General features: G+C 38.8%; 1 protein-coding gene across 4 annotated transcripts; it reads right to left on the bottom strand.

Annotated features, from left to right (window-relative positions):
- Positions 1-8,155: 8,155 nt before the first annotated feature.
- On the bottom strand, positions 8,156-112,491 carry LOC134542927 (uncharacterized). 4 transcript variants are annotated; one of them, XM_063387521.1, is made up of 11 exons: positions 112,419-112,491; positions 28,011-28,079; positions 26,128-26,354; positions 22,955-23,165; positions 21,410-21,708; positions 17,971-18,094; positions 16,740-16,954; positions 15,417-15,606; positions 15,020-15,226; positions 12,483-12,701; positions 8,156-10,982 (listed from the first exon to the last, which is right to left on the bottom strand). In XM_063387521.1, the coding sequence occupies exons 2-11, from the start codon at positions 28,069-28,071 to the stop codon at positions 10,648-10,650; spliced, it is 2,088 nt and encodes a 695-aa protein (XP_063243591.1). In that variant the 5' UTR covers positions 28,072-28,079; positions 112,419-112,491; the 3' UTR covers positions 8,156-10,647. The 4 variants fall into 4 exon arrangements, with proteins under 4 accessions (XP_063243591.1, XP_063243593.1, XP_063243590.1 ...); XM_063387523.1 differs by lacking the exon at positions 112,419-112,491 and adding an exon at positions 29,424-29,443; XM_063387520.1 differs by lacking the exon at positions 112,419-112,491 and adding an exon at positions 29,049-29,131.
- Between the last annotated feature and the right edge of the window lie 4,091 nt (positions 112,492-116,582).

The following is a 116,582-nucleotide window of genomic DNA, read 5'->3' as shown; positions in this document are numbered from 1 at the left end:
AACTTTCACGAAATGAAAAATATATATATACACAGCGCATACGTTTTGCATAATTAGCTGCCGAAGTTACATTTTTAACGTTTTGGGTTGTACAAAGAAGGAGAATTTAATTTATTGCAGAACTGAAACTTTTTGGGTTTAACTGCAATGCCACGGATTCGATTAAAATAGCGTTTGTATTCACAATTATAGGCACTTTTAAGAATACTTTAAGGGAAATTAAGTAAGTAAATTAAGATTTTGTTGATTATAAGTATGTGCTTATATCATTTCCTATAACCCAATAAGCCTTTTTTTTTCACAGATGTTGTAAAAAAATATGTATTAGGTTCTTCGTCGTGACAGCAATAGTGGTAGGCTTGAATATTCCCAATTTTTGTCGTTAACGAAGTGGGACTATTACCAACAGGTTTGAAACGACTCCAGATGTAAAAATCCGTTTCGTCCTATCACAATTGATGTGAATTTGAAGTTCAGCCCCGTGGTTGTTTGGTGGTGGGAATAAAAGAAAAAGAAAAAAAGAAGGGGAGGGGAGAATGAGTCCTGTAGGAAGTTACGTTAATTTCGTGTGTTTCCTGTCTACGCGCGGGGTCGCTCCCGAGAAGAAGGAAGCGTCCCGCAATGGCTCTGTAGGGAAAAAACGGGTAAGGGGGAGGGAATGACTGGTCACGTCGCTTCGCCGCAGTCCAATCAGGCTCGTCTCAACACTTTTAAAATCAACCTGTGGGGAGTGGAGGAGGGGGAACGGATGCGTGTTCGCCACGCGCCGACGACAGCCGTCGCCAGGGAAGGCCGCGCGCAGCAACTCCCAGTCAACTACAAGAAGCAGGCGAGGAGCCGTGTCCAGAACGGGCTCGGAGCGGATCCGCGGAGACTCGTGGTGTGCCCCTGCGCCCCGGGTGCTCTGGCGGGTCCTGGTTTTGGTTTGGTTTTCATAAATGCTTTTATTCAACGAGTATAGTGATTACAAAGGTCAGAAGGCCACTAATATATATATATATATATATATATATATATATATATATATATACACACACAATAGTCATGGGCATCGCAAGGATATATATTTTTTTTTTGGGGGGGGGGGGGGGGGACTTCAATTGATTTAGTTGTTGAGGAATATCCATCCCCTGAAAAAAAAAAAAAAAGCAGGGGGTCCGGGGGTCCTCACCCGGGAAAATTTGGGGTTTGAAGGTGCATAAAGGTGGTTTTTAGGCATTTTTATTTCCTAAATTTTCTAATTATAGTTGGTTGCAATATATAATTTATTTTTTTATAAAAAAATATTGTCAGAGAACACATTTGTGAAAACACAGTTAACATATCTGCTGGTGCTATATCCACACAAAATTATTAATTTAAACATCAAGAGAAACTACGAAACTAAATATAATATTGGAGGGGACGAAATTGAAGACTTTTATTATTGGGGGGGGGCTTCCCCCCCCCGTCCTCCCCGGTTGCAACGCCCATGCAATAGTGATAATAATACAGACAAACCTTTCGAAGCAAACAAACAGCAATTCCAGACGAATTTGTCTCTTCTTGCAGAGGTGATAAGCGATAAGCACAAAAAGGACAAAAACGATACATGATAAAACACACTATAAACAGACATAAAATACATGGGGAAAAGTAGAATAAAAAAAAAACCACCAAAGAATCGAATTTATATACAAGGAGATTATAAATACAATAAGTTAACGAATAACACAGACAAAGAAATACACGCCAAAGAAAAGAACACACACAGCCGTTGAAGGCGATGCAAATGTCCACAGGTCGGCAGCACATACCGGGCCGGGATTAAAGGGATGTCTGGACTGCGCAGGCCCTTGGTACATTCACTTCAACAAGCCCCAATACTTTCGGAGACGGACCTTACTTACCAACGGGCCTTTTGAATGGGAGTATGAAATAGCCACCACAAATCAAATTCGTTAGTATTTATTTATGATGCATTTTTACAAGGATTGTACGATGGTAGTTGGTACTCCAGCACTCAGTGCTCTTTTACCAAAGGACAAAACATATTTAGTAAACATTATAACTATTCTCACATACACATACATTTACATTATTTACATGTTTTACATGATAATCTTGAAGGAAAATTAAAAAAAAAAACCTTCTGCATTAATTGTTTTTGTTTGCCTGGACACTAGATATAAGTTTATTCGGTATTACATGCAATAACAAAATAGGACTATATAGAATATGTACATTTTTTTACAGACGTCGGAGTGGGTACCGTTCATTGAGATATGTAATGGTGGCACGGCCCTGTGGTGTGTGTCCACAGCCGCCACAGAAAATGGGGTTTCGAAAGCCCTTCCCCCAAAAATTTTGAGAGAAAAAAAATAAATGAAACTTCCGCCCGCGCGGTAACTCCGACCACCAGGATGCAGTCCTGCTTCCGCCCGGCGGGACAGGTGTGGAAGAGAGAGAGGGAGTGTGGGGGGAACACGCGTGTAACATGACCCGGCCCGCCTACACGCACGCTCGCAGGTATGCGGCCTTGGGGACGAGGACGCTATTACGTGCGTGGCTCTCCCCCCCCCCCCCCACCCCCCCGAGCCGTTCGTCACCTTCAGGCGTACTTCCAAGCAAGTCCGCCTGTTGCAGTCGATACCCTGGTGCGAATTCCGGAGGGTTTATACATAGTTATTTCGTATGGGATCCTGGTCCCAAAAACCATTTCACACACACACCTACACACCTACACACCTACACACCTACACACCTACACACCTACACACCTATACATCTACCCACCTACTCACACACACATATATATATATATATATAATTATGATTTGATATTCGAGGTAAAATGATTCCGAGGAAAACTAATTGAGGAAATAATGTAAATTAAAAAAAAAATAATTCAACACTGATAATCTCTGAAGTTTTTCTAGGTCAGTTTTTTTTTTTTTCGAAACCTATTTTGTTAACCGTTCCGCAAGATATTGGAATTTTAACGTGTAATTACATGAATAAAATTACATTATGTATTGATTCTGGAAACTTAGTTTGTGAAACAACCATTTAAAGGGTAGAATGTTTCAACGCCGTAGTTATAATTTTTCGTATATTGTGAATTATTCTTTTTCTTTACACTTGACACCTATATTCGGATTAGAGGGGTGTATTCGAGGTCATCGGGGATTATAATTAGAAATTCAGTTTAGAGGGGTGTATTCGAGGTCCTATCGGGAATTCGAATTAGAGATTCAGTTTATAGGGGTGTATTTGAGGTCCTCTCTGTGATTCTAATTAGATATTCGGTTTATAGGGGTGTATTTGAGGTTTTCTCTGTGATTCTAATTAGATATTCGGTTTATAGGGGTGTATTTGAGGTTTTCTCTGGAATTCGAATTAGAGATTCGGATTCGAGAAAAGATTGAATAAGGTTTTTTACCCACGTAAAAATGAATTCGACCGTCAAACTTCGGCTGCAGGTTCATCGCGACAAAATAAATTGAAAACATGTGATACGAAATATAAATGCCTGGGTAATGATCTGAAATAAGTATTACGGTGAACACTATTTTGTAATGATACAGTTGTTTTAATGTAAATGTTAAAATTTTCAAATATCTGAATATTTCTGCTCCATTTACAAAAAAAAAATTACAATTAATCAAATTTTCCCTTGAGTATGTACGAAACGCGAACGCTATCAAACAGATTAACTCTGAACATACAGTCACAAAATAAATTATCGTCACTTCTCCATTGCTGAAGGTTCCAATCCCACACCAAGGCCTAGGACTACAGATGTTTTAGACGTAAGAAAATTTAACAATGTAAATTTAATTTAAAGTATAAATCACTGCCTCGTAAGTTTAATAGTTGCTATAGTCTGTCTCACGCTTAGATTGCAGTACAGATGGTGAACACTGTTGCCAGATTGAGAACACCAGACTTGTTAAAATTACATGTATTATTTGCATACCATCGTTAATCATAATAAGTTTTAATATTTTTAATTTGACTGTTTATTGCGTTTTCTAAGATCACAAAACATTGTCTACTGATAGTATTAACACATTCTGACAAAAAAAAATTAGATGCTAAACAATAACTATTATTTCACAGGAGAATTTATTTGTAGCAGTCTGTCCTATTAATAACAAGGCATTGCATTAAAGCATGTGCTACAATCAAACGAGCCAATTTTTTAAAATTAAATGATGTAAACAAATTGTTAATGATTAAAACCAAGAAGGCTTCTATCAATAACATCTCCTTGGAAAATAAAAAACAAACATAAACGTGATTTGTATCCGATGATTTTCTTGAAGTTAGACAGGAAAATTTATTTCCAAAATTATAATTCCAAATTTTTAATTACAAAAATTATTTTTCAGATAAATTAAAAAAAAATAATTACTTACAAAGTTGTTTGCACTCTATGGCGTGTATCTGGCAACAGAGCACACACAAACAAGGACAGTGTTAAAGGCAGAAAATGTGGGTTTGAAGTGAGAATAAACGTTCACATAAAATGCAGATTGTAATTCAGGGATGAGACGCGCTGCAGAGCAGCAGGTCAACCTTTACAGTCGGGCCGACGGCGAACGAACTCGCGCGAGGAGAGGAAGGGAAAGGCAGGCGGCGACCACGGCGCAAGGTCAGGGTCCGCCCCGCCGAGGTCAGGAGCGACCCGGCCGATCAGAGGCGGTCACGTGCAGCCGGGCGTGCGGGTCGGGCGACTCCGCCGCGCCGCCTCCCCCCTCCCCTCCCTGACTTTCCTTTCCCGGTTACGTCACACAGGCCCGGTGGCGGAGGAAGATCTGCTAACCCTTACTGTCCTTTCGTCGACTGAAGCAGTGGACACTTTATAATGATGCAAGGGCGTCGCCGGGGGGGGGGGGGGGGAAGGGGGGCAGTTGCCCCCCCCCCCACATTTAGAGCCCTAGAGATTCAAAAAAATGTAGCCAAATGCAAAAAAAAATACATACTTTTCCCATAACTTGCCCCCCCCCCCCCCTCCTCCTCCTAGGCCATCGGCTGGCGACGCCTTTGTAATGATGCGTGCGTTTATTAAACTTTGGATGTGTGATTCATTGTGTAGCCTACAGTGCTCACTTTGCTGTGTGGCAACATCCATTCAATAGACTGGTAGTGTTAGCGAGACATCCTACGAATTCTCAGCAGGAGCAACTCTACCATTAATGTTCGTGTTGGCTAAAAGCGGTACGAGAAACCTATTTCTAATGTATGATTATATGCTCGTAGTCTTCAGCGAATCCAAGAAACATGGACAAAAAGAACACAAAAATTCGAATTTTCCCTCGGCATAAACAGGTAGTTTGCGTTCGTCCTCGAGACCACAGCCGGCCATCTTTGCAGCAGACAGTTCGTTTGGCGTGAGCGAAAAGGTAGTTTTTCATAGAAACTTTTATGCCCACATCTGTTGTCTGGTCTTCCTCGTTGCCATTGAGTATGTATGAAATAAGTTAGATTAGATGAAGCATATCATTGCAGGATATTTTCGTTATAGTCAAACTCGAGCCATCTGCCTTTGTCAGCAAGCTTGTCTCTTATACGGAGAAATGCCTGTGAAGGCAAAGTACAGCTGTACAGCGAAGCTTACTTCACCAAGCAGGAAAGGCTGGTATTCGTGCAGTTCCATTTTCGTAATGCTGTTATGAAACATTACCGGGTCTTCCATTTTAAGAATTTCGTCTTCCATATTTATTTGGCACTTGTCATATACTGTAAATAAACTTTACGTTGCCAGATGTCAATGCACCGATGTCAGGCAGAGAACTGTTATTTTTCACGCAGATGCGATTTATTTTATATCTTTTCTGTGCCACAAACATTATTTCCATCGATTCAAGCGTAGACAAAGTGTAATTTATTACTTAAAAAATTCACACGTGTCCTTGCTAGTTAACGGTTCTGACGACGACTTCGTGTGCGCACATTACGATTACTGAAACATCTATGATACCTTGTGGTACGGTACTTGAACAAATTTATATCTTGACGGGGCCATTGACGAAAACTCGTGTAGCATGTTCTTTTAGTCTTCGGTTGAGTTACGTTCTACTTGCCCAATTGCAGTGTATCCTTATGACATTCACGGGTATGCGCGCATAGATTCATATATTATTTCTGCAGCATACACCTTTGGTTCATATCCGAGCATCGTACCGATGTTCCCGGGTTTCGTAAGTTCGACCTTTTCAACTGCATTTCAGAATGCTTTTTTTTTTGGTTTGAAGATGTAGAAATATTTTCGAAGATGATTATGAATATTTGTGTGGATTCTCGATAATGTACTGCGTTGAGTTCGAGGATGTACAAAGAATTACGAAAATGGCTGTGAAGATTTATGTGGATGCTTGTTAATGTACCTAGAAGAAGAAATCGAATATATTTATGTGGATGATCGTTGATGTACTACGATGAGAACGAAGTGAACGATGATAATTGCGAACTTTATGTAGATTTACGAAGAAATGGCGAAGTTTAAGTGATTTGGCGAAGATTTACGAATATGATTACGAATATGTGCGTTGATTATGGAGGATTTGCATCGAAATGTGCGTTGCGTACAGTCAATTGTGTAGCCAAATGTGTAGTCAGTTGAAGACAATTGGAGATCGCTAGAAAGAATATGAGATAGTTGAAGCTAGTTGGAACAAAATAAAATTGGAGCCAGATGCAACTGGAGCTAGTTGGAGCCAAATGTAGCCCATTGCCATTGAAGCTAGTTCGAGCTAGTTGGAGCAATGGATCGAAGACTCTTGGTCCTATATTTAGCATCAGGTGTATTGAGTATGATTACTGTAGGACTCGCTGTTCGAATATAATCGGCCCACCATATTTTTTTCTTCGAATTTTATAAACCAATTGACAGTATAAATATACTATTGGAAAAAATTCATACTATGAATGTGACTTGTTTCGACTCACAAATTTGAATGGTGATTGCAAGTATCTAAGTAAGAATAATGAATTAACTCTCAGTTTTTCTAAAGCTTTGATGGAGAGTGAGTCTCTCGTTTGGAACCTATGCCAACATCTGGAATGATTTAAATCATTAAAACATCAACTGTAGGTATTTCATTAACAAATTACACCTAAAATCTACACAATTTTAATAACTCTGAATGTGTAACATACCAGTGTAGCATTGCTGTCATCCGTTTGTATGTTATGAAACTTGAAAAGTCACAGGCAAAAGACTGATTGCAATTTTATCAGGACCTAATTGTACCTTATGCAGCAAGACCTTTACATACATGTTCAGTGCAAAACACTACGAAACATATCACTGTCCATTTAAAGCTAAAGAAAACTTTTTGCTGTGTATAAAATAATGTGGTTGAATAATCTGCCAACCTGATGAACTCAAAATGCATGTCAAAATACGTAAAGGAACAAACTGAAAGGTGATGGCTCCAAAAGTTACATGATTTTCGAACTTGTATATATTAATAGCTAATCTTGATTGTGAATCTCAGATCGCCCTTGTTTGTGGAGGAGCATAAATAGTTTCTCCATTCCATCATCAAGACCATCCTCATCTCCCAAAGCTGCAATAGCTCCAACCACGAATAACGCGATGATATACATACTATTTCCAGTAGAAAATTCTTCAGCCCAGTCGGACCTAGCATCTACAACATTGTTGGTAGACATGATCTCGATGGTAGTAACGCCTAAACCCCCAGAGATCTCATTGGTAGCGACATAAACAGTGCCAAAATATGCATAAATATATGCCAAGGAGACTATGTGTTTACAGTACCGACATTATAATTTACCAACGTAGTTTCTCAGAAATTTAGTCAAATGACGTTTGGTCAACTGCTTGCTACCTGCCTGCTAATTTCATCAAGGAAATTAAGCAATTTACTGGTAAACCTGCAGGCTTTGAATATAACTCTAAATAAAATAATAACAAGTAAAAATAAACAAAGGAGCATTAATTTTTTTTTACAAGGACAAAATAAGAAAAAATTGGTTACAGCACTTAAGTAAGGTGTCTCAACACACTATTTGTAAATACCAGTGATGACTCCAAAGTCTTTGCTCACTTTGTTTGAAGATGATAAGATTTATCTTGTATAAATATATTTAAACAAAGCGTAGTTGCAAAACAACGAAAAACATCAAACTAAAAAAAATTACATTTAAGTTTTTACAAAATACTTTTATTTTAACTTATGATACATCAACTATGAAAGTGAGGACCAGCACTTGCAAGTAGAAGTATTGGGAAGGAAATATAACAGAATCAGTTTAATACAAAGTATCTCTCGTAATATTCATTATTGTATTTATGCAAAGATACAAACATCTTACCAAATGTATAATTTACAAATATGGCTTTAATACAACGAATGTAAGCTTAAGTACAATATCTATAAAATAGGCTTTAATTAGGAGCTAGAACTAGGCATATTTTTATTTATAATACACAGTGTTTATACTTAATCTAATATCACAGATTGCAGGTACAGTCTACTTTAATAGTTACTGTACAATACTATGATAGGCATGTCATCTCATTACTTAACACCAATTTGGCCAAATAATGCCACTGACCTATCACTTTTGTTTCCTTTTGTACACAAACATATTCACAATGTATGTATTAATTCAATTCGTAAATTATTTTTGTTAGTAGTTATGGTACATATATATGTATATATGTATATTTATTGGATGTTTACAAACTGCGACTACAACGCCGAATTCTTTACATCATACAAAAATATAAATCTCTGGATAGTTTAAATTTAACAGGTTCTCTGAAAGTACTTGACCAATAATTGCACTGCCCTCATGACAGTCATGAGTTGTTATTCTTAACTTGATCTTTAGTAGTTTGTGACGGAATTATTATATTTACATCTCAAATTATTTTGAAAATATATTAATTTCAAACAGCCGCTGGAGAAAATAAATTGGTGTTTCTATTTGTAGTTTTTCCTAATAAACAAGTAAACTTAATTTTACTATGTCGTAACATTAACTAACGATTGTAGAATCTTGACGATATGTTCATTTTTCGTAACGATTCTCATGTGGTCCCTCCATACACTCGCTGGCATCTGAGACCCAGTCCGTATCTTACTTCAAGCTCGTGGGAAAGACTTAGATTCACTGGAAATGGAGTCTGATGTCCGCACTGTTCCGAACATATCCGATGTTTGCCCTAGCTCGTGCAACTTCTTGGCCGGAATTAAAAAAAAACACACACAATTTTTAAGATATTTCATTAGGTACTATTTTAGAGTACCTATTTTAAATGTCCCTAACTCTCACCTAACCAAACATTCTTTTAGTCACGAACACCTAGACGTGCTAAAAACAATGTGGACTGTTCGCTTGTTTGACGAGGTTGACTTGACTTTCGTCCTTAGCACATTACTCTCCAGCGTTGTCTCTCGAACCGCCGATACAACTGCCACGTTATACACTGTAAAAAATATCGCCATTTGGTACTCTAGTAGACCTGCGCCCTTCACATGCCGGCGTAACTCCATCTAATAAACTCCTCAAGATCCCTGAGATGCCAGTCAGGATGATAGAATTGTTTCCACATATCGTCCCTAACTCGTATTTTAAGAAGAGGGAAAATGTTTCAAACAATTTATTTTCACGATAGCCATCAAGTGCGGTAAAATTTTCTCGGTTATGGAATATTGAAAGCAACTCGAGGGTTTGGACTGCACTTTCATTTTTATCACCACACCGTGGAAATGATGGGGTCACTGCTAAAAGTCGTCCCTTGTAGGGGGCGAGTCAACAAGGGAAAGCACTGAGCGCCAGCTCAGCTCTTTGTACAAAGGGGCGACGAGGTATTTAACGCGAAAACCAGGGTAACCCTTTGCGCACTGAATCTTGTAGACCCAGAACACGGCCGTAAGCTCCCCCGAGGACAAAAGTGATATGTTCAAAATCGTAAGTTCAAAGTGGAAAAAAAAAGAAAAGAAAATGTAAGCAAGTCTTTCAGTACTCGATAGAGCTGATGTGTAACATCTAACCTCGGTAAAGTCCAAATTCGTTTGTTTTCATGTTGCAAATAAACTTGTAATATAAAACTCGGGGCTCTGACACGACATTTAACTAGTATTTCTTTAAAATAATGCCGAGCATGGTAAATAAACGCAAATTGTGTTTTCACTTACATTTCTGGACGCAAATCGCACATAGTTTCAGCACCTACCGCTAGAATTCGCTGCCAGAGCAGCTGCGTCGACTATCGAATAATTCGGTTTTCAGACAGAAATTTTCAACTATATAATGAAACAGCTCCAATTAATTCTAAAAAGACTTTAAAAAATTAACCCCGAGTTTGAACATGATTTTTGACAAAGAAATTGTATTAAAACAGTTCTTGTATTGTTAAAATTCGTTGAAAAGTTAATTCTATAAAGTTTCTCTTTGGCTTTATGAACTTTAGTTCGCGCCATCCGCTACAGATGATGGCACCGTGGTTGTTACACTTTCCATGTTCCTTGACTTCCGTCGCGTTCACGAATTTATTCCCACCAAATGTCGTATATCGAGAGATGAGATGTTAAACATAAAAGGAGTGTTTTTTTTTTAAGTAAAATTTTAGGCACTTGTCAGTAATAGTCGATCATCGATTGCTTCTCAAGTCGACCACGCTGGTCACCGCAGCAGCCAGGCCAGCGCCGTCGCGCACAGCAGGCCGAGCTGCGGTCGACCGGATGACGCCGTGCCCGCGGCGGGCGAACCGACGATCGCCGGCAGCCAGTGGGTCAGCGACACGATGGACGGCCCCTCGTCTCCGTCGCGGCCCTCCGAGTAGTTGAACGCGGGACTCGTCGGCATGTCGTCCAGATCCTCGCGGTCCGGAAGCCAGCTGTCGCAGCGCGGGAACCCCCGCGGCACGGGCGCCATCTGCGAGTCCTCGCCGACCTTCAGCACCACCGCCATGCCGATCTCCACGTGGAACTCGATGTGGCAGTGCAGCAGCCAGTAACCTGCGCGCACAACCGTCCGACGTCCATCCATCAGCGGTCTCAAGTACACCACAGACTTACCGCCCGACATATCTGTGCTGACAGCACAGGCGGGAGTTGGGAAAGAAACTGAGGTGTGACTGCAAAAATATGTATAGATGCATTAATGGGCGTAGCCAGGATTTGTGGGAGAGGGAGCCAAGTGAAGGTATAACAAGAACATATTTTTGATAGGCTTTTTATAACGTTTACAACGTTAAATTATAGATTATATTATTTGCTGTTAAACATGACGAACTGCTTTTTAAAATGTGTTTAATAACAACATTTTTCTAAAAGAAAAGAAAGTAATTCAATTGTCATAATGTGTGTAGCATATGTATCAAATATATACATTGTTAATACTGGGAATACCGGCTGCCATTTATAAGACTGTCGCTGTCATGACAACTCCAGGTTTTCAAACAAAAATCTTGACGCTGAGTGGTATTTGGTCTCATTCCCAGGACCTGTGATGTCGGACTCTCAACTGAGGGCGGTGCGACATCCGGGAATGTAACATCTTTCACGTGTCGATGTTGGCAATACTAGCGAAGGTTTCAAATATGTCAACCTCACCCTCGACTGGTAAAACCAGCATACAAAATAATATTGACCTGCTTAAGTAGGTAACATTTCGATATTGGCATCGAATATCTCACAGTCTTACATTTATGTATATGTGATGGTTATTTTATAAATTTTAGTACTTATATTATTTAAAGTACAACAATAACAACATGTTAAATCTAACTTCAGTAAAATCAAATCACTGTGTGTTGATATCTGTCAATCCGACTGTCATGATGTGTGAATATGTGGAATGTGATGTGGTTCGTTGTATATATATGAATGGTTGTCAGGAAAATGGGGACTCATAACCAACGTCAAAATTGCTGAAGTAGACTCTCGTCCTGAAAGTGACCACTCGTTGAATAGTATGTCTTTTTTCGTACATATCCCCCTTTACCAAAATAAAAATGATCATATACCATTACAAAATAATTTTTTTCTTTCGACAGTGCAGTTCATGCAGGAGAATCTTAAAATGCATACTAAGCTTGATATGTCATAGAAGACTCATGCCACAACTGAACACAATTCTCAATCTATACTTGCTGCGAAAATTATTCTATGTCAAATTTTTAACTTTTGGTGGTTAGCCTTTTTTCAAGCTAAATTCTGTGGGGCATCCGAAAAGCTTTAATACAATATAGCCCATGAATACTCTATGATGTAGTTAGGTTTCATCCCCTCCCCCCACCTATTTCCATTTCTCTGGAACAAGTTCGAATTTCGAACAAAACTTTCGTTCTTAAATAATGAGTTCGACTCAAATGCAACATTGACAAAGCATAAAATGTGGCATGCAAAAACATCATCTTCACAAAGAAACAGGATCATAAATAGAAATGTGTATCATGTTTGAATACCAAACACATGGCAAAAGTGTCACTTATGTGGGTACGGCATGACACCGACCTGGGTTGGAGGCGTGCAGGCGCACGACCGTGTAGCCGCCGTCGGGCACGGTGACGGTGTCCTTGTACGGAGCCCGGTGCAGGTTGCGGCGTAGCAGCCCCGCCGCGTCCAGTGCCTTCACCTCGTCCACTGTGGTGGTGTTACCGAGACGCTCCATGGCCACCACGCGGAACGCATGCCCGTGCAGGTGGAACGGGTGGTTGGCATCGTACGGCACCCCTGCAAGTGACCACACACACCCTTCCCCATCAGTCCCTGTGCTACGTCCAGCACCTTCACCTCGGCCACAGTGGTGAATTTGCCTAGCTGTTCCATGGCCACCACGTGGAACACATGCCCAACGTGGGATGCATTACCATGTAGGTGGAAAGGTTGGTTGGCATCGTATGGCACTCCTGCAAGCGAACACACACACCCTTCCCCTATCAGTCCCTGTGCTGTGTGCCGCCAATTAGCATTTTTCGGCACAATTGTAAATTAGAATTTTTAAATTATTATTTCAGCAGTAATTTTGTAGCTAAAATTTAAACTTTTTCAACTTATTGTACACTCCCACTTAATCTTTGTCAAGCTAGTTCCCCGATTCGTTCCCAGTGCCGTGTCTGATTTTTGCCAACCCTCTGCGAGGGCAGCATTCAGGCTCGTCTTATCCTTGCTTCAGCGCACGTCTTGTCACTGAAACATGGTCTGATGCCATGATCAGGACTGCTTTTGGCTGCAGCTTCACAGGGCAGCCAGTTTCTCAGAGCTCACCTGAGGTGAGCACTTACTGTCATGCTCCCGAGAATGTATAAGTGCTCTGGGTAAGACATTTCTTACGAACCAGCATTCCCCCCTTACCCTCTTTTCCACGAATCACCGCCCAGAGCATTGACATGTCCTTAACCCCGGCCAGCGATGGTCTATCTCGCGAGTATACAAACGTATCACCCCTGACCTCTAGTGGCGACATTAGCAACTACTCCGAGCGGTTGTCAAGCTCAGCCTGCACCCTAGCAACTCACACAACCAACATCTGCCTGTCGTTCTTCCCGAGACAGTAGAGCACTCCACCAATCTCCTCCATAAGCCCCATGCTTTTGAATTAGTCTCGTGCGATATGCACGAGTCGACTTCTTATCTGTTTAGGGCACTACCCAGTAGATCGTGCTGCGATCGGGCATTAACACCAACATCGAGATATCGAAGTCAGTATTTCTCGATCCCTCACTCTAAAGTCTTTGGAACCTTTCGTACCTGAAGCCGAAGTATCCCCCCTTCCTTTCTTAATCAAGCGCCTATTTTAATTAAGCACCACACTGACCGCCTAGGGACTTCTTGGGACGACGTCAGACTGACTACTTCGTTTCTCGGCTAGAACTCAGCAAGTTTCAAATTCTACACGCCCTCTAGGATGCAGTTATCTCGTCAAGAGATATTCTCGCTAAGTTTTTAGATAGTAATTCGTCAGTCTGTGTTTCAATGTAGAAACTTTTATATTTTGATAAATTTAATAAATTTAAATTATCAGTGCTTCCGCGTCCATCGCGCTTGTTTCGGTTAGGATCTCGTGCGCATCCCGGCGGGCCTCCTCCTGAGCGCAAGGAATACACCCTGTTTTAACAGGATTTAAGAATTGGTGTCCCAGAGTCCCAGAACCAGTATCCAAGAATCAGTATAAAAAAATTGGTATCCCAGAGCCAGCACCGAAATTGCGGCCAAATGCTCTTCCTCGTCTTCAATAACCGGAAACAAATGAGGCGCCACCTGGCAGCCCGGCTACAGTAGAATGTATCACTCCCGACCAGCAAGTTTCAACTAAACGACCCCCAAATTCTCCCCGACTTCTACAGTGTGACAGTGCTATGCAATTTATGAGTGCCAGCTAATTGTACTATATATGTGATAACTAAAGTGGGAAGTGCAGGACTTAAATTATGCTACATGCTAATAATTATCACTCTGGGATTGTTTATTATGTTTAACTATGGTGTAAGGTACCTCTTAATAATTTGACACAGGCCGACCCTATTATAAAATTTTAACTTATAAAGGTACTACCCTATATATAAAAAATTGTAACTTCTAATGTATTAGTCCCATTATATATTTTAAATTATTAACTCCTTTACCAAACCAATCTATAATTATCGAGATAATGATTTGTTTACTTTTGTTCAATTAAATATGATAAAAAAATTAATAGATGCACAGTTATTGGCGAACCTGCATTTGTTGTTATTTATTCTTTTGAAACTAAAGATCTACAGTCTCCCAAAATGTTTCCAGGGAGACATTTATGTTACACCAATGTAAAGACAGAAGTGTAACAGCTGCAGCCAACGCCTTCATCTTGGCCACGGTGGTGAAGTTGCCGAGTTGTAATTACTTCCTTTTCTTCATCAGGAAACACCTTTCTTTCGAAGTTTTGAAATACCAACCACCCACACATTAAAAATAATTATTTCAGAAAGAGCTGCCCCTGCTCACACTCATGTTTACGCGTGATGGTTCGGACTGATGGATGGGTATCTGGAGGACATCGGCGGACAGCTCACCCTCGTCGACGAAGATGAGCTCGACGACGGCGCCCAGCGGCACGGCCAGCACATGCAGGCACTCGCAGAACTCGGCGGTGCAGTTGCCGACGGTGGACGAGTTGCAGAACATGTCGGGCGCCAGGAGGTCGCGCTGGGACAACAGCGGGAACGGAGGGAGCTTCATGGAGATGTGGTTGAACTGGGGCGTGTACACATGGCTGCCCGCTGAAACACACGCGCCACATCACACCTGTGAGACCCGTCCCACGACACGGGATGTAATAGATGCCTTCATGCGCGCCGGTTCAGAGGAGATACACCGCTAGAAGCACCAGCGAGCGTTGAATGTATCATCCCGCCTCACTGAACATTTCCAATACTAAACTATAATAAAAGAAAGTTAATGGTCACTCACCGTCACCGAAGCCGTAGTAGGGCGCGTGGAAGAAGTGCGGGTTGTCGACGGGGTAGAAGTCGTAGGCGAGGTAGAAGGTGAAGTCTGCCTCGGGCTTGAGGCTCTCGTCGTCCGGCTGGAGGGAGGTCAGCTCGGGCATGGAGACGGTTCCATCACTGCCCTCGGTGCCCACGTTCAGTTCGTTCATCACCTGGCCGAGGGGGGGGGGGGGGACCACTTGTGACCCTTGGTACAACGCCACTCGACATGGCCGTCAGTCTCGGCACCGGGCGGCCGCCACATTATAGACTAGTACATGGTGACTGGGTGAAGCTGTCGTTTCACCAGCTCGCTGTCTGCGCTGTGTTGGTTGGATGCCAAAAACATTGGCTGAAGAGTGGTGTTTGCATTGTGGAAACAGTTTCAAAGGACTTCATTTCTTGGAAATGATTGTGTTTAATGGGGCAGATTCTAATTCGGAATTATTAACCACCATCAGAAGTGGTGATACACTATATCTGCTGTTTGAGCATTACGATATAGCGATGGGGAGGTAATATATATATCGACAGAGAGTTGATTATAGTCAATAATAGAGTAAAGATAAAGAACAGGGATAGTGGAGTAAGAAATCTGCCATGGTCTACTGTAAGGAAGCAAACACGAGCATTTTCCTGGAGGGTGATTCAGAAGGGAAAAAAGGGTGAACAGGTATTATGGATGGGTGTACTGGTATTTGATCCTTGGTAATCCTTGGTGATCCTTAGAAATGTGAGCACAGTGTCTTACCACAGCGACATTTCGCTCAATTTTCCTGACTTCTATTGGCAGATCGTAAACCATGGCTGTCACAAGACATATAAGATATTCTACCCATTTACCCCGAATCAGACACCCGAATAATCCAAATTTTTGCTCCTAAGGATATTTTTTTTTTTTGCTGTTGTAAAAGTAAAAAGTTGGTAAGGATGGTAGAGGTACATAAATACTACCTAAACATGTCTTGAATATATATTTATTTACGTTTCTGGCCTGGTAGTGTAGGATTCCGCACATCTAGACGATTGCGTCAATTAAAAGAGGGTTTGGTGATATCAACCAGTAGAATTCCTAGGAGTGGCCCGCAGAACTATATTTATCAGTCCCATTTCACAGTGAATATTTTGCAAGCTCAAATAGGCCCCTGAGTAATGGGCTGGCCCCTGCGTATACGCCCACTAGGTCAGCGACATCTAAAACACTCAGAAATATTGAAAACCCCGCAAAACGACCCTTATCTATTCCGACCGTGAAAGTGGCCGTGCGAGTGGTAAACTCAGGGGGGAAAGGAGGGGGTGGGCTCACCAGACCGTCACGGCGCGCCTCGTCGTAGCCCACGTCGCCGGGCGGGTCCTCCAGAGGGGCGCCCTCGTAGCGCAGGATCGCCACCTGGTGCACGCTCGTGAAGCGCTCGTCGCCGTCCATGAGGCCGCGGAAGCGCACCCAGTAGCTGCCCACGCTCTGGTTGGCCGTCAGCACCACGTCGAACCGCTCGCCCGCGTAGCTCACCAGCGAGTCCACTGCAACGATAGGTCGCGCCCGTGCTCCAGTTGCAGCGCGCATCACTCCTTGTTATAACCCTATTCCTTGTAACATTCCTCGTTATAGTGTTACTCCTTATAACATTCATAAGATTCCTCTTATAAGGTCCGTGGTCATAACATTCCTGGTTCGCTTTAACATTCCTCGTGAAAACTATCTAAGGCATAGATCCCCGGAAGCAGGGGGCACCCCCTCTCCCTCTGGAATTAATAAGCCCTTCACTGAGGTGGTCCACCTGCATCGCAAAATCATGACTGTGGAATGGTTTTATTAAAAGTTCATGTAAAATCTATGTTGTATGGGAAACTTTCTCATTATTTTTGTTAAAAATATTATGCTTATTGTATGCATATAGGTCAAAATATAGGCAGTATACAACACAGGTACAAGCATCCTCCCCAGAGATGACCCACAGCAAATCTCTCTGGTGTGTGTCTCCCCCCCTCCTCTGGGAATTTTTGGTGGCCTTCCTTGTGAATCCTTCGGAATTTTTGTGGCCCTGCATATAGGTAAGTATCATATCGCTTGTTTCAGCTCATGAAGTTGCAAATATCTAGTATCTACTATTTACACATAAACTAATAGTTTATAATTTGGAAGGGGAAGTTTTGTTAAATTCTTTTTAAATGAGTACGAGAATTAAGATTACAGTTGGAGATACTTCTCTTCCATAAAAAGTAAAGAAATTTAAAACAAATTTATAAGAAACATTTAAACTGTTATTTATGTTTTAATTACTAGACTTATGAAACCTAATGAAAAATTTATGCGTTCCTGAGCCCAAAACATGGTTTTTGCCTGTAGCATTAACCATATTAACTGACAGTAAAAAAGCTGAAGTTCACTTTTAAACCATCCATTAAAATATAGAAATGTGTTTTAGCAGAAATGAACCATGAAAAATAAAACAAATTTCAGTCATCGTCCGTGAAAAATATACGTATGTGTAATCATAACTCAAAGTATTAAGCACATTAAATTCGATTGAGTCTACCTTGAATCGGCTCGATGTCAAAACCGTCACTGCTGATGACAGTCATGGTGTGATTGTCCACAGACATCTGGATGGGCACGTTCAGAAACCCTGCGTTGATCAGTCGAAATCGGTAACGTAAACCCTGAAACAGATTTGAATTTTATTACGTGAGGTGGCAAAACACTTGATGTTAAGTTCTTTTTGTATTGCAAGAGTATTGGTTACATATTAATGAGCAGACATTTGGTTTCACAATCCACAATAAAACAATCTATTTGCAGCAGTAAAATTGAATGGTATTCCTTCGCTAATTCGTCTCAACCACACATCTATATTGACGGTAAAAAAAAAACTCCGATTTCGACAACACGTCGAAAAATTATCCATAGTTGTAATCGACAATTTTTTCGTCGTCGAAATCGTAATCGTAATCACCACCAACCAGGAACTTGTAATCGTCACGGGTCGCGGCTGTCGGTTCCCACGCGAACCTCTGAAGGGGTCGGTGAGGACTCCAAAGTGCTGCTTACGAGCACTCGCTGGTATATGTGGTGACCTCAATTCACTAACAGCACACGAACCTCATTCGATGATGCGAACCAAAAGGCGGCGTGTCGCGTCACAATACTCGAGACTCGCTGGACACGGTATGAATCAATGACGTCAAAGAGGCAGGAACCACTGAATAGTTTGCGAGTACATAAAAAATAACCCATTACCTAATAAAAATGATTATTTTGTTCCACCGATAACTCAAATATTTATTTTAGGTTGTTACATATATTTTTTTCATTTTTTTTAAAAGATTATTCTTGATATGTTCCAACAGTGCAAAATTTTGTGTCGTTAATGTTACTAAACGTAACCATTGCAATAGCAAACACGAAACCGTAGATTAACAAAACAAATATACTACAGTAACACTTCCTAGCCTGCGAATGTTGGTTAAGTTAACCTTCAGTGTTCATAGGTTGTGTTTATGAAAACATTAACTATGTTAATAGAAAATCGAAAATCTATTTTTTTTTTCACTATTTCATGTTTATTATAGTAAAATAACATCGTTAATATTTTTTTTAAATTATAAAACCTACTGATACACACAGGGGATATAACATAGCACACATACGTTTATTGCCATCCAAAATGTGTGTTCAAAATCTACAGTTACTGTACATGCCGTAACGCCAGAGTTTTACGAAAAATGTTTTCGTACTCACATAACATATTTCTGCGGCAATCTCCATGACCTTTCTTGTTTACTATGTCGTATATTGCAATATGTGTGTTTGTAATCACAAAGATACTTTCTGAAGCAATCTTCAAGACCTTCTTTATTTGCCATGTCGTATATCGCAATATGTGCGTTCATACTCACGTAGATTTATTCTGCAGCAATCTTTACGACCTTCGTTGTTTACCGTGTAGTATATCGCAGTATGTGCATTCTTACTCACATATATACTGTTACAGACTCTCTTCTTCACTGGTGTAATGTAAATATCCCCTTTAATAACTTTGGGAGACTGGTGAATCTTTTAGTTTCAAATGCAAAAAAAAAAAATAACAAATGCTATTTCTTCCATATATATAAGTGTCTCTATATTTATTTTACTTTTAATTAATTTAACATAAACTAACAAAACATGAATTCAACAAACAGGTTAAAAAGTAACTTAATTTACATAATGTATTGCCAAATATATTAAGATTATAACATTTAATGTATGGGTTGACAAATATATTAAACTATAACATTTTAATGTATGGGCCGGTCCTAATTTGAATATTACTATTAGGTTTTATTTTGCATAGATAAACAGAATCAGAAACAATAAAAAGGTTAAAATAAACAATCCCAGAGTTTTAAATATTAGTGCTTAGAGTTATTAAAGTCCCGTAAGGAAAGATTTTGGTTGTTCCAGTCTCTTCAACGTAGTGATCTAATTGCCACGCTGTAGATATCACTAAGAATTTGGAAGTGTGGAGATTTGAAGTTAGCTGGCCGATGGTTATGTGTTACATGATACCAGGGCGCCTTAGCCATCCTGGATCCCCGAGGAAGGGAGTGAGGAGTCGGTAGTCATGTCCACTCCAGGCTCTTGAACCCTGTCAAACAGGGAGTTGCTCCTAGCTCTCCAGAAGGTAGCCCGCCAGGATGCGAGGCGAAGACAAGCGCCGAACACGCGCGGTTGCCGCAGACGTTTCCATAAATTAAAATAATTACGAAATTTAGCAAGTTATAACTATTCATACTAGGTGCACAGACTGACTAATTACTGGTTATGAAAGAGATTAGGGACAATATACCATGACTAGCCGACTACATTATCGCACGACGACCGACTGAAGTCTTGCTGTCTGCTGGCCGATGATCCGAGGTGGTCAGTCTGCTAGCGCGGCGCGGAGTCCCCGCGGGGCAGTAGCGACTCGTAATTAAAACAGGCGATGGCTTTCGAAAGAAAGGTAGAAGGGACTTCGGCTTCCAGACCGAAAGGTTTCGAAGATTTCCGAGGGGGTGGTCGAAAAATACTGACCTCGATATCTCGACGTTGGTGTTAAAGGTCGATCGCAACGCGACCTACTGAGGGGTGTCCAATAAAAAACAGATCGACTCGCGCATCTCTCGCACGAGGCGACTTCGAAAGTAGGGAGCTTATGGAGGGGACTGGTGCAGCGCTCTGGTGGCTTGGAAATGAATTATGGGGCATTGCTTGGGGCGTGAGACACCAGGGGCACGTGTTTAGCAGGTGTTCAAACACCCAGGGGAAATAACTCGGAAATCCACCACGAGAGGGATGGGTGTCCTTGGCTTCAGCCAGGGTAAGTGTCCAGTCAGAGACCTGGGCAGGGTTCCCTGGAAAGGCTGGAGAAGAGGGGGGAGGTGAAAACTGCACGACGGTGGGAAATTAGGCTCTGCAGAGGCCAGATGCATGCCGAGATGTTGAGTAAAACGACTCGTGGGTGTACCTCGAGGTTGCTTGCCTCAGGAGAGCTCCGCGAAAAATAGGCTCTGGGAGAACGCAGAGATATGCCGTCTTGACAACTCGGAGGAGAATTACAGACGACAGGAGTGCATCGCAGCAGGGAAAAGGCGAGACACTTACTGACTTGCAAAAGACTCGGCAAAATCAGATCTAGGGCTGGGAATGGATTGGAGAGATTGGCCTGACAAAGATTAAATGGTACAGAGAGCTGAAAAATTTTAAGTTTTTAGCTGCAAAATTACTGGTAAAAATTTATGTTTCAAAATTCAAATTCAAAATTGTGCCAAAAAATGCTAATTGGCAACACAATACTTTCTGTTGTAATCTACTCGACTGTCGTTTCCCGTGTCGTTTATAGCAATATGTCTGTTCGGACTCACGTAAATACTTTCATTATGATTCCCACGACCTTCCATGTCGAAAATCGCTAAATGTGTGTTCGCAATAAGCCCGCAGGACAGGCGACGCACCTGCTGGACGACGAAGGTGGCGGTGGGCTGGCTGGTGTCGTCCACGCCCCACGGGTCCTCCAGCACGGCCGGCAGCGACACGTTCCTGCCCAGGCCGTTGACGAGGATGTTGCGCGGCTTGTTATCGGCGAGGCCGTGGTGGTGGTCGACGAACTTGTGCACTCCCATCTCAGGCACCCAGTCCAGTATCTGCACCAGGTGCTCCGGCAGGTCGCGGTCGTAGAGGGCGGTGTGCGGGTCCCACGACTTGGGCACGCGCACCACGAAGCCGCCGAACGCGCCGTCCGCCCTCTGGCAGCCTGCGCACGAACCAGAACTGCACTGCTGGGGATCTCTCCAGCTCGCGAGTCACACGCCTTCTACAGGCTGTCCAGCGACACCCACAAGCGGATTTACCTGATGTTTACCTGGCTTCTCCCCATACTTTATACCTTTAACATTTGATGTAGTATGAAAAGCTTGTCAAAATTTCATTAAGTGTCGTCTCTCAGAGCAGGCTCCGAGGAACCATACAGATGAGGTTCAGTTTCAAATGTCAAAAAAAAAAATTATTGGCACACCAGCATTGCATAGAAGCAAATACCGAGCCCAAATTAAATTATGTATTGTTCAGTTGATGTGTTAGGTGGTACAATCTGTGCAACCGGTTAATTTAAATCCCCTGATCGAACGTACATTTCACTAAATTTTCCCACATGTTTCCAGAAAATAAAAAATTCATAGAGCATTCCAAGTATTCTATGTTTTCTCTAAAGCAGGTCACGATCTAGCAGCACCTACACACTGGACTGTAACACAGCAGTTTTCTCGTCGGTAATGTGCTACAATGGGATTTAATTTCTTATGGTTTAACATCACATCGTTGTGCACTGAAGCTGGTGACCTACTTGCCCTTGAAGATGGCTGTGACAAGGTATGCAAAGTGTCGGAGTAAACTATCAATTATACAGATGCAGTCCCAACCCAGATGCTAAAAAGTAGTTAGTTACTCTAACCACAATGGTGTAAATTTGAGACGTTTCGCATGACACAAACTACAATGCAAAAAAATTCGCAGGAAGACTCGAGCAATATGTTCGTGCCATTTGTGCACACCACCCGTCACTACTACCCATTGAATGGTTTAGTAAAGTTTCGGACCGATGCGTGTCGGCTAATCGCGGCTGATGTTTCTAGAAAGATGACGAAACTTGACAATTTAGAGGAAGTAAGAGTCGCTATAAAGTTTCTGTCGGTGAACCTGAGGAAAGATCATTAACAGCCTCGGGGAAGGCTGATGAAGGGCAATCACTTTAAATGAAAGGAGGCCTCTGGCCTTGCGCCCGATGACCCGATGACACCAGAAGGTTAGATTCAGCAGGTGGTGGTGCATGACCGTTCTTAGTTGGTGGAGTAACTTCTCTGGTTAATTCTGAAAACAAACGAGATTCTGGGCTGCTAACCAGTCGCTTACGGTATATATTTGAGCTGCCAGCAACAAATGATCTTCTTAGAGGGACAGGTGGCCATATTGCTGGGAGGATCGACGGATGCTTGGGCGCTCACCGGAGTGCGAGTGCCAGAAGTGTGTGCCGCTTGTGGTGGCGTAGTACTGGTAGCGGAAGGCGGACTTGGGCGGGATTGGGCACTGGGTGACGTAGGGCACGCCGTCCATGTAGGGCGTGCCTCGCTGGTGATGCCCATGCCAGTGAATCGTGGTGCTCTCCTCCATCATGTGGTTCTCCACATCCACGACCACGTAGTCGCCCTGGCACACCTGCGGGGCACCAGGACACCCTTCAGCTCGGGACCGATGAACATCGCAAGCATGCAGGGTGTTTCCAAAACGTGTGGCATGAATCTAATGGGTGGTAGGCTTTCAGGGAAACTACGTGCGGAAAATTTACAGGCGCAAACAATGGCTCAAAAATTTGAATTGGTCTAACGTGAGAGGATTGGCTACTGGCTGAGGGGATAAGCGATCGCAGCTGCAGTGCAGTAACATTCAAATGCTCCGCTGGAAGTGGACAATGAGCCGATCGCTGCCTTATAGTGTTAGTGAAATTGGCACCCAGGAGCCTGGTGTACAGCACAGCAGGTGGTTTGCTGAGGGCTATTGGCACAGTGTTTTCTTTTCGGTTTGTCGCCTGCTTTAGTGCAAAGCAATTTTAACGCCATAGCACTGCGATCGAACACCCTCTCAGCTAGCGGATTATACTCCTGAACCTGCCAAATTCAAATTTGCATGTTACTATTCACAACTGTAACTTCACAGGTGTTTTCTTTTCCTGGCATTTGTCGTTTAACAAAAGTTGTTTGTTTTGGTATTTCCTGCCACTCATTTAATACATGGCCGCAATTTGTGTAAATCCTGTGTAAGCTTCAGACCTATTTAAAAGTTAAATGTTACACTAAGGCTTACTCATCATATCATTTGGATTAAAATATGCCGTAAATATGGATCCTATTCCTTATCCTGACATAATGTTTGGATGAATTGGAAATTATTTTCAGTGAACATCTTACTGTATACGGGGATGTACGAGGATGCCGGTCTTTCCAGGAAACTTGAGGTTTCGTTGGCTTTACGTTCTCTAGTAGATGTTCCATGTGGACGCTCTCTACATCTTTGTTCAAACTAGGCATATGTTCTGCCATCATTAGGCTTTACGCAAAAACATTTCCACACTTTCTTGTGAGATCGTTTCAGCGTTCCGAAATCAGTCTCCAGCTTATTATTGGAAGAGTACATCCGGAGAACTTGCTGGTGTCAGCAGGTTACCAACATATATAAAAAATCTAATAACCAAAATATTAAAAAAGAAAAAATTTCCAGAAACAAAATAATTATTCCTCCTAACTTTAGGGATGGTGTCATGGCTTTGGAGATCTCAAGTATTTTTTTTTTTTCGAATAAAATGTGGCCATCAAAAACATTCGCAACAGTAAGTGCAGAAAAGTGCGAAGAAATGCACAAAGTAATCTCATAAGTTGAAGTAACTTCGTACTTACCCTATAAAATAAGCATTTGTCCCAACACCATTATATTATTTTAACTCATTTGTGTTTCATGTTTTTGGGTCACATATATTCTCTCTCACCACATATTATTTTACTAAATGGGTTCTTGTAGTTAAACAAAAATAATTCAAGTGTATGTAATTAAGAACACACAGTGACATTTAATGCTATTAGATAATTTTTAGTAACTATCTGTCGACAAGAAATGAGACCAAACATAAAAATTCAAAAGTGCTATCAAGATAAATTTACAGGAAGAGGTCTCCAAGATAATGAACTAACCGACTGACCCCGGAGAAAGAATTAAGGCCTTCGCCTACCTGGACACACATAGAGCATACAGATCTTTAGCGTTTTGAAAACTGCTCAAGATATCCGAGCGGTGTCTGTTTACGAAAATCATTTAAGAATATGCTCAGAGCAGGTAAGTAGTTCTGTTTCTGGATCTCGTTTTTAAACTGTATTTGAAAGAGAGTGATAATGGCTAAAACGTGTGTATTCAGAATAATATTTAGGCATGATACACCCGATATAGATTCTTGAAAAAAAAACTCAAGGGACTTGTATTACACCTTTATCTTCATTTTTCCGTCATTAAATATTATGGTAACCGCTCGAACCTCACATTTGACCTATGCACGACGAGAACACTACCCGCTAGTTCAGAGCCTTGCACTTAGAGGCGATACCGCGCTAGAAGCATCGGCAAGCATCGCACTTATCATCTCACCTCGCTAACACTAGTACCCCTGCCTAGGCGAGACCCTTAAGTTGTCCTCCTAGTTGGGCTCACGAGGTCTGAAAGTGCGGGGGCGCTAAGGGTAACACTGGCTCGCATATTACACGTCTCTTCACCTCTACAGACAAATACCAAACTGTCGTACAGTTTTTTCGTTGCTAACTCGCCTGTATGGGACTACAAGCGGTGATGGTCTTATAATATTAAAGAAAAAGGCATCATGTACTTCCCTATACCGTTAAAAAAACCATACGTAAAAATTTGCATACCTATAAACGTTCTTATAATATCCATTTCAGCGTTTTTCTACTGTCCAAATTGTACATGTTATAGACGAAACCATTAAAACAAAAGACGTGTAGACAAGCGCTATGGCTCTTTCAATTAATAATAATAGTAGTTAGCAAACGGCGTGTTGACACCAGCCAGATGGCCACCGTCGCAATAGCGCTCCCGAGACGCAGCTGCGGGAGAAGCAAGGGCGCTGACCTCGATGATGGGGCCGGGCATCTGGCGGTTGACGACGACCACGGGGTGGCCTAGCGACAGAATGTGAGACAGCTGGTGCAGCTGCAGGAGACACTGACCTCGATGGTGGGGCCGGGCATCTGGCGGTTGACGACGACCACGGGGTGGCCTAGCGACAGGATGTGAGACAGCTGGTGCAGCTGCAGGAGACACTGACCTCGATGGTGGGGCCGGGCATCTGGCGTTTGACGACGACCACGGGGTGGCCTAGCGACAGGATGTGAGACAGCTGGTGCAGCTGCAGGAGACACTGACCTCGATGGTGGGGCCGGGCATCTGGCGGTTGACGACGACCACGGGGTGGCCTAGCGACAGGATGTGAGACAGCTGGTGCAGCTGCAGGAGACACTGACCTCGATGGTGGGGCCGGGCATCTGGCGGTTGACGACGACCACGGGGTGGCCTAGCGACAGGATGTGAGACAGCTGGTGCAGCTGCAGGAGACACTGACCTCGATGGTGGGGCCAGGCATCTGGCGGTTGACGACGACCACGGGGCGGCTGTATCCGTCGGCCGGCACGCAGTCGGGCCGGAAGCAGTCGCTGACGTTGGTGCGGCAGTCGTAGCAGGCCTTGCTCATGGTCACGTACCACTCCACGGCGAAGGTGTAGCGGCAGTTCATGGGCGGAGCTCCTTCCACGCACTCGCGCGCGCACTCGTGGGTGCCGCTGCTGCTACCTGTCACAGCCGGGCCAGCTCGCCTCTTACAGCTCGTGTACTTATTTAATGGTCTTAGGGAACTTAAATACTAATTTTTATTTAATTCTTAGCTTATACTGAAGGCATTAAATCATGTGGTACACAGTTTTATATTAACCGTTCGTATGTAACCTTCGTATTCAATTTTTTTTTTAGTATACCATTCATAAAACTGAATAAATAAATATATTTTGTGACTAAGAATTTTTTTTTTTATTGATTTATGAGCGATATACAGAAAAAATGTTTTCAAATAAGGCGTCATACGGACGGATAAACCAGAACTGTATACCTCACGATTCCACGCTTTCAATACAAGCTAGGATGGACGTAAAAATTTTTCTTTAAGTTAATAAACAACATTAAATAAATACTTGTTTAGTATAAAAGTATTTTTATAAACAATTCGGCATGGTTATGCAATGAAGTTATTTTTGTAATAGGGTACAAAAAAACGAATTTTTAGAAGCAGAGTAATTTAGGATATTAACGCCTTAATGGGCTTCTTTCCTCAATCGTTTTGACTTATAATACAATAATTTTGCCCACGATTTTAATTAATCTATAGTATAGAAGCGAAGTTCCACTCACTCACTGACAACGAAATATCCAGCTCCAAAATACACAGAGAGCTGAAATTGTTAACATAGGTTCACGTTGTTAATGCACCATTTAAGTTGTTTAAATTGGGCTAAAGGAAAACGACAGATATTTCTTCTTTTCAACGTATTTTAGTAAACTGCTAAATTAAATCTGTTTTACGAGTACTGACTGAGAAAGTGTTTACAATAACGACATATTCATAACGAAAATATGGCCTCGGGCTTAATTATTCAGGAAAAGTCTATACACTACGGACAAACTTCAGCTGTTGGTTTATAACGTAAACTAAGTTATCCAAAGACTGATGTACGCCTTTTGAAGTTGTAGCGGAACCAGGCGTTTATTGAAAATAATAAAGTAATATTGTGATGGAACGCCAGGTTTCTTAATAACGTCTAATTGAACAAAGTTCTACAACGACTGAAAATATTGTATTTAATCGAAAAAATTTAGAGTTTAAACCTTATTTCCCATACATTTTTCTGACGCGGAGAAATGATATGCCAAAAGTAACGAATTTGGTCATTTTACTATACTACTTTTAATCCAGCTGTTTTCGAGAAAAACTGTTAAAATATTTTTGAACAAATACTTCGACGGCTGGCAGGAGTGCAACTTTACTACACTCTTTTGAAAGAGCTGCCTCAAAACAGGGTCACTGATTGTTAAGTGGCGTACCAACAGTGATGGATTTCGAAGAAAACATTGAACTATTAATTAAACTAAATTCAAAGGCTGATCTACAGCACATTAACACGTGAATATTGAACAAACCATTACGCCTCATCAAACACAACCAAAGAAAAAAAAAATGTGGTCCCACCATTATCTCGATAACGAACCTCATCACATTACTTTTGCTCGGTGAGATAAAATAAAACACCTCTTCCTGTATTCTGCAAGAGCATTTTTTTCTCTTCGAATCGGCAATTCTGCGACACGGCTGGGAAGCGAACCCGTGACCTTCGCCTCGCCAGAGAGCTCTGGACTAAACGGTCTGCGCAGATCTCGTCCGAAGCAGACGTCACTCACCCGCCAGGAGGGACGCGAACAGCAGCAAGACGCCGCAGTGCAGCCTCTTCGGAAACTCCATGTCTGTCTCTGGAAAAAATAAAAGAGTCGCCGTGTTAGACGTAATTTTATCGGTGACCAGCAGAGAACAATACAAATATGGTTTTTGTGCAAATAATACGCTGTTTGGTGCTTTAATAAGAAAGAACCTTTCCCAACTCCCCCACCCCCCTCCAAAAAAAAAATATTTTAATGTTTTTGTTTGCGCTTATATACGCAATGACTAAATCTAAGATATTAATTGGAAGGGAGCAATGATGCTTACAAATAAAACTAAAAATCACTTTAAAACGCCACATTTCAACGTGCTTTATGAATCTCTTGCAGCGGAAGTTGACTGTGGTCAAATTTTTCTCACGGTTTAGATCAGAAATTGGAACTTAAGGGGGAGGAAAAGGAACCGAATTACGCCATCTTGGTTCCAATATTTTAAGGCCAAATTTTTTTTCATATCTTTTAATTTTCAAAATTTGGTTCGTTAAAGTGGAGTATATAATTTATTGTATGTGTGCAACAAATATCTTTTTCCATGGGAAGTCATTGTCTTTTTGTATTTTAGAATTTCATTTTTAATTTTTTTATTACTAAAATTTAAATAATACAATAACTCGCCAATATTATAACGCTCTTTGAAAATGATCTTACTGAGTGATCTGGCTTAAAGATAGAAAATATATAATATTAAAATTTAAAAAAAAATTATGTCACAAAAAGTGCTAAAAATGGCGTCTTTTGGTTTCTATATTCATGCTCAAAATTACAACATTTTACGATACTATATTTTTAATAATTTTATTTAGTGAATTTATTTTTACAGTTCGTTACATTAATTTGGTAAGTCATACATAATAAGTGAGCAAATTAATATTATTTTAAAAAGTAACAAAGTAAATGTTGTCAAACATAGCTATGCAAATATTTCTACAGAAGTATAATCAAACTGCAACAGGGAAGTAGCCATGTTCGTGAACGGCATCAAACCTGCGGCTTAAAACCTACCTTAGAACCTCGTCAAAAATCCTCCACAACTGACGCAGGCTGACGAATGAAAGCTCACGCGCCTATTGTTCTCGAGATATACAGGTAGGAAGAGAGCGAAGGCCGATTTGAGAGTGGAGTTGCTTGCTCTCTGTAAATTTTTGCCACAAGATAAGAGAGTGGAAAGTTTAACTCATATTAACGTCACCTAGTTTGACATATTCAAACAGAAAATACATTTTGTAATGATTTTTTTAATAACTTCTCCAGTTAAGGTAAGGCCACCCTAATTTTTATTTTTGAAAAACTGTTTACTTCCTCGTCATTTCGGCCGATGGCTCCCCAAACCCCTGTGCAATGTTTAGTTCGTCGTATAAATAATCAAATATTACTTACTAAGATTATTATTTGTCCGATGAGTAGTTTCCTCAATAGTTTGGCCGCTCAGAATTATTGTTGTGTGTGTTTGTGTGTTTGTGTGTGTGTGTGTGGGAGGGGGGGGGGGGGGGGGGTGGAATCACGAAGGGCAGAGAAACACCCGCCGCTTAAACAGACCGTCAATAAAGTGTGACCCGTAGACTTTTCCAACCCCACACTCACTCCATCATCTCGTGAACTTATATTTGTGAATTAAAAAAAATAATAATAAAATAAATATATTATTATTTGGATTTTAAAAAAAACTTCTCGAAAAATTTAAATAAAAGTGCTAATCCTATAATCCCCGAATGCAATAAAAAAAAAATTGAACTCGAAACATTTGATTTTCAAAGTTAAATTATTCGAAGAAAAAAATTTGAGGAAGAAAATTCATAAATACAAACAATAACGTCTGTGTAGTTGAAAAGGACTACATTATTCACCTCTACCGAAGCCATAACTGAAAATTGTTCGTATAAGCGACCTGCTACGATGCCCTGGGAATGATTGTTTCGGTACTTCCAGAAACATATATATATTTGTTTAATGTAAAATTTTTGGCATGACAACATCTCATAAATCCATGAACGCCGGCTGCACGCACGAAAAGTATCCCGTTACGCAAATTGTCCCGTTACTATGTGTCCCGTTACGCTCATTGTACGCTTGCGCCGTATCTATCTCTTTTCCACTCGATTGGAGCAACCATCGATTTAACCTTTTCGAGGCACATTAAACTTGAAACACTCCCATTCGTTTCCTACTTTTCCTATCATCGTCCTATCCTTAATAGAATAACACAGATTGGAAGAAGTTAAATAGCAAACATGTATAAAAGTTATAGTTTAAATAATCTCTTGGTTAAAGTAATAAACATATTTGAATTAATGAGTGCAAATAAAAGCAAATTTATCAATTAAATTGTAGATTTAATTTCACTCCTTCTTTGTATCCATACAAAATAGTGATAATTCAATAAAAATGATTCAATTTTATTAATAAAAGTATGCAACCATTTCATAAGTGTTTTGTTATGACGTTGTCACGTTAAACTACCGTCCGTAAACCAACTTTACAGATAACCAATTTTTTTTTTCAGTTGTATGTTTCTTCAACACTGAAGTGTAACTAAGCAATAAAGCGCACAGCAAAGGGCCTGTGCGACGGAGTGTGCAACTGGGAGACGGCCCGATGTGTTGGTCGCCGGGTTTCCAGAGGGCTGTGTCCACGAGGAGTGGAGATAGACAGGACGAGTGCGTCGGCAACGTAACATGGAGTCCACGCGAGACAATAATGAAACTTCTTGCTTTTTAAGTACAGATAGAGATAAATTATTCACATTTTCAATCACCCCATTCACATAAAAATGGACGATACTTATAAAGTTAATTGCAGAAACCAATAACTTGTATCCACACGAATAAATAAATTGTGGGAATATTTAAATTAAATAAATATGGAACGCGTCAATCGTTAAGCCGTTACGAAAACTGAGGAGTAGACAAACACAAGCAGCGTTTCGAGAATTCTTTTAGCATCTCTGCCGCGTCATTTCTACCTCTCCCCTGCCGTCTCGCCTTCCGACCGTTACAACTAGCATATAGCGGGCTCCGCTACGTAACTATCCCCCCCTTGCCTTCAGCCCATTCGACCGCTAGTGCATCTGTTGGCGTGGCGTCGCCGCTGTCGCACTCTCCACCTCCACCGGTTACCACTTATTCCCCTCATGCGATCGGAATTTTCCTAAACTTCGAAGATTGATGTCCCCTCAGCAAAGAAGTTTCACTTAAAAGAAATAGCGAAATAGCAGCCCTTAGCTAACGCTTGCCCGAGAGAGAGAATTGGAGTGCTCAATATTTTCCATCCCCCTCTACTTCCGAACATTGTAGCCTACTTGAAGATTCCTTTGGACACCAAGTTGCCAATAAATAGTTTGTAATACTACAAGAAAGATATTTTAAATTTGTACAATTTTTTCGAGATAATACTGAGCATTTATTTCTTCAGTAAATTGGGGCAAAATTTTATATTTTGTTTGATGTTTCATTACTGTTTAATTTTTTTAAAACCATGCTAAAGATAATCAATTATTCAAATATTTGACTTAATTGTGTTGTGTCATACTGGAACGCTACGAGGAACCGTATTCAAATAACTTTAACCATTGGAGGTATTGGGACAGCAAGTAAGTGTACAAATGCACACTCGGCGTGGTTTCTTCCAGATCTCCGCACGCTCACGGGCCCTTCAAGCCGTTGGGGGAAAGCCTAAGATGCACATAAAGTTCTGCCATTCCCGATTACACCCGAAACAATTCACCTTCGGCCAACCTCGGGTTTATTTATATATATTTCTATTTCTCTGTTTATTTTAATGTAGCTATTCTAACCTAACTAACCGTCCATAGTTTTTTAAAGTGTTTTAATGTAGCTAACCTAACCGACCACTTTTAATATTCGAATTCATTTTTATTGCGCAAAAATATAACAAATCCCGAAGTTGGCCGAAGGTGAAATGTTCGGGTGCAATCGGGAGTGGCAGAACTTTATGTGCATCTCAGGTCTCCCGCCGGTGGGACAGAACCTTTGAATATATATACTGTATAGAATTCGCCAGCCCAGGTTAAAATTTCTAATACGGTTTGAGGTAGTTGGTTAATTCACCGCCGCAATCGCCACCATCTCTAGGGCATCGACTTGTGGTGGTCCCTAGCGGAGAAGTGTCTAACTCTTCAAACACCCCTTCCCCCTCCTGTTGAACGACCTTGAGCTGCATTGAATGATGGATGGGGGGTTCCGGGGAATGACAGCGGGCGACAGTGCTGCGCTCTAACGTGTAAATAACAACTAAGACGATACAGGGCGCTACGGCAGCGCACTGCAGCGGTGAAGTTCCCAAGCTGCTCATCATAAGCTCCTGAAAAACGTAGAGTAAATCCTATCCACTCGCGACTTCTATACAGTATATATATTCAAAGGCAGAACGAAGGCTGCGGTACGGAGACGTGACCGCAGGCACGCAGCGGCCGGGGTTTGCGCGGCGAACGAACTCGCGCGAGGAGAGGAAGGGAAAGGCAGGCGGCGACCACGGCGCAAGGTCAGGGTCCGCCCCGCCGAGGTCAGGAGCGACCCGGCCGATCAGAGGCGGTCACGTGCAGCCGGGCGTGCGGGTCGGGCGACTCCGCCGCGCCGCCTCCCCCCTCGCCCCCCCTTACATCACGCAGATCTGCCAACCCTTACTGTCCATTCGTCAATGATGCGTGCATTCATTGAAATTTGAATGTGCGGGGTCACGTGTGTAGCGTCGACTACAACATACCGGTCGGGAGCCAAGTGATTTCGGAGCCCCACTATATCTGAGGTCTCACACGCCACGTTTATTATTATTCTTTTTTGTTGACGTGACAACGTCTAATAAATCGATGAACGCCGGCTGCACGCACGAAAAAGTGTCCCGTTACGCTGTGTCCCGTTACGCTCATTGTTCCGTTACGCTGTGTTCCGTTACGCTGTGTTCCGTTACGCTGTCGGCGAGTGCAGTAATAATAGGTTATGTTACAATGGACTAAAAAATTATGGTGATTCATATAATTGATGATAGATATTTGATTACAGTTTATTTATATGAAAACTTGTTCATTATTATATTTAAACTTTATATTTTAAACGCCAGTTTTTAAAATTAATTACAAGTCATCTGCACGTGAACTGTTTCGTCGACTGTTTATAAAGTGAAGTGAAAAGTTAATGTGGTTTTCATTGCTTATTACAACAACAATTTCGGCAATAAAGGTTAATTATTCTTGCATTTTAAAAATCTGATTACTATTATAATTTCAAGTATTTATTCCTTTATTCATAAAATAAAAATGATTCAATTTTATTCTTAAAAGTATGCAATCATTTCTTCAATTATTTGTTATGACGTCACGTTAAACTATCGTCCGTAAACCGACTTTACAGACAACCAATTTGTTTTATTCTTCGTGACCACTATACCTGAGCTCTCACATGCAACATTTTTGTACAGTCCTTTGTGATTATTTTCCTATAATAACTATTTCTTAAAACTTTATCTCGATACTATCGATACCACACTCTTGCATTAATGTTTTGCCATAAATATTTTCATCTTAATTGACTTAATGTAATATAATAGTAGATGTAAAAAGTCGAGAACGTTGTTAATTCCGAAGGAACGCCAATTTCCTGAAAATTAAAAAAAAAATGAAATTTCAAATATTAATAGTTTAACATTTTAACGAATTGTTAGGTCACGTAAAAGTATCACACATGTGTGATATCGCGAGAATGGTCTGATAGGTCAGGTTACGTACATTAAAAATAGTTTTAATATTGTGGACGGTTAGTTAGGTTTGGTTAAACTCCATTTAGAATACTTTAAAAGAGTGGATGATTGGCTAGGCGTAAGAGCCGAGAATTTTTTCCACGATAAATTGTCCTGATTGTTGTGGTCATTCTACTGTTTTCTTGATGATAGCTGCGACTTGATTGATCCTGTGGTTCTCCAGAAATCCTTTTATATATATGGCAAAGCTGAGTTTTTTTTCTTCTAAAACACAGAGACTTTAATACCAGCACATTACGTCGACGGCCAAGACATTTTCTGCTCCAATTTCAAGTGAACATTGAAGAATTGTTATCCTATAATCGGTTGAGAAGTCGCGCGAGTGAGCGGCTAACTTCGCTGAACTTCAGAACTGTTTGGACCACGGAGTGACTGGTGTGAACTAAGGCTTCCCGAGCAAGAACGGCAAACTGCTTTTTAGGAAGATGGGAGAGGCCTGTCTGTTTTTTACGGCACTGACTTGAGGCGTGCTCAAGGGGGGCGGGACACAATACGTACGTATGATCTGCAATCAACATGCAGTCGGGCTTTGAATTGTAAACATCAAACGCATACGCACTTCGTCTCGTAGCTTGATGTACACAGTGATAACAGTGATCTTGAGTGACAATCGCTTGAACCAGCCTTGAATTTTTTTTTGCACTTTTACATTGTTTTGGTGTTTACATGCCATGAGCTAAGAATGTACTGGAACGAAGAGCAAAAAAAAAAAAAGGGGGGGGGGACAAATAAATAAACTTGACTTGAGGCGGTCATTATACGTTCGATAGAAATTAACCTAGTCAAACGGTTTGAGGGCAAGTTAACTCTTTGGATGTATCTGCAAAACTCTTTAGTAGTCTTTAATTTTTTTTTGTAAAGGGAACAGAAATATTCTTGCAAAATTACAGATATTTGTAAATTTGTACAGTTACATTGAAACAACTGTATCACTACAAAATAGTTTTCGTAGTAATACTGGGTTCAGATTCTCAGATTCTTACCCGGACATTTATGCTTTGTGTTGTCCCAGTACCTCCAACAGTTAAAGTTATATGTAATGTAAACCGTTCCCTGAATGGCTTTCCAGTATTAGCTGCGCACATAATAAGCATGATAAAACAAAATAAAGTCTAATTATTAAATATTCTACTATCTTTTCCATGGTTAAAAGAATATATATTATTGAATGAAACATCAATAAAAATAAAATAAAAATTATGCGCTAATTTTGTAAGAAATATTCAGAATTATGTCTAAAAATATGCAAAATAACCATAGACATGTACAAAGTTATTGACGTGACAACGTCTAATAAATCGATGAACGTCGGCTGCACGCACGAAAAAGTTTTCCGTTACGCACATTGTCCCGTTTCGCTGTGTCCCGTTACGCTCATTTTATATTGCTCTTTGCCAACCTGAACCTCCTAGCATTGCGACCGAGTCCGTGGCGTAATTCTGTTTCCATGCATTTCAATGTAACATTTTCATTGCTCTTTGCTAACCCGTTCCTCCTAGCATTGCTGCAGAGTCCGTGGCGCAAATATATTATTTTTGACTGAATCTTGGTGTTGGGTAAGCCATTTTGCTTCACATCATCCTTGAAACACTCCCATTCGTTTCCTACTTTTCCTATCATCGTCCTATCCTTAACAGAATAACACCGATTGGAAGAAGTTAAATAGCAAACATGTATAAAAGTTAATTTAGTGATGGGTCGAGACTCGAAAAATCGAGCGAGTCGAGTCGAGCCGGCGAAACTAAACTCGACTCGAAAACCGAGTTGATTAAGATCGTGTCCTCGAGTCTCGTCAAAGTTTAGTTTTTGGCTCGACTATAATGTTGCACAATTTCCAATAGTGAAGGTACTTATCCGAAACCATGCACTTTAAAATAAAATAAAATGTATTATTTAGGCCTACCTAGTGGAAAACCTCTGATCCAACACTGAAAACCTTGAAAACGAAGTCGGAAGATTATTTATTTTCGATCGTTTATAACCGCAAACTGTGTATCCCATCCTTCAATATGCACTTAATATTTATAACTGCAACAAAATACCTTTATTTAACTATAACGGAATTAAAAAATGTTCTCTAGATTCAGTCATGAACAAGACCACGTTAATATTTGGGCAGCTTTGGTGGTAAATAATATTTACTACTAAACACTAGATAGCCGCCATTTTAACTCTTGGCCAATGGCCTACGTAAGTCATCATACAGCCAGGGAATGTTGCCACTTTGTCAAATCGATATCAACAATAATTGAAATCTCCAACCAGTTTTCCATGGCCGAACGTAAAATTGAGGCTGTTGAAGTTTATGTTTACACTTGAATTTGCGTCGCCGGCGTCGTATTAATCATAAACGGTTTAGTATTAGTGGAATGGATATGTATGTACGGCCTGGGACGTCACAATGTGACGAATAGAAATCAAGAGCAGAGATTTGGGAATGTTTTGAAAAATTTGATCATCAGACAGCTAAATGCAAGTACTGAAAAAAAATTTACAAGACTCAGTCATCATCAAATTCACGTTTGATTCGTCACTTGGATGTGCATTTTCACTTAAAGCGTCCGTATGAAGATTAAAAAAAATATATACAAAAAATCAAATGTGTAGGGCAACCTTCAATAATTCAAAGTTTTCATATTTAATTACATATATTATATTGAGAAATATTTAACATATTAATTTCACTCATCATTCTGTCACTTGAACCTCGCTAAGTTTGACTCATCTCGACAAATTTCCATGACGTCGGCTCGAGTTCGACTCGAAGACAAATTTCTATGAGTTCGACTCGAGCTCGACTCGAAGATAAATTTCTTTGTTTAACTCGAACTCGACTCGATGCTGAAATAGGGTGACTCGACTCATCACTAAAAGTTATAGTTAAAATAATCTCTTCGTTAAAGTAATAAACATATTTGAATTAATGAGTGCAAATAAAAGTAAATTTATCAATTAAATTGTAGATTTCATTTCACTCCTTCTTTGTATCCATACAAAATAGTGATAATTCAATAAAAATGATTGCAATCATTTCATCAATGTTTTGTTATGACGTCACGTTAAACTATCGTCCGTAAACCGACTTTACAGACAACCAATTTTTTTATTAATTTTTTTTAGTATTATAAACTAATTCTTGGCAACAGGTCTCTTAAGGAATTTTAAAAGTACAAAAAAATTTTTTTCCTGTGTATTGTTAGGAAATTTGCTAGGTTCTGGCCCACGGCCCTTGTCAAACGAGCGTGACAGAGGATCCAGTATGGTCCTATGTCACACGGCGTGAGAAAGTGTCCTTACTACCAAACTTGAAAAAATGTTCTTTAAATGTTTCTTGCGGTGGGGAAAACTGATTTAAAACATGTTGCAAACACACTTATAATTCGAAACTCCGACACGTTTAATTATTTAAAATAATGCCTAGCATGATAAATAACGCAAATTGTTTTGAAATACATTTATGGACGCAAATCTCACGTAGTTTCCACAAACGGCGTTAGAATTCGTTGACAAAGCAGCTACGTTGGCAATGGAATCATTGGATTTGCGAGAGGAACCAAATACTACACGATGAACGGCTCCGATAAAAGCGAAAAAGACCTGAAATACTGTCCACCTTGGTAAATTTCAGTAAACAGTTAATTCTACAAAGTTTCTCTTTTTTTATTTGTGAATTATGGTTTGCGCCACCCGCAGCAACGCGGTTACATACGTCCGTTTCATGGGACTTCCATTCTATCCACAAAATTACTCCCACCAAATGCCTTATACCGATAATTAAGATGTTACACATCAAGAACTTTACCTCGCAAATCAAAGATGTTGGAGGCAGTTGCGGGTACAGGAACTTAGTTGAAAACAAGGAAGAAGAAGAAGAAATTTAAAATCCAAATATACGTATTCAAAAAATCGTTGACTACATCATTGTTGATGCTAACACACTGACATGTTGTCCTACAGAAGAAACCGAAGTCGACGCGACTCTTCATGCAGTTATAGTTGCAGAAATTGTAACAGCTCAACTCGCATAACCCAAAATAACATAAAAGGTCGTCTGGCCGGGCGTACGAGAGATACAAACCCACGTGTGGGCGCTTAGGGTGACACTGCCTCGCGCATAGACGGTCTCTTCGCCTCTATGCGTCCAGCACCGATATGGCGTGCGGGCCAAGAGTCGGTAACGCGCCTCTCTGGATCTTTGAGCGGTGATCCTGTAATTTGACGGGGGCACATAAAAGATGAAATGCTCACTGCACTTCCCTATCCCATTTACAACACGGAATTTAGAATTTTTCATGCCAACAAACGTCCGTGAAAACACCTGTTTTTTGGCCTTTTCCATCGTCCAAAAGGTACTCGTTAAAGACGAAAACCGTAGAACGGAACTTGCATGGACAAGTGCAATGATGGTAATTTTTTTATCAATAACTCTGGAGAAGAGATTTCGGGGAAACCACGGAGAACAGATACCAGGAAGGCCGACCCGGTATTCGAAGCCAGGCCTCTGGGATGCGAGTCAAGCGCCTAAACACTGCGTCCCTCAGCTCCGTGCTAGTGCGAACAGAATGTGATGTTTCAACATGAAAATATATTGCGCGCGTGCTCACAGATGTAAAATTGCGCTGAATCGTAATAATTATTTCGGATTTCTTAATAATATTTTACATAACGTCGCCTTACGGGCCTGCCTAGCTAGGGGCGTATTTACGTAAGGCAGGAAAAATTATAATGTTGAATCTTTGAGGCTTATAGTACTGTAATATTACTATGCTAAATGTTTCAGTCAAAAATAGAAATATTCTGTACTCAGACCAACCGAAAATATTCATGATATAAAAAAAATAAACATTCGTTGGTGTAGAATAAAATTTATCTTAAAATAAACTCTTATTGGAATTTACCTTGAGCAACGCACGTAGTAACACTTCATCAATGTACTGAAGTAGCACATCGTTTATTCTTCGTGGCTGTATTCCAAGGACAAAGTGAGGTGAAAATGGAAGGGAAATATACTAAGGAGATGGTTCAAGGTCTCCGAAGAAATATTGGGATCTTTTGTGAGGCTGAAGGTTTTTTTTCCCTCTTGACTGATTATCTGTTGAAATAACTAGGTTTTTCAAAAGGAACGATTTATACGCAAAACGTGACTCGCAATAAACTTAGTACTCATGCCACGTATTCTTTAGGGGATAAACTTTCGCAACCCACAGTTACAGTCCGATCAGAATCACTTTATTATACAGATTTAATACCTGAATACACTTGCGTAAAAAATGTTCATATATAGCTTACGCAAGCACTACATTCTACTAAACTGTTACCCACCAATAAAAAATTCACTCTTACTTTTCAAAATTCTCTTCTGTGGCAAGATCCTCGAAACATCCCAGATGTATTTATACACAGCGTAGCAATAACACTTTCACCAGTAGTATTGGTTCTGATAGCATTACGTAATGTGCTTATGATGTTGTTTAGTCGATCAACCTGTTGTTCGCTTACCCTATAATTTCCAGTTCTTTAAAAAGGCCTTGCGACCTCCTGAATGGACACACATTGTGAGCAGGTATTCAGAAAAAGCCACGCGAATTGAAAACTGCTCAAGATAGCCTAGTGATGTCTGTTTCGAGTCACTGGAGTCACGCGCCGTGTCACGTGCCGTACACTGACGTAAGGCATGCCTCGCGCGCCTGGCCGGATTACAAGGGTCGTCGCTACCTTCTCCCCTCCCCCAGCTCCCCGCGCATCGTCCTGCCTCGGCGCTGTCATCTATCGCCGAGAGGCCTTGGGTATTACACAGAGGCCACTGCGTGAAGTGGCGTGAGCAAACGACGCTATTCTCGATGTTTCGGGCGCCGGGTCGGCCCGGGATGACGCGACTCGTGACAGCTGCTCTCGTCGGTTCGAGACAGCTGCTCTCGTAGGTTCGAGAAGGGTGCCACAGTACTTAAGCAGCGACACCGGCCTCCACCGGAGTTCGGCAGAGTGCCGTGAATGCCGCGTGAGTGCCGAGTTCCGAGCGGATTCCTAGCGAAGGGAAGTGCGACATCGGCGAAGGGGATGAGAACGGACCCCCCCACCCCCTCTCTTCCCTACAGAGAGTAGCGCGACGCGGAGTTCGACTCGATCGTGAGAGTGCGGCGACTGAGTGGTGCCGAGACTGCGTGTGTGGACAGGCACGAGGTAAGGGGCGAACCACTGTCGAGCCTAGCTCCAGTGAGGAGTGCGGACTGCGGAACTTAACAAGACATTGAGTGACTTGCGAATAAACTTTTTTAAGTGCTGGTGATTTGTGATCGGAAATTTTTTAAATACAATTATTCATTAATGTAAATATTAGTAATTAATAAAACTGTAAAAAAAAACTTAATGGGCTATCCCTTACGAACCCAGTTCTCCCCACATTATAAATCGTAACAATATGAACATAACAAGTCTCCCTCATAATAAATTGAATCGCATGCAGAGAACTCGTTTTAACACAAATGTGTTTCCTAATAACCTTGGAAGTACGTTCTTTAAATGATTCTTGCAATGGGTGAGATTGATCCAAGATGTAGTTTTAGACATACGCCATTACTGATTGCACTGTATGTCATAAGAAACCTCAATAACAGACAATAAAGAAAACTATGCAAACACACAAAACAAACGGGGTCAAAATCAAGCTACGACAAAAAAATTAAAAAGATAGACAACACAGAAAATTCCGTGGAATTACTAAAAACAAAATAAATAAATAAAAAATAACACAGGCGAACACAGTGGGCTAACAATGATGAGACATTAGTAACAAGAACAGCAAATAAAGACAGAAAACTGACCTTTAACAAGACTACGACAAACAGAATAACCCAGCAATGATAAAATGACCAACACAACGAAAACACAAATACGTGACAAAACATAAGTTCTGCACACCACAACGACGTCATCACAGTTGAACACAGTAGCCTTCCTAAAACAACAGTTGCGATGTTTCCGGAACTGAGATATGTTGCCAAACAAACGGAAGAAAATATACACACAAAATTTTAGGAGTACCCTAGATATCTCTGTCAATAAATAATGCTTTCAGAGTGTTGATGCCCCAAATGTTTTTTTTTTCGTGTACTGTTCTCCCAAAACTTTAGCGTCCATTTTATACTTCAGGGTGATAAGGTGAGGTCGAGCTGGCGTTTCCATGAGCTTAGAGGTGACCTTGTCGTATAGCAGTGTCTCTCTCCGAGCTCACTCGTCTAATTCATCCCATAGGTCAAGGTCTGATGCTGTTGATTGAACCTCCTCTGTACTTACATACTGCACAGCTCACCGTGGTGGTGGTGGTTTGACTGCTATGATTCGAAAAAAAAAAAAACTACCAAGCGATCTCCCGTGCAAGAGTTATTCTCGTCGTCATTTACTGGTTGTCCTCAGGAAATAACCACAGAGCAGCACTTCCACGATTCCAAGTGATTTACGGAGTCACGATTAATAAATAGTTGGTCAAAAATAGGCTTAATTATACAGTCTGATGAATAAATTCTTGGTAATAAATCTGAAAAAAATAAGATTTAAAATTATTTTATAACATCATACAAATATTCTTAAGAGTAGTATATAATAAAAAAAATTCAAAGTTTATATCGAGTGCTCGTGATATAGCTTCCCGACACAGATATTTTTAAATTTGTACATTTTACATGAAAGCAATTGTATCATTACAAAAAAGAAAAACGTGTTCGCGGTAACACTGGGTTTGGATTATTACCTGCGCATTTATGCTGCGTGTTGTCCTTGTACCTCTAATAGTTGAAGCTATTTTTTTTTTGCAACCGTTCCCTGAATAGTTTTCCGGTATTAACAGTGCACAATTATAAGCATAAAAAAAATTAAGTTAACTTATTGAATATTCGATTAGCTTTCCCATGATTTAAGAAAATTATGCTTGAATGCAAGATTTAAAATATAAAATTATGCACCGATTTTTGTTGGAAATACTCAGTATTATCTAAAAAAAAAAAAAAAAAGTATATAAGTTAATATATGCAAAAATAACCATAGTCAAGTGTTGTACAAAGTAACAATATTTTTCTTGTATTATAAACTATTACTTGGCAACTAGTTTCCAAAGGAATCCTATGCAAAATTACATACATTTTCTTTCTGTGTGGGATGTCGTAATGTTTAAGAGTGGTTTTAGTATAGCTCCGACCTTCCTCTTTGTCTGTTGGGTTTCCATGGAATTTATTTCGACGAGAAGACAGGTGCACGAGTGGTTCTTCCCCCCCCCCCTTTTTTTTTTTCTACCCTTGACCCATTCTACCGTCAGTGACTGGAAAGTCAAGTGCTTCCTTCTCCTCGTCTGTTGGGTTTCCCTGGAGTTTATTTCGACGAGAAGACAAGTGCATGAGCGGTGGTTTCCCCTCCCCCCTCGTCTACCCTTGCCCTCCGCCGTCGGTGGACTGTTTGGAAAGTCAAGTGCCGTTCAAGTGTCAGGGAAGATAATGACTGTCCACAAAGCGACGGTGGGTTGGGGAGGGGATGTGCCGGAGCTGGCGGTACTTGCGACACGGTCACAGGGAGGGGGGCTGACGCAACGACAGCGCACCACGTGGCCAAAGGCTGACATAAGCAGGCGTTTCACTCCTCGATCCTTGGTCCCTGCTACCACCGAGGGCTCGCCCATCAAACATAAAGGCAGCAAAGTAACATTTAAATGAAAATTTCGAACTATTTTGAACAAAAAAAATTGTTTAGGAGAGGTAACTTTTAATCAAGACCAATCCATAACCGACTGAGCGGTAACCATAACAGTATACGGCGGATAAATAAAGACGAAGGTGTAATGCAAGTCCAATATGTGCCTGACACTAATTTTGGAAACACGCGTTATAGCCATTCTCCCTCTCTTCTATGAGTACGGTTTAAAAATTGACATCCGGAAACAGAAGCACGCATCCGCCGTCAGCATATTCTTAAATGGTTTTCGCAAACATGCACCACTTGGATATCTTGAGCTGTTTTCAGATCGTATGGATTCATTTTTTTTTTTATCTTTTACTGAAGCTCTGGCTAGGTAGGCAGGGCACTTAATGTGTGATGTCTGGATTTTCGAAGGCAAATAATTCTGCATGAAACGTTAAAAAAATTGAAATTGCACAAAAAACCACTTGTATATCTTGAGCAGTTTTCAGATAGCAGGGATTATTATTATTATTATTATTATTTTTTAGCGAAGCTCTGGCTAGGTAGGCAGGGCACTTAATGTGTGATGTCTGGCTTTTCGAAGGCAAATATGAAACGTTATAAAAAATTTAAATTGTACAAAAATAAGTGAAAAACCAGCATGACGTGATTCAACACATACGACGACAACTCGCGGCGGGTGAGGGTGGCCGAAGAGGAGGCACCTGGCCATGCAGTTGCCCCTCAGGTGCGGTGACGTCACCACTCCGGGCGGGGGCGGCCCGCGCAACTGGACAAAACAAAACCGAAGCGCTTCGAGCCGGATGCGATTGGATCGCCCGCTTTTAAAAAAAAAGAGTTGTACAAGGAAAGGGGGGAGAGGTTTCGCAGTTATTCACTGCCTACAACCTCTAATCGCCCTGCCTGTCCCGACAACCGCCAATCCCTCGGGAACAAACTCTTCAGAGGGAGCAAAGAAAAAATTCAGTACTTTTACAAAATAATTCCTCTGGAATCCAGTTGCCAAGAAATAGTGATACTATAAGAAAAGCTATTGTAACTTTGTACATACACATGGCTATGGTTATTTTTGCATAGGCCCTACATGAAATACGTTTTTCGCTATAATAATAATTTCTTACGAAAATTGGCGCATAATTTTGTTTTTTTAATGATATTTCACTCAAGCATAATTTTCTTAAATCTTAGAAAAGATCGAATATTAGTAATTGGACTCTATTAGGAAAACTGTATACAAATAACTTTAACTATTGAAGGTACTGGGACAACACAAAGCATAAATGCTTGGGTAAGAATCCGAACTCAGTATTACTGTGAACACTATTTTGTAGTGATACGGTTGCTTTTATGTTAAGTTACAAATGTAGAAATATCTGTATTTTTAATTGATTATCTCTGTTCCATTTACAAAAAAAAACTTTGTGGTTCGCTCATAAATGATATCATATAATTAATTTGGCTAAAATAGGTTAGGAATTGCATTATATTTTCGGACTTTCAAAAGAACAATACACTTCAAATAAGTGAAATGTTTTTCTTACTTTTTAATTATTTTTTTTAGTCTGAGTATCGTCTCATGGTCTGTGAGGTCTTTAGAGATGGTATAACAACAAACAAAAAAAAAACAGAACACGGGTCATGGGGAACGAATCGGCCATTGCCTATTATAAGCGATCATTCTAGCGTTTTCTTGGAGTGTTTTCGGGAGATGATGGGAAATATAAAATAAACTGGCGTGCAGAGCTTCGGAAGAAACCACACGGTTTGAAAACTGCTCGAGATGTCCGAGTGGTGTCTGTTTACGAAAAGCGTTTAAGAATACGCTGAGGGAAGATTTGTAGTTCGGTTTCCATATTTAGATTTTAAAATATATTTTTAGAAGGAAGTGGCTAAAACGTATGTTCTAAGTTTAATTTTCATAAATGAAACATCCGGTATAGATCCTTAGAAGCACTCAAGGGACTTACTTGCATTACACCTTCATCTCCGTGTCTCCGCCGTTTAATGTTATGGTTACAGCTGAGATCTCTTAGCCTATTCACGACGAGGAGACTGCGCGCTTAGAAGCGATACCACGCTCAGAAGCCCATAGAACGTTGACCTTAACCATCCCGCCTCACCAACGCTGGCTGGACGGGCGCGCCCAGAACAGACGTCTCGCTCCCGTCAACGCAGCCGCTGAAAGCAGACATGGCGTGACTCGCGGCGGGTGAGGGTGGCCGAAGAGGAGGCTCCCGGCCATGCAGTTGCCCCTCAGGCGCGGTGACGTCACCACTCCGGGCGGGGGCGGCCCGCGCAACCGGACAAAACAAAACTGAAGCGCTTCGAGCCGGATGCGATTGTATCGCCTGGGAAAGGAAAAGGAGGATAAAAAAAAGTATTCGTACCCCAGACCTCTCAAACGACATTACAAACGCAGCGCTGACATCTTATACAGACACGCCCATCAGTAGAGACTGAAAAAAATTCGCGCTTCCAGTGGCCTCTAGTATAGACTCCACAATACCCTCCATACTCAGGCAAATTCCACCTGCTCATTGGCTGTTGACTCGTGATACCTGTTAAGGGCCCCGCCTACCCGGGCACACATACGGTGCGCAGAGCTTCAGGAAAAACAACGCGATTTCAAAACTACTCAAGATATCCGAGTGGGGCCTATTTACGAATATCATTTAAGAGTTCGCTGAGGGCCGAAAAGTACTTTTAATTACGGATTAAGTTTTTAAACTGTATTTTCAGAAGCGTTAAAATGCCTAAAACGCGTATTTTCAGAGTAATTTTTAGGCATAAAACAATCAGTACAGATTCTTGAAAGCACTTAAGGGGCTTGCATTACACCTTTATCTTCATTTCTCCGCCATATAATGTTACGGTCACAGCTCAAATTTCACAGTTATCCTGTGACGACGAGACGAATGTGCGCCTGTTCAGAGACTTGCGATTAGAGGCTATACCGCGCTAGAAGCACCAGCGAGCGTCGCGCTTATCATCCCGCCTCACTAACACACATACACCCCTGACGAGGCGGGCCCCTTAACTGGGATGATTGTGATTCGATACATGTACATTTATTACACATGATCTAAGTGAGCTAGCGATATTTATCGCACGAAATTACAGGACGTGTCATTATGTTTCTCTGTATCCGTAATAAATAAATAACACGTCGCATTTCCGTAACTGTATGTCTAAATCAGTTATACGTATTTACGGCAAATCCGTAAAAATTGGCAACACTGCTAACGTTATGAATTTTGCGATGCATGATAGATTGAAAAAAGTGCGATAAAACACATTTATAGTCTTTATTATGCGCAACATCTTAGCTCTCTGTATACAGCATTTGGTAGGAGTAATTTCGTGAATAGAACGGAAGTCGCATGGAGCGGAAATGTGTAATCACGGCGCTGCGATCTGTGGCGGATGGCGAAAACCAAATTACACAAAGCCGAAGGTAAACTTCATAGTAGTAATTGCTTAATGAATATTTACAAGACGGCGAATTCTTTTTATTTTAATTCCTTGTCGAAAATCAGTTCCAAAGCCTGGGTTTAGTATTTTTTTCAAGTCTTTTTCGCTTTTTTACCGAGACGTTTCATTAGTCGACGTAGCTGCTCAGGCAACGAAATCTAGCGGCGGGTACGGAAACTACGTGTGATTCGCGTCTATAAATGTGGTTGAAAACACAATTTCTGAATATTTCTTACGGTCGGCATTATTTTAAATAATTCTACGTTAAATTTCGTGTCCGAGTCTGGTATGATGCGCGTATTTGCAACGCGAGAAGGCAGGAACTTGTTCGTCACCGAGGCTAGCTGTTAAGGGCCCGCCTCATGTGTGTGTTAGTGAGGCGGGATGATAAGCGCGACGCTCGATGGTATTTCCAGCGCGGTAGCCTCTAAGCGCAAGGCTCTGAACTGACGCGCAGTCTTCTCGTCGTCACAGGATAACTGTGAAATTTTAGCGGTGACCGTAACATCATATGGCGGAGAAATGAAGATAAAGGTGTAATGCAAGTCCCTTAAAGTGCTTTCAAGAATCTGTACCAGTTGTTTTACGCCTAATAATTACTCTGAAAACATGCGTTTTTAGCCATATTAACTCTTCTAAAAATACCAGTTTAAAAACTTAATCCGAAATCAAAAGTACTTTTCGGCCCTCGGAGAACTCTTAAATGCTTTTCGTAAGCAGACTTAATTCGGATATCTTGATTAGTTTTGAAATCGCGTTGTTTTTCCTGAAGCTCTGCGCACCGTGTGTGTGCCTTCGTCTCTCAGTCGCACTGACTAGTCATAACGGAGAGGCCCGAGAATTGCCGATGACCCTTCGTTTGTGTTTAGTTCACACGTACGCTCGCCCGCACGCACTAGCCCCACTTTTACAATTACGCATTACTACTTTCTCTCCAATATTTCTCGCTCATGTTTACAAATACGAAGATCGACCTTAGAACTTTTTTTTTTAAATGTATTTTTTGATTATCCGCAACTTTTGTTTGAAACTTTTTTTCGCCTAAACGCCTAGATTCTGAGAAAAACTGCGTCAAACCAATTTTTAACCCTTTTCTCCAAAAACTTCACGTCCGATTAAAAAAAAAAATAATAATAACACCGTTTCGATTCAGCGTCCTCGAATTACCCTTGTATCAAGTTTTCAGGTCTGCTGGTAAGAAGTGGTTACTTTGCCTCTTGTTGGCTGGCATATACGGCGAGGGCCCCGGGAAACTCGTCGACGTCGCGTCCGGGAGTGCAGTGCGGGCGAGAGGCGCTCCAAGGCCGCTGGACGCTCCACCGGCGAGTGGTGTCTGCACGTGACCGCCCCGGCCTTCCCCCCCCCCCCCCCCTCACCCACCACCAGGAGCCTGACGTCACGACCCGGCCTCGCGGATGCTCCAGTTATAACCCCGCCCGGCTGATCTTACACCTCTATTCCCCCCCTACCCCACCTTACCCCCTTCTCCGTCCACTCGTGGCCTTCGCCGGCCGCTGCCGGAATTACAGGCTTCAACTGTTCCAACCGGAATACCCCTGCAGGCGTGCCACCTGCCTGGAGTCGTAATGGCGCTACGGCGCGGTGTGAAGTTGCCGACGCAACAGGGAAAAAATATTGCGATATTGTGAACTCGTGGTTTCTACCCGCAAAAAAAAAATAATTGTAAATGGCATATTTTTACGCACTAAAAATACTACAGTAATCAATGCTTGTAGATTTTTGTTAAACAGGCATGTTCGAAAGAATAAATTTAACATTCAATTGTAAAAAAAAAATCACTGTCCGTAAACTCATTCAAGAGATTTCACACATAAGAGTGGTAAAAAAAACACATAAAAATATAATAATGATATAATTATCAATGCACCAGTTAAACCATCGTTCGCAAAAGCACATTCTGGCACGTTATTTCATTAACGTCCCACCCACGACGCAATGGAAATAGAAAAAAAAAATCATTGTTTAACCAAACATATTAAGCTAAATTAACGTATCACAAAAAAAAAAAACATGTATGGGCTGTCAGTAGGTAACTACTCCCTGATGATGGCGACTGCAATGTCGACCGAAACGTCGGTGAATTTATCGCCAAGGACACGGCTACAACCCAGAATCCAAGCTACTTCAAATGTTTAAATTGCATGATCCTTAGATCATTCTTGGGCTAAGATCATCGGATCGGCGGATCGAAAAGCAGAATGATGCAACTGGCCATCTGTGACACAGTTTCCATACAATCGTTTGAACAGTGTTTTTTTTTTTTTTGACATACGCCGGCACTAGCTGTTTTCATAAAGCAAGAAACACGAGAAAGAAAATGTGTTACTCTACGTTACACAGTTCATTGTAACGCTGTATTATTTTAATCGATTCATAAACAGTCAAGTACTATATATGTAGTTTAAGACACGTGTTACCCTTTCAGATATGCCTTTTGTTTTTGCTTACAGAGTCAATGTGTTGATTGTAAAAGTAGATCCTAGATCGATATACTGTTGTTCTGAGTGTCGTCGTCAACATACGGATTGATAGTGACCGGTTAGCAAAAAAAAAAAAATAGAGTTAAAAAAAAAGTGTATGAAAAGCTTTAGTGGAAGATTGGAGGGATTCCCAGGGAAGAGAGGCACCCCGAGTTCTTTTGTGCTAGCACAATGGCGCTTGAATCAGCGTCCTTAATAGCCTACCTGCAGGAGGAGATGAATGGTGTTGCCAACCCAGTCATTTTATTACTAAATCTAACATACCTGTACTACTAAACACTGGGTACTTCTTTACACGAACTAGACTTGAAACATGGTCATATTCACGGTCAGATATTTATTACATTACTTAAATTTGCTTTAGGAACTTGCATTAAAAATATTATAGTTTATATTTTGCTATATACCTTGATAATATCTGCCTCATGACGATCATAGACACACACACGTTGCATCAAGATGTTTTTAGACACTTAGGAAGCCTATTTCCAAGTCGACTTAAAATAAATTGTAATTTGTGTTGGAACACATTTGGATGACTTAGTTAATTTTAAGGTTGTGGTAATTTCGTGATCGTGAGAAGCCAATATTGCATAATGATATTACTAAGAAGTAATATAAGTTACATCTTAAACTCTTAGAGGTGAAATCTCGCAAATATGTATAGCTATATGTTAATAGATATATGGGCTACTTCTCTTCAAAATTTCATCATAATATACAAAACAGTTTTTTTTTTGGTCGTTAAAAGAAATTAAAAGACAAAGATAGCTTACAGGGAGACAAATTAAAAAAAAAAAGTTTGTTTTAGCATCTGAATTACATTTTTCTATCAAACCTTTTTTTTTTTTTAAATATATTGTGCACAGACATGACTCCGTATGAGAAATGAGCACACAAATTACGTAACCACTTTTTGTTACAAGTTTAACTGAAAAACAATTCACTCATATGTGTTGTAGTAATTTTGTTCTTCCGTGGTCTACATTAATTTCTTCATGATAAACATATATTTTTGGTATGATATTATTTTACATTTAGTTAACATTTAAAACAATACGTTAAAACGAATTTTTCTTAAAGCTAGGATCCAGGAAGATCGATCTCTCGCTTTACGTCCCCCCCCCCCCCCCCCCCCCCCCTCGATCACAGTTGTTTTCAAAATTTAAACTTCGCGTCTTACCTTCTGATTAAATGTGTGTTAGAATTTGCGAATGACTGATTTTAATGTAATACTACTTATTATTATCAACGACGGATATTTTTAAGTGTTACGTGTTAGTTACTTTCCATAACTTACAAGCCTTTGTTTAGTTTCCAGTTACCTGTAAATTATCTCTTTGGTTAAATTTCGTAATGGTTACATAATATTTTGAACATTTAGTTAAAACTAAATATTGCCTTCTATTTCATTACATGTTCCATCTTTTTTTTTTTTTTAATTTCAAATATGATGTAATAGTAGAAAAAGTGGTTGGGTGTGAGAAAATGGGTAATGCTGTAACTTTGCCGGCAATAAAGACGATAGTAAATAATTAAAAATTTTTTTTCGAAAAATAAGCCAGTACACACACATGCATAAATTCCTGTTATATGTTTATAGGGATGGCAACGATATATCGATATATCGGAAATATCGATATTTTATCGGTATCCATATCATTCAAGCGATTTATCGAAATCGACGCGGTTGTTGAGTTTCGCTATCCCCGCCTGCATGTTGAATAATGACGAGACGTGTGGGAAGTTGTCGCGCGCCGGGCCGTCGACTGCAGGTATTTCTGGTGGTCGGCGGTTGGCAGCGCGGGCGACCTTGATACGGAACCAGGATGCCGGCATGAATGGGCGAGGGCGGGGGCGACGAACCCCCGGGAGAAGTTCCGAGGCGGTCACGTCCGCCACGAGACACCCCCCTCCCCCCCCCCCCCTTGGGGGAATCCCCCGGTGCGGTCCTGGGGTCTCCCCCGAGCACAAATATTTCCTGCACTGCACATTTATCTTTTGATGTGACAACGTCTAATAAATCGATGAACTCCGGCTGCACGCACGAAAAAGTATGACTCATCCTCCCGTTACGCTCATTGTCCCGTTACGCTCATTGTACGCTTGCGCCGCATATATCTCTCTTCCACTCGATGATTGGAACAACCATCGATTTGACTTTATCGAGGCCCATTAAACTTGAAACACTCCCATTCGTTTCCCTACTTTTCCTATCATCGTCCTATCCTTAACAGAATAACACAGATTGGAAGAAGTTAAATAGCAAACATGTATAAAAGTTATAGTTAAAATAATCTGTTCGTTAAAGTAATAAACATATTTGAATTAATGAGTGCAAAAAAAAGTAAATTTATCAATTAAATTGTAGATTTCATTTGACTCCTTTGTATCCATACAAAATAGTGATAATTCAATAAAAATGATTCAATTTTATTCATAAAAGTATGCAATCATTTCATCAAGGTTTTGTTATGACGTTGTGACGTTAAACTATCGTCCGTAAACCGACTTTACAGACAACCAATTTTTTTTTTAAGTTTGTACTTCTTTAGTCACGTTATGAAAAAAAAACCATGAGAGTGAATTTTTTCGATGCGCGCGCACCATTAAACGAAATTTTCACAGGATGAATAAAAGGCTACGTACAAATAAAAAATTATATATGTCCTTAAATCTTATACATTAGTGATTGATCTTATATACTGGTGCACATAATTAAATCATTTCTTGTTAATATTAGTGATATAAATTGTGTTTATAAAGATTTTCAAGTGTATTTCTACGTGTTCCCGTGTGTATATATTTTTTGCGTTATAATTGATATATAATTATATTTTAAATTAATAATTAAAATGTTTGTTACGCTTTCACGCGAAAACTACTTAACCGATCATCATCAAACTTTGTACAAATTTTCTTGGAGGTATTAGAAGTAACATAGGATACTTTTTATTGAAAAAAAAAAACAGTATTTTTTTTGAAGAGCAAAATAATTGATATTTGTATGTATGATCGTCTGACTGCGAGTTTGAGTAATTTGAATGACATTTAACACCATCTGGTGTTTCAATAAGTAAATTAAAGTATTCGCTAATTTAATAATATAATACCGGCGGTCAATTTACTATTCAATTTTATTTTTCTGTCACCGCCAAGCAATACTTAAACTTTTTAAATTTTTGAGGTTAGGTGTCTATTTTCTTCGGTTATTGTTGTTTGGACATTGATGCTGAAGGTTATATTTTACTTTCAAGAGAATTTTGTAATTTAGTGAAAATGATGTGGGTCTAATTACTCATGTTTTCCCGGACTTGCAGCAAAATTTGAATAGTGATCGGTGGTTGTACGCAAGATAAATATTGGCTCCAAAAAATGTATATCGTTAATAAAATCTACACTTATATTTTAAATGAGGTGCAAGGGGAAATTGAGTATTTGTCAATAGATACAATCATGGATACAGAACATAGCACTTCATATCCTCCGGAGTTTTTAAATTCACTTGTACTTTCGGGTGTACCCTCACATAAACTTCAAATGAAACTAAATGTAGGCCTACAAGTTACGCTTATACGAAATCTAGATGCTCCTCGACTATTGGGGCAGAATATTAATTGATTTATTTATTTATTCTACGTTAATACTTTGAACTTTTTAAAATGCTAGGATTAAATGTTTTTTTTTGTAATAGTGAAACATATTTCAATAAAGCATATTTTCATTTTTTTAAGCTAAATCGGATCTTAGAATTTTTATATACTGATGATTCCAGTCACGCAATAAAAAAAAATTACCATATCATTTTATTTTCTTTGCAATGATCTTTGATACTTAAGGACATAACGCGAGCGAAGCCGCGAGTAAAAGCTAGTATTATAATAAACATTCGGCATAAATAATATATTAATTATTAATTAAAATTTATCTCGATAAATTTATACATGTTTATATTAATATTGAATACTCAGTATGTATTTATATATTTTAATTTGATTGAATTTATAATTTTCTAACCATATTTATAATATTACTCCAGTTCTTTTATTTTTTATTAATATTAATTATTTGCATGCAAAATTTAAATTAATTAAAATTAAAATCGCATGCTGAATGTTTGTTCAATTTATTAATTTTAACTATTTATTACATCATGTAAAATATTTATAATTTATTATGAAAATAAATTATACATTCGGGAACTTGACACAAACACACACATGAAAACGGCCACGAGACTACTAAACCTTCCACAGTTACTCCATGCCAGCGAAAATGTAAGCTTTCAAGCAACCTGACATCTAGCTTTTTTTTTGTATATAGCTTTTTTTTTTTTTTTAGCCTGTGAAAATTTCGTTGCATGGTGCACGCGCATCGGAAAAAATTCACTCTCATATATTTTTTTTTTTTCATAACGCAACTAAAGAAGTATAACTTCAGAAAAAGTACTAGATGTAGGGCAAACGTACTAAAACACCAAACACCTGTATAAATTACTAGATATCTAGTACGACTGTACTAGCGGTGGAGACCTGAGGGGTTGATGTGTTGGGGAAAGTTTTGGAGGGGTGATAGGGAGAGGTATTGAGGGGGAAAGTGGGGGCGGTGGGTAGGGAGAGGTAGCGAGGGGAATCACCTGCACGTGTGCCAGTCCCGCCAACCTGCCGAGGAGGAAGAGATGCGGCGTGGTCAAGTTTCAAGTTTTATTTTTATTTTTTCTCGTATGGTGGCTGGGGTCATTACCGGCGCATCAAACTCAGCAACTCGGTTCCAGGAAACTGGGGAAAACAAACCTCTCACAGTTCAAGGAAAAAAGGCGGGAAATAACCGGCCGTGGCCCGAACGTAAGGAACTAAAGCAGAAATGACAATACCTTTCCGTCCGTCAGCCGCCGAGCGATTTACACATGCTGCCAACTGTCGAGAAAACTTAAATATTGTAGAAAAATTCGTTCTTTGTATAATTAGATTGGTTTTGGAAATCATGTAAGCAACGCACATACGACTCTTTAAACTTCAATTTTTTTCTTTTCACTGTGGTATTTATTTCAACATTCTGCTCCGTGTCCTGACGGGCCGTCGATAGACGCTGCCTGGGGCTCACACTGATGTTGGTAACACTTCTCGTCTGAATCCATAACTGTGTGTGTCGGATCCCTTGATTATTTTGAACAAGGTATTCGTTCTGATACACGTCAAGACAACATGAAGTACCATTTAAATTGTGAATAGTTCCATGTACAAGCTGATATACCGGTTCGAAGCCGGATTTTTTTCGCCGTGATCCTTATGAGTTACCTTGAGAGTTATACTTCATCTCTCCCCCCCCCCCCCCACCTGAAAAAAAATCAGAATGAATGAACTAGGGTTGGATGACAGATTCGATAATCTCGCTAACAGCCGATGGCATTTTGTTGGTGACAGGCCAACCGTCGCTCTATCCTTTCTGGAGCGTGATCCAATCCACCAGCTCGCGATTTAAGAATTTTACGTCGAAAAAAATGTTAAGAAATTAAAATTAATTTAATTTTAATGCCCAATAATTATCTTCATTGTTTATTGGTTCCAGGAGCTGACTTAGCTGGGTGGGTAACGAAAGCACAGTCACACACCACCAGGGACGTTTTTGTCCCTTTACCTAACCTGCCTGCATAATGCATGCCATAATCAGCATTTTGGTGTTTTGGTGGTGTACTGACTTCAGTTTCGCTGTCATTTCGGTTTTATCGCTATTCATCTCTTGCCTCTATTGATGATAAAGCATTTGCGTGACCCTGCTTCATTCAAACGTCATACGTGTTTGAAACAGAAGAAAGTGGACGAATTCGTTGCTAAAAAAAATTACGTAAAAAGTAATTTTTGTATTTTTAAAATTTCTTGAAAATAATATATGTATTAATGTTACAAAACATATTTTTTATCGTAATAAAGGGTAAGTTTTCTTATTTAAGTATTTTGTTTTGCTTACTACCCATATCATCCGGATTATCCGGATTTTTATATTGTCCTGATTGCCTCTGGTCCCAGCTAGTCAGGATAAACGAGGTTTGACTGGACTTTACTATAGGACATTTTACGAGCCTGCGGCTGCTCATTTTCCCCGACTGCAGTTTTACTGCAGGAAAAACCAAACCTCGATTGTGTTTTCCCAGTTGGCTGACGGCAGTGGCGTAGCCAGGATTTGTGTATGGGGGGTGTTAATAAGAAGCATGCCGCCCCCCCCCCCCCCCCCCGTATTAAAGCGGGGGTTCCCGGGGGTCCTCCCCCGGGAAAATTTGGATTTTAAGGTGTAAAATAGTGCTATTTTAGCAGTTTTCGGTACTTAAATTTAAATATTATAATTGTAAAAAATTATTAATTTTAATATGAAGTTTGTTTGAGTGATGAATAAGAAATTAATTAAAGATTCGGTGCTTAGGGGGGGGGGGTTAACCCCTAAACCTCCCCCCCCCTGGCTACGCACCTGGCTGACGGGACGACTCCAGTCGGATGCGTTTTCTCCACGTCAGATCCTTTCCAATGCTGACAAATTCGATGTGACGACAACGTGGATAATTACTGCCCCTGCACTCATTTTTGTGGGAGGAGCGGCAAAATATGTTTTGTCACTGCACATCTTAAGGGAAAGGTTATTTTTAGTTTTTTTTTTCCTTGTATCATTTACACAACCACATTAATTTTTTTTTTTAGGAAATTCAACGCTAAATAAAGCAACCTTGTGGGCGAGTCCTACTAATATCTTTATGCTTCGTGCTGTATTTTACCTGTATAAACCATATAATAAAAATACAAAATTTCAAAAAAATTAAGAATTACTAAAAATAAAAATAACTTCAATATTATAAAAATTATTTTTTTTTTAAAAAGAAAGCAAATGGTTATGAATTAAGATAAAATATTGTATTTAATCAAAAATACATAACATTTAAAATTACAATGAAAGGGGGGAAAAAAGTGAACACTAGCCACCAGAGAAAAGAAAACCTTACTTACATATTATAGAAATCTCATCTTCAGCCATACATTGTTACAGATTTTTATTAAAAAAAATGACATATTATGGTTTTATTTTTTTTAATAATAGTTACAATTTTTAGAAGCAAATTCCAAAGAGGTCTGTGAAATTGTTTTATCTAGTAGAGAAATGGATAAATTTATGTACTGTTTATCCATACTATTTATTGCACCTCCAATGCACAATAATTTAATATCTTATTCTCTTAAAAATTAAAAAAAAACTCTTTGGAAGGGTATGTAAAGAATATTTAAAACTACAATTAATTAATTGTTTATAATGCAATAAGTCGTTTGATATATTTTTGCAAATTGGCTATGGATTGGACCTAACGTCCTCTCAACATCTATGAAAGATTATTTGATGTCAATGTAGCATTGACGGAATGAATGCTTGTGGGTAAACGAAAGTACCCCGAGAAATATCAGCAACAGCAACGTTAGCCTTGTTTCGTACCCTGATCGTCTTGGTGGTAGGCGAGTGATCTGACCACTTAACCAACTTAGCCCCAATATAACCAAAAATTATATATTTAGGGGCTAGGAAATAAACTAACGATCGCTTTCACCATCCTGTGTGTTATCTAAATTTTATCATACAGTGAGTATTATAGATGTGTTATGATGTATGGAACAAGTAGTTTTGGAACAATAAAATCAGAAACTAAAATCACGAACTGCTGTTATTATTTAGAGCTTGAATTCGTTGCTATCACTTTGTTTTTATCTAAGAAATGCGAGACACGTTTTTACTAAACTCATTAGCTTGCGTGCCGAAGTAATCTTTCATTCAGGTGCATGAGCCTAAATTAAAATACGGTTACGATGGAATGGTAAATGGAATTTGTATAGTGTAATTTTGACTAAAATTTGACGGTTTTTGAAAGTCACCCATTTCCTAGATGTCACTTTCAAAGCATCACGAACTACGATAATCACACAAAGTTGATTGCAAACACTGTTGGCAGAACAACAGAGGAAGAAGGATACGTGACCACTGGTACCAGTTTTGAGGATTGTGAATTTTATGACATGTTACATGACACATAGCCTACAATATAAATCTTTGTGCATTATAGGATTTGACCAATTTGTTTGTTGAACAGAAAATCCGTCATTCTGTTTCGGGATTAAGAAGCCTCTCACATTATAGTATTTGACCAATTTGTTTGTTGAACAGAAAATCCGTCATTCTGTTTCGGGATTAAGAAGCCTCTCAAAATCTTGACTGAGAACGGAGTTGATAAACTTAATTTCAGAACTATGTTCTATGGAAAACTTTCTGTGTATTTTTAAGTTTACTGCTTATTGCATGCATATAGCCCAAAACATGGGCAGTATACAAGATACAAGCACCGTGTCCAGAGATGACTTGTGTCGGTTAAAACCTACATACGTGCAAAAATCTTTCTCCCCCCTCCACCCAGCGAATATCCGCGGGCCCGCCTTGTGAATCCTACAGATTTACGCTCCTGTTTGCAATAATACCCACTATGTCAATTTATGTTGTTTTTTTTCCTCATTGTAAGACCAGCTGAAGCACACGGACTGGCCAGTTGAAGTGACTCTTGATTATGTTCACGACGTACACTAATTAGAACTGGCTATCTGATGATTCACGCACCCCGCATCAGTTCCTTCGAGACGGGAGGAAAAAGTCAGCCAAGCGGGAAAACGGGCGGTGGGGCATCCTGAGGTCGTCCGACGTCATAAGGTCGGCCAACGCACATCCAGACGCGCCGGTTTCGGCAAGACCATCGCTCGACAGGCCACGTGACCGATGACGTAACCAGAAGAGTAGCCTGACTGGTAGGTGAGGGAGGGGGGGAGGGGAGGGCGGCACGCTCGCAGCTAGTGAGCGGCTCAGTTGGCCGCCGGCCACAATAAAACCAAAAGCCGGTTTGGCCGGTGGGATCACAGCTGCTAGTCGCCAACGCCTGTCGGTTACCGAGATTATTTTAGACTTTCCTCCTGGCCTGACCCCCAAACGAAGGTTCACATTCTACCGGCGGGCAGCCCAGGCCAAGCATTTGGGGAAAAATATTTTTACGTGCGGGGAGTACAGGATTCGAAAAAAATAGTCCAATTATTGCTGTAATCTATTGTATATTTAAACACGTCCTTTGTTTCGCTACCTTGCTATGCTTCACACTAAATATCAGTCCAATGTCTGGCCCGAAAACGAAAACTAACCTAAATTTCTCCACTATTTATACATTTCACTGGAGTATGACTCGCCAGTAGCGCCACTGTACCCGAACACTCTTCCTCCCACTACTCATGTGCGCGCCGCGTTACAAACGCCGCGCCGTCTCGGGTCTTCTTCCCCTCGGCCCCGAAGCCTCCTTTGCCCGAACTGAAGAGGATAGGAAAGGTCACGTCGTGCATTATTGAAGAGAATTTATATATAAAAAAGACGATAATAGAATCTGAACAGCTTGTCAGAATTTTATGATGTTTGTTTTGTCGGCTAGGTATTTTCATTGCGGGGACACGAATGTGCAGAAATAGTCAATAGAGTGAATAATTAAAAAGAAATGCAAACTGTGTTTCATAAAATAAGGACGGAAACAAAAAAATATGAAAAATTATTAAAACCACTTGATAAAAACATCGTTAATAACCAAATATTAAAACAATATATATTTCAATGTTGTTTTTTTTTTTTACAATTTCTTAGCATACATTTGAATAAGTTTAATTATCTTAAAATTGTATTACTGTTTACTTTGTTTTCCAGGGTTATTATTTTTTTATTTTTTTTGAATTTTTTCCTCGACAAACAGTGCAAGCCTGCAATGACGTATGCCCGAAGAATTGTATTAAAACAGACTCGATTGTCAAACGCAATTATTATTTGAAATTCCTCTTAACTTTAATGTATTATGACACGGTAGTCTCTTTCATCTTCAAATTATTGAATCTTCCATATTATGCGTTCTTTGAAACTTTGTTGTAATGGGTTTAGAGAAATTGTGGACAATGCTATAACAAAGCGATTTATTGCAATATTTCTTTAATATGTTTGTGCATATATGTTAATAATCTCATAGAACTCGTATACTGCGTAAATAACAACCTTGAAAGACCCCCTTATCTTAGTTTCCTCTAAACTTATTTTTCGCCACAGGAAGTGCGTTCTCTCTGTCCTCTAAGCTGCTACCTATGTTGCAGGGAAATAAATGAACATATTTAAGTATTTTTATTTCAAATAAAACATTTTTCTATGGCTGTACAGGAAACTAAAGGCATTAAAAAAAGTAACAGTGAAACAGAAAAAAAACACCATAAAATCATGCATTTTATTTGGGGACCAAAATAACTTTATGTTCACGCCTTCTAAATAATTTATATTTTTTTTTGACATACCCAAAATACTAATAAGAAGATGGTAACAGAATAGCAATCCTATTCTTGTGAAAATTACCAATGTTTAAAGTAGCCCAATTTTTTTTTTTTCGTGATTTTCTAAACAGAAAACCAATGTTCTTTCGTTTGTGGATACGGGTTATCTTTAATAAAAACAGACTAATTCAAATACCTAGTTGTTTTCATAATAATTGCGATATTTTATTTTCGTGGTCAGAGTTGTAATACACAAAGTTTATACTTCAAACATGGATACTAGAGATACATTAGCAATTTTTGTTTTACATCTGGCACTTTCCTTTGTTTGTAGATACACAAAAATACATTGCAAACATTGCAGTAAAGATGGCAATAAAAGCGAAAACAATGGAAGAGTTATAGCCGAGAGGTTATTTTTAAGGAGCATAAACCTCTAAGCGTGTTTTTTAACCTTGAAATTGAAGTTGAACATTAAAAGCAAAGATTCAGAGTCCCAAACAACGATGTAAACAAAATTCGGCGAATGAAGGGGATATGAGCAAAGATTTCAAACGAAATAAAATAGGTTTTAATCGCAAACCTAGTTTCTTGTCGATATTGTACTTTTATAGTGTTTCAGAATGATAAAACTGGATTAATTACTATATCTTTCACCGTCGCTAAGGCAACCAGCTACGAACTACTTTGTTTACATGTGAGCAACAACAAACTTTAACCTGTAGTGTGCTGCTAACGCTATTTATTATTTATTTCATGACGTTTGTCAATAAACAGTATTAATACATCAACTATATGTTATGAAATTTATGAGAGTTTAACAGTTTTTCAAACATTATTGAATGTCATCATGTGATTGGTCGATGCTTCGGCGGTGCGGCGCTTCGAAATTCGAAGGAGTTTGTAGGCGCCAGGCGCAGTGCATGATGGTTTTTGGAATGTTAAAAAAGTCGGTTAAGTCTGTGACTGACGAGAGCATAAATTTGCAGTAAAAGTGTGTGTCAGCACTTATTTAGTGTTCTTGTTTTCACCAATAAGTGTTTACTGCAACAAACACGAAAACATTTGACGTGTTATCACTCACTATGGACAAATTACGAATGATATAGGGTGGGTCCAGAGCAGCATTCTACCAGGTACGCCATTTGGAGAAACCGTTACTACGTTTCTTAATAACGCCACCGTGAATAAAGTACTTTGTTGTGTACCCCGTGGTTTCAAAGATGTAAACACAAATAATTTCATTGTATTTCAAATTAAAAGTGTCTTGGAAAAATATACATTCACGATGGGCATGAAAAGTATATAATTATCAGCATAAACTACACAATTTCAGTTGACTGAGATTCTTCACGATGTCTTAGTTCTATATAACAATAAATATTGAATAGGTACTCATCTTATAAATTCCAAGCTCATCTTTATATCACAACCAGTTGAAAATTGGTGTCACTAGCAACAATCCTCTTTTCCTGCTTTTAAATAACCCTTAAACCGCTAGGACTATATTCTTGCCATATAACAAAATCTTCAACTTTTTTTTTTTTTCATCTTCATCATAATCATCAAACAGCGATCAGCCCCACGTTACGTCATCGGTGCGAGCTGTGTTGCGTCCGCGAACCATCAGGCCGCACGACTTTTCCAGCCGGACGTTGCTCCATTCGACCCGAGAACTAGTTTTCTCTGAAGCGGTTTTATTCACGTGGCAGGGCGAACAACCTGGTCCGGTCGCCCTTCGCCTAAATGCCGGCTGGCGACCGACAGTCGTAAACAAGATAAGCGCTCGGCGATTGGAGGTGTGGAAGGAAGGGTCGAGCGCTCAAAGCCACCGAGTTGGGTATTATCACGGGACGGCATGCTGTGAGGTGGATGACGTCACTTTTTAAACTCACTATCGCCATGCTGTTCAGCCCCAAAACATTGCGAAAAGGTGCTTGATAACGTTAGTTAAAAATATTAACTTTTATAAGCGAGTCTTTCGGTACGCGACATTAAAAGTGGCTCATAAAGAAATCTTATACTTGACAATATATATTTCACATACCTTTACGTATTCCTCAAGAGCATTTATTAGAGCTCTGCAGACTTCAAAAACAATCGTTGAAATACTTTGTTTGGATACTTTAAACAGATACAGCAAACTTGTAAAGGAGTCTCCTGTTGCCAAGAACCGTAAAGTTATCAACAACCTATATTTAGTAGATACAGCCCTCCCATAATTAGAATCCATCTTCCGTACTGTAGGTTCAACCAAATCGAGAAGATAGTCAAAATCTTTTCGATGACATTCGGGTGAAATTTTCCAACTGCCCTACCAGTTATTCACTAACAAGGTTATTTCCTCTATACACTTACCCATTTGGCAGGAACGGAGGTCTGCCGATACCGAAGTTTTCTGCGCATTTCCTTTCCCTTCCTTTCCTAAATGATGGAGAATAACTATAAATGCGGCACGCGTTTCCATCTTCCGGCACGCGCTCTTACGGGAACATCTACGATCACCCCTAACTACTAGCTCTGTCTGTGGCTGCTCTTTACAGCGCAGCGCGTCTGGTGTGAACGCGCCTTTAGGCTCGACTCTCGGGTAGAGTTCAGCCTACAGCGTCTGAACTTCATGTACAGGGCTGAGCATGAAGAGACAACTAATAACTAGGAAGGTTCTTGGCAAATACGTGTTGATGTTTTAATTTAAGGGCACTTTGACTGATATCTGAGAAGCGTTTTAGGCAGGCTACAAGTGCTCTCATTTCTCCTCATCCCTTCCCCTTGTAACCCTCTCCAGAATCCCTTTTTGTCCAGTTTAACCTGGTGGTGTCAGAACTTTTGTTACGTTAAATTGAATGAAGGAACTTCTCGCCAGCCATTGCAAATCAAGCCAGAAGTAGACCTCTTACACATATCACGTTTTCACCTCTTAAATTTTCGGACAACGAAAGAAAATAACACCTTTAAATTTAATTATGGGTATTTTCAAATGTGTTCGCGATAACAATGAATTATCGAAAGAGGCGCGGGGTAAAAAATTTATTTTCAACTATTTTAAAGTAAATTCAAAGTTGTATGGTTGGTCACGTCTTGCGACATTCGTGATTTGCAAACGACTGTGATTTTCTTCCGTTGGTTGTTTTGTTGCACCGTTGTGATCACCGCGTAGTTTATAAACCCGGCTTAGCTGATGCAGCACATTTCATGCATCAGACTAGCTGAACACTCAAGGTAAGGCGAGAGGATCGAACTCTAGGAGGGGTGCGATCGGGGCGACGGAAGACTGCCATATCGGAAGACTACCATAATGACAGTATTCCGCCTGGCCTCGTCGAAAAGGGCCATAAACGAAATATGCGATAAGTCCAAAGGACGAGACGGAATTCTGCCATATTTTCATACACCCTCCATGGAATGAATACAGCAGCATTGTCCTCGAAGTAGTGTATAGAATACTCGGTAGGTAGCGCTGTCAACCCTCTAGCTGTTTCTCAGGTTAACTTTAAAGCGTACAGATAGCGCTTCAGACGGTGATAGTTGCAATAACAAATATCCAGATCGCGTACGAGAAGAAAGAAATGTTTCCAAAAATGTTATATAGGTAGCACTGTATTCTTTATACTACGATAAAAAAATACATGTGGTACTTAGTATTCGATTCTGCCAGAATTTCTTATACATTTTACGGAATGAGGAAAACGGCCTTACTCGTGAAATTGTAATGTAACTAGCTTCATAGAATTAAATTTTTGCACACTGGAATAATTGGAGTAATTGTAGATCATTATTTATGAGTGGAAATACCACGCAAATATTCAAGGATTTTCTTTTGTAATGTTTTATGTGACTGAACACTCAGATGTTAAGGTTTTTAATGTCTACAAAATGTGTTTTTAAGATGCTGAAATGCGAGGGAAATATTTTTGTGTAGTGTAGTTTGTTGGCACACGGCAAGCAGCACAGGCGCTCTAGGGGAGTCATAGGCTCATACATTTCGAACGTTGATAGTCTTTGCACATGCTTGCAGACTGGCACACTTAATTCAAATATTTTTTACAAAAGCAAAAAAAAAAAAAAAATTTGTTTGAGCTTTATTTTTAATATGGTGGAATGATACTGCTACAATTACTAAAACATAAAGAAAAAATAATTTTTGCAAAACTCCGTTCCCCCGGAGAAACCCCCGGAATGGCCACCGCATGGGGAGCCCAAGAAAAGAAACGGGCTCCCCATTTGGAAGCTACCTGGAAGGTTTTTTTCTGTTCCACCCACCGTTTCTTTGGTAGCCTGACTTGTTACAAGGGATTGTATTCCTACCAGAAAAAATGCCACCATTTTGTCTGGGCAATCCGCCTTGGAGGAGCCGGGGCGCGAACCCGGGTCCTACAAGTCACAAGGCAGGCGCTCTACCCCAGAACCAGAGTGGTAGAGCGGATACTTGCAGTCTTCTTAACAGTGACATTATGTTATTCCACGAATTTACTGTAGTTTCGTGTGTCATTAACACGTTAAGTACGTGCAGTAACATCTAACCTCGGTAACGAACAAATTTATGTGTTCTTATGTTGTTCGTTCAGCATGAATTATATAATTTCATAACAGTGAAATATAATTTGTATAACTAGTCTGGCAATTATTTAGTTGATTTCCTGCAAATAAACTTAAAAGTCCCGCTGTACAATAATTATATATAAATATAGACTAGTAAAAACATATGTAAGATTTTGCACTGTCGATGGTAAAGTTATTTTGAATTTTTTTTTTTTTTTAGATATATGAGTGTGTTTAGTTCAAATAAGCGTGTTCTTACAAGCATGAAGTTATTGTATAAACATTTTATTTATTTGGTTTTAAATCCACAGAAAAGTTAACTTTTTATATTACTTTTGGCTTTTTTGTTTTGTTTTACCGTAGCACAGCTAATCCCTGGAAAGCTGTTCAAACAACGTTTTGCAAATAACTAAATATTGGAGGTACTGGTGCAACACGAAGCATAAATTGTAACACTATTTTGTAGTTATACAGTTATTTTCATGTAAATGAACAAATTAATAAATAGTTAAGGTTACATGAATATTTCTGTTCCATTTACAAAGAAAATTTATGGTGCACAACGGCAAACAGAATAAATGAACGATGAAACTTGACAGATAAAAATTGGAAAAGCAACGGCTATACAGAGATGCACAGGTGAACCCAGCGATGAGAAGAAACAGTGATGACAGCACAGAGAAACACCGTAAGCAACAGTTGAGCGAAAAAACAGATATTTTGAAAACGACAACGATGATAGCGCAGACTAACACAGTATATGATTCCTAAGAGAACAGTTGCGACGTTTCGGGAAAGAGATCTTAAGGCACAAACGGACTGATGTTTGTCATGCATACAGTTAATTATTAATGGCGTTTGTCCGAAACTACATCTTGAATTAATTTGCCTATTATTTAAAATGTTTTTTTTTGTCAGTGGAAATTTTATTTAATGAACTATACTAAATTTGTTGATATTCATATAGATACTGACTTTCTTTAAACATATTTGTGTTTTGTTTGTTTTATGTGTATATTTGTTTACACTTCTGTTAACATGACACAGGTATTAGTGCAGAGAAGTTTATTCAAAAGAGGAACCTGTTTCTATAACAACAAGTGTCAAGAGCGTAGTAAACAAAAAAAAAGGGGGGGGGGGGGAAGTAGGGTTGCCAGATTTATTCAGACAAAGAATTTTATTTTACAAAAATTGCAATGGCAGGAATTTCAAACAGTACTTAAGGGATCGTCAACTAACCTAAAAATGTATTTTCAAGCATTATCTTTGTAAAAGAGTTTCCGGAGGACGGACTGGCTTATGCCCTCCCCTTCCACAAATACTGTCTACACCCATGGTAAATGTGTAAACAAAATCACATGTAGTTACACGCACTAGTACAGAATATACTTTAAAATTTAGGAGACCGTAATATTTGATAGTTGTACTTATAATATTAGATGTCAATAATTTTTCAAGACATGTGATGATAGTTTGAAACTATGTATTTGTACTGTTATGCAATAATCGTACACTCACGCCTGTAGCATAATGAATCACTACAAGGCAATCTGATGATGAGAAAAGATACACTATCGAAGTTTATGGACCGAGTCATAAGACACTATATTCGTATTCCAGAGAACATAGGTTCAAATCCCGACTGGTAATTGTCATATCATTTTGACGTGAAACGTATAAAAAATCACAGCGAAACATATGGGTACCAGAAAAGGTCTGACGAAAAGGTGTGTATCATCTTGCTTTAACATTTTTCTAAATATATAGGCTTCGGCCTGAAACGCACTTAAGTCTTCCTTACGGGTACACATCGTTTGCCCTACAGGCGTTTTCCCTAAACGTAGGGCAAATGCCTGTAGGGCAAACGACTTTAGGGCAAACGCCTTTAGGGCAAACGCTTTTAGGGCAAACGCCTGTTTGGAATGAGGAATGAGAGAATATGCTTCGAAAATGCGTTTAGGGCAAACGCCTGTAGGGCAAACGACGCACTCCCTTCCTTACCTAGACCTCCCAAATACACTTAGTTTTAACTTAGGTTCGGAAAAATTTCTGTTCAGAGTAGCTCACGACTCAGATGTGATAGCGCGGTGATTCGTGTGTTTGTGTATAGAGAACTGACAACACTGGCCAATACAGATTGTACGTTCACCAAAAAACATTAATTTTGATATTATACATAAATAAAGACTTAAGAATTTGAATTTGATGGGGGGAGGGGGCGCTAGACACCACGCGACTCAGAGAAGTATCACGTAGCGTGTTTCGAGCCAAGGTCAACACCGAGCTGATGCGCCGACGAAAATAAGCAGGGTATGCAGTTGTGTACATTTGTGTGATAAAATAATATGTTTGCAAGATAACAGTAACCAAACATCACCACAAGCAGCAGAATAATCCGTATAAATTTCATATTCCAAATAAGGACAGACGATTGATCAAAGACTAGAAGTTGGCTCATTGTTTTAACAAGTCAATTTCGTTATATTTCTATTTACATAGTTTAATTATGTATATTGCGATTGCAAAATTCAAATATTTTTTTATAACTATCCATAATTTATAATAGTTATGTGGTACCTCGACCCAGGCTTTTGGTCCCTACCACCATATATTTTTCTCATTCTTTAAATCACAATTTTTTTTTCTTATGAAAGGAAAATGGAGCGTCAAGGTCAGGTAAAGTTACGTGTGGAATTTTTTTTTTTTTGTTTTGCTTTCTCTTCCAGCCGAAAAAGAAAAGTCTGTGGTGTGAACATATTCCAAACAGGGCGTAGCACAGAAAAAGAGAATTTGAATGGAGGCGGACGAGACAAAATGGGGGGAACTAGTTATTCCCGGTGCAGCTGTGAAATCATTATACTGGTGTTGAAACCGGATCCACATGGCAGGGTCATTAATTCCCAATCCTTCCCACCGGAAATTACTCCGACAAAGAGTGGCTTAATGCACACGATCGGGGATTACGCTCGAAATGCAGTACATCTGCGTTTACAGAGCTTATGTGTTTTTATAATGGATCAAGAATTAATGTTCTACATTATATATTTTATTCCACAGGATTTTTTTTGTTTTGCTGCATGAACATATATATATATATATTTTTTTAACTCAGTCCCCCTGCTTGCTTGGTGTTGATTAAAGAACTGAAGACGCTGTTAAAGATCACGCGTATTTTGATTAGTATTTACAATTTAAATATCAAAAATGCTCAAATACATGTTTAAAATTAAGTAAACACTATCTGGCTTCGTAAAGCATATGTACAATTATTACAATCTTTACACGCATTTGTTTAGGGTATTTAATAAGCTTTCATGCACATTTGAACATTAAAAGCCATCCTAAAAGTGACAAAGAGCGAACGTAAAAATACTGCCAAGTTCAAAATAGGCGTGTGTGTAGTGAGAAATGGGTTAATATCACTAACCGACCTCTGCTCTTTGAATGAGACAGTGCTGAACTTATAAATTGTTTTAAATATTTATTATATATATATATATACATATAATTTGACAACTTTTTTTGCGCCTATCCGCTGGAAACTGACAAAATATCTATTAAACAGCATCTATTGTCTAACGCAATTATTATATTCATTTCCTCTTAACTTTCATGTAACTATGACACTATAGTCTCTTCCTCTTCATATTATTAATACTTTCATATCACGTGTTCTTAGAAACTTTTTTTGAATTGGGTTAGAGAAATTGAGGACAACGCTATATCAGAGCGATGCAGTGCAATATTTCTGCAATATGTTTGTGCGTATGTTTATATTCTCACAGAACGAATATAATGCGTTAATAATGAATGATCTTGGAAACACCCCCTTATCGTAGTATTCTCGAAGCTGATTCAATTTAGCCCGACTGTTCGCTAACTGATCGCACGAAGAAAGTGATCTTAGGTTTACCTGTTATTTACGCTGAATGTTGCGAAGTGAATGAATGTGGAATGGTCGAGTTCAGTTAAATGATAAACATTTTCGACTCTTCTTGAGATAAAGGCAGAGCTTATCATTGGATTACGGTGTATTTATTATCACATTTGATTTTGACGTATTTTTTTTTTTTTTTTTCGTGAATGAGAAATTTTTTTTCTCGTGAATGTAACTAGTGAGAAGGAAGAATAATTTTGGAACGGATTTGAAACTGAGTCTACTAAAGGCGTTAACGAAACCTTTTAGTCCTTCAACCCGTATTTGGTCGGTTTTATAAAAAAAATAAACCAAAGAAAGGAAGTAAGATAATTTGAAACTAATTCAATGTAACTAATTTCAAGTAAGTTACAGTACATTTTCAGTTTAATATTATATTTTCTATTTCTACCCCTATTTACAATTTGGTCCATTATATGTATCAGTCTGGAAGTAATTTGGGTCAGATCATGGCAAGCATCGTGTCCAAAATGTGTGTGTGCGCGTGTTTACGCGTCAGTTACAAACAAGCTCGAGATTGATTGAAAGTATCCATTTACGAATGGAATTTATGAGCCACTGCATGTTTACACACAAGTTTCGTTCCATGGTTTCGTCAAAAGACGTGAGTAAATACATAGGTAAAACGGGCATTTCCACGGACATTTTCAACACGCAGCATGACACGTGGTGTGTGGATCACTGCAAGTCTCTCGTTACCGACGAGGAGACTGCGCGCGTAGAGGCGAAGAGGCGCGTGACGCGCGGGCCAGTGTCGCCCTTAGCGCGGTCCCTCACGGGGTGATGTCACAACTTAGAAACACACAACTTAGAAACACATAAAATATAATCTTCTAAGTTATGCCTGTTCTGAGTTGTGTGTTTCTAGGTTGTGATAGTTCCAAGTTATAAATTTCTAATTTACGACGTTTCTAAGTCGTGTGATTCTGCGTTGTGTGTTTCTAAGTTACGTGTTTCTAAGTCATGATCGTTTTAACTTATGACAGTTATAGTTTGCGTGGATTTTTTCGAGGTTTCTAACTTATGACAGTTCTAAGTTGCGTGGATTATTTTCCAGGTTTCTAAGTTATGACTTTTCTACGTTGTGTGTTTCTAAGTTATGATCGTTCTAACTTATGACAGTTCTAGTTTGCGTGGATTTTTTCGAGGTTTCTAACTCATTACAGTTCTAAGTTGCGTGGATTTTTTTCCCAGGTCTCTAAGTTATGCCTGTTCTAAGTTGTGTTTCTAAGTCATGCGCGGTTACCGTCCCTCACGACACGGGGACCGACGGCGACGGGCGCTCCGAGGGGTCCTTGGCCATCCGCCCGGAACACTTGTGGGGGGGAGGGATGGGGGGAGGTTGAGGTAATGGACGGAGTGACCCGGGGCCGCCGCCGCCGCCGGTTCGTGAACGTTTCAGGTCTCCGTGACCGACCTTCTGGAGCGCCGTCATGCCCCGGCGAGTGTTGCCCAACGAGGACCGCTCGCCTCTCGCCGCTCGGCCAACTGCGTGACGATACTCTCCCACGTGGTCTTGTTGGCGCAGACATCCAGAATTGTAGTTATTCTTACAGAAAATTAAAAAAAAACTTACAAATAAACCAACATATCAATATTTCACCGAATAATTTATCTTATCAAGAGATTTTTTTTTTTTAGTATTTAAGTTTTCTGTTCATAATTTTGGTTTTCTACATACTTGTCCCCACAGCGGAGGCCACAAAGCAAGGAAGATAAAATAGTCGCATCTCAATGCTATAACTAACTCTCATATTTTCTTTGGAAATAAGCGAACTGTGCAGTATTCATCGGCAACCTAACAACCTAAAAGTCGTTCGGTAACTTTTTGGATGAAAATGTTGATTACCGTGAATTTTTTTTTTTTTGTTGTTCGTTGCTGGGAATATTCACTATAAATGTTTCTTATGATCTATTTTCTAATACGGCACAACCGAAACACTATGTTAAAGTGGTTCATCTTCTGTTTCAAAACTTAAAAACTGCCTAATTGCAAAGTATGAGCGTCAAATTCATAAATCATTTTCAATTGCTTATTTCATTGGTACCAAGATAATTCAAAATGGTCAAAATGTTTTCCAAATTATAATAGTTTGTAATTATACTTACTACGCCACTCCGTTAATACACCGTTCCAGAAATTCTGAACTAATAATATCCGTCAAATTACTTATTTTTATTCACGTCGTTATGTTTAAGAAATTTTTTTACTTTTTTATAATTAATACTTCTAATACTTAATTTTTGATGTTTGGCATTTCTCGAGCGCGCAGTTGAGTTGCGCCACCCAGGCGGAGGCACGCGAAGAGAGCGCGTGTTCGCCGCGAGGGGAGCTGGCGTCTGCGCAGAGTGAGGTCGTCGGCGTCTCCCCGTGGCGTCCGGCCCCAGGTGCAGGAGTGTGCCAACAGCTGGCGCCGGGACGCACCCCCCCCCCCCCCCTCAGCATCCTGCAGGGGCGCGCGCGCTACTCCGCGCAGGCGAAACTGGACCGCCACGCCGCGACCTCGCAAACTTCCCGTCATCCTCCCCTCCCCGCCTCCTCCTCCCTTTAGCCATTCCGAACACTGCACTAACGTCGAGGGGATGATCAGCGCTGAGGAATATTTTATTTTTCTGTTACATAATATTCCTTGGAAAATAAGTAGTTTGGAGACGTAAAAGCAAGATATTTTAAATATGTACAACAAGTGGCTATGGTTATTTTTGTATGTATGAATTACGTTTTAAGAGTATCTATTCCTTACGAAAATTGGAGCATAATTATAAATTATAATTGATATTTCATTCAAGTATGATTTTTTTTATTCATGGAAAAAAATAATAGAATATTTAACAATTTGACTTTATTTGGTTTTACCGTGGTCATTAGTGTGTGCACGTAATACTTAAAAGCTTGGAGGTACTGAGACCACATTATGCATACATGTCTTGGTGTGTATTCGAACCCAGTATTAATGCGAATACTATTTTGTAGATATACGGTTGTTTTCATGTAAATGTAATAATTTACGAATATCTGTATGTTTACATAAACATTTCTGTTAAATTTACAAGAAGAAACTACAGTTGTTAATATATTTTATTATTTTAATTATTTGTTTGAATTAATAATTATTTTATTATTTTAAATAACTATTTCATTAGTATAATTTTGATTTATTAATTTTTAGTTGATTTTTAATTATTTAGTTGCAGTTGCCAAGCGAACGACGTAGTTGTTTGGTCGCCCGGGGGGGGGGGGGGGGGGGAGGCACTAGTGACTTTCGGCCTACTGCCACGTCCCAAATATTTAATGTTTATTGATATATGTTTCACCCTTGGGTTATTAAAAAAAATGACTTCTTGTCTTCAAAAATAATGAAATTGGTCATCACTGGTCTATCATTCCAAAAAAATAGTGCAAAATCTACCTAAAGTAATGGTTTCCCCACTATCGGGAGATTTGGCACTATTCTTGGTGTGATAATTGCGGATTGGCATGGTGTCTCGCGAGGCTGTGATTCGGAACCGTCCGAGGCCGAGTGTCGTAACCTGCTGTTCCGCCCCGCGACTCCGCGGAGAGGCGGGGAGTTGCGTCAAGTGACCGGCGCGCCCCCGGGGGTCGGCGCTACCCTTGCCCGACAAAACCACCCGAGCGTCGCGGCAGTCACGCCCTCGGGTTCCCCCGCGGCCTTGGGGCTGGCCACACCCCTCCCCAACACCCCACCCCACCCCAGCTCCGCAAGATACCGCGGCTTTTGGAGTGGGCGCGGAAGACTGCCATACTGGAAAACTACCATAATGAAATAATTCCGCCTGGCCTCTTCGGAAAAAAAAAGGGCTAAAAACTGCCATAACGAGACGGAATTCTGCCATATTTTCTTATACAGTACATGGAATGAGTACAGCAGCATTTCTCGCGAAGTAGATAGCGCTGTCAACCCCTTAACTGTTTCTCAGGTTAACTTTAAAGCATGCAGATAACGCTTCTGACTGTCATAGTTGCACTCACAAATCACCACATATATCGCGCACTAGTAGAAACAAATGTTTCCAACAATGAGTTTTAGGGAGCAGCACTGTATTATTATTATGACGAATATGGCACTTTTCCTCCTGTTTTGACGGAGGCGACGGACAAGTACCATAATTTCTTATACATTATACGGAATGAGGAAAACGTAAAAACTCGTAAAACTCATAGAATTTACAATATTCCATGCTGGAATAATTAAAATAATTATAGATCATTATTTAATGCGTGCAAATCCAACACAAATATTCAAGGATTTTCTTATGTAATGTTTTCATTATTAGAACACAAAAAACTCAGATATTAAGGTTTTTAATATCCGTATTAAATTATTTAAAGTCTACAAAATGTATTTTTAAGATGCTGAAATGCGAGGAAAATATATTTGTGTAATGTAGAAGGCACAGGTGAAGCAGCACATGCACTCTAGGGGAGACAAGGGCTCGTACATCGAATGTTGGTGGGCGTTGCACAGGTTTGCAGTCTTTCAATAATAAACTGTGCTAAAATTAAAGTATATATTTCTGCTTCATTAAAACTGTCAGATCAAATTGAAATTTAGTTTTTTGTGCCTTACAGCACCTATAAACGAACTATGACACATAAAATAACAAAAACACATTAATACATGAAATACATTGAAACATATCAATAACTTTGCAACAAAACACGAAACAACACAACACACAGATCGATAAATATTTATAAAGTTAATTTGGTTTTCACAAAAATCTTAAACAGAAACTGAAATGGTGTTTACAAAATAAATATGTAGATTACAAAAGTTTACAGTTTTTAACTAATTAATTTTTTTAGATTATTCAAAAAGAGTTATAACTTTTTACACATTTTATAGTCTACTAATGGTTTTAAAATGTCACTAATTCTGTAACTGCAAGTTGGAATTCTTAATCCAAACCGAGATATGTCTGCACAAACAAAATTGGTAATAAACTATATAATTAAAAGAGCATCACTGATTGAAATGCAAATAGTTTATATAGGAATATAGCATAATCCAAATAATTTAAATGCCTGAAATTTTTAAATATTAAATCAAGAACCTTTTTTCTGCATACTTTCAATCCTATTGAAATTAAAATTAGTTGATGCAGAGGAAGTTATAAATTTGATAAAACCTATAAAGCTATTCATGTGTTCCTAATATAGTGGATAAAAAACTTGGCATTCAATATAACTCGAAGGTCTTAAAAGAGGACACCACGTTCAATGTCCTTACTATGTGGTAATTCTGATTAATTGAATTATTTTGTTACTAAAGGTTATACAATAAAAGTTCAGAAACGTTTGTTAAATTTAAAATCAGATCTGGACAGCTGAAATATTTTGCTGAATAGTTTCACAAACATATTTCCCAATTATATATATTTTTTCATCAGCATCTTTTCTTGATAAATTCTGATTACAATTGGAATATAATTTATTAAATATTAAAGAGTAGTTGAGATAAACTACTAATTTGCGTAACACCTAGTACCATGAAATTGCATTTGCAAATTTGACTGCACAGCGTCTATTTGTAAGATAATTAAAACATATATACCACGCATTGCTTGACATAAGATTGTGTTGGAAGGTATTAAAGGCTTTGCTCATGTTGAAATAAATAGAATGTTTTACTTATGTCTGGATGTTATACTGATACACACACACAAACACGTATGTATTAAAGACGATCTTCATGATTAAAAACTATGTGGTTTTTCAGAAATATTTTTAGGAATTGTTATTAGTCAACAGTTTGTGACTAAAATTTAATTGCCATTTGAACTCACAACATCGGTATACAACCACTCACTGACACACTTAATTCAAATATTTTTTACAAAAGCCAAACAATTAAATGTTTGTTTGAGCTTTATTTATAACATGGTGGAATGATAATGCTACAATTACTAAAACCGAAAAAAAATATTTTTGCAAAACTCCGTTCCCCCGGAGAAACCCCCGGAATGGCCACCGCATGGGGAGCCCAAGAAAAGAAACGGGCTCCCCACTTGGAAGCCACCTGGTAGGTTTTTTTCTGTTCCGCCCACCGTTTCTTTGGTAGCCTGACTTGTTACAAGGGATTGTATTCCTACCAGAGAAAATGCTACCATTTTGTCTGGGCAATCCACCTTGGAGGAGCCGGGGCGCGAACCCGGGTCCTACAAGTCACAAGGCAGGCGCTCTACCCCAGAACCAGAGTGGTAGAGCGAATACTCACAGTCTTCTTAACACTGACATGATATTATTCCACGAGTTTACTGTAGTTTCGTGTGTCATTAACACGTGCAGTACGTGCGGTAACATCTAACCTCGGTAACGAACAAATTTATGTGTTCTTATGTTGTTCGTTCAGCATGAATTATGTAATTTCATAAAAGTGAAATATAATTTGTATAACTAGTCTGGCAATTTTTAGTTGATTACCTGCAAATAAACTTGTAGACCCATTATACAATAATTATATAGAAATGTAGATTGATAACGAAATGTGTAAGAGCTTGCACTGTCGATGGTAAAGTTATTTTGAAATAGATAGATATTAAAAGAGTGTGTTTATTAAAAATATATGTGCGCTTACAAGCGTGAAATTATTGTATAAACATTTTATTTATTTGGTTTTAAAGCCACATAAAAGTTATCTAATATATAAAATTCTCGTGTCACAGTTTTCGTTGCCATACTCCTCCGAAACGGCTTGACCGATTTTGATGAAATTTTTTGTGCTTATCCGGTATCTATGAGAATCGGCCAACATCTATTTTTCATCCCCCTAAATGTTAGGGGTAGTCCACCCCTAATTTTTTTTTTATTTCCAGTTTTTGGTAGGAAATCACCATGGCAACGGCTGTTGCTTTGTTGATGCTTCATTCATCTCTATGGCAACGGCTATTTCATTGTTAGTGCAGTCCTCATCACCGTTGAAATTTTGCAAGTACTTTAAATATCAAAAATTGCCCTTTTTTTTCAAGTATATATATTTTACAGACTTGAAACTTCACAGTAATGTTCCTTATGTTACGCAGGATGACATTTTCCGAAAATTAGATCCCATAGCATAGGTGGTTAAAACCAGGCAACAGTGGGTACTTTGTCTGCATGAGAACAGTATTTTGCATTGTTCATGCCTTCTGCGTTTCCATGGCAACAGGCATCGCGCGGCAGTGGCGTACCCACAACGAGGGGCATGTATTATGAGCGGCGCAAGAGTGATCTGCCTGTAGACTGCCGTAGCGAAGTACGGGTACATCAGTTTTATGTTGCGTGCACGAGTCGGGAAACCATCGGTACATTATACAGCATTGTAATAAATTTTCACGGAATTTTTTATTATTTACCATTACTGTAAATGGGAGATGTGGCATAATTCTTTTTCCATTAGTATAGCCGTGCGAAGCCGGGTCGGGCAGCTAGTCTTTTTATATCACTTTTGGCTTTCTTTTGTTTTACCGTGCTTGATATGTGCAGCTAACAATGGAAAGCTATTCAAACAACTGTTTGCAAATAGGCGTTTTTAAAATCTTAAATTAAGTATTAAATCTATAATAGTGTTGGATATGTCAAATTAAAGATACATTTTCCTACGAACATCGCCGGAATTTCAGTAATGATTTTACTGACCTTAAATCGATCTGTTTGTGAAGACTAAGAATTTAGATGACACTAGTTTTGTGAGATTTGCTTACTTATTTAGAATTATTCACATTATTATTTCAATACAACTATATTTTATTTGAACTTGCAGTACTCCTGAGTAGAGAGTTCTTGGAAATAGCTTACCTCAGGGTTAAGTAGGAGCATAAATCAGAGTTTAGCAGGAGCATAAATGTTTTATTTCATACAATGAAACCCTCAGAAACTTAATTAAATCATCAGGATTATTAATAATGAACTTCTTTGAGTACACAATAACAGATTTTTTTTGATACATGTGCACTTCGCAGAGACTTCACTATTTAATTATTTTTTAGTTTTAATTGTATCAAACGGGCCTGGCCTCACCACCACACCATCATCAACTTCACCAACACATGTAAAGAAAAACTTCACCGCTCATAAATCACCAGCCCCCAAGGACTCTTGTGTTGGGAGGGGCCCAGTGCCTTGTATATCATATTGTAAATATCTGTTTTTTTTTATTGTTTATTGTGTCAAATTTTCTCTTTCATGGAAATAACCTTTTGTACTACTCTTTTTCAAATAAAGAGACATTTTTTGGCGGGGTTGACCCCCTGGGGGGGGGGGGGGGGTCCCCCATTAAAAAAAAATCAAAAGTTGGTATATGGTGTTTTAAATATTTTGGTTGTGTAATATTTCAAAGTGTATTAGTATAAAACATGTATAATGTTTTAACTGTTACAGTATTTAAAATTCATTTAATGGTTTTGTATTTTATTTTCCCCGAAAAAAAAATATTTTGTACAAGAGATTTTCATTTAAAAAAAATTATTTTAATTTATTATGTTTCACTTTTCCTTCAGTTTAACAACTTAAGTAGATATAATAGTTGCGCTATGAAATTAAATATTCCATACATACTACACTTGGTATTTTGAAATTATTTCGAAAAAAATTGTAATTTTATTTGAATTTTTTTTGCAAATACAAAATAAAACATTTTTTTAATTGTTCTTACAATAGGGGAGATTGATTATATATATAATTTAGTTTAGGACATACACCATTGCTAATTACAATGTATGTCACAAGAAACCTCATAAAGACAAAACATATTTTGGAAAACTAACAGAATTGAATTTGCAGTAGCCTACTTTTACAAAAGATTCTATTGGAAACCAGTTGACAAGGAATTGTTTGCAGTTCTAAAACTTTGTGTATCACATGGCTTTGGTTATTTTTGCATATAGGAAATACGGTTTATCGCGGTATAACTGAGTATTTCTTACAAAAATTAACTAATATTTTTATTTTTTTATTTTTGTATTCATTCGGCATAGTTTTTTTAAAACCATGGAAAAGATAATCTATCTAATATTCCACAATTTAGCTTTATTTTGTTTTACCGTGCTTAATATGCGCAGCTAATATTGGAAAGCTATTCAAACAACTGTTTGCAATTATATATCGGTTTAATAATGTCTCTGTTAGATTAAATTTTTAATTGACAATTGCGGCAAAGTTAAAATTTTTTGCTATGTAGGCCTATTCAAACCCTACAAAGCTTCCAAATGAATTAAAAACACTAAAGTTTACCAGACGTTTAAAAATATACAGTTGTTTAAAAATTATACCTACTTTAATATGAAACTCCCATTTAACACAATGGTAATTACGGGCTGATATACTACTAGCGCCGTTAGTTCGCAAGCTTCACTAAGCCGACAGAGAGAATGAAGGTAAGTTGCCACACCTATCTATATGGCCATAGTAGCAAATTAAAGGACGGATTTCTAATGGATGGATAATTTTCAAATACTTTTACTGCTAGCACCACCATTTGACACTTAGTCGTACTAATATTCACGTAGCTATTCTGAGTCGTGATATCTACGAGTATTCAGGAAAGCAAAAATAACAATGACCAATTAAAAATATATAATTTGGCGTGGATGTTATAAATATTAGCGATCAAAATAAAAATATTAATAAACTAAAATTATAAAAAATACTTATAATGAATATAAAAAAATAAAGTTTGGGTTTGCCTTTCGGTAATTTTTACTAACGTTTTTATTTCTCTTTTTTAGTTATCACTTATGCTTATAACGTTTTAACCAGATATTATGCTAAAAAGTAAATAATATTATACACAAACAATATAAAACACAATTCCGAAGGTAATGGATGCAGGGACGTATCAGTGGATGCGAATGTCGCATCCTTAGAAATTTCGATTTCAGTGGACACTTGAGGAATGCCGATGCATCCCTTGTAAGAACTCGGAAGCAACGAAAATATGGCCGTATCCACTACAGTGCACTTCTAATGGATCCATTAGCTAAGGTATCCATTAGGCTAGTATTCGGATGCAGCTTAAGCTAATTAGGTTCACATAACCTGTGTTTCGTCTGCTGTGTGTTATTTTCGATAACGTATGGAGGCTGTTTTCAAAAGTTTCACTTGTCGCCCAGAAGGCCAGGAGTCGGGAGTCAAAAAGAACCAGTTGTTATTTCAATTTCCGCGAGAGTATTTCACGGGAATGGGAAATATCCCTCCGAGTTAGTGGTCAAACCGAACAACCTGTTTGCCCCTTCCTTTTCATCAGCACGCTCACCACAGCTCAAGGAAAACTCTCTGCCGTTATCTGCGGTCAGCTTCAAGTTGGGAATTTTCTGTAACTTCTGCACAGGAAAAAAAAAAAATTTCAGTACTTTTACAACAGATTACTTTGGGAACCAGTTACCAAGAAATAGTTTGTAGTACTACGAGAACGTTATTGTAAAATTGTACAACACGTGGCAATGGTTATTGGCGTGATAACGTATTATAAATCGATGAACTCCGGCTGCACGCACGAAAAACTGTCACGTTCCGCCTGAGCCGAGCGTGCAAGAACCGGCCAACCACCGTGCGAGAAAATCTTCTATAATATCAAACAGGTTAAGGCGGGGATTTTACACTAATTGTTCGTGATTATATTTAAACAAATTATTTAAATTAAATTTGCAAAAACTGTAAATAATATATGAAAATGAAAATGTATGCAATTTTCCATCAATGTTTTCTTATGACGTTATCACGTAAAATTATCGTCCGTCAACCGACTTTACAGACAACCCCCTTTTTTGTATGTGTGAAATACGTTTTTCGATATAATAATGAGTATTTCGTACAAAAATTGGAGCACAATTTGATACCGATGTGTAAACACCTTAGCTCTCGGTATACGGCATTTGGTAGGAGTCATTTCGTGAAAATGGAACGGAATTCGATGAACGGAAATGAGAAACAAAGATGGCGGAACCACGTGTTGCATCATAAACCCCAACAAAGTCCATTTCGTAAATATTAGGGGACATACCAAACGTATTCGTGTGCCAAATGAAACTTTACGATATTGTAACTACCCGGGAATATATTTGGTGAGCTAAAGTAGTCATAGTAAAAATAATATCACTTTAAAAAGTACCTAAGAAAACTGGCATTACTCTTATTATAATATACAATTTATCCTCGTAGTATGTCAACGGGCTCGGTAGCACAGCATTAGTTGGTAAATGGAACAGAAATATCCGTGTAAAGTATAGATATTTGTACAATTGTACATTTATATGTAAATAACTTTATCACTACAAAATAGTGTTCGCAATAATACTGGGTTCGGATTTTTACCCTGGCATTTATGCTTTGTGTTGCCCCAGTAGCTCCAATAGTTAATAGTTATTTGTAAACCATTCACCGAATATCTTTCCAGTATTAACTGCACTCATTAATAAGCATAATATAACAAAATAAAGTACAATTATTGAATATTCAATTATCTTACATGGGTTAAGAAAAATATGCTTGAATGAAACATCAATTAAAATATAAAATTTATGCGCAAATTTTCGTAAGAAAAACTCAGCATCATTTCAAAAAACCGTATTTCATATGTGCAAAATAACCATAGCCATGTGCTGTACAAAGTTATAGTTTCTTTCTTGAAGTACTTACAAACTAATTCTTTGTTAACAGGTTTCCAAAGGAATATTTTGTAAAAGTACAGAGAAATGTTTTTCAGTGTGCTGGCATAAGTATTATTTCTCAAACTAATTTTTTTTTGAAAATTTTATCCAAACATAGTTTTCACTGCCATTTGACTACTTTTTTTAATCACACCGCAAAAAAAAAAAAAAATATACAAATTCATGATTAATATCTGTTTTTTTTCCAACCCAATTTAAGAGGCCACTCCATTGTTTCAGGGGCACTACGCAACCCGCGTTAACCTCATAAGATTCAATGCTATTTTCATTTTGCTTATAACTAATTAACTAATATAGATTTAGAAATGATGCTTGTTTGATATGTAAGACAACGATGCTCTTATCAAAGCCCCTTTCTTCAAAAACGTGCATAAACTATGGTTTTATACTATTCTTTACTAATATGCATAAGTTTATTGTCTAGGTTTGAACAATAAGTTATGCACGTTTTTGAAGAAAGGGGCTTTGATAAGAGCATCGTTGTCTTACATTTCAAGCAACCATCATTTTTAAATCTATATTAGTTAATTAGTTATAAGCAAAATGAAAATAGCATTGAATCTTATGAGGTTAACGCGGGTTGCGTAGTGCCCCTGAAACACTGGAGTGGCCTCTTAAGTTCCCCTCCGGAACAGAAATTCGCCCCATGAAGAGGCTCTGTGTTATTTCTGCAGCGCGCTTGTGTTCCTCGTTGCAGCATGATTCTGCAATGGTTTGCCGTAACTTTCCCGGTACGCGCTCTGAGCCCTGGGAGGGATGACGTCTCACGGGTGCGCTATCCACCACCCGGCCTGAAATCGAACCCAAAAATTCCTGGCAATACTGTTAAAAAAAATTCACCTTAAATTTACGAAAAAAAAAAACAACACCAGTTACAAATTATTCAGGGATGTAACATTTTCTCACATAATTGTAAATATACAGGATTTGAGTTCACTTACTCTAAAAATGAACTCACATGAATCAAATAAAGGGGGAGGGGGCCTACACTTTGAAAGAAAATAAATACGAAATATGCACTATGTCATCTGTGAGAAGTAGGAAGAATATCTACCATTAGGATTTCTAATAAGATTACAATTCTGCCGGAAAATTAACCTTTTTTATTTTTTTTCAACTGAATCACCCTTGCATTAGAATATTATAAAATATGTTTAAAACGTGTTAAGTTTACAGCAAAAACGTTCTTTTTCTCTCTTCCAGGTGCATGTTCATGGTCTATTTACTACGTAGTTTCTACGGAGAACCAATTATACGGAACTAACTTAGAAATATACAACTTAGAACAGTTATAACTTAGAATTCTTGAAAAATTCACATAACTTAGAATTGTCATAAGTAAGAACGATCATAACTAAGAAACACGTAACTTAGAATATCATCACTTAGAACTACGAGTAACAGGCGATTTGCCTAACGGCGGTTTGCCTAAACATGAATTCGTTACGGCGATTTGCCTAAAGTCATTTCGCCTAAAGGCGATTTGCCTAACGGCGATTTGCCTAACGGCGTTTTGCCTAACGGCGTTTTGCCTAAAATGTTACTATGATGACAAAACCTCGTTTGCCTAACGGCGAATTGCCTAACGGCATTTTGCTAATGGCGATTTGCCTAACAGCGTTATGTCTAACCTAACCTAACCTAGACTAACCTAACCTAACCTAAGCTAACCTTACCTAACCTAACCTAAGCTAACCTAACCTAACCTAACCTAACCTAACCTAACCTAACCTAAGCTAACCTAACCTAAGCTAACCTAAGCTAACCTAACCTAACCTAACCTAAGCTAACCTAAGCTAATCTAACCTAATCTAACCTAACCTTACCTAACCTAACGGCGTTTTGCCTAGCGGCGATTTGCCTAACGGCGTTTTGCCTAACGGCGTTTTGCCTAACGGCGATTTTCCTAACGGCGTTTTGCCTAAAATTAGGCAAAACGCCTTTAGGCAAAACGACACATGCCCAGAACTACCACAAATTCGAAACTCACAACTTATAACTGTCATACCTTAGAAACACGTAACATAGAAAAACAAACCCGTGGAACCACAGAACTATCAGAAGCTAGGACCACGTAACTTAGAAAAGACATAATGCAGAAAATTCTATCTTTTTGCTTCTAAGTTGTGTGTTGGTGTTCCTTATTGCGTATCTAGTAGTATTTTAAAATAAAATAATTAAATAAAGATAGGAATTGGTTGTGTTTGTGATGCAAAGTTAAATTATTACCAATATATATATATATATATATATATATATATATATATGTATATATATATATATATTATTTTAAAAATATTAATAAAACTTTGAAGAATATTGTTCCCGTGTAACATATCCAATTGTACTTTAACGTAAAACATTAAAATAAAATAAGCAGTTTGTGATACGGAACTGTACAATAACGGAAATAGGTTTGTTTTAGAAACATGAATGTTTAAACTTGGACGTATATCGGATGCGCACCAGGGAACAGCTGCCGACAGAACACGTCGTCGCTAGGCGAGGGGTGAACGGCCGCGGGCGAACCCCGTGGCGCCGACAGAAAAAAAAACACTCTCGCTTTCTCCGCGCGCGACTTTGACCGCGATTTGCAGCGCGCGGGAATCCGCCTTGCGCAACTCCCCCCCCCCCCCCCCCCTTCCTCAACCCCTCAACCACCATCCCCAAGCCGGTCATTCCACTTTCTGGTGCCCACCAATCATCAACTTTAATGAGCTCCGCTCGTCGTGCCTGCGAGCTAGCGTCCTTGCCAGAGGCGCGTTAATTACTGCACACCTGCTAAATACGAGTTTTGTTATTTGGAGAACAAACTGGTATTCAAACCGTCGTACACTTAGGCCGGTATTCCGAGACACGAAAAAAAAATGGTTAAGGTACAACCCTGTACCCTGACCGTATTCCTAGTGCTCGATAGGACACGGCCAGTCCCTTGTTTTTAGAGAAAGGATTTTTTTGTGTCCTATCCCTGCCGATCTGTTACCCGAATTCCGCGCATGCGCAGAGCTCACTTTTTCGTTGATTTCGTTCGCCCGCGTCTAGCGCCATCAACTCGTACATAGTCTTTTTTTTTCTGATAATCGGGGGACGCATCAAACGTGTTGGTGTGCCAGATTAAATTTTATGATAGCGAAACTATCCTTAAATACATTTTATTCACTTTAATGTTCATAACAAGAAATAATAGCAACTTAAAAAAAGTATTTGAGAAAATTATAAAGGTGCTTCTATTTTTGTGCTGCTGTCTCTAGTACTTTTGCCATAATAATTGTATCGATGGTTGCGAAAATTCCGTTAGAATGCGTTGGAACCAGTTTCTAGCCTCTCGCTGTCACCGTTTATTAAAACGGATGCCGTTTTGTGTCCGTATTGGGATTTGGCTTGGACACGTTCTGGAATACGGCCCGCGAGCTAGGTCACGGTTGTGTCCCAACAAGGCAGTGTTTATTCGCTACCTTACCCGGACGTCTTGGAATACCGCCCTTAATCTGCGTTCTCTTTGCGCGCGATTATTCGCCAGAGTAGAATCTACAAATTTGTGCGTGATCAAGTCAATGCCTAAAGACTGGGAAAATTCGCAGTTTCAGTGATCTCTGGAATAGACTCCACAATCCCCTACATACTCGGACAAATTCCACCTGCTGACTTGCTACTGACTTTCGAGACCTGTCAACTTTGATGCTTGAGATTCGATGCATTTTTTGGTTGAAGGTTTTTGCATTGATTCAAAGTCAATGTCTTCTATTCGTCTGACGTCATCCTCTGACACACGCGGTTGGCCCGGGCTTTTTACTTCGCAGAGGCACCCAGTTTGTTTAAATCGCTTTAACCAACGGGTTAAGATTTTCCTGGTTGGTTTTTAAATGCCTGATCGGAGACGAAAAGCCCACTGCTCTGTAACTGCCAACTCACTTCTTGCAGACTCAAGCACACAGAAAACATTACGCTGCATAGTAGCAATCTAACAACTGACAGTAACGAGAAATACTTGCTTGTTGCCACGATTTCTCTAACGGCCGTTTACGCAACTATCACCGCACAAGCGGTGGTAAACAAAACTTTGGAATTTCCTTTATCCATCGGTTTGTAGAACAAATTAATTAATTAATTTGGGTCCTTCTTTTAGAATAATCCTGTATAAAGAAACGGTCCTGATAAAAGCGGAAAAGACTTAAAAAAAAAAAAAATGCTAAAAACCCCAGCTTTGGCACTGATTTTAAACAATGAATTTTTTTTTTTTTCAAAAGTCAGCCTATCTGGTTAAAGTTTCGCTCTGTCTTTGTGAACTTGGATTCACGCCATCCGCCACAGACGGCAGCACCGTGATTGTTACACTTTTCCGTTCCTAAACTTCCGTTGCATTCACGAAATTACTCCATCGAAATGCCGCACACCGAGAGCTAAGACGTGACACGTCAAAAAAAAAAAATTATGTACGTTTTGAAAAAAAAATTCGCTTGGGGCAGTTTCATCTTCCGTGTTTCGGCCCGCGGGGAACTTCTCCCGCGTGGGCCGAGATGCATCATCAGGCCCGCGGCGCGCAGGTCACGCGATGCGCGGCACTTGGACAAGGTGGGGGAGGGGTGAGGGGCGAGGATGAAGACGCACCGCTTGTTTTCCCCGGCAGGGAAGACCCTCGCTTCGCGGTCATCGCGTCATTCTGTTCTTTCCCTGCAATCCTCCCCCTCATTCCTTCCCTACACCTGATCAGAGGCTGAGAGCACCTGACTACAGAACAGCTACGAGATTTCTGTGCGTAAACTTGGCGTTGCTGTCAAGTCACGCCAGTCCGATAGTTGGCAGACGGCAGTACGAACCACGCAGCTGTTCAGTACACATGTTACCAAAATTACAGAAACGAAAATAACTTTCTTATCTCTTTGAAAATCACGAGGGGAAATAAACCTCCAGTGTTTAAATTTTCTTAAAAATAACTAAATGGTTTGACACCAGTAAATATGATGTATAATTTAACGCTTTATATATATATATTTTTTTTCTGTAGTCACACCTCTTGCCACTAGGTTATTTTTTCACACAATCGCCTGTGTTAGAACTGTCCTGTAATACTCTCCAGTGTATTTACGGGCGGTCTGTTGCCACGGAGGATCTGAACCCATGTTACCCAAACATCTCGTTGGTCTGTTTTTGTTTTCTTTCGCCCCACGTTGTTTTTAGAATCTCACTCGGCATAGCGCGGGTTCGAGCCCCGACCGCAGGGCAAGCGACGCAACATTCTTCATTGTAAGTGGAACAGGTGTATTCATTTGAAACTACAGGTATTTGTATTTTTTTTTTTTACTTTTTCATGCAAATAATTGCATCACTACAAACTAGTGTTCGCAGTAATACTGTGTTCAGATAATTTTACCCGGGCATTTATGCTTCCTGTTGTCCCAGTAGCTCCAAGAGTTAAAAGTTATTTGTAAACCGTTCCGTGAATAGCTTTCCAGCATTAAATGCGCACATTACTAAGCATAAGACATGTTATTAATAAGTTAAAATATAAGATTATGCGTCAATTTTCGTAATACTCGGTATCATCTCGAAAAATGTATCACATATAGAGAAAAATAACCATAGTCATGTGTTGTACAAAGTTCAAGCGCGGCTCCAGAGGAAGGGCGCAGGGGGCGATAGCCCCTTCCGAGCCCAAATTTTACTTCTTATTTCTTTGTAGGGAATATCAATGTTAACTTAAATACATTCGTTAATGTGGTAAACTCTTCTCTCAATCAAAATTTGTACGAAAATACTAAATTTCAGTATTTGAGACCATATAGTTAGTGAATATCCCAAATGCAATGTCACGATTACTAACTGCATCCTCCTGTGTGAGAGCCCTGCACGAGAGGTCTTCCTGGAGCCGCCATTGACAAAGTTACAATATCTTTCCTGTAGTATCACAAACTATTTCCTGGCGACTGGTCTCCAAAAGGAATGTCTTGTAAAAGTAGAGGAAGCATTTTTCTGTGATCGGAGCGCGACCTGGACGCCACCCTCCTGTGGCTTACGCAGTTTAAATCTTTGCCCGAAGATCTCGCTAACTGGCGGTGGGCTGAGCAATCTTATTTTAAATAACATGGTCTTTTTTTCCGTACTGAAACAATACAAAAATTTTATTTTTATTTTAGAAATACAGAATTTTCATTGTTTTCCCCCCTATTATTATGATGTAGAATTTACAAGCAAGTTTATTGTGCGTTTGCAAAACATTTTTTTAACGTTATTGTAATTGTTTTGGTAAGAGTAATTATTATTTGGCATTTGGTAGGAGTGATTTCGTGGATGGAACGGATGTCGATTAGAACAGAAATGTGTAACCCGGCGCTGCCATCTGTGGAAGTTGTCGTAAACGCGTGATCCATACGTATATATGGATTTTGTGAACAACGCAGAATGTATACCACGCATAGGTATTAAAAAATATAACTTTATAATAGCACAACTATCCTTTGTTACGTTATGTTATTATTTGTAGACATAAAAATAAATAATTGCAACTTTGAAAATACGTTCATTTGCTGGCATTACAATTTTGACAGCTCTTAGTTGACATTGAAATGTAGAGATAGCGCACCTTTCGTCCTACGGTAGAGACACAACAAATTGTTAGCCTATAAATATTCGACGCCATGTTGAATAAAATAGTTTCGTGAAATATTTAATGTAAATCTCAAATGTTGAACCAGCTCAGTAAGGTTATGGTTTGTTTGTAGGAAGTAATTACAGACTGATTCAAGTCGTTTAAGCAAAAACAAATATAAAAACATTTACTTAGTGTTATAACATGTGTTTTAAAAATATTTCAGGTTAATTTTGTTTTAATTCATCTATTGGACTGCAAACTCTTAGTTCGATGAATATTTAAAAGATAGGGCCGCGTTCGTAATGCTTCAGGGAACCAACAAAATGTTAAATGTCTTTGACGCTAGGTTTGTACCATCACTATATTCTGGATAAAAAATTGAAGGTGTTATAGGAATTATTTTATAGAATTCTACGTTGAATTTTATTTCCGATTTTTATATCACAAGTTTATTGGCAACACGAGAACACACGAATGAGCGAGCAACGAGAGCACAGACTCCAAGGATTGCAGTCTCGTCGACACTGTGGTGTCGGAGACTCCCATCGGCACAAGGCAAGGGATAGTGTGCGGGGAAAAGTCGACCATCTCCTGTTTCGAGGAACCAGACCAGCAGTTATTTGTCCTGGACTTATTCCGGGAAACTTCTAAGAGTTGACATAGGGATTACCGGCTGGAATTTGACCCCAGGACCTCTGGAACGCGAGTCTAGTAGTGTCTTGTCTTACCACTGCGTTACTTAGCTGTTTCTAGGAACGATGAACGATTTCAGAGTGTAGAGAGAGAGAGAGAGAGAGAGAGAGAGAGAGAGAGAGAGAGAGAGAGAGAGAGAGAGAGAGAGAGAGAGAGAGAGAGAGAGAGAGAGAGAGATATTAGAGTACCTCAAGAAAACCAAACTGCTCACTGCAGTGCGGAAAATTCCTGGTTGTTTTCACAGGTAGTATATACCTATACACGTCAAACAGAAAATTTTGTTGACAGAAACCACAGCCTTAGCAGTTAGCCTACTCGTATTTACACAATTTATTTTTTGTGGCAATACAAATTTTTTTGTGGCACTATACAATACAATAACAACAGTTAAGATTCATGAATACATTTGAGTGCACACAAGACGTTCCAAAATCGGAACTACTGTTAGACGATCTTAAAACAATAAACTTGGAGTTTTACTGCAAGCTAGATCCATTGTCCTTACGCTCCTTTCCCCCTTCCCCCTTCTCAATAACCCCTCCGGCCTCCTCCTTAAGTTTTTATCAAACCTCTAATGTGGTGTCGTTTTTGGAGGATGTGTAACTCCCTAAAGAAACTGCAGATGATCGATGGCAATAATACATAAAACTACTCACGTGTAGAGTTTTTTCCCTTGCACCATCCGCATACCATTCACTTCTCGTACGTGAAGGTCGCGGCATGCGTTATAAAAACCAGCGGTCATTATCAAGGTCACGGGGAGAAAGTAAGTACAGCCTCGCTGAGACACGCTTTAATCCAGAAAACAGGTATCAGGCAATAAATTGCTTTTCCTTGGAAATAATAATTTCGCTCCTTGGGTGGGTGAAACAAGGAACGTGGATGAAGAAAATCAAATCCTTTATTTATTTTGTGTTTATGTGTTATATTTGTTCTATTGGAACCACATGGAGCTAAATACAAAGAGTTGTGGAGCATATCAACAATACATACAATCTAGATACAAGTACATGCTTTACTACTTACATAAAATAAAATTCAAGTTTAGGGAGAAAAACATGTCTAACTTCTTAAATACAGTACAGTGTACATTTCATAATATGCAGAATGTAAAAAAAAAAAAATGTTACAGTTTCAATGGTATATTATAACAGTTTAATTTAGACTATTTACAACAACAAAAAACATCAAATTGAAGGTAAACTAACCTGGTTTTTCTTACAAATGTTTACTATGGGCATGTATTTTTAGTTATAACGGCACACAATCAACTTAAAATTCCAGTTCTTCGCACACTTTTGTTAGCAAGTCCGGAGTATTGGAAGAAATGGCCTCTTCTATTCCGTGTCTCAACTCTGACAAATCATTAGGTAGCGGCGGAACGTAGACACGATCTTTTATAAAGCCACAAAGGAAAAAAAAATTGCATGCCGTTATGTCAGGTGAAGGTGGAGACCAGCGAAAAAGAGCTCCGTCTTGCGTAGGTGGCGCTGCAATAGAGAAAACAACACAACTCGCACATGCGTTTATCTGGGATTGATTGAGATACTCTTTAATCGTGACCTTGAACCAACACTCTACAACGCTTGCAGTTGATACTGTTGAAACGTATAACTGGTATATTGTTTTATGAACATGCTATATAATATATTTGTTTGTTTAGGTTTTTTTTTGGGGGGGGGGGGGGGACGCAGTTAATGTATACAGTACTAAGTGTCCCTCCAAATAACGTCTCTACTTAAGAAGTGTTCTAATACCTATGTAGGATTAAAAATTAACTTATTGACAATTTGGGAGCAGGGGACCAAAAAAGATGGTAAATATTTTAGTCTTTCGCAATACTGCATAATACTGCTAAAAAAACAACCAGGAATCATGACTACTAAGCCTAGGACTTACAAGCTATGTAGGTTGTATAATTTTCTTGTAATTAATAATCATCTTACTATAATCATCCAATAGTTGTAAAAAGTCTCGCAACTGTTAATAATTATGATCCCTTGCGCTGGCGTTTCACATTAAAAAAATAACGCTAGAAGAATATTGGAATACATTCACGGGAATATCAATTAATTAACACTAAGGTCATACAGATAGGTCTAACAACTTACCTTCTTTCTCCGTCGGCTTAGTGAAGCTTGCGGCGACCTGCGAACTAACAGCGCTAGTAGTAGTTGAACCCATTACTAACATTGCGTTACGAGGGAGTTTCATTTTAATTTATTTGTGAGTTTTGTATAGGTTCAATGCATAGCAATAACTTGTAAATTTGCCACAATTGTCAGTTAAAAGTTGCAGTGTTGAGTATGCGGATCCAAAACAAAATGTAGTCTCCCATAATAAAACAAGAATATTCGTTTGCTATACATTTTAGTCTTTAAGCAAGTGTTATTCTTTAAAAAGTGATTTTTTTTTCAGATGCAGTAATTATTTTTAATGTAAGTAAGCATAAGTTAGTTTTGTTTAGTCATAAACCAAAGGCCAGCGGATAAACATGTTATTTAGTGCTTATATTCTAAAGCTTCATTTACATCTAATAAGTTTTTAGGCATTATAATTAATGAAATGAATCATCTTATTTCTTTGAATGAATGTTTTTTATAATGTCATTTACAAGTTTCATTTTCTGCCCAGAATGTGATTTTCGAATTTAAATTCATTTTGAGACATTGCTGGTTTATGTTTATATCTAAAGACTTTTTTTTATTAAGAACTTAAAATATTTCAACTGTCACATATGGGTACTCGAAAATTTTTCACCCATATAAGGAAAGCTAACACATGTGGCGGATCACTTTACAAATGAGTTATATAAGAATCGTAACATAGATTTATTAATACCAACAATGAACCCCAAAAAATATCCCCATTTATTACTATGCATGAGATTTAAAATGTAAGTTTTAGCAGTAACATGCCGGTTTTTATCCATAACTTTCGTTACAACCAGACGCAATAAAACAGCGAGAGATTCCCACTCACCACTTCAACTTAATTGACAAATACTGAGAGATTTTAAGGAATTAGAACGGATTAGGCACTTACCAAGTTCCCAAACGAATAAAAATATATCAATCTGGAAAATATTAGGAATAATATATTACTTATATAGGAAATGCCTGTTAGCACAATGCTAAAAACGGGCTGAACTACTACTAGCGCCATTAGTTCGCAGGCCGCCGCGAGCTTCACTTAGCGGGCGAAAGGACGGGAAGTTACCAGACCTGTCTGTGTGACCGTGGTTAACAGCAATGACAAGAAAACGTAATAACCATCTCGTCGAGTACGAGCAAACCTCAACCACGCGGCAAGACTGGCGGGAAACAGCGAGAGGCAGAAAGAGAGAGAGAAATGGCGGAGAGGAAGAGAGTGTGCTAATAGGTGCAATAAAAATTCAGGTGGCGAGTTCCTTTCAGGGGGTTGGCCGTGGCCTGAATCGCAGCCATGACTCCTCGCGCCTCTTGAAAGTCGCGATGTACGCCGGTCCACTTGCCGAGCGACTGTGGCTCGGCCCTGCGGCTGCTTTGCGAACTACGTGAATACCACATTCGCACGTAATGTTCAACTTCTAACTTCCTTGCGTTTTGTCTTGCTTCTCCGACGGCTATATACGACGATCATAGTGAATTCTCTTGGTTTACGCTAACTAAACGGTTTCCGATATGTTTGTCCACGTGAGAAGAAGTCAAATGGGTCTATACACCATATCACGCTTAGATTGCAGTACACGGCTTTTTGAAGCGCGCTGTTGCCAGATTTCTAACACCTTGGAAGAAGTTCAGGGGCATGCGCTGCTTTGGAATTTTGAGTGCACGAGAATCATTTTTAAATAATACATTTTAATATTTTATAATATTTTTGGCCTATATTTATTATCAAGCTCATAAATCTGGAATCAATACTTTTTTTTAAACTTAAAACAAGAAACATTTTACACACAGTCATTGTGATTTCATACGAAAATTTAGATGTTCACTTGATAAGTAAATAAACAATATCCCATACGGCGTGTGTTAAATAAAGAGGCAAAACGCCCATTTACTTCAACACTGCAATCTAAAAGTGGGACGCTGTACAGTAATAAATACTTTTGCTTGCATTGCATACGATTTTTGATAAATCCAAGATGAATTTTTAAATAAATACTGAATGAAAAAAAAATCCAAAATCATAATCGTGTAGCATACTAAAACATAAGTAGAATTAAAAACCTACTTACTAACAATGAAAAAACAATTACAATAAAGTTGCTCTTTCCTGTAGGTATGTGCGTGACCCTTTCGTTTTATATAATTTAAACGTGTTCGGTACATTTTAGTTGCCAAGTATTTAATTTTGTTGGTTTTCTGATTTTGAAAAATATAAACCTTCATTTCATATAAACCATTCTATTCGTTAAAATTTTGACTAAAATATTAAGACGTTCTTTTAACAAAACTTTTGTTCCGAAAACCTTAGAAGACGCTGACGTTATGTGCCTAGAAGTACACAGAAAAGAACGATTTCCAATCCAATTATTAACAGTTATTTGGTTTTCATGATAAATATGAATCATCAAATGAATTCCGGAGGCTACAATTAGTTTTCTTTACAACTGTTATGCAATTTTAAGTTGTAGAGTTGGTGACATCTTGCGACTTGCGTGCCTTATGAATGACTGTGATTTGGTTGCGTTGGTTGCGTGTGGCGTTGTAGTTTTCTTCTTTGCGGCCTGCGTTCCTCCTCCTCTCGTTCTGCGCTCTGACACTACCGAAAAAAGCAATGGAGTGCTCCGAGAGAAATGTTTGTTTCCCTGAACAATATGATCGTTTGTATTTACCGAAGCAAATTTACGCATGCAGTTTATTGAAACATATATGTTGTAGTAAGAAAGATTTGTGTCCACAAAAAAAAAATGTTTCTCCAAACTCAATTCTTTATCTTGTTAGGTCAACAAAATCAGTTTTGAAAAAAATTGTTTCTAGAACTCAATTCTTTATTTTTTTAGGTCAACAAAATCGGTTTTTAAACGTATAAATCAGGCTAAGCCATCAAATATTTTGTCGCAGCAAGTAAACATTTATCTCGCCATACAGGATAAATTATATTTTTTATCAAAGTAACATTTCTTCTTGTGTAGGGTGGAGTGGACTGGCCTTTACGTACGACGACGTGAGGGCCTCCGGAGGCGACGGAAGACGACGGAAGGCGACGGGATGCTAACGGAGCGAGGAAGGAACGGATGGATGGGAGGGGAAACAAGGAGTACCCCGAGAAAATCCACCGTCGCTCGGAAACGTCCGCCACGTTCCCCGGCGGGGGATCGAACACGGATGTTTTTTCAACAATGATTACCAACATGGCAAACTAAAATGCGCTTAACACACAAGAACCAGCAGCTATAATCTTTTCATCTGAAATTTAATAATAAGTGATCATTACAATGTAATGTCTATGAGACAATTTTTTTTACATAAAATGTATTGCCATACACATTTACAAAGCGCAGACTAAGGAAATAATTTCACGGACTTTCGTAGTTTTTCCATTGGTTTTAAAAAGTTACCTATACTCAATGGTTTGACTATTCACGATTGTGCAATTATATATTTATATCTCTTAAATTTAACTATAAATAACCACTAAAATAAGATTAGTAATATATAATTTACTCAATTTTTTTCCAATAAATATTGCATCCAAACGGTTGTTTCTAGTGGTTAGAAGAGCCTGCACTAGATTGCGGCCGAGTGATCTGACCAGCCTTGCACCAGCCTGAACCCCCGAGGAGGGGTGAGCAGGGAAAGATGATACGTATGCTGTGGTCATGACTAATCCACCAACAATTAAACAGCCCCCCCCCCCCCCCTTTACAAAAATAAACGACTAACTTCTATCCCAGGTACGTCTTTACGAAAATATTACAGGAGACTAGTACTCGTTCGCGGCGATTAGTTTTGAATCTTTGAGTCAGTTCTAAATAACTCTCTGATAACTTGAATGACTAAGAAAAATTACTCATAAACTCCATAATCAGATTTATCTGTAAATTCCATCAAAGTGGATAAAAACATTACGTTATATTCATAACTCTTATTGCGCTTGAGAAACCATTCAACAAAATAATATTGTTCTACTTAGTTAATTCCCTTAACATAATGTTTTGGATTTTTAATACACAAATCAAAGGACCATAACCAATAATAATAACAGCGCTGTTTCTTACAAGGTGTCTGGTATAGAAACATCATTAAATACACTATTATATCACGAAAAATTATTTATTTTATGTATTAAGGGGTTAAGTACCAACAATACGATACTCAACAATATAGAGAGCAACAAGTTGGCGTTTCATAAATAAAATTGTATCATTAGTAATGGTAGTGAAATTTCATTGTTTCGTGAAAATTATTGCATGAATGCCCTTACCTTGCAGAGAAATTCATTACTCACAGGCACGTTATTTTCCGGTGAAAGATTACTCAACAGCACGCTAATTTTTTACAAAAAAGGTAATCTACTTTTACTGACCTATACCGCACTGTTTTCGGGGGATTCGTGCGCAAGCTTTCAAAAACAAGTTTTTGTACACCTGTGAGGTTCGCAACCCGCAGTACGTGCAATATGCCACGGCTGCGGCACAGCAGGGGAAGCGAGCACGCAAAATGAAATATGAATGAACTCACGAGAGCTTTAGGCATGCGTGGACGTTGGTTTCATTACATCAAGCCACGACATCGTGGTAATAATTAATGTCATTGTTCTCAGCAGTCGTGTAAAGGGCAAACCCAAGTCCAAGGAATAAAAAAGGGACAGCATGTTGTACGTAAAAAGTGTTGGAAAGTGAACACCGATGTGAAATAAGCTCTTTTTAACCATTTGAAGCAAATGTACGGATGCAATATTTGTTTGTAAAAAAAAATTAAAGTACATAGTTATGATATTATATTTATTGTTATTTCTAGGTAAGTTTCAGCGAGGTAAAATTAAATAAAACACTAATAATTTAAAAAAAAATCATAAATAGTCAAACCATTGAGTATGGATAACTTTTTAAAATTAATGGTAAATTTATGAGAGTCAGTGAAATTGCTTACTTCCTTACTCTTTGTAAACGTGCATGGCAATACATTCTATGCAATATAAATAAGTCAGATAACAATAATTTGTCGTAGGTGACTTTTTTTGGATCAGTTCTTACTATTTAATTTAATTTAAAATTATAGTTTAGGGTTCTTGTATGTGCGTAACCCTATCATTTTATGTAATTTAGTTGTAATTTATACAATTCTGTTAGTGATAATTGTTAAAAAATACAAAGTTAAAGAATTTGTGTTTAACCTTCACTTCATATAAAACATTATTTTCATTAACAGTTTCAATAAAACATTTAGACATTCTTTTAACAAGTCTTTCCCACTATTAACAATCTTATACTACAAAAAAATTAAATAAATGAAGCAACACATTCTAACAATAATTTGTGTCTATGGTACATATTTAGCAATGAAACAATAGAGTCTTAACCAAACCAGACGATTGAATGGAGAACGATAAAAAGTTTTATGTATTATGAATTCAAAGTACATATACTTGAATATCTGTTAATAAAGTTATCGTCGCAGGTTTCACTGATTAGAAGCTTGATTTAAATCACTGCAAGGTAACCGTATTTATCGGTAGACTTATTTTTTTTTTTAAGCAAAGGGCTACCAAGTTGTTGTGGCAAAATACATGTTTCTCTAGTGTGTTAATTTTTTGTAGTTTCGCAAACAAATTTAGTTTGTCAGAAAAAGTTTCTCCTGTTTAGCATTGGAATTGTGCCCACACACACACCATCACGAGTTTTTCGTGGAAATCCTTAAACGTTTAACAAACACTGACCTACCTGGTGGAGTAATCTGTGCCAACTAGATTTACGCACCACGTTCACCTTTACGCGATTTCCCTGGAAAAAAAATGGCGTGCGTGACCTTCATTGTGTGACACCTTTGCCTGGTTTGAATGTCGCTACTATAGATCACCCGCGGCGGTTGGGGCTTGCTACTAGCGACTCTGGGAGATTCTGTTCGCACTCGCTGATATTTAAAAAAAAATGGGTGCGTTGTCACCGCGTGCGTTAGAAGAGAAAACTCATTTTCAGTTATCCTACTGAACGACAAAAAATTTTTTTTTCAATGCTTCACCTGGACGATAAAAATAAACAATAAAGTATGCAATGAAGGTTTTCACTGGAGGTTCAAAATTACAACGGAAAACCTGCAAAGAGTCTTACAGTTGTCTGACTCTCTACTTTATTTGTTATTTCCTCTTCCCCTCCCCTCTGTGCGTCATCGAGCGCCCAATCCTGATCGTTGCACTTTCCGTTACGTCATTACCTCGCGAAGTCATTAGAAACGGATACAATTCCGTACCCATGTATGCTAACAGCACGGGCGATATTAGACAAATAACGTACTGGCGAGGCGTGTCACACTACAATTAATTATATTTTAGCACTAAATAAATTGATCATGTCTGGTGGCAAACAATTTTTTTTATTAAGTGAAAACTTCTTGAGCGATTTTTGGTAGGGTCAAGACCAACATGCTAGTGACGTGTTGCGCCAGACTGGCGACGCGCAGCGGCCTGTGTATATGTACACGCATATGTACACCAATACATTGTATATACTCGACTGTATTTCTTCTCTTAAGAGTTTTTGACGTGACAACGTCTAATAAATCGATGAACGCCGGCTGCACGCAAGAAAAAGTGGCCCCTTACGCACATTGTCCCGTTGCGCGGTGTCCCGTTACGCTCATTGTACGCTAGCGCCACATCTATCTCTCTTCCACTCGATTGGAACAACCATCTATTTGACTTTTTCGAGGCACATTAAACTTGAAACACTCCCATTCGTTTCCTACTTTTCCTATCATCGTCCTATCCTTAACAGAATAACACAGATTGGAAGAAGTTAAATAGCAAACATGTATAAAAGTTATAGTTAAAATAATCTCTTCGTTAAAGTAATAAACATATTTGAATTAATGAGTTCAAATAAAAGTAAATTTATCAATTAAATTGTAGATTTCATTTCACTCCTTCTTTGTATCCATACAAAATGGTGATAATTCAATAAAAATGATTCAATTTTAGTCATAAAAGTATGCAATCATTTCATCAGTGTTTTGTTATGACGTTGTTACGTTAAAACTATCGTCCGTAAACCGACTTTACAGACAACCAATTTTTTTTATTATAAACTTGTAAAACGACGTAATAATATTTTTTTACTAATATAAAATAAAGTTTTTTTGTCATATGTTGGTAAAGTAAATTTTAAAAACTTTCAAAGTTGGTAATGGCTCCGTGCATACTAGACACATCTGCTGCCATCTATTGGTCTGGTGTGACAACAACGATACGGGTTTCCACAAAGAAATCTCCGAACTGTCCGGTATTATTCTCTAGCGTATATGGATAGACTTAATGACACAGTTTGACGAAAGAAGCCACGAATCACTGCGCTCGATCGGACACCATAGATTAGCGAAGAATTGTTTTGGATGTAATTGATATTTTTTGTGTCTTTGAAGTGTGCCACTGTCTTTCTGGCGTATGACCTTTTACTCTAGGTTTTCGAATGTGTTGGAATAATAGCAAAATATATTTGAAAACGAGGGAAAATGTAATTGTGTCTATTTCATTTTCAAGTTACATATTGGATCTTATTTACTAAGTTAATAAAATATCTAATTACAGTTATAAAAACACTTGACGGTTATTGCGTTTAAATGGCGAGTGATACCGACCCTCAGTAAGAATACTAGTCATGGTTAACTGTAAATGAATTAATTGTGGTTTTAAGTGAGCGTTTTGGAGGAAGTTATCAATTATTAGAAATGTCATACGCAGAGTAATTTAAAAACTACTATTGTGATTGGCCTATCAGTACAGATACTGTAGCCTGTAACGGAGCTGGAAGAACGCAAGAAGGAGAATCGCGCAGTAACGGGAGCAGTCCTGACGCAGGTTAGTTCCGTAACGAAGCAGCCCCGGGCTGCCGCAGCCATCGCGGTCCCCGCGGCCAGGGGGTGCAACTGAACAAGCGGAATATGTCCGTTAAAAAAAACTGAGCGTTTGAGAAAATTAAGATTCAAATCCAAAGAAAACATAGAAATTTCTTACACATTAATGATTTAAATAAAAAGAAAGTAATTTATGGAATGTTGTATTAAAGGAGTGGCGTATTGAGTACAGTTGCAAAATGTTATACTTAGGAATTTTTTTTGACCATGTTGAATTATCTTGGCAGCAATGAAATAAGCATGGCTGCCATGTGCAGACGTGTGCACGTGTGTATATATATATATATATTTGCAGTGGGGCCACTTCCCTCCTTCCTGCACCGGGAGTGGCGTGCAGGGGGAAGGCCTGCGGAGGTGACGAGTCCTCCGCGACCTTGACATTCACGTCCGCGCCGTCCAAGGTCGCCGTCGACGGGCGGGAAAACCGCCCGGTCCACCCCACTTGACTTCCACGGCGTGTGACCCCCGGGGCGCCGCGTGGTCTCGGGCTTGCGATGAGTGTCGCGGCATGAGGAGCTGGCTGGCACGGTGCGCGTCATTTGACCTAAAATTCATATCTCCTAAACGTCACTTGACCTAAAATTTAAAATAATCCTTCAGTCATTTGACCTAAAAGTCATTTGCCCTAAAAGTCATATCTCCTAAACCTCACTTGACCTAAAAGTCAGTTGCCCTAACAGTTATTTGCCCTAAAAGTCATATCTCCTAAACCTCACTTGGCCTAAAAGTCATTTATCCTAAACCTTACTTGGCCTAAAAGTCAGTTGCCCTAAAAGTTTGCGCTAAAAGTCATATCTACTAAACGTCACTTGCCCTAAAAGTCAATTCGCCTAAAAGTCATTTGCCCTACTAGTCATTCGACCTAACAAGCATTCAGCCGAAATTCATTTTAGGTCGAATGACTTTAGGGCAAGTGGAGTGTACTCGGCTGGCAGCCCGGCGGACATATAGACCAAGCACCCAAGCCCCGCGCATGGTAGACTCTGTCCAACTCTTTCTTCCAGAACCATTCTTCTGTTTCCCGTAACCAACCTGCTTGATATTAATGCATGAAATTTTGCATCCCGCATGTTAAGTGCCCAGGGTTTTCCCTGTGTCTACGCAGGTTTTCACATGGACTCAACGTATCTAGTTTTAGTCTAGATTTAAGAGTATGGGGAGTTACTCATGGCGCCAATCGCTGCCATGGCTGGCCAATCCCCCTCCTAGCACATGATGCATGCTACCCCTCCCTGCATGGCTAACACCCTGCATGCTTAGAGCGTATAGGCCTGAGACGAACTTAGTATCCCTCCTAACTCGGAACCCTCCCCAACACACTTAGCTTTTAGTTAGGTTAGGAAAAAAAAATCGCAACGCTGCACATTTACAGTCGTTCACAGCGCACGCAAGTCGCAACACGTCTTGCGCGCCGTGTTTCCGTATCTGTGTTTCGTCCAGTTGCTCGGAAACGGAAAAAAAAAAAAAAAAAAAAACGAAGCACAAGAAAATGTAAATAAAAATAATAAAAATAAGTAGGTTACAAAAATAAAAGGTTCGACCCAAACCATACCACGCAATAGTCACCAACATTACTTTAAACCCAAACATTTTTGGTTGTGTAGAAAAAACTCAACTTTGCCAGATAATTATGCAAAAAAAAAAGTGGAACGTAAGGATAAAACAATGACCTGGAACGGGACACGCCCCCGTAAGCAAGCAGTTTCAGCGCAGGACCAGAAGGATGGTCCAGGAAGAAGAGTTTCAAGGCCTGCCGGGGTCAGCACCTCCGGTCTGGGGCCCTAAGTGGCGAGAAGCGCGGCTGAGTTAAATAAAGATAAGTACGTATTTCGGTCTTAATGCATCCAGATCTCGCATCCCAGTACACTGTCAGAACTCAACAGTAAGTTTACTGAACTTTTATAAACTGAATATTTGTAGAAACTGAACTGCATCACGTCTTCCTAGCTCCGTGCTCAGATAACACTGCACGTGGGAAGAAGAAGGGCGATTTTTGCTGAAAATTGATTATTCTCGATTGTTCATGTTCGTCGAAAATATGCAATAGTGAAGAAGAAATTAGGAGACTTGTCAAGCAACATTAATATAACTTTTTTTAAAAAAACGTGGACGGTTGATTGGAATATGTTAGCTACAATAAAATGTGTGTGAAATCGTGTGAAAGATTGGTTAGGTATGGTAAGCTATATGTTAAAAATACTATAAAATAATAATGGTAAATTTATGGTTACGTTAAGTTAGCTGTATCTTAAATTGGTAATTCCTAACCAACCATTAAAATAATTTTACAGTATTTTTAATGTAGCTAAAATAACCGACTATCCATTAATTTATTAAAAGTATTTTATATGTAGGTAACCTAACTTAACCGATATTTCTCACGATATAACCAAATTTGAATATTTACCCCAAACCTTAAGATGGTGAATTTTTTAAGTTATGAAATGATGAGAGTAAATTTTTACGATGCGCACCATGCACACGATGGATATACATAGAGATTGATATTGAATACTGGTCCATATCATTAAACATTTGCTTATTGTAAATATTAGTGACATTGTGTCTATACAATTATTAAGTAGTTTATGTTCCCGCATTTATAATTTATTCACATTGTATATTATAAATTATTACATTATTATTTAATACATAATTACAATTAAGAAATTAGAATAAACATTTGCCATATTTATTGATTTTCATTATCAGTTAAAATTTATATTGATTATTTTATTAAATCAAATAATTAATTGTATATTGTAATTTATAATATCAATCCAGTAATTTTATTATTTTATTTATATTAATTATTTGCATGCAAAAACATAAGTAAACACACCCATTGTTATGTTATACATTTGAAAATACTATCAAAGTTGAAGTTCAAATATTTAACATCTATTTATAGGAAGTTCGTTAAATTATTCGCAGTTACGGAAGGAATGAATTAATAAATGATAAAACACTCAAAAATGTTTTTTTTTTTGCAAAACTCCGTTCCCCCGGAGAAACCCCCGGAATGGCCACCGCATGGGGAGCCCAAGAAAAGAAACGGGCTCCCCATTTGGAAGCCACCTGGAAGGTTTTTTTCTGTTCCACCCACCGTTTCTTTGGTAGCCTGACTTGTTACAAGGGATTGTATTCCTACCAGAGAAAATGCCACCATTTTGTCTGGGCAATCCACCTTGGAGGAGCCGGGGCGCGAACCCGGGTCCTACAAGTCACAAGGCAGGCGCTCTACCCCCAGAACCAGAGTGGTAGAGCGAACACGTACTCTCTTCTTAACAGCAACAAGACGGGTTCAGTGTTTAAATATTTTTTTTTGCTTACAATTAATGTAATTTTTTGCTCTGTAACAGTAAAATGCCCTAAATGAAGAAACAAATAAACTTTTAAAAATATTTTTTTATTAAAAATTATTTAAAAAAAAAACATTTGAATATTACATTTGCACTTATTTTTGTCCACCCAATACGATCTTGAACTTCCCCGTACATACTCCGTACCTAATCCCCCATTCCTTATCCATCCCCTTTCTTCCAGAGTTTACTCTGGTGTTGTTAGAACCTTTGAGCAGCTTGTTTATTGAATCAGTCTTGCAAACCCCCTCACACTAAATATCTTGAACCTCCGGACGTTATAATTTGCTATAATAGTCCCGCACTAGCAAAATTATATATAAAAAAAATTGCTCGCATTCCCACTCCTTTCCCGGGAAATCCTACAGATTTTCGTCCCTGGTAATTATATTTTAATATTTTAAGTTTACATATATTTTTTTTTAAATAATTAATGATTAAAAATCACTGAAGATTAATAAGATCATGTTTTGAGAACATGTCAAGGAACTAAGATTTTTGAGGGAATCGGAGCATTCAATACTTTTAACGAAAAGATGGCCGCCGTTGTGATGTTTTTCTTTTACGTCACGAGTCATCCCAGAGATACGTGCGTGGCTGAATTCAATAAAAACAAAGGAAAGTTATTCCAAGAAAATTTGATTGTGTTTAATGGCCACGATTCATTCGCTCGTACGCATTCATTCGTCTGGCCTCTTTCTAGCACGAGCGGTCCAGTTCGCAGTGGGACATTTCTCGCCGCGTAGACACGAACAAGAGAGCGTGGAAGGCGGAAGTGTAAGCCAGATTGCCGAGGAGGGGGGGGGGATATAAGGGGAGGGGCAGATTGTCGTTACGTCATGACACACCCGCCTCGCGTGGTACGCCTGTAGGTGGAGCGGTGAACCACGAGGAGGGGGGAGGGGGAGGTTTGCGGGGTGCGTGACCAATACAACGGTCACCTGCCACGCCATCTTAGCTCTCGTTGTACGGCAGTTGGTAGGAGTGATTTCGCGAATGGAACGGAAGTCGCATGGAACGGAAATGTGTAACCACGGAGGCTGCCATCTGTGATGGATGGCGCGAAAAATGTTCGCAAAGCCAAAAGGAAGACTTTATAGTATTAACTGTTAAGTGTGAATTTGAACAAGATGTGCAGTATTCTTATATAATTACATGCAGAAAATCAGGTCAGAAACTGGGGTTTTAGTATATCTTTTTAAAGGTATTTTTGGTTTTATCGGAGAAAAAATTGTAGCAACAGAATATAATGATTTGGTGCACGGTGGGGATTAAAAACTTTTAAGGAAATTATAAGTTATGCGTACTTTTCGGGAAAAAAATTTAAATTTAAAATTGCAATAATATAATTAATTTAACAAAATAATAAAAGGTTTAAACTATTCTATAAATACGGTCGGTAAAGTATAAATTCAATCAAATTTAAAGATTTAATTACATAGTTGTCAATATTAATATAAACACGCGTATAAAATAAATTATTTAATTAAGTAAACTAAAAGTAACTAATCCATGTATTTATTCATTAATTATGAAAATCAATAAATACGCCGAGTATTTTTTTAAATTTATTAGTTTTAATTATTTATCAAACAATATGTATAATGTATAATGCAAATAAATTATAGTTACGGGAACATAACCTCACAAACACTCCCATAAAAACGACCAGGAGTCTACTAAACCTTCACCATACACTCCCTGCCAGCGACAACGGAAGCTTACAAGCAACCTGACATCGTAACACATACTGGAACATAACCTCATTTGTATAAACACACAAAAAAAAACTTGAAAAAGTTTATAAACACAATTATATCACTAATATTAACAATAAATAAATGTTTTTAATGATATGGACGAGTATTTAACATCAACCACTAAAGTATAAGATTTAAAAGCACATACATGATTTTTACTTTTATGTAGCCATTTTTTTTTTCATCCTGTGAGGAATTCTGTGGCGTTGTGCGCGTGATTCGTAAAAATTCACTCTCATGATTTTTGTTTTTTCATAACGCGCCTGAATATGTATAACTTCAAACAGGCCTATTTCTCGAGAAAAAACAATTACTACAAATTTATTTCGAATATTTTTTTTGATTCAGCACCGTAATTAATTGGCCTATCGACTCTCTCTCTCTCTCTCCCCCCCCCCCCCCCCCCCCCCCGCAAAATTTTTTAGAATGTTATTTAACCTGAAAATACAGGGTATAATTACGGTTACTATTTTATAAGTCCAAACTAAGCATTTTTTTTTATAAAATTTATTATCTTTAAAATAACCACAGCAAGTATTTATATTTATTTCACAAAATGAGTTAAAAATGAAAATAGTAACAGAAAAATAAAATTAGCTGTAGTTTTGTAAAAATATTCTAAAATTTCATTGGATGCAAAAAAAATATTCATTTTTTTTGTTTGTAAAAAATTATAATGGTTGCACATTTAAAAAATAAACGGGGTTGGGCTCAGGGGTCCACCCTGCGCCACCCTTGTGGGGGCCATGGTTCCGGGGCACGCTGTACGAGCGCCGGGGGGTTGGAAGAAGGAGGGGGGGGGAGGAAGCGCGCGGGGAAAGAGTCGTGGTCGAAACGCGCCGGGCCGTGACGGAACTCGAGGACGATGCCGTGTATACCAAGTGACGTAATTAGCGGGAGTCGCCAGGCGGCAGGCAGGACTGGCTGTCACGCTACAGTTAGCGCCCACGATGGTTGGAATGAAAAAAAAAAAAGTTCAAGGGGGAACGGGGGTCGGGACAAAAAAAAATAAAAATAATAGCGACCCTTGAACCCGACCGGAGAAAGAGACGGGGACGTAATTAGCGTTGCGAATAATGAGACCCTGGGAAGAGACCCATGCACCCTGATGCTGCTGTCTCCGGGCCTACTGCTGACAGTATGCCAGCCTTTACTTTGGAGCATTGTCACGGACATACGCAACATGCTCGTTCTCACTGCATGTCATAGAGTAACCACAAAGAATGGACAAAAAAATGCACAAACACAAAAAAAAGGCTTACTTAATATGTTTATTATAGGTTTAAAAAAATTTAATCTTAATGTATTTGGCATGAGATTCATTTTCATGGGTTTTTTTATTAAAAATATTACTGTCCCGTGTTTACCATCAAAAATATGTATCAATTGTGATATCAGTAACAACGTAGTTTAATACGCGTTAATCAGGTTTTGTCACGTGCTAGTAATTAGTTTTTATTGCATCTTGTAAGTTGTTTACCGTGATTTTGTTTATCGTCTTTTATTTAGGTTAGCTTAGTATTGTTCGTTTGTTTTGTTGTAACTTTAAATTGAATTTTTTACTTCGCCACTTAAATTAATTCGATAAATAAATAAATGCAAATATTGTAATGGGGACAATATGGGAAACTGGTTAGAAATACGCGAGACGAGTGATGCCAGCGAACCTGGCGGCGTGGAGTGTAACTACGTTTCAAGTGCGTTAAAATTGTTTTACAGTGGTGGCATCTAGCGGCGTGGAGTGTAAACATAGCTATAAAGAAATGCGGTAATGTGTCTCGCGCTTCGCCAATGCTAATCGGCCAGAGTTTCCCATATTGTCATGTTACGATATTTGATCAATGTCAGCACAGCACAGCACAGCACAGCACAGCACAGCACAGCACAGCACAGCACAGCACAGCACAGCACAGCACAGACAGTTGTCTCGTCGTCGTCAGTCCAATGTGTTAGTCTGTGCCGTGCTATTTTTTCCCCTAAATATTTCTTTCCACGTAATTTTATATGCTGCCTACGCATTCATACATTTAACATCAGCTGATTTTCGCCTTTTTTTTTTTTTTACTGTGTGTGTTTGTCAGTTCTTGTGGTGTATCTGTGACCTACAGTGAAAAACCAGCAACGCCGTGCATGTCCGTAAAAAGTGTTTCAAAACCAGTCTTCCCCTTTTGCAAGGATCATCCAAATAACTTAAACACTCGCCTTCAACTGTCAGTTACATATTAAATTAGAATTTTTTTTAAGAAATAAACTTTGCACGCAATCTCCCTGGCGTGACCATTCGATTGAGTAACGACCATCTAAAAGAGCCGAAACATCCACACTTTCACCCTTTCAACACGAGCGGGATGCACAGAGTGGTGTAAAGGAACGCAACATAATCAATCTCTCTCTGTCTCTCTCGCGGGCTGCGCAGTAACACGCGCTCCGAAGTTACGTAAAATCACTTCGCCGACGGGCCGGCGCGTTCCAAACCAGTTGTAAACGCCAAAAGGGCCCGTACGCCAGTTTGCCGCGGAGAGATATGTGGAACCGGGGGCGGGGAGGGGGAGTAGGGGTGGGGGATGGGGGAGTGGCGGAGCTACGAGCAGATAGACCCCCTCCCTCCCTCCTCCAACCACCTTCAAAACAACCAAGTAGGACACTCTCTCGATTTCCTCTGGATGGGCGGCTTGTAGCTGGCCCACGTGTTTGCACCGGCCGTTCAAGCGCCTCTTTTTTTCTGTGCCATTGTAATGTTGGTGGCACTTGCTCAACTTATTTATTTATAATTATTTTTCTTTTTTTTTGGCGAACTGGTTTCCACACGTTTTCAGTATTCTACATTGGTGTTTGTTAATGGTAATATGTCATTTAAATATTTAAAAGTTAATTCTGAACGAAGTTGTAATAATTATAATTATGTGTAATTTAAATGTTTGAACACATCAAGTTTTTTTTTTTATTGTGTCAATGTATTTTTTTAAAATCTATTATGAATAATGTGTTCACAATTTAATTATTGTAGTAAATATGTGAAGGTATATTTAAAGAATTATAAGTCAATCTTTTTTGTAATAGAGTTAATGCTCCAGTAATTATCGATCCTTTTTGTTTTTCAAAAAAGTACTCTCTACGAGTGCTATGTTCAATGTTCTTCTTCGTCTTGCACTTGCCGACCACAAACGGTCTTTTCCAGCACCTTGACGCCATGTTCTCGTAACACTAAATTCTTTCGTGTGAGAGTTTGTGATTTTAAGATGCATTAAGCATCTTTAAACCGCACTAAGTGGTAAGTTTTGTTGTATTATTTATTAAGATCATCGGGTAATGTTTGTAGCGCCGGGCGTGTTAATATTCTTTGTTATTTTTATGTTGTTAATTAGCGGTTCCACGCTACCGGCCATGCGGTTTACTTGATCCAACTTGTGCTGTGGTGTTGGGGCCTGTCCTCAGCAGCCCGGAAGCAAATGAAGTGACCGCACCTAAATCAGGAAAGCCAACGGCTATTTATTTATTTTTTTGGCATGAATTACTAACCTTTTTTTTTTCTCAACGCTACCCTATGTGGAAAATTTTGTGGACTTAATCTCATCGGACTTTTCGTCAACCATGTTTTCTCTTCTGTTTAATGAAATTTTTTTTGGACCAACGAAACGTTTTATCTAATATATAATTTTGGAAACAACGAAACAACGTAACATGGCCTAAAAATATGTTGATATAATTATAAACAAAGAAAAATGTAATTAATAAGTAATTTACAAAATTAATCATGTAGAAATTAATATAATTTTTTTAAGGTGTGTTTTAATAAGTTTTTGTAAAATCTTGTGCATGGGGGCCCCTAGTTAAGATAAAATTAAATATAATAAAATATAAATATGTTTAAACAACTACTATGTTAACAAAAGAATTAATGTTCCGAAAGATATTTACCTTTCAGTTGAGATTATTGACACAGTCATGGTGTTACTTTAAATAATTATCCAAATAAATTATTTATCTGAAAATTCTTTTATAATCATTACGTAATTCTCCAATTGTATATTGTAAGTGTGCATGACCAGTCAGCCCTGTTTACACTCAAACTAACCTCTCCGCACATCAAAACACTTCATGAGCCTTGGTCCACGAGCTTTCAGCATCCGCCTGCCTCTATTCATAACCTTAAAAATATGTGAAGGGAGGTAAGGTGTGGTGCATTTCTCTCGGGGCGTATCTCCGAGAGATGCTGTCAACTGTAGTCGTCACCGTTGTGCGAGTTCCGGAATATCTTTCCACCTGTATTCCCGTTCCATACACACATTTTTGACGTGATAACGTCTTATAGATCGATGAACGCCGGGCTGCACGCACGAAAAAATTATCAAGTACCGCCTGAGCCAAGCGTGCAAGAACCGGCCAACCACCGTGCGAGAAAAAAATCTTCTGTAATATCAAACAGGTTAAGGCGGTTTTTTTAAACTAATTGTTCGTGATTATATTTAAACAAATTATTTGAATTAAATTTGTAAAAACTATAAATAACATTTGAAAATTAAAAAAAAAAAAGTATGCAAATTTTTCATCAATGTTTTTTTTTTATGACGTTATCACGTAAAATTATCGTCCGTAAACCAACTTAACAGAAAAACACCGCCCCCCCCCCCCTTTTTTTTTTTTGTGAACGGTAATGTTCACGTAGAACTACGGATGTTAACGAATGTGAAGACAGCTTGTGTGACTACAGCGTGGGTTCGACGCGCCGGTGCCAGCGAGGTCGGCTGCCGGGGTCGCGCGTGCCGGCGGCCTGGAGGTATCCCTGGAGCCGAGATCCGGGGTCACTTCCTGCCCTCCTTCCTTCCTCCCACGAGCCGAGTTCATTTGTTCTCTTTCGTTTTTGACGTGGCAACGTCTAATAAATCGATGAACGCCGGCTGCACGCACGAAAAAGGATGACTCATTGTCCCGTTACGCACATTGTCCTGTTACGCACATTGTCCCGTTAAGCTCATCGTACGCTTGCGCCGCATCTATCTCTCTTCCACTCGATTGGAACGACCATCGATTTGACTTTTTCGAGGCACATCAAACTTCAAACACTCCCATTCGTTTCCTACTTTTCCTATCATCGTCCCATCCTTAACAGAATAACACAGATTGGAAGAAGTTGAATAGCAAACATGTATAAAAGTTATAGTTAAAATAATCTCTTCGTTAAAGTAATAAAAATATTTGAATTAATGAGTGCAAATAAAACTGAATTTATCAATTAAATTGTAGATTTCATTTCACTCCTTCTTTGTACCCATACAAAAAAAATTGGTTGTCTGTAAAGTCGGTTTACGGACGATAGTTTAACGTGACAACGTCATCACAAAACATTGATGAAATGATTGCATACTTTTATGAATAAAATTGAATCTTTTTTTATTTTAATAATAAAAGAATAAATACTTGAAATTATACAAGTAATCAGATTTTTAAAATGCAAGAATAATTAACCTTTATTGCCGAAATTGTTGTAATAAGCAATGAAAACCACATTAACTTGTCACTGCACTTTATAAACAGTCGAAGAAACAGTTCACGTGTAGATGTAAGTTGTATGCTGCCGCTGTCTTTCTTCTCCTCGGACGCATAGGCCAATCGAGTGGAAGAGAGATAGATGCGGCGCAAGCGTACAATGAGCGTAACGGGACACAGCGTATCGGAACAATGTGCGTAACGGGACACTTTTTCGTGCGTGCAGCCGGCGTTCATCGATTTATTAGACGTTGTCACGTCAAATAGTGATAATTAAATAAAAATTACACAATTTTATCCATAAAAGTATGCAATCATTTCATCTATGTTATGTTATGACGTCACGTTAAACTATCGTGCGTAAACCGACTTTACAGACAACCAATTTTTTTTTCTCAAGGGCTATTTTCATCATTCTAACTCGATACCGCCCTTGCACAAATTATTTTTTTGGGAAATATTTACCTAGTGTCGCGCAAGTAATGGTAATATTATAAACGTAAATTTAAAAAAACTGCGTTTTTCAAGATTTTGGATTTTAATTTTTTTTTAATTCATAAATGATTAATTTATTTTATTAAGAATGAATTTTTTTTATTTACAGTAAGGCTACATGCGAACTGTTGATTCAACACTGTATACCATACAAATTTATGTTATCGATTCAAGTTAAAACTTCTTAAAAAATAATTAAACTACGATTGATAAGACTTTTTATTTAAAAAAAAAAATAGTGTTTTGGTTATCCATTGCATTTATTTGAAATCTTGAGAAAATACACAAAATTATAGCAGGAATGCTTACATTCCGCCATATAGGTTTTATGGAATTTTTTTCTAAACAAAACTGCGACTGCTGTGCTCCGTCTGCAAGTGAAGCGGTAGCACAACTGCTTACTTCAGCCAGTTTGAATTTTTACATTTTTGCTATAATTTTTAATTTTAAGCTCGTATTTATCCAAAATGTCAACACGTACCTAGGTGTAACCAAGAAAATTATTTAAATATATGTTTCTTCGAGCAACATACACATTAAGCTCTTATATAAGACTGCCAGTAATCAATTAAAATCCTGTAGGCTTAGTTAATATTCCGTGTCGGTTAAACCACCTCTATCGTTATCTTTGCACATTTTGTTGTAAAAATAAAAAAAACTCGGGTGGAAATTGCCGTAGTTGCGTGGAGTGACTTAGACTGCTGTTGTCCCAAGCTCTCTGTTCCGGACAGCCGGATAGTGTGTGTCTATGGCGTATATCTGGCAACAGAGCACACCGAAGCGAGGAAAGCGGCAATTGCATAAATCGTGCATTGGAAAAGAGAGGGTAAGTGCCCAATTAAATGCACACTGCAAACAAACTCGCCAGCAATAAGGTGGAACACAAATCAGCCAATCATTGACCATTTGCGAGCTGGCCAGGTTCGATCCCGATCATAAAGTGATGGCCAGCAATTACAAGTATGTAGTAAACATTACTCGGAAAATTGTTGCCGGTAGCGGTATTGGATGTAGTTCGTCACGTGCCATCACTAGGCCTAGGTAAGTTAAATATCGCCTGAAAAAAAAAGTGAGTAGCTCCAGCTCTTTGACTTAATCATTTGCTATCAACAAAATAAAACAGAAAACGTTCTCTAGTTTACTATACGATTTTTCTCCCGTGAACGATTTTCTCACCTGTTATTAAATTCATACGATTTAACCCGTAGAAGTGGAGTCACAAAAATATAACCGTAACCTAATACCATTCACCTGTAGGTATAGAATATGCAATAACGTAGAACATGGGTCGTGTGCACAAGAAATGACCGCCGTGTTTTAGAACCCATTAATTCATAACCATTGTGAAAATAAGTATAATGGGTGTGTACTTTTGCAAATATATCTCTGTCTCTAACGATTTGTGACTTCACTCTGGAGCTATTCTACTTGAGTAGGTTCTGTTCAAACAGCGATCATCAGCAAATGTTAAAGTTTGTGGTAGTTTGGTTTCCATTAACGTAAAGTGAAAGAAACATTAGTCTGGCAGTTAGTTTAATTACCTCGTTTACACCTAAATAGGGCTTTCATCGTCGTTCTTTCCTGACTTCGTCCGGTGCTAAGTAGGTTTCAAACTGACCAGAGTGGCGAGAAAATATAGCTTAGAGTGTTGTTTTTTTTCTTCAATGTAATACATTCACAACACAATTTTATATTATTAATTTAAAAGCAAACACAGAAGTACAGCACAATTCCGTGCGAAAACATTTTTCTTTGTTAATCTGCGCATGCGCGAAGTCGGCGACGTTTTTAGAAGAAGAAAAAAATACCCGAGAACCAAACACCTGGTGACGTCGCCAACATAGCGAACACGGCTTTGTGTGGCCAGTGACACCTGAGGTGCAACATGCTATATTCGACTCGCACAAGCGAACATCGTACATCAAGTTCTGTCCCTGCCCGAACACGCCCGAATATTCACCTTCGGCCAACCTCGGGTTTATTTATATATATTTATATTTCTCTGTTTATTTTAATGTAGCTATGCTAACCTAACTAACCGTCCATAGTGTTTTAAAGTGTTTTAATGTAGCTAACCTAACCGACCACTTTTAATATTTGAATTCATTTTTCCTGCGCAAAAATAAAACAAATCCCGAGGTTGGCCGAAGGTGAATATTCGGGCGTGTTCGGGCAGGGACAGAACTTGATGTACATCTTAGGCTTCTCGGACGCCTATAGTTCACAAGGATGAGAGCCACGCCTGAACAGTTCCAAAGCTCTCCAAAGTTTCCGATCACTCGAGATAAAAAAAGAAAACATTTTGCAAAGATTTATACAATTCATGTTCATAGAGTATCTTAAATAACGCTACCCTAAAAAAAAACACTATTATTTATTACACTGACCAAACCTAACCTTACTTTTTAAATCGGTAAAATTCGGAACTGTTCGAATTGAGGTTGTGGCTTTCGTCCCTGTGAACTGTCCGATTTTGGCTTTTTTTTTTTGTTCTGTGCGTTTGTGTATTTATTTCTTTGTCCGTTCTGGAGGCTTTTCTACGTACAGGGATGCCCAACTGGCGGTCCGCAGGCCACATCCACCCTACGGCATCATGTCATATGACACGCTTAAAGAATCTTTCAAAAAAGAAATATTCTCAGTAGACAATGTTCAGAAGCCAAAGTATTCTTACAGAAATACTCTAAAATATTATTTATATTCAAGTAATCTATATATGTTGTACCTTGGTCAATCTTCTTAGATTATTATTTTATTTTCATGAATTTTGGTATATACTGTTTACGAAAGACTGTTCATTCATTTATTCGTTAAAATTCACAAATTGTATTTACTAGTCACTGTACAGAACATGTAAAACAAAAATTATTTTGTTAAATAAATATAATATTAATTTCTATGCGTGTGACCTTCAGATAAGTTTCAAAAAGGGTGAAGTTGGCCGTCAGTGCTGTATGCCTTAAAATGTACACCAAATATGGAGTATGTTAAAAAAATATATTTAAGTCTTTCAGTACTCACCAGAGATGTGTAACATCTAACCTCGGTAACGAGCAAATTCATGTGTTCTCATGCTCCAAATAAACATAATACAAAAATCAGAAACGAAATTTAAACTTTTGAATTCTTTAAAACAATGCCTATAGTACCTATACTTCATTAGCCAGGGAAATTTTGATGGAACAAACATGGCGTCAAAAAATATTTAACATTTTGTTGGCTCTCTAAAGCATTACGAACGCGGCGCTATCTGTTGAGTATGTTCCGAACTAAAATGTGCAGTCCAATAGATATATTGAAAAGAAAAAAAATAGCCAGAAACCTTTTACAACACATATTATAAAACCGAGTGTATGTTAATATGTATATTGGTTTTTGCTTAAATGACAAAAAATCAGTATTTAAATACTACCTACAAACACACCTTAACCTTACTAAGCCGATTAAAAGTTTCAGATTTAACATTAAAATTTTCATCGCGTTAATTCTTTTACTCAACAACAGCGTAGAATAAATAAATAAATAAATAAATAAATAAATATATTTGTGTGTGTGTGTGTTAACAATTTCTCGTGTCTCTGCAGTATGACGAACGCTGCTTTATCTCTATATTTCAATGTCAACTAAGGATTGATAAAATTCTAAGGCTTAATTTTTAAGTTATCATTATTTTTTATGATTATAAATTATAACATACAGTAGTAAATGATAGTTGTACTATTATAAACTTTAGTTTAGCTCAACAATACGCTAAGTAAATCCCCGATGTTCGCGAAAGTATATAAACGGATGAATCACGCGGGGTCACCATCTTACCGATATTTCTGAGACTTTCACAGATGGCAGCACCGTGTTTAGGAACACATTTCCGTTCCAATCGACTTCCCTATATATTTATGAAATAACTCCTACCAAATGCCGTATACCGAGAGCTACGTTGTTTACACATCAAAATCATAAACAAAGACCTTTAAAAACAATCTCCCCCAACGCAAGATTCATTCAAAGAGAGTCGTGTGTTTTTCAGCTTTAGTGTTTGGTGATGAACCTGGCAGCTGAAGTTGTTGTTTGGATTGTGGCTCAGCCTGTATACATATCTATGGCGTGTCTCATCCTTAGATTACACTATGCAATTTAATGGGAATTTACTGTCTCTTTTTAATGCACGATATCTGCTATTGGCACTGTCCTTGTTTCAGTGTCCTCATGGTCAGATATACCCATAGAGCACAAAATATTTAGACAAAACTTGATATTAAAATAGAATTTCTTTTAAATGTCCTCAAAAATTTTAATTGAAAAAAAAATTAGAATGATGATTTTGGAAATGCATATTTTTACATCGTTAGTACCTATAAAAATTTCGGGTCTTTTGACCATGAGGCATATTTAATGGAAAACCTTGTTTATTATAAAGAACTGACTGCTACAAATAGTTTCTCCTGAGAAATAATAATTTGTTCGTAGAATTTATAAATTTTTGCCCCTTTCAGAACTGTAATAAATACTTTCAGAAGATACAATTTTATTGTTTTATAAAAATTAACACGTAGTTAAATTATAAATATTCTAAAACTGTTGCAACTATCGATAGAATATAACAATAAGTCTGTTTGTGCCTGATGACCGGAAAATATGCCAGTTCCCGAAACGTCGCAACTGTTTTTTTCAAAGGAACGAATTGTGTTCGTCGGTGTTGTCGTTGTGTTGTCCGTAATACCTGTTCAGGTTCATCGTCGGGCTTATCTGTTTTGACATAAAATGATTTAGGCTTGTTTTCTGTGGGTTTATGTTATCATTTGTATTTCTTATCTTGCTTTTATGAATTTTTTTCCCACGGCAAAACAGTGCAAAACTGCAATGGCGAGTGTCCGAGAAGTTGTATCAATTGTATCCCCTTCGCAAGGATCGTTTGAAGAACGTAATAATGCGAATGTTAGCAGGCTGGGTAGTGCACTGCAATCGGCCGCGGCGCGAGACGGGGGCTATAGTGCGCGCACTCACCTCGTGTCGCGTCGCGCTGTCTGCTGCGGAGGGGGGGACAGCTTATGGGCCGGCTGGCGCGGTCGTTCGCTGGCTACTGGTCTGCGGGTCTCCGGGGACAGCCCTCGCCACCTGGTGGGGGCGCCAGGCGGCTCCTGGCGGGGGCACAGCTCCCCCCAGCAGGGCGGGGGGGAGGGAGGTAGAAGACACGACTTGGAGGAAGGGAACAAACAACAATAGCGTGTTCCGTATCACAAAAAAAAACGGAGGGCGGGGGGGGGGGGGGGGGGAATTGTCTGTAAAGTCGGTTTACGGACGATACTTTTACGTGATAACGTCATAAGAAAACATTGATGGAAAATTGCATACTTTTTTTAATTTTCAAATATCATTTACAGTTTTTTTTAATTTTAATAATTTGTTTAAATATGACCACGAAAAAACTAGTTAGAAAGCCCGCCTTTAACCTGTTTGATATTATAGAAGATTTTTCTCGCACGGTGGGTTGGGCCGGTTCTTGCACGCTCGGCTCAGGCGGAACGTGACAATTTTTCGTGCGTGCAGCCCGGCGTTCAGCGATTTATAAGACGTTATCACGTCAAAAAAAATTCATACTCTTCGTCAAATGCGAACCATGCATGCGCATCTGCAGCTCACTGACAGTTTTTTCTTTCTTTCCTTCCTTGTCAGGTTGTTGAAAACTAAACCCTTCACCTTCAACGCAACTTGTTGACTTTTTGAAGAGGATCGCATTAAATCAAGGATCGCGTTTTTCAAAAGGACCTATGCGAATGCATCATGTAAAGTAGTCGTATACGTTAATTAATTTGAGTTATCACGGAGTAATTTATCTTCGAAAGTCAGTTTATTTTTTTTTCTAAATATCAGATTTAAAAAAAACTGTGAGTGAGTCTTTCAGTACTCGCCAGTGATGTGTAACATCTAACCTCAGTAACAATAAAATTAATGCGTTCTCATGTTGCAAATAAGGAACTCGGAAACTAAATTTGACGTAGAATATTATAGAAGTTTTCGTTTTAGGCAAAAAGCAAAATGGTAACATTTTATCCCATTTTAAAAATCAAAATATAATTCTGTTTAACAGGATGATAATAACAGACCGTACCCAACCCAATCGAACCCAAATTAGGTTAGGTATTTTTATTTATTTCCTAAAAATTTTCTCACTAATCGGGGTTAAATTGATACTCTTCACGTTGTTTTGAAACAGTTACGATGTTGTTCGTGCACACGGTGGGTTAACATAACAAAAAAAAAAAAATATATGGTGCGTTTGACGCTCTTCGGTTAGTTTCGGAACAGCTACGATGCAGATCGTTCGCACGGTGTAAGCAAGTGTGAGGGAAATATTGACTTAATTCTGGTAATAAATTCCGTGCGACAATCTACTCATGGTTGGGAAAAATAAGAAATTACTCCTACCAAATGCCGTACATTAAAAATAAAATTGAGTTTGTGGTTTGATTTATGAGGTCTCACGGGATATTCCTTGCGAATTATTTAGGTTTTGAATTCGCTTGTGTATCAAACCCGGGAAAACCTTTGAGGAATGAGATATACCTGACAACTGTTTTTTTTTATTTATGAGTGGTTCTTTGGTAATTCTAAGGAGTAAAATTGTTAATATGTATGGTAGCAAGTGTTGCGAGTTATTTGAACGATTAAAAATTTGTACCCATTATCTTACCTGAAACTGGAACCTTTTTTTATTATTTTATTGATAAAGTTGTTTTTGGTACATTCCGATTACATAGAAGAGTAGGTTACATGATCTCACGCTCACAAACAACATGTTCAGCCATAATAAATAATAAAAACAGGAAAAGGTTATGCCCGTATCTCCTTTATAAATTATTATTTTTTACCATAGACCACCTGTCCTGTCGCAACTGGTGCTGTGAGCACGAAGTCGATCAAGTTTGTCGTCAGCAACACGGCAGCCATCCTCTTCACGATGTCTATGTCGAGATGTCTGAGCACACGTCTTCACACGACGTGACACCCTGTCACTGCACAGAAAAACACTGGGTCGGCAGGACCTTGGGGGAGAAACTCTAACTGTCAAGACTGAAACCTAGAATTTTGAAGCAGTTCTGGGCCCATTCGCTAGATAGCAGCTTTCATAATTTGTTTATAACATTGCTATGTTGATTTTGAGAGATAGCCTAATGCATAAGCTTTTATCAGGCAAGCAAACCAGACAAAATTAGCTCACTTTATTTCGGTTGGCACGTATTTTGTGGTGTGACATTCCAGAAATGTTGCATCTCCTACGCATTTATATAGGACATGCTTTCTTTATTACAAAACAGAATGAAGTTTTACTAAGAAATTGGTTGCCAAGTAGTAAAATTAACAATATAAATATGTTCTTATATTTATTTTCAAGATGTAATATGTAAATATTTGTCTAGTGTTTATATATACACAGATATAAAATGATCAAGAACCTTCCTGCTCTAGAAAATCTGTTTTTTTTTTCCCTTAAATTTTCGCGATTGTTTTCAGAACAAAAAATATATTTTTCTTACTCATATATTTTTTTTAAACAGTATCTAGTGTCACGTGTAAGAATCGATATGGCTGGAGCATGTAATGATACACATTGTATTAAGGGTAGCCTGCGCCATTTTATGTATATTTTCTGTGTCAATAAACTACTTACTTTTAGATCCAATACTTTGTATTTGAACCACTAACCCAAGCTCTTTTTGCTAGTAGTTATGGGTCCAGCCAACAGATAGCGTCACACATCGCGCAACACGTGTTCCGTGTCTTCCTCGGGAAGCCTACAACTCACATAGTTTCGGTTCCCTGCAAGAATTTCCGAAGATTTCCGAAGTTTTGCGTTTTGGTATTAACGCCACTTCAGCCGCTAAATCAGAAGTTTCCGATGAAAACAAGCATGTTGTGACTGACCTAACCTAACCTAACCCTTAGATTTTTTTTTTAATTGCAATTTTTGAGAGGAATCCGAAGTTGCACGAACGTGGTAGGGAGCCGAAACTACATGAGTTGTAGGCTTCCCGTCTTCCTCCTTGTTCCTTGGACCAGGAGAAGGGAGAAGCAGGGCCGGCTGCGCACACCCGCATCTCCGCCGTGTCCCGTCGCGCGCCGGCTGAGGTCGTTCCCGCCGCCTCGCTTTCCGCCTTTCGCCGGCGCGGCGCGGGAGTTGCGTTACGTGCGACGACTCCCGCAGAGCCTCCCCGGAGCTCGGCAAGGGGGGAGGGGGGGGGTTGCGTCACTGCGACTGGGTCACGCGGGCGGCCTACCCGCAAGCCGTGACCAGCCGGCGCCCGGCGCCAAGAGTCTCCTCGTCAACAATCGTCACAAGTGAAACTTCACACACAACAGAGAGATATTGACATTCTTTTAGGGTTTCCCCGATAAGTGAAACACTCGTAATCATGCGTTGAAAATATACGCGTATTTAATAGTTTAGAGACCGGAAAAATTCTGCGGATTAATTTCACGACGGCCTAAAATTCATATAGTTATAGGTACCTCATTGCTGCCTCCCTCTGCTATTGGCTCACAACTCACCTGGATGACTCCGGGCCAGTGTGAAAACACTCAACCGAAGCTGCATCGAATCACAGGCCGCTACATTGGGACACCTTCAAAAGAATGCAGCCGACGAGAGAGTGACGTGTGATCGAGAGTGTACGTAGAACTATAATGTTCATCCTGGAGGTCATTGAACCCGCGAATTTTTCCGGTCCCTATTAATAGTGTATGTCCATACCTCCGATGGAAACTAAGAAAGATTTAAGGCCCGTCTACATTAGCAATGTCCTAAACTCTGTCCGAAGGACACTCGTCGCTGATTGGTCCACGTGACCCTCTGACGTCATGTGTCAAGTGGGCGAAGGTCCGAACCTACCTGGTCCGAAGACATTCGTCAATTTGAACTTTTTGTCCCAACCTGTGCACTTCGGACACAGAAAAAGAACAGAACACTCACGATATTTGATTTTCCTGTTCCAGTTTGAAAACGTGGTGTTTGGTTTTGTTATTGAAGGAAATTGAAGGTGTTGTAAGTCAAGAAGAGGAACACGACATTTTAATTAGTGCTGTCCGATTGCTGTGATATGAGTTCATTTTTTAGCATTTACATTTGCCACTTTGCCTTACTGAATAAATATATAATACTGAACTCCCACA

The sequence above is a fragment of the Bacillus rossius genome (assembly GCF_032445375.1).
Source record: "Bacillus rossius redtenbacheri isolate Brsri chromosome 9 unlocalized genomic scaffold, Brsri_v3 Brsri_v3_scf9_2, whole genome shotgun sequence".
NCBI classification, from domain to species: Eukaryota; Metazoa; Arthropoda; class Insecta; order Phasmatodea; family Bacillidae; genus Bacillus; species Bacillus rossius.
This window is presented reverse-complemented; position numbering and strand designations above follow the sequence as displayed.

What these genes read in the sequence shown, in the direction of transcription:
- LOC134542927 (XM_063387521.1), bottom strand. Translation starts at nt 28,071, where the DNA reads ATGGAGTTTCCGAAGAGGCTGCACTGCGGCGTCTTGCTGCTGTTCGCG. An exon ending in TGCCTGGCCCCACCATCGAG is followed by an intron (nt 23,166 to 26,127) that starts GTCAGTGTCTCC and finishes GGTGCCCCGCAG; the next exon opens with GTGTGCCAGGGCGACTACGT. An exon ending in CCACCTTCGTCGTCCAGCAG is followed by an intron (nt 18,095 to 21,409) that starts GTGCGTCGCCTG and finishes AATCTGTTTCAG; the next exon opens with GGTTTACGTTACCGATTTCG.